Here is a 129035-nt window from a genome sequence, read left to right as displayed (position 1 = left end):
AGAGGAAGCAGTATTAGCTGCCCCAGACAGAGGAGAGATTGGTGACTAGGGCTGGTTGGATTTCTTCAAAATTGTTCAACTGAAAAAAATGGCATAGTACTGAGCAAATCTATTGACCTTTCAACTAAAGTAAAAATTCTATTTGTAAAAACAAAATCAAGAATTTGCTTTCTTGTTTAATTTCATTTGCTGTGGTTTAATCTGCATGTGCATGGCATGGCCGCATAGTTCATAAAACTGCCTGTATCAATTCCTCAAGTCCTATTCTGAAGATCCTAATCTCTGGGATGAGAACATCAATAGAGAATAGATATCGTCCAACTTGAGACTTCTGTGTAAGGTGTTGTAGAAATAAGCTTATTTAAATTTGTGACAGAAGTTGAGTCATTATAGGAAAAAAGGTTTTAATAATCATTATTAATATTAAAAATAATCTCACTTGGCAACGTCAGTTGAATATTTTCTAACTTTTCAACGTTGTAAGATTAATTAAAACATTCTCTCAATTTAGAAGGGTCTTCATCTTTTGGTTTTCTAGGACTGATGCTCCGTAATGTAAATTAAAACAACAGTTTCCAGTCAGAAATTCGTGTTGGCATTAGGACTGCCCCTAATAAAACCAAAAGCCCTATTATAAATCCATGAGTTGCATCTTAATAGCAAACACGTTTTTATTTTCTTAGTATCTGAAAAGAAATTTATGTCAATTTATTAAAGAAATATATAAGCTTTCTAGGAAGACAAAAAATATATTTCATTAGGACTATGTCGCATTCCACTAGGCCTATATCACAGTCCAGCCTCTCCTTCCAAATTTGGCTTCTTTTCTCTCCCATCCATGGTTGATCCCCAGCACATCCCATAATAACAAGAATCTGTTTTGTAAATAAGATCATTTGTATCATGTTTTAGATTCTACATATAAGCGCTATATGGTATTTGTCTTTCTCTGTCTGACTTCCTTCACTCAGTAGGATCATCTCTAGGTCCATCCATGTTGCTGCAAATGGCATTATTTCATTCTTTTTTATGGCTGAGGAGTATTCCATTGTATATATGGACCACATCTTTATCCATTCATCTGCTGATGGACATTTAGGTTGCTTCCATGTCCTGGCTATTGTAAACAGTGCTGCTATGAACATAGGGGTGCAGGTATCTTTTCAATATGTGTACATGTATAACTGAATCACTTTGCTATACACCTGAAACTAACCCAACATTGTAAATCAACTATACTTCAATAATTGTTTTTTTAAAAAGGCAAAAAAATATAACAAGGTACCTGCTGGTCTCCATCTCAGAGTCAGCTCCCCAGGGGAGCCGAATGGCTGCACCCCGTCCATGGGAACTCAGATGGGCTCCGTGGCTGGCCTGACGTTTCACGTCTGCTGAGTGAGAGACTAACATGAAAACAGCCCCAAGACACCATACCTCCACCTCCACTGTTAAATGTGATTGCTCCCACCTCCAACCCCATCTATTTGTACTCCAGTTCTATTTCCATCTGGTAAAATTCCAATGATCAGGTATTCAAATAACCTCTCAGAATCTCTGCACCTCGTCAAAGGTTATGCTACAAACCCCCTAAAAGTAACTGACAGCCAAGAATCAGGATCGCAGTGTGTTTTTATAAAGCAAAGCTCTTATATTTCAGGGAAAAACACACAGTTCTGAAAACTAAACTTGAGAGAAAATAAATCACAAGGGGAAAAAAATCAGTGAACGATATTTTCCCTTGATGTAATAGAGCTATCTATCTTATGCACAATTGCAGGTCCTTTTTCCTGAAATTAAACAATAATGCTTTATTTTTGATAGAGTATAAATGTGACGATGTGTATTTGTATATATAATATTATTTGTATAGACACACATATTTTAAAATAATACACAATTTATTTTATCACTGGGTTTCACCTAATTTGGATTATGACTTTACAGGATAAAGTATTAATTCTTAAGTTCAATTTCTAGAGTTGGAACTTAAGTGTGTGTGTGTGTGTGTTTAACCTTGAAATAGCTCTTCAGAGCAGTAAAATCGTCCTTTCAACATAGAATATAAAAATTGATGGTGAAGCAAGACCTAGATTTTATAAGAAGCCAAGGGGAATGAATGAGGTTTACTTAAATATTATGTATTTGTAAGGTTTCATAGTATATTCCCCTTAAAATGTAAAACACAATTTACGAGTATAAGATAATACATATTTCAAAGAAAGCACTCAACTCAAAATTGAAAATGGAAGTGAAAAACTTATATTTCAAGATCAGGAGTCCCATGTAATGCTTAGTAAAATGTATAATTTCTCATAGATGTTTAAATATTTTGAAGTCTGACTTCTACATTAATGGCTCTTCATTTTGGACCTCCTGGTTTAGGCTTTGGATCAGTAAATTTCCAAGAGTGAAAATGATGTAACATTAACTAGAGAATTGAAGAAGTCCATCACTTCTGACCACTGTCTGTAGTGTACACCATTTCAGAGACTCTGTCTAGACATCTTACAAAAAGAGGTGATGAGTTCCAGCCAAATAACTGGCAATGTCACATGACCAAGCTCCTTCTACCCTCTAGTTGGGATCCTTATTCTCTCTGCCCCTATCTCTCTCTCTAGATAGATGTTTGATAGATGGTAGATGATAGATACATACATACGTATATACATAGAGAGATGATAGATACATAGATAGATAGACAGATAGGTAGACAGGTAGATCGATGACGGATAGATAACAGACAGATAGATAGATACTCTGTATAAAACAACCAGGTATATATCTATGTATCTTTTGCTCTTGGCTCTAAGTCAGCTGTGTGTCCTTGGGTTTATCATTTTGCTTTCTTGAGATTCCAGATATTTACCCTGTAAATTAAAGGAAGTGAACCCATTCTGCTTCATTCCCTCCCAGTACCCATATTCTAAAATTCTTCAGCAATTAAAATCACTTCCTCCTCCCTCCCTCTGCAGCTTCACTTCCAGAATCAGGGGAAACACCGCCCATGGCTTTCATCTTTTTGACATCATGAACATTCAGATACACCTCTTTTTTGTGAATTAATAGAGATTGAGGGAATTGGAAGCTTTAAGGTATTCATGAAACGTGAAGTGTTTAAATTACTGTCATATTTTCTGGGAAAAAAAAGAGCTTTTAATCTATAAAGAATTTTCCAACAGGGCTATTTCTAATAAGAAAACCACTCAACCAGAACACGTTCTTCTTGAAAACTAATGCCAATCACTGAACTGACTCACAGCACTTCCTGTGCTTTTATTAAACCAGATTTACAGGAGATCTAATTATCTGTCAAATAATGAAAAGTTAGTCACTTAGAGATCAATTAATCCATATGTGCAAATCGCCCTGCAGATGATAAATGTTTCCACAGACAGAAAGAATGGAAACTGTCCTCATCTTGGCTGCCGGGAGTCTCCGGCGATGCTTCCTCAGACTCATGCCCTGAGGCCTCTGGGGATCATCTGTAGCCACCTTGCTCCAAATACTTCCAGCCAGATTTCAATTCCTTTCATTGCTTCCTTTCACATTTTGATTTTGCCCTTAACCCCAATTCTCATGTAGGCCATTTCTCTGGCATTTACATCACCTGCCAGTCTACTGTCTTAGGCTTTTTAATACGACAAAATCCACTTGCTGGGAAAAGCTAAATCACACATTAAACTGATACACATTTTTTTAATCTACCAGTCTGCTTAAAGTGCTTTTGGCAATTAACTGCACAAAGAAGTAGACAGATGGGCACCATTTCAAGTTAAATGTCCAAAAATCAGATCTCTCACAAAAATTTCAGAACTGCAGAAATTTCTTAAATATTTCTCACAAACTTTGCATGCGTAGGTGTTTAGTTAGCTACATCGTTTGATTGGCAATCACAAAAAACACTTCAATGATCCAGAAAATCTTCCTGTTTCTACTAACTGGTGTTTAAATTCTGCCATCTAAAAGGTATTTCTTTAACTTCCCTTCCTTCGTTTAGTATTGACTCAGTGAATATTTCTCAAAAGCCTACAACGTGCCAAGGACAATTGGGAATTATCCAAAGAGATAAAGACCCCAGTCTTAAGAAGCTTTCATTCTAGAGGGGGGATGCAGACAGCTAAGGAGAAATCTAATAAATTGGTGCATTTCACAGCATGTTAGGCGATGAAGGATACAGCAGGGCAGGGGAGGGGATGGCGGGTAGGTTATGATGTTGCACAGCTTGGTCAGGGCAAATCCCACTGAGAAGACGAGACTTGACCAGTTAAGCTGGTTAACTTATATCGCTTTTTCTGTCTCAGTTTGATCAGAACCAAGTAACCTTCATGATGGTTTGGCCTCACCCTTGCTCTCCCTCTGGAGCCTAAGACTCCCACTAGTGCCCAGGTGTGTTCCCCACAGGGCTCCAGCCAGCGCGGTCTGTCTCACAGCCCTGGCCTGCTGGAAGGGTCTGCCCTGCTGCGGCCATAAACCACTCCACCTGTCAGGCTCTGCTGCCAAGTTCCTCCATCAGGAGCAGATGAGAGATTTGGGGCCCATTCATGCTGCTTCGGGACTGAGATGAATGCAGGACGGTGTCCTCAGGGCCTCGGCTGCCCTATCTTGCTCTGTCACCGAGTTCATTTCCAGAGTCCGAAAAGACAACAGGAGCAGAAGACAGTGACCTCTGTGTTCTTCCAGCAAAGTCAAAAAAGAAAAAAAAAGCATTTCCTCCAGATCTGGACCCAAAGGAAAGGAAAGGTTAAATAAACTGTCTCATCACACGTCTCTACCTCTTTCTGCCCTCTGGTCCTCATAACTCTCAGGGACCAGAGGGTCCTGCATTAGTGAGCTCTCCTTCCCTCCTGTTTGAAAGGACTTCTCTTAGGGCAGCTTGGCCGTGTCTGTGCTTTCTTCATATGATAAAGAGGCTGGAGTGAAACAAATTTACAAAATACTCTCACTGCACACATTCTGGATTTCATGGTTATTTTACTGTTGCCAATATGAGATGTTACAAGTCAGAGACCGAGCATTAACTCACGCTTTCTCTCTGCCTTTTCCTTCTGACGATGTTAAAATCCCGTCTCTACCAGCCGGCCAGGCGGTGGGTGCTGTTTGAAGGGGTGGGCGGCAGAGATACCACTCAGGGAATTGCAAAAGCGAAAAATTTGTCAACTCCTTTGAAAGATTACCTCGGCTACAAAGAAAAAATGAAAAGTGCCCACATTTTTAAAAAGACCTGCATTGCATAAAGTACCCAAGAAATGTAGACTAACTCCGACTAATGATAGAACTTTCTTAGGAGTCTCCAGTGTATTTGGTGGCTCAAAGATTTGTGTCCCGGTAACCCTACTAAGTTGTCAATTCAGAGCACTTACAGAGGGAAACCTGTGCTTACTTCACAGGGAACCAGGGAAGAAGGGTACACGGACCCTGCCACGGCTGCCCAGGACGCCATGGTAACGGGCCAGCCCTGGGGCAACCGCGGGACCTTGGGCACACCAGCCTGGGGCCGCGGTGCTACCTGGCGGCCTGTGATGTTTCAGGTGCTGTGGGAGAGCTGCCAGAAGAGGACAGGGGAACACAAAACGCTTTTGCAAATGATCCTGTGTAACAAGAGCTACCAGCAGCTATGGCTGGGTAACTGCCCTCTGTTCTTTACAGCTATCCCCTGATTAGAGAATAAAAAGCAAGTAGGTAATTGGGAAAGGGGGGTGTTACATATGAAGAGAGGAAAGCCAGTTATCTCAAAGGTACCTCTTTCGGGTTATGTTTATACAGACGTGCCTCATCTAATAACATTGCTAAGGATGAAGTTCCCCTAGAATTTTATTTTGCCAATAATTGAATCACATAACCTTTCAATACTAAACTTTTTAAAACCACCTCTATTTCTGATGGAGAACTTACCTATCTCCTGTTAGGTGCATCATATGTTGTCTTAAAAAGAATATGGTGAGGGCTTCCCTGGTGGCGCAGTGGTTGAGAGTCCGCCTGCCGATGCTGGGGACACGGGTTCATGCCCCGGTCCGGGAAGATCCCACATGCCGAGGAGCGGCTGGGCCCGTGAGCCATGGCTGCTGAGCCTGCGCGTCCAGAGCCTGTGCTCCACAACGGGAGAGGCCACAGCAGTGAGAGGCCCGCGTACCGCAAAAAAAAAAACAAAAAAACAAGAATATGGTGAACACAGTCCGTAATGAACCAAGGCCATTATTACTGAAGTCGTGATTTATGTGAAGCTGCCTTACTGGTCCTACTTTGTTCAACTTTCCCCAAACTGCTGTACCTTCCTGTCTCCCTTATTTTTAAGAATATTTTTGGTTTTTTTCTATGATATATAACACACAAAAGTCGATTAAAAAATTTTAAAAGATGGCCTACTGCAACCCAACACCCACCCCATACTTTATTTACCTGCACTGTGTATAAGCAATCAAATCCACGTTTGCATTTTTAATTTATAATATTCATAAAATCTCCTTTGAATTATATCGATTTGTTGATGTTTTCCAGGAATTTCAAACTATTTCTGGGCAAGACATAGTAGATGCCATTAATGAATGTTACCATGGATCCTTTCAAGAGCTGCTAGTTGCAATTGGTGAGTAATAATGTGTTTGGCACAATGAAGGCTGATTAGCTCTGACTGAATTAAAGATGCATGAGCAAGCTCTTGATTGAGTCACTTTCCCCTGAATTTAATTATTTAGACAGAATGTTAACTCTGTAGAGGAAACATGCATCGGCTACTGATACAATGCACTAAACTGGCAAGTTAGTAACTTTCATGAACCCGTACCCTTCCTAACAGCTGGCAACTTTCACACTAGGAAACCTTGAATTCTCAGGTAATGGGGATCTCACACCTTTAAATTCATCTTGTACATACTAACTTCCTTTCCCTTGTAAAGAAGGTTATGGTTTTACCGCTATTCTAAATGTTGACATTTTAATACCATGTACAATGAGGGATCCCACAGAGAACTCACAAAGTATCAGTCTTCCAGGACTGTAACTGGAAAAAAAAAAAGCATTCTCATTGTTTCCCAAATTGTGAAGAAAACATGTACTGTCACTCCCAAACTTTCTTCTTTTCTCTCTGATTTTTCCTAGTTCTCTGTGTTCGAGACAAACCCGGCTATTTTCCTTACAGATTATACAGTGCAATCCATGTAAGTATGAGCCACGAATTTTTAAAATTTCTCCAGAAATCACGTCTACTTTCTCAAAGGACTAGTTTTACTTCAATTATTTAAATATTGATTCCCATATTTGAATTTGTATGCAAATATATTAATTTCAGAGAAAATATGCTCCAGTGAAGAAACATATTATACACCAAAATGAGACCCATCAAATAAAGAGAATGCTCTGCTTTCTGTATCAAACAGAGGTACCCAAGAAGTATTCCTTGGGGCCTCTCCCCCCAGGGAGATGTGCTTTCGCGTTTCTTAGCATCTGGAGAAACTGGTAGGTCCAAATACTTTTACCGCATATGAAGACCACCCCCTCATACTCAGGCAATTACACAACATACGGCATCAATCAGAAAATGTCAAAGCATTACAAACTCTCAGAAAGACATGGCTGCATTCCTGAGCGTTAAAAACACAAAACGTGAGTGGTTATTTTTAAACATAAAGTATTATTTTAAAAAATGAGACATCTAGACAACAATAAACTCTAAAGCTATTTTTGTAATTAAGTGAGAATGTTTTTTAGTTTCGGGTGATAGTCAACTGCACATCTTTGGTGCATTCATTTTCAAAGAAACAAACACTTATGTGCATGAGACAATGCATATTTCATCCACAATGTGCACGAAAATATTGAGAAAATGAAAAGGTCTCATACAAATCACTATACATGTCATAGCCCTGAAAACTCAAAGAAAATCATTAAAAACAATTCAGTGGTACAATAATTTCACGGGAGTCTTTTATCCTCAAAGTAATTGTCATACACCAGCTTCTTAGAGGTAGCCAGCAAGCTTGGATAATATGTGAATCATCAAGAATATTTTATTTATTTATTTTTATTGATGTGCAAGTATTTTTTATTAGGTACAAGAACCCATGTGTCCTCAGAACACAGGATCAAGATCAGAGCTCACAGTCCTCTGCTTCTTTTTGATTCTATTTCCAAGAATAAAGGTGGATTTGATTAACTATGTATTTAAAACTGTATTGGGCAAGGATGTTGGATGACATCAACCATCTCCTTCTCCAACAAAAAGAGTAAAGCTTCACTTGTGAATGACCTTGGGAAAATAATCACATTACTCCGATTCCAATTATGCCCAAAGTGAGGGCCAATTATCCTAATAATAAATAAAAACTCTACCCTTGCTGTGTGTGTCAATGCAAAAAGGAAGGTATGTGTACTCACGAACAGTTTGCAGGTACAGCAGAGGAGTGTATATTCCAGTAATCAGAGTGCTCATATACAAGGGCCATAATGTCAAGTATTGTTCAAAAGCTGTTTTCACCAGCTCTCACCAAAGAAAATCTCTGTTTTTCTCCTGTGTATTCTAAGCGAATGATACACAACTTAAATATGGGAAGTTGGTTGGATCATTCATTTTTATCACTTCAAATTATGGAAAAGTTTGTTAGTAGGTCTATACCCCAAACATTCAGACATCAAAAATTAGCTGCTGCTTCCTGGCCACTGGATGTCACCAGTACTCCATTTGAACAGACAAGTTGAAATTGCTTTGTGAAGCGGTATTCGTTCCGGACCTAGTACACAGAAAGGGATGGCTGTGTATTGTTCAGTATTGGAGGTTAAATCAGCAAATATTTTGAGTACCTGGAATTCTTACTTTTACAGTTTTCCACAATAAGCAGACGATAAAATAAAAATATAATTGCCGTCTTAGAAACGCTGACGTTCATCTAACAGAGTTGGGACCCACCTCCCAACCCAGGAAGAATTTTTACCTAGAAGGAGCACATGATCAGATTTGCATCTTAAGATGCAGTGTTCAGGCGACAGAGGGGAGGTTGACCAGGTTTAAAAGGGAGAATTGTAGAGTCTCAGATGTAGAAAACAAACTTATGGTCGCCAGGGGGAAAGGGGAGAGGGATAAATTAGGAGATTGGGACTGACATATACACACTACTATGTATAAAATGGATAACTAATAAGGCCCTACTATATAGCTCAGGGGACTCTACTCAACGCTCTGTAATGGGCTATATGGGAAAAGAATCTAAAAAAGAGCGGAGATATAATATATATATATGTACATGTATAACTGAATCACTTCGCTGTACAGCAGAAGCTAACACAACATTGTAAATCAAATACACTCCAATAAAAAACGTTTTTTTAAATAAAAGGGAGGATTATTGCAGAATCAGGTGAAGTGATGAGGGCCAGTATCAAGGCTGTGACCCTGGAAATAGAGATTAGAGGGCATTTAAGAAGCAGAGTAGATGGACCACTTGACTGTGTGTGTACAGTGTGGGGGGCTGGGGGGGGCGGGTCACAGAGGGGAGGCGGAGTCTGAGTCGATGCCCATGGGTGGGGATGCCAGGGCTTGAGGGATACAGGACCAGGAGCCTGCGGCCACAGAAAAGAGGATGAATCGATTTTAGAGAGACTGACTTTAAGGTGCTGTTTCCTTATTGTTTTTCTCCCCTTGGCTGTGTCTTTTAGGACTTTGGTTTCCATAATAAAACCGTGATCAGGATTCTCATCGCCAGAAGTGAAATAGATCTGATGACCATAAGGAAACGATACAAAGAGAGATACGGGAAGTCCCTCTTCCATGACATCAAAGTAAGTCTCCTCCTCGTGACTTATTTGCAGCCATATTTGATCCTCTTCGAAACTGAAACAAGGGCTGTAATTTAAGTAACCTCACGGTGGAATCTAAAAAGTTAACTATTCTGGCTGGGATCATCTACATGAGTAGGCCAGGCAGCCTTAGTGCACCAACAGGTGAGAAAAATCCCTTCACCTCGGTGACAAAACTTATTCCTCTTTGATGTGTTTTAAGCAAAAGTCATTGGTTGGTCATGCAACCCACGATGATCATCCCACGATCATGTGATGAGGCTCTACAAGCTAACTGGCCAAGCATGATTAGCGCCAGCAAGAAAGCATTTCGCCAGAAGAGCCCATTAATGGTGAAGAGCTTTCTGAGATCAGCTCTCCTGTGTTGTCATAGGAGGGGGCAGCCAGTCAGATCCCATCACACGGGTGCAAAATTCTGCACACTGCCATCCCATGAGCCCTTGAAGCTCATGCCTAGAAGCGATGACTCAGAAGTCAACAGGCTGGTGGTTTCTTCATTCTGATACACCTAAGCTTGAGCCTGGATTTTGATCAAACCTAGCAAAGAATTATCAGAGTACGTAGGACCATCTACGTAACTTGGGGCACCCCATGGAAAATGAAAACGTTTGACCCCTCGTTCAAAAAAGTATAAAGAACTTCAAGACGGCACCCTCAGAGCATTAACCCAAGCACAGGGCCCTAGAATGTATCTTAATGTATATTTTGCACATAGCTAAGTCCTGTTACCTTGTCCACGTTGTTTCCATTGAAATTTTCAATTGCATAAAATAGCTTTTTAGTTTATTGAAAGATACGGAAGAAACTTGACAACCCAAGGAGGAAGAGATCACACAACCCAGAAGACCTTGTAGGCCCTCAGGGAGCTGAAGTGGTTTCCAAGAGGAAGGGTTAAGGGAGCATTTAAGAGACATCTTCCTCCTTCGTCTTTGATAAAACTCTCCTTACAGCCACCTTCAAAACCTTAAACTTTTAGTGGTGCTAAACATTTCTCATTGAGAAATGCGTGTCATAACTCATTTTCTAAATGAATAAACTAGTTCTAATACCTATACAGCAATTAACGACAGCCACCTCAAAATCTACTAATATTCACATATGATTAATGCAACTTTACTATGTGCATTTAAGGCAGTGAATTATAATTACACAACTTTGTGTAAGAGAACATGGATGTGAGAGTTGACTTTTAAAAAGATAAGTTTTATAATTCCTTTTATTTACTACTATCTTTTTTTTGAAAACTTAGAAACTACGGAAGCATGATAAAAGGATTAAAATGGCCCTAATTCTCCACCACAGATAACCAATAACAAAATTTTTTGTACATGTTTTCTTTTAAAAACTGTTTTACTACTTAAAGTAATATTTTTATTAAATCATGGATCCCACTGTAAAAGTTCTAAAGTACATAAACTGCCCACATTATTATTTATTGCTTTTTACTTTTTCACTATTATACATAATATTATGGTGTATATTTTGGAGCATAAATCTTGGGCTCATCAATAATTGATCATTATTTCCTTAGGACAGATTTCTTGAAGTAGAATTTCTGCATTAATGAGTATAAACATTTTTAAGCCCTCTGAGGCATACTGCCCAATCTGCCTTCCAGACTCCACACTGATTTACAACAATAAATGAGGACACCTCTTTCAAGTTGAGGAGAAGATTTGATTCTACTGGAAGTTATTCTTCTTATAAAAACACATTAGGGTTCCATCAACTTTATATAAACTTCTTTCTATTGACTATAACCATGGTATTACTTTTCAGTAACTTCCAGGGAATAGTTCTCAGGGCATATTAAATACTTAGATGAAAAAAATAAATAATTCTTGTGATGCTAACGGCCCATGGTCTTTCATTCTATAGTTCAGAGGAATTATGCTTCTTTTTAGAAATACTATGACATTGTATTTCAAATACATTACATTTTCTTCCTTTCAGCATTTCGCTTCAGGGCATTACGAGAAGGCTCTGCTTGCCATCTGTGCCGGTGATGCTGACGATTACTAAATAAAAAGAAGGATTTGGAGGATGCACTCATCTTCAGAGACATGTCAAAATACAGATTCTGTGATTAATATGCATTGTTAGTAGCATTATTACAAAACTATAGAATCATATTTTCTTTTCTCTCTTTAAAATTATTCCAAGAATAATGATTATCAATAGTTATTCAAGAAAAACCTATTGACAAAAGTGTATGAGATTGGATTTGCACGTATCTAAATCAGGAATTCGTTAGATTGCGTGTAACAGAATAATAAAAGACATTATTGCATTGACATATGTTATTTAATGTGAGCCGTCAATTCCCTACAAGGAGTGGGTCTGCTTACAGCTGTCCCAGCATGCTGTGAGAGATGAGGGAAACGGTTGCATGGCCATCCCCTTCCCCACTCGAGACTCTGGACAAACGCAGTAAAGCCAAAGTGAACATCTCAGTCCCCTTTAAATGAAAATAAAGGTATAAAACAGCAGAATACCGCCAGATATATACTTGTCAAGCTTAGCTGTGTAAGAGACTTAGATGGAAAAATAGGCATGTGTGTGCACACGCGTGTGCGTGAGTGCTGTGTATTTGACAGCCACTCAGGTAAAGGCAACATCTCTAGCTATTGCTGTTCTTGGCGTTAGTGCCTAGCCAGCCACTTGCCCAGGCAACGTCAGCAGAGTCCTTGCTGCTTCTGTCTTCACTCCTTAACATCAGCATCAAAGCCTACCTGGGAAGTAACTCTACGATTTGTGCCATTAGTCAAGGCTGTTCCCTTCTGTGTCTGAAGATGTGCTAAATTAGGAGCAGCAAAGAAAAAGTACTCACTGAGTCAGATTTGGAGGAGAATCCAGTTTGACGCCACAGTCTAGCCAAGAGCAAAAGCAGGGACAGAGATGGGTGAGCCCAAGGGATAAGCTCCCAGGATACGCAGGGGGGACACACAAATGAGGTCACAGAAAGCAGCGGTTAAGGAAGGCGAGCAAGGCTAATGTGGACACGCAGGCAATAAATCTAGACGTACTGGTGACGCTGGCCGATGTGCTTTATTCCACGTGGAGAGCTCTCAATGGCTCACAGCCTAGTCTCTGTAGATGTGTCCCCACTGGTCTCAGGGACATGGAAAATGTGCTCAGAACCTGGGGTCTGCCTGAGGGAAGAATGCAGGACATTTAGAAACATGTAATAATTAGACATCTGAAACTACTTTCAAGAGTTCAGCTCACTGCTACAGTGTATGATGTTGTATAATTTTAACTTGGGTTTTATTTCTGCCTTTAAAAAGAATCATTAGCATTTCAAGCCAAAGTAGTAATTGCTTGAGACATTTAGCATAGCTATTACACAAGCTAAAACTCTTAGAAGAAAAATGTTAGAATTCCTGATGAGAACTTAGATATCTAACAAAAAACTTTCCACCCTAAGATAGCTTTATATACGCTGTTCAATAAATTGTGAAATCTATACTTTAGTTAAGTAATATCTTGTACGTCTTTAGCGCAGCGAGAAAATCGAATCAAAAACAAATCTGGACTTAGGTTAGAAGAGATTTATTGGAAAAGACCGTTGCAGTAAGTGGAAAAGCCTACTGCAAAGGGAAAACACTCTGACCGTGGGATGTGCGGGGGTCTCAAAGGTCAGCAGAAAAAGATCTTCAATTTATAGGGGTTAGTACACAAGGCTGGAAATGATCAGGTGAGGGGGAATGGGGGTGTGTGTGGTGTGATTGCACAGTTGACCTTACAGTGACCTGGGCTTGGGGCAGGGACAGGTGATCTGGGGACCCCTCCGGGCAGCTTTCAGGAGGAGCCTAAGGGTGGATTAAAGTTCAGGGACTTGTGGGGCAGATGGGAGAAGCCTGACTAATATTTCGTCAAGTTAGCAGGTATTGTGTCCAGTTGGTCAGCAGGAGAAAGCAGTTCAGCTAATCCTTTATGAGACAAAGCGTGAGAATTTGGAGGGTGTGTTGAGGATGGTCACAGGGAACAAGGAGTTGTTTGCAAGCCTCCTCTTGGTCATGCAGGAAGGGGCAGTGACCCATGTCCTGAAACACAAAGGGTGGCATTCTGGCAATCTCTGTCTCCTAGGCGCACAGGACTCAGGAAAATTGGACACGGTCAGGTTCGTTCTTTCCCCCCAAGTTTTCTGTCGAATGCTTCACTTAGTTGTTTAAATGCCAACACAACGTTGTCATCTTTGTCATCGCATAATTCACTTAGTGAGATCCTGTACGAGATGAAGTGTTTCAATTATTATCATGGTTTTTCCTACTTAAAGATGTTCAGCTGCTTACAGGAACTTCACATGCAGGGGCGTTTACTCTACCTGATGCTCTGAGTGACAGGCACAAAATCTGTGATTAACTTAAACGCACTGCCCATGTTTAACCTACAGAAAAAAAGAGAGTAACGTTACAGGAATACATTTTGTTTTGATGGGTTCTCAATCTACCGCCAAGGAAAAGATAAATTACCACTGAGTTGCTGGCCCTTCCAGAGACAAAATAAAGCCAGACGTGCAGATACCTCAGGACATACCCCTGTGCTTTGCATCCAGAGCCTTACTCTGTTCCGTGTAGCCCTAAAGCGACCAAACTAGTAAAGAGGCTAATCGTTGGCTAAAAAAGCATGACTTTTAGTGCTCTTATACAGTAGCCCATTATTATGACCAAAGTTGTTATTTTACATGTTAAAACAGTGCCAAATGTGAGTGACGTCACCAAAGACGGCAGAGCAGGCAGAAGGAGGGCCCATCCCTGCACAGAAACATCAAAAACTCAAGCAAAAGCTGCCAGAAGGGTGGAAAATAAGTCAAGGTTTAACTCAGAGTCAAGACCAGGTTAGAAAAGTAGGAAAGCGCTGAGACATTTTTATTCACCCTTTCCCCACCCTCCTTCCAGCTTAGCATCAGCCTTGTTTCCCAGTCCCCGATTCCCCAGGGAACAGAGCCAGCCTTGTTCATCTGTCTGTTCTAACCTGTCTGGGAGCTGCAGGAAGGACTGAGGTGAGGGGCTTGTCTTTGTTTGGCCGAGCTCAGAGCTCAGTCAGGGAGGGAGATAGCGAGGCAGCTGCCGAGGGTGAAAGATGACAGTCGAGACTGTCGACTGAAAAAAATGCACAGTGTGCGAGTTGGGAGTTAAGTTTTATCTGGGGCAAAATGAGGGCTAGAGCCCGGGAGACAGCGTTTCAGAGAGCTCTGAGAAACAGCTCTGAAGAGGCGGCGGAGAAGTCAGTATAGATGTGATTTTGGTGAAGGGGGAGTACATGCAATCAGGCACATATTTTTTGCAGAAGGTTTCCGCTAGTCTCACGAAGGTTACTGCTGGTCACGAGGAGCAGAGTTCACCATGAAGGATTTTAGTGCTTTGCTAGATACGAGGACATGCAAGAATTGGGCTCATAAAATCTTCTCCTCAAAATACCTATCTGAAGACCTGTTCTGCCTGTTTTCCCCAGAGCCCAGAGTGCCTCATTTCTGCTCTCCACCCTGAACTCCTCTCAGGGGGTGCGGAAGGTCAGCAGCTGCAGCAGCTCAGGATTTGATCCTTGCAGAGGTAGATGGCGAGGGCCAATTTGTAGGTGACAAGACAAAACAACTGAGTAACGAAAACCTCTGAGGAAAATCTAGGCGAACCCACATACATCAGGGAATTCAGACAGCTGTGCAGATGCCTAGGGCAGGACACGTGCTTAGAAAAGACCTGAGAAGACCCCAAGCCTTCATTACTGCTGGTCTCCAGGATGAGTGCAAGCAGGACGTGGGGGAAGGGTGAGTCATAAACGGCTTCAGTGTTGAAGGAGATCCCAGCACAGAGCCAACCTGCAAAGAACGGAAGGAAGATTTTTCTTTCCTTTTCTTCTTCTCCTCCTTCTTCTTCTCCTTCTCCTTCTTCTCCTTCTCCTACTTCTTCTCATTTTCTTCCCATTTCTCCTTCTCCTGCTCTTCCTCCTTCTTCTTCTTTCTCTTCTTCCTCTCTCTGTCTCTCCCACTCCCCCTTGTGTTCAAAGAAATCTCTGTCCAAACATTAGCTGAATACAATCTAAGGAAACAAGGACTTCAGGGACTTCCCTGGTGGTCCAGTAGGTAAGACTCCTCGCTCCCAATGAAGGGGGCCAGGGTTCGATCCCTGGTCGGGGAACTAGATCCCGCATGCATGCCACAACTAAGAAGTCCGCATGCCACAACTAAGAAGTCTGAATGCTGCAACTAAGACCCAGTACAGCCAAAATAAATAAATATTTTTTTAATTAAAAAAGTAAAGAAACAAGGACTTCAGAGGCCATACATGGTGAAAAATATACACAGATTTTTATAAAAATAGTTTAGAAAAGTCACTAAACCAAACAACACCACAGCGGACCCCTCGAAACATAAACCCTGAGAAGGGGGACAATTCCAGAATTACCACATTATTGTATTCAAAATGCATAGTGCTCAAAAAAAATGTATGAAGCATAAAGAGAAACTAGAAAGTATACCCATTGACAGATAAAATTGCCAGAAACTATCCCTGAGAAACAAAAAAGAGCATAAGACTTATTAAAAAAATTATCAAAATGGCAAAAGTAAGTCTTTCCTTATCAGTAATTACATTAAATGTAAGTGGATTAAATTCTCCAATCAAAAGATTGGCAGAATGAATTAAAAAATACATAATCAGGGCTTCCCTGGTGGCGCAGTGGTTGAGATCCGCCTGCCGATGAGGGGGACACAGGTTCGTGCCCCGGTCCGGGAAGATCCCACATGCCGCGAAGCGGCTGGGCCCGTGAGCCATGTCCGCTGAGCCTGCGCATCCGGAGCCTCTGCTCTGCAATGGGAGAGGCCGCAGCAGTGAGAGGCCCACGTACCGAAAAAGAAAAAACATAATCCAACAATTTACTGTCTATAAGAGACTAATTTTGGATACAAGCATACAAAGATGTTGAAAAGTGAAAGAACAGAGAAAGATACTCCATGCAAATAGTAAATAGAAGAGAGCTGGGGTGCCTGTAATAATATCAGAAAAAAACAGACTTTAAGTACAAACTGTTACAAGAGACAAAAAAGACATTATATGTGGATAAAAGGGTTGATTCATCTAGAAGATACAACACTTATCTAGAAGATACAATAAACATATAGACCCCAAATAACAGATTCCCCCAAATATATGAGGCAAAACACCGACAGAATTTAAGAGAGAAAGTGACAGCTCTAAATTAGTAGTTAAAGGGGACTCTGGGAGGTCTCATGGCAAGGAGTACTTCCCAGAACCTCTGCTGTGACTGTCCTTGTCCCCACAGTGAGCCACAGCCACCCCCTGTCTCTGCAGGAGACCCTCCAACACTAGCAGGGAATCCTACTAGACAAGTCCAGTGGCTCCAGCAGTCACATAGACGATGCCTGCTCATCATTCACTTGTCTGACAAAATTTCACCTCATGTATTATCTCCCTCACTGGAACGCCAGCTCCCTGACAGCAAAGACTCTTTTCTCCTCTGTGCCTCCAGACTAGTCCTTAGAGGAGTGGCTGGTATATAGGAGGTATGCTTGGCACATGGAAAACTCAGTGCTCACTGAATTGCAGCATTCTGAAGAGAGAGATTTTCCAAAAATAACTAGAGTCTAAATGGCAGCTATTCGATACTGAAACTGGGTCATCAGTAGTCATCTACAGTTTGGCAGAAAATACGCTTAAAAATTAATCTAAGATATCAGGAAACTTGCTCAAGCCTCTTAGATAGCCTCATCCACCAGAGGGCAGACAGCAGAAGCAAGAAGAACTACAATCCTGCAGCCTGTGGAACAAAAACCACATTCACAGAAAGTCAGACAAGATGAAAAGGCAGAGGGCTATGTACCAGATGAAGGAACCAGATAAAACCCCAGAAAAACAACTAAATGAAGTGGAGATAGGCAACCTCCCAGAAAAAGAACTCAGAATAATGATAGTGAAGATGATCCAGGACCTTTGAAAAAGAATGGAGGCAAAGATCGAGAAGATGCAAGAAATGTTTAACAAAGACCTAGAAGAATTAAAGAACAAACAGAGATGAACAATACAATAACTGAAATGAAAACTGCGCTAGAAGGAATCAATAGCAGAATAACTGAGGCAGAAGAATGGATAAGTGACCTGGAAGACAGAATGGTGGAATTCACTGCTGTAGAACAGAAGAAAGAAAAAAGAATGAAAAGAAATGAAGACAGCCTAAGAGACCTCTGGGACAACATTAAATGCAACAACATTCGCATTATAGGGGTCCCAGAAGGAGAAGAGAGAGAGAGAAAGTACCCGAGAAAATATTTGAAGAGATTATAGTCGAAAACTTCCCTAACGTGGGAAAGGAAATAGCCACCCAAGTCCAGGAAGTGCAGTGAGTCCCATACAGGATAAACCCAAGGAGAAACATGCCAAGACATATAGTAATCAAATTGGCAGAAATTAAAGACAAAGAAAAATTATTGAAAGCAGCAAGGGAAAAATGACAAATAACATACAAGGGAACTCCCATAAGATTAAAAGATGATTTCTCAGCCGAAACTCTACAAGACAGAAGGGAGTGGAATGATATACTTAAAGTGATGAAAGGGAAGAACCTACAACCAAGATTACTCTACCTGGCAAGGATCTCATTCAGATTCGATGGAGAAATCAAAAGCTTTACAGACAAGCAAAAGCTAAGAGAATTCAGCACCATCAAATCAGCTCTACCACAAATGCTAAAGGAACTTCTCTAAGTGGGAAACACAAGAGAAGAAAAGAACCTACGAAAAGAAACCTAAAACAGTGAAGAAAATGGTCGGAACATACATATCGATAATTACCTTAAACATGAATGGATTAAATGCTCCAATCAAAAGACACAGGCTCGCTGAATGGATACAAAAACAAGACCCATCTATATGCTGTCTACAAGAGACCCACTTCAGACCTAGGGACACATACAGACTGAAAGTGAGGGGATGGAAAAAGATATTCCATGCAAATGGAAATCAAAAGAAAGCTGGAGTAGCAATACTCATAACAGATAAAATAGACTTTAAAAGAAAGAATGTTACAAGAGGCAAGGAAGGACACTACATAATGATCAAGGGATCAATCCAAGAAGAAGATATAACAATTATAAATATATAGGCACCCAACATAGGAGCACCACAATACATAAGGCAACTGCTAACAGCTATAAAAGAGGAAATCGACAGTAACACAATAATAGTGGGGGACTTTAACATCGCACTTACACCAATGGACAGATGATCCTAAATGAAAATAAATAAGGAAACAGAAGCTTTCGATGACACAATAGACCAGATAGATTTACTTGATATTTATAGGACATTCCATCCAAAAACAGCAGATTACGCTTTCTTCTCAAGTGCGCACGGAACATTCTCCAGGATAGATCACATCTTGGGTCACAAATCAAGCCTAAGTAAACTTAAGAAAACTGAAATCATATCAAGTATCTTTTTTGACCACAGCACTATGAGATTAGAAATGAATTACAGGGGAAAAAAAACAGACGTATTTCAAAGCCCACACCCAACAACAGCAGAAGATTACACCCTTCATAAGTGTATCAAACGTTCTCCAGAAGAGACCATAAGTTAGGCTACAAAACAAGTTTCAACACATTTAAAATTACAGAAGTCACACAAAGTCTTCAGACACATTTCAGAGCACAGTGGAATGAAGCTAGAAATCATTAACTGAAGGAAAATAGGAAAATTGACAACTCTATGGAAATTAAACAGCACACAGACAATGAGTCAAAGAAGAAATCACAGGTAAATCAGAAAACAAAGACAAATGACAGCAAAAGCAAATCATATCACAACTTATGGGATACATGAAGTGCTCAGAAGGAAATTTATACCAGTTAATGCCCAAATTAAAAAAAATGGAAGATCTCACATCAGCAACCTAATTTTACACTTAAGGAACTAGAGAAACAAGTGTGATCTAAAACCTAAGCTAGCAGAAGGAAGGAAATAATAAAGATTAGTGTGGTGGAAAATGAAATAAATAATAGAAAAATAGAATCAGTGAAACAAAAGTTGGATCTCAGAAAAGATCAACAAAATTGACCAAATCTTTAGCTAGACTGACAAAGAAGAAAGAAGATGCAAATAAAATCAGAAATAAACATAGCGAAAGATGCTACAGAAATAAAAAGGATTATATGAGGTTATTATCAACAAATAACATTACAACAAAAAATTAATCTACGTTAAGTGGATGAATTTCTAGAAATATACATATTTCCAATACTGATTCAAAAAAATAGAAAATCTAATAAAGCCTTTAGTAATTAAATAAACTGAGTCAGTTATCAAAACCCTCCTAACAGAAGTCCAGATCAGCTGGTAGTGAATTCTACCAAACACTTAAAGAAGAATTAACACCAATTTTTTTCAAACTGTTGCAAAAAAACAGAAGAGGAAGGAATGCTTCCTAACTCATTCTATGAGGCCCATTTTACCCTAATACCAAAACCAGACTAAGACATCACAGGAAAAGACCAACTTCTCTTATGAACATAGATGCAAAAATCCTCAGCAAAGTACCAACAAACTGAGTCCAAAAGTATATTTAAAAGATTACACACTATGACTCAGTGAGATTTACCCCAAGAATGCATGGATGATTCAACATGAGAAAACTAATCAATGTAACACACCACATTAATAGAATAAAAGAAAAAAGCCACCAGATCACCTCAGTTAGTGCAGAATAAGCATTTGAAAAAAAAGTCCTTTCATAAAAATACTCAGCAAACTAAGAATATAAGGGAACTCTCTTATCATGATAAAGAACATTTATGAAAAGCTCACAGCTAAGGTCAGATTCAATGAGAAAAGACTGAAGATCAGGAACAAAACAAGGATGTTTGCTTTCACCATTGCTAATCAACATTTTACTGGAAGTACTAGGCAGAGCCCTTAAGTAAGAGGAAGAAAAAGAAGGCGTTCAAATTGGAAAGGAACAAGTAAAACTCCTTTTTTCACAGATGGCATGATCCCATATGTAGAAAATGCTGAAGAATCCACAAAATAACTATCAGAGCTAATAAACAAATTTGGCAAAGTCATAGAGTACAAGATCAATACTCAAAAACCATTTGTGTTTCTACATGAAAGCGAGGTACTTTCTGAAAATAATATTAAGGAAAAAGTTCCAACTGCAATAGCATGCATAAGAATAAAATACCTAGGAATAAATTTAACAAAGGAGGTCAACAACTTGTACACTGAAAGCTACAACATTGCAGAAAGAAATTAAGGATGACCTAAAAATGGAAAGATATCCTGTGTTTATGGATTGAAAGACTTAATATTGTTAAGATGCCAATAGTACTCAAAGTGATCTACAGATCATTGCAATCCTTATCCAAATTCCTACAGTCTTGTTTGCAGAAGTGGAAAAGACAATCCTCAAATTCATATGGAATTACAAAGGACCTTGAATAGCCAAAACAGTACTGAACACAAAGAGAGTTGGAAGACCCACACATTTCACAAGCTATAGTTATCAAAACAGGGTGGTACTGGCATGAAAATAGACAGACAGACTAACGGAATAGAACTGAGAATTCAAAAATAAACCCACATATCTGTCAGCTGAGGTTTGACAAGTTACCAACCCCATTCGGTGGAGAAAGAATTCAACAAATGGTTCTGGGGCAACTGTAAAACCACATGCAGGTGAATGAAGTTGTCAACTTATCTCATACCATACACCAAATCTATTCAAAATGGATCAACAATCTAAATATAAGAGCTCTTAGAAGAAAACATAGGGAGAAATCTTCATGACCTTGGATTTGGGAATGAATTCTTGGATATGACACCAAAAGGATGAGCAAAAAAGAAGAATTAGGTAGGTTGGATTTCCTCAAAATTAAAAATTTTGTGCATCAAAGGGCATTATCAAGAAAATAAAAGATAACTTACAGAGTCGGAGAAAATATTTGCAAATCATATATCTGACAAGAGTCTAGTATTAGAATATCTAAAGGACTTCTACAACTCAACAACAAAAGATAAACAACATAATTGTAGAGTTGTGGAGGGCAATGACTTGTAGAGTTACGGGCAAAGGACTTGAATAGACATTTTTCCAAAGACTATATACATCTCTTTCATCACATAAAAGTAAGCTCAAAATGTTTAGTGTTTAGGGAAATGTAAAGTAAAACCACAGTGAGATATGGATCACTTCACACACACTAGAATGGCTATAACTTTTTATAAAAAAGGAAAATAACAAGTGTGGTGAGGTTGTGGAGAAAGTAGAACCCTTGTACAGTGCAGTTGGTTGTGTAAAATTGTTGCTGTGGAGAACATTTCAGCGGTTCCACAGACGTTGAACAAGGAGTTACTACATAACCCAACAGTTCTACTCCTAGGTTTATACACAAAATAAATGAAAACAGGCACTGAAACAAATACATGTGCATGCTTGTTCACTGCAGCACTATTCACAGGAGCCAAAAGTTGAAGCAACCCAAATGTTCATTCATTGGATAAACAAATTGTATATATACAAACAATGCAATAACAACCAGCTATAAAAAGGAGTCAAGTACTGCTATCACTCCAACATGGGCGAACCTCGAAATATCCTAGTGAAAGAAGTCAGACACAGAAAGTCACATAATTGTATGATTCCATTCATTAATCACCCAGACTAGTTAAATCCACAAGATGGAGAACAGATAGACACAGAACAGTAGGTGCCAGAGTTGAGGGAGGGGAGGGGAGTCACTGCTTCAGGGGTCCAGACTCCCCTTGGGTCAATGACAATGTTTAATACCTGGATAGAGGCAGTGGTTGTTCATTATGAACGCATCAAATGTCCCTGAACTCTTCACTTTCAAATGGTCAATTTTATGATACGTGAGCTTCGCCACAATCATAATTTGAAAAGGTGTTTTTTAAACTGTTTGAAATAAATTGCACCTTAATCACCCAAATTATTGCATCTTGAAATTATTCTCATAAGTCATAATGCAACAGCATTCATTACACAAACACACACGCCTGTCTATAAAGAATGTTAAAACAGAAAAGGTCATACCAGTTATCCTTGGTCAGTGCCGACTGGGAGCTGTGTTTGTTGAAGTTCAATATGTAACTGTTCAAAGGGCATCCCCTTCCACTCTTATCATATTTATTCAAGCAAAGGAGAGGAATATTTTTTGCATCCACATGAATCGTTTGTAACATAGCCTGAGGATATGCAGAGATTTTAGATCGTTAGTGTCTTTCTTTTGAGATATGCCTTAGTCTGTTATAAAATATCATTCTGGTTCTTTACATCTAGCTCACTAAAACAATAACTCATTATATTTTAATGAAGTATTGTCAAACATGCAAACAGTGTATTAAGGTTTTCTCCACTTTAATATAAATGACCAAATAAAATCAGTTTAAAAAAATCAATACTCAAAATATTGACTCTTTGAAATCATAGAAATAATGTCTCTAATTTACTAGAAATGTGAAGTCACAGTCACTTTTATCATCCCAGAATTATGCTACAAAAATTTTTTGAATCTATTTTTCCTGAAAAAGTATTCATGGCTTTACAAACTTACATTGTATCAGCTACATATAACAGGAATAGCATTCCCCTTTCCATATACATCTATTTTTTCTTAAACTGCCATTCAGAATATAATTAACTGACTTTGGCCAATGATGTCCTCACAGTCATTTAGAACGTACTGCCCATCAAACCCTCCTACACTGTTGGTGGGAAGATGGTGCAGCCACTATGGAGAGGAGTATGGAGGTTCCTCAGAAAACTAAAAATAGAGCTACCATATGATCCCGCAATCCCATTCTAGACAAAACTCTAATTTGAAAAGGTACATGCACCCTTATGTTCATAGCAGCACTAGTCATAATAGCCAAGACATGGAAGCAACCTAAGTGTCCATGACCGATGAATGGATAAAGAAGAAGTGGTACATATAGACAGTGGAATATTACTCAGCCATAAAAAACAATGAAATAATGCCATTTGCAGCAACATGGATGGACTTGGAGATTATCACACTAAGTAAGTCAGACAGAGAAAGACAAATACCATATGATATCACTTATGTGTGGAATCTAAAGTACGACAAAAATGAACCTATCTGTGAAACAGAAACAGAAGCACGGACATAGAGAACAGACTTATGGTTGCCAAGGGGGAGGGGGGTGGAGGAGGGATAGATTGGGAGTTTGGGATTGTAGATATAAGTTTTTATATATAGAATGGATAAACAACAAGGTCCTACTATATAGCCCAGAGAACTCCATTCAGTAGCCTATGATAAATCATAATGGATAAGAATATATAAAAAAAGAATGCATATCTATGTATAACTGAATCACTTTGCTGTACAGCAGTAATTAACACAACATTGTAAATCAACTATACTTCAATTAAAAGAGAAAGATCGAGGAAATATTTCCTAGAACTTTCCATCCAAAGTTAAAATAGGAATGTATTGCTCCTCCACATGCTGTGGGTAAGTCACCAGGGCCCCAGGCAGGACTGGCCGGCAGACTCATTACCCCCAATCACACGTGACAGGAAACAGTGGCTCATGTATTCATCTTAAAAATTAAAGTGTGCGTTATATATTTGTTGTTTCTACTCTGTATATCACACACCTTCTTCTTTACGTGCAAGGATCACAAAAATAAGGACAAACACAAACTGCCTATCACAGGGGTGCCCGATGTTGATGTGCGTCGGAACTCCGTGGTTATAGGATGGCATCTCCAGCAGGTAATGCTAATGATGCTAGTGGTGCTGGTCTCTGGTCCACAGGTGAGCAGCCAGGGCCTCTGGCGTAATGATCCCCACAGTAAGGCATAATCCGTACATGATGATTAACTGAGAATGTAACATTCTCTTCCTTACCTAATTTAATTTTCTATTTTAAAACCACTCAGGTATTTTAAAAAAAGATTTGTTCTTCCACTTCAGTGAAAAGCTGGAATTCTTATTCTGGAATACGAGTAACATGGCTTTGGTAGAGTGGACACTTTCCTACTACTATCATCGTATAAAAATTATTTCTCTTAAATGAATAAACAAGATAAAAGAAAGCTGCACCCATACACTCACGTACATCTTTTACCACAATGATGTCAAACAGATCTTGATTGGTTACGTTGGACAGCCAGACAAACGGGGAGACTGCCGTCCTGCCGTCTGCCCCGGGCATCAGACGACAGACCAGCTCCGAGTCCACACATTCTTGACCTGAAAAGTCTAGTAAGAAAAGAAGTGGAAAATCAAAGAAGAAGTGAATTGAAAATTGTTCTCCTGTTCAACACGAATTATTTAAAACAAATCAGACTTGTTTATACCATTATTACTAAGCAAATGATTAAAGATTTTTAGAAAGGAAAATATTTAAGATGAAAATTTAAGAATTATACTGCCAGACCATCACTGGGAAAGCATTCTTCTTAAACTAAACTCATTCTGGCATCTGTTAGAGGTGTTGTTATTTGTCCTCATCGACTGGTCCAGGGGGGTAACTCTGTGTCTATCACCCAGAAAAGGGATGAACACCATTTACAAAACGGAAAACGCACTTCATTGGACCCTAGTGATCTGAGGATCTCAGGCACCATCCGCCTGTCCTTTAAAACGTATTTCATTATCAGTTAATTGCTTTTAAGGTGCTAACACAACATTGTAAATCACTGTATTTCAATAATTAAAAAAAAATGCTATGGAGCTACAAAAACTGCAAGATTTCCCATAACAGAGTTAAAATTGGCATCGCTGCCCACTTAGGCTATCTCTCCCCTTCATATCCCAGCAGAAGGGAGGAAACTCCTACCTCCCTCTCCACGGGCTCTGGTTGAGCCCCCCAGGCCTGAGAGGTGAACTTGGGAGGAGAAGCTACTGCCACGGCTCACGTGGTCTCCCTGTGTCTGTACCCCTCCTGCATCCCCTCCTTCCTCTCAACTTGTTCTCTAACAGCATCACAGAGACTATCTTTTGGCTACATCACATGCTCACAGGGTCCCAGGATCAGGACCCAGACCCCTTCGTGGGGAGGAGGCATTATTATGCCTACACACATTGGCCCAGAGAAAAACAAAAAAAGATAAATGTATTCACCCCTCTAAGTCCCAAATGTAGGCAATTTCCTGGAAGCACATCAATTCTTTCCTATGAAGTTGACTCATTGCTAGCTAATTTCGTATTCCACGATTGAATGAACCGACCCTTTTCTCTCTGTTCCTCATAAGCCTTCCACATTCCAGTGTAATAATCTATCCAGAAATATGAATAAACCCAAGCAGCCCTTACTGCTCCATTTTTTCCTCCTTGCTTCTTCTGGAGGTGAGGGAGAGAATTCCACCCCCTTCTCCCTTTCCTCTTAGGCGTCTCTTCTTTTTTCATCCTGGGGCGGTGAGTGTATTCTCTGCTTCCAAAGCCTTTACTTCATCTGGCACAGATTAGTGCATTTTCCTTATATTTTTGTCACGTTCTTTTCCTTTACTCTGTCCTTTCCTCAAAGGCACGGGCAATGCCTCAACTTCCTTGTTGCACCCCCCCATAGTACTCAAGAAAGTACTAACATACTGATGAACCCCATAAATATGCCAATAGTCCTTTTCTTATATTTCCAAAGTTATTCAGATTTGAAAGCTTAACTAGTGAAGAGCATCAATATTGACCAAAAGACAAATAGCATCAAGAGGAAAGGGGAGAGTCTGGACTAAATTTAGACAATTGCATGGTCTGTTAGCTTATAATGACACTAGAAAATGTAAAAATATTTTAAGCATTTAGTGTCAAATCAAATCCATGGTGGCTTAGCTAAATCCAAATAATATATTTCAGTATAACTTTTGCACAGCATAGATCTGAAGGATTATGTTCGCTTCCTAAGCGTTCTTTTTGCAAGAGTTTTCTCCTTATATTCTAAAGTTTAATTTTATTGAATATCTCAAAATATTGACATTTATTTTCCGCTATTGACTACACAGTCTGTTTGTGGACGTTCTCAACCTTACCAATTTCTGAGGGAGGCAGCTGGTATTCTTTTCTCATGTCAGCCAGCTTAGAAATTGTTGGGAGGAAGGAAGCAGAATTCTTTTGAATTCTGTCATTGTGTTCCTCTACCATAGCGGCAAAGTCCTTGGGAAGGTCCTTCAGAATTACCAGGGGAGTGTGTAACTAGTTAAAGCCCAAGTACAGGATACCAAGTCTGGGAGACACAGGGCCACGATATTTTTAAAAGCTTGGATGGAAATATAGTTCTAAGTATAAATTTATAGTATAAATACTATAGTAAAGAATATTGGTAAAGGATCCATCTAAGTACGATCTTATCAACATAACCGTTTGTTGTAATCTTTGCCAGATTAACAAGTGAACTGCAGTATCTTGTTAATTCCCATTTTCTACTATTGGGGAGATTACATCACACTTTATTTTCTTCATCACTTTAGTGTATGGGAAAGCTATACATTTCATTAAATCTATTCTGCATCTGAATACTTATTTTTCTGCTGATTCTTTTGTCTTTTTCAGGGGCCAGTCATTTTGTCCGTAAATAATGACAATTAAGAAAATAAGATCTAACACGTATTGTTTCCTATATGCCAAGCACTGCTCTAAGCCTGCTGCATATATTCATTAATTCAATCCTCACAGCAATCCTTTGAAGTAGGTACTGGAATGATGCCCAGTTGACAGATAAAGAAATTTGATTACGGCCACCTACGTGCTAAGTAGCAGGGCTGGGATGGAATCCAGGTTTACATCACTCTACCCTGCTCCCTGCTCGCTCTGCTCACGTATCCAATGCTACTATCATATTTTTATCTCTTGCAATGCGTAAAATTCCCAGAACAAAATTTTCAAATTACCGTTAAACTGAACATTCATGTCTTCTCGTTTCAAATATACAGTAAGTCCCTTACATACGAACCTTCAAGTTGCAAACTTTCAAAGATGCGAACGTGCGCTTGCATATCCAATCACGTAAGTTAGTACACGTGTCTGGCATACATTGTCACGTGCATGCATCCCGTACAAGTGGTTGTGCTTTCACGTACTTTACTGTACAGGACTGTATAGAACACAGTAGTACAGTATCTTTGTTTCAAGCCCAGGATGTCTGGAAGCAAGCGTAAAAGCAGCAGTGATGTAGCTGGTACAGTACTACCCAGACATCACTGGATCACTTTTTTAAGAGGGTGGATAGAATTGAATCCAGCAAGGAACCAGAGCCTGTGCCATCAGCGTCAGGCGTTGAGTGACACTGCAGCTGGCCCTCCGTCCCCTATTGCTGACGATCCTTCAGCTCTGCCATCTCCCACCTCCTCTCCCCCCTCCAGTCAGTAACTCTTCTTGCCTGTTCCCTCGATGCCAGCCCCTGGATGCCAGCTGTTGTACTGGACTACTGTACTTTTCAAGGTACTGTACTGTAAGATTTAAAATGGTTTCTTTATTTTTTGTTTGTTTTTTATGTATTATTTGTGTGAAAAGTATTATAAACCTATTACAGTACAGTACTATACAGCCGACTGTGTTAGTCGGGTACCTAGGCTAACTTTGTTGGACTTATCAACAGATTGGACTTACGAACGTGCTCTCGGAACGGAACTCGTTCATACGTAGGGGACTTATTGTACCTCAATCGTCGTCTAAAACCAGTCAGTCTGGAATTTCCTGGTCAGCAGTGGTGAGGCAATCCATCTGATAGACCCCTTCCATCGCCCAAAGAAAGATAAGGTCATCTGCTCTTCTCTTATCTCGCCCCTTTACGTCTATAAAAACCTTCCATTTTGCACAGCTCCTTGGAGCTCCTTTCTACTTGCTGGATGGGATGGTACCTGACTCATGAGTCTTTGAATACAGCCAATTAGACCTTCAGATCTACTCAGCTGAATTTTGTTTTTTAACATCATCAAAATGCATCACTGTGATACTGCCAATGCAGTAAGTGGGCAATCATTTGCTCTCTCTGGGCTGCAGTTTCCTTTTCTTTAAAATAGCAGTAAAAATATATTTCCCCCACAAAGCATGAAAGCATAAATATACTGTGAGAAGAAGTAAAAGTGTTGACCACTCTGCCGCATTTCCAACCCTTCCTGTTTTTGGCTTTTTTCAGCAAATGCAATTGCCCATAAATATAATTTCACTTTGATGAATGTTCATTCATTCATTCATTAATCCACTCAATCATCTTTTATTGGGCATTTAATATAATATTAGATATTATTCTAGGCAATATTCTCAAGGCCGCTAGTGTCTAGAAGAACCCAGTCTAGAGAAAGTGAGAGACAAGTTCGCAGACTAAGAAAGACATGATGAGGGCTGCACTGCAGCTGGTAAACCAAGTATTTAGAGCAGAACACCAGAGGGTAGTGCCCGGGAGAAGTGAATAAGGCTTCTCAGGGGAGAGGATGCTTCAGCTTGAGCTCGAAGGGGTTTGTCAGATAAAGACCGGGTAGGAGCATTCTGGAGAAACAGGGCGGCAGCAGTTCTGAGGAATGCAGCCCCACCCTGGACTCGCCCCAGGTGTGCTGCTCAGAGAGCATCAGGGTCTTCCCTGGTCCCCAGACAGAATACGTGTCAACATTATTTGATTAAGCCCACCGGCAAACTGTACCAAGAAACAGCTGCAAGTACATCCTCCTAGACAATCATGCTTGTCTTAATGATGAGCACAAATGACATTTTTTTTCTCACATGCTTCCCCTGAAACACCCAACGGCACAGGATCTGGGGAAACCTCTAACTTTACCTTTTTTAGTAAAAATGCATATAAATGTTGCATTCTACCACACAATAGATCAGTATTTTTAATATAAAAGGAGTTTCTTTGAAAAGTCTTTTCCAGACATTCTCCCATAGCCCTCTGAATAATTTCATACTGTTGGAGTTATTATCTCTCATTTTAGAGACGAGTCATCAGAGGATCGGAGAGGTTTTGTAAAAGCTTGCGAGTAAGCTGAAGCAGTGAGTCTGTCTGATGGCACGCCCCGTCTTTCCCAGGAGGCTAACAGCGCTGCTGAGGTCACAGGCAGGTACGCAGCTGCTCCAGGGAGCCGCAGAGTTGGACTTGGGGAACAACTACAGACAAGAACTGACTTTGCCCTTGATTTCCAGTTTCACTGAAATGTTGCAAGTACACTTCGCTGTGCAGAGAACCCCAATCTAGCTGAGTCACAAATCACCCCCTACCCTAAAGTAAAAGGCAATTCTTAGCTATTAAACATAGAAATACAGTCAAGAAAACTATGCTGACAGTATTTTTAAATCCAAGTTTACAAACCACCATTTAAGGTAGATTTCTCACTTGTCAATGCCATTATTTCTCTATCAGTCCTGCCAAGCTCCTCATTGATACAAACACACACACGCACAGATACACACATACACACACGTACACACACACTCACACAAACACGTGTGTCTTTCCCATGTCTGTCAGTTACATTAAGCTATAAACTTAATGCAAAATTGTGTATCACGTTTCTTAAAATAATCAAGCTGGTACCAAGTCTTACTATGTTTAAAAAATATGAATTCAATCCAAAGGGGACATGTGGACTTAATTTATTTTCAAATAAGTGACTTAGTCTTGGGACTGAAAGCAGCACCATTCTGCCACCCCGAGTCTAACCTTCAAGTTTATCTCAGCTATTAGCAGTCACTTCTTTCCTTAAACAATCCCCAAACACATGCACTCACTTTTCTCACCGCCTCATCTGTAAACGAGGCACCAAACCCCCTCCTACCTGTGATCTGTGGTTCCCTCCTCACACCCAACAGCCGGCAGCTGCTGCAGGATGGGGTCAGGTGTCCTGGGAGGCCCTGGGAAGACCTGGAACAGAGCGCACTGCTGCTCCGACCGAGGCCCTGGCAGTGCCCTCTCTACACCAGCCAAGTCTCCTGCCTTAGGTTTCGATTCCTGGAGAGGCTGAGAGAAGAGGAAGAGCAAGCAGGGTATCACAGCTTCTCTGCTTCTTCCCATTTCCTCGGCCACACCCTCTGTGAAAGTGCATTTATAGGACACTGAAGGCAAAGGTCAAGTGTGTGCACACACCTGCCTCGGGCCAGCTGCAGTCTGCACACGCCCCTACCAGCCTCTCCCAGGACTCTCCCAGCCACCCCGCACACTACACGTACCTTCCTCCACCTCCTTCTGCTGTCCACTTTGTAAAGTCTACAAGAATTACAGCAAGGACACCTGACATCTTGGGACAATTAATTGGAGCCTTGAGATCCACTGAGAATTCTTCTTCATCAACACAAAAGTCCTGATCAGTGTGGACTAGAACTGAAAACGTCGTATGTGCTCAAAAATAACCTGCCGGTCCGATGGAGCATAAAACCTCACAGTGGAGAGTTTCTGTTCAGTAACAAAATGCACAGAACAAGTCCAACGAACTTCCCTCAAGGTTTTAATGGGACAGAGAAATACTACACCCCTGACCTAAGCATATTTCTTCATATTTTTCATGTTACATGTATCAAGGAGGTCAGGGAAAATTTGAACAATGAGGATATTAATTAAAAACCTTTCTCTTACTCTATATAAAATAGATAACTAATATGGACCTGCTGTACAGCACAGGGAACTCTACTCAATACTCTGTAATGACCGATACGGGAAAAGAATCTAAAAAAGAGTGGATACATGTATATGTATAACTCATTCACTTTGCTGTACACCTGACACTAACACGACATTGTAAATCAACTATATTCCAATAAAAAATTTTAAAAAAACCTTTCTCTGATTGCTATGACTCCTAATATAGAATACATTCTGCTCAAGTAAATAAGGAACATGTTTGAAATATCTTAAATAACAAAGTAAGTCTACAAAATTCATAGTGTCTTAGACACTATGTTCTCTAACCACATAATCAATAATGGAAGATAAATAAGAAAAATAAAACAAAATGTCTTACATCTGCAAGTTAATAAGAGCACTTCTAATTAATTTTGCATGGCAAAAAGAATTAATGGGAAATTTTTTTAATACTTGAATTTAAATAACACCAAAAATATTCATAAAAATGTACTGAATGCCTCTAAAATTGTGAATAGACAGAAATTTATATCATTAAGTGCTTATATTAGAAAAGAAGTTAGAATAAAAGTTAGTGAGCTAAGCATGAAACTTAGCTAAAGAAGTTAAAAGGAGAACATTTTTAAAGAAAGTGATAGGGCTTCCCTGGTGGCACGGTGGTTGAGAGTCTGCCTGCCGATGCAGGGGACACAGGTTCGTGCCCCGGTTTGGGAGGATCCCACATGCCGCGGAGCGGCTGGGCCCGTAAGCCATGGCCGCTGGGCCTGCGCGTCCGGAGCCTGTGCTCTGCAATGGGAGAGGCCACAACAGTGAGAGGCCCGCGTACCACAAAAAAAAAAAAAAAAAAAAAAAAAAAAAGAAAGTGACAGAAAGAAATTATCAAGATTAACATTTTAGTGACATGTAAAAAAGGATTGATAAAGCCAAAACTAATTATTTGAAAATAATAAAATCAACACAGTTTGTCATCATTTCTCAGGAAAAAAAAGAGCTAACAAAAATAAATAATTTTAGGAATAAAAGGGGGATCAGAACTACAAAAATGGCAGCAATTTTACAAATTAGAAAAAGTACTATCAACAAGTATATCATAAGAAATTTGAATATTTAGATAAAGTGGAAATTGTTGTATGATATGCCAAGCTAAATAAGAAATAGAAAACTTTAGGGCTTCCCTGGTGGTGCAGTGGTTAAGAATCCACCTGCCAATGCAGGGGACACGGGTTCAAGCCCTGGTCCAGGAAGATCCCACACGCCATGGAGCAACAAAGCCCGTGAGCCACAACTACTGAGCCTGCACTCTAGAGCCTGTGCGCCGCGCCACAACTACTGAGCCCACGTGCCACAACTACTGAAGCCCGCGCACGTACAGCCCAAGCTCCACAACAAGAGAAGCCACTGCAATGAGAAGTCCACGTACTGCAATGAAGAGTAGCCCCAACTCGCCACAGCTAGAGAAAGCCCACGCACAGCAACAAAGACCCAATGCAGCCAAAAATAAATAAAATAAATAAATTTATTAAGAAAACTTTAACAGACCGATAAACGAACATTTAAAATTTACCCCAATCCTCTTCTCCAATTAAAAAAATAAAAAGCATCATTCAAGGAACATATTATTCCAATCCCATCAAACAGTTCATAAATAGAAGATAAATAAAAAAGAATGTTCCCCAATTTATTTTGAGTCTAAAATAAACTTTTCAATCAAAAAAAAATCAAACATAGGAAAGGAAATTTTCAGGTCTGTGTCATTAGTTTATATAGAAATAAAAATCCTAAACAAAATATCTGAAAGAAAAATCCTAAACAAAATCCTAAATAAAATAATAGCAAACCTTATCCAGCAAGGTATAAAGAAAAAAATAGTTTATAAAACCCTTCCAAAATAAGTTCACATCTTTTCTTGGCAATTTCCTAACTCTGTGAAGACCTCAAATGTCTCTAACTTGCTTCTTCAGCCCCCAAATTGGAAAAATGTCTTTCCCTTTGCAGGAATTCAATAACAAAATAATACCCTGTATGTGAGTCAGTGTTTTGTAATCAAAGGAAAAGGAGATTTGGAGCCAGACAGATCTAGGTTCACACCACGGCTTGTGAGTTCTTCTGAGCCTCAGTTTTCTCATCTTAAAACAAAGCTGGTAAGAGTAACTACTTTTCAGGGCTTCCCTGGTGGCGCAGTGGTTGAGAATCCGCCTGCCAATGCAGGGATCACAGGTTCCATCGTGCTCCGGGAAGATCCCACGTGCCGCGGAGCAACTAAGCCTGTGCACCACAACTACTGAGCCTGTGCTCTACAGTCCTCAAGCCACAACTACTGAGCCTGCGCGCCTAGAGCCCGTGCTCTGCAACAAGAGAAGCCACCGCAATGAGAAGCCTGTGCACCGCAATGAAGAGTAGCCCCCACTCGCTGCAACTAGAGAAAGCCCGCACACAGCAGCAAAGACCCAAAGCAGCCAAAAATAAATAAATAAAATAAATTAAAAAAAAAAAGAATAACTACTTTTCAAAGTTGTTTATAGAATTTAAAAATAACTTATTAGAGACTAGAGTCTAGATCAGGAGAGCAGAGTTGGAAGACCCTGAGCCCCACTCCCCCAATGGGCACACCAAAACCACAAGTACCCGTAGAACAACTCTCTGAGGACAACCTGAAAACCAGCAGGACAGGTTTTCTATGACTGAGGATATGAAGAAGGGCCACACGGAGACGGGATGGAGGGGCAGAGATGCAGTCCAGTCAGAACCCACAGCCCCAAGTAAGTGATCCACAAGCAGGAGGGTATCACAACCGCAACGTTCCCCTGAGGAGCAACGGGTCTGACCAGCTCCAGGAGGACAAGCCCCCAGAGCGTCTGGCTTGGAAAATCAGAGGGGCTTCTATCCAGGAAGGCTGGGGGGCTGTGGGGAACTGAGACTCCACTCTTGAAGTAGATTCATTGACTAATATTAGGGTGGATGCGAGGCAGGCAAGGACCTGGGGAAACTTTCTCCAAGGACAGAAGTACTGGCTGGAGACCTTTTTTTTACTCTCCTTCTAACTAGCAGGCCCGGTGCTGGTGGGGCCGTTTCTATCACTCTCAATCAACCTACCTAACACCATGAGCCCTGCCCTGGTGTTCCCCTGAGGACCCGCCCCACCCAACCCACCTCTCCAAAGGAGCTCCTACCCCACTCAACTGACAGGCAGCCCTGGCCAGCACCAATGCCCCCCAAAGCAGATCCCACCAGAGAGGGCTGGCCCCGCACACCCACAGCAGTCATGGTCGGGACAACCAGCCAGATGAGCTAGGGGCCAGCCCTGCCCACTGGTGCATCCACAACCACAATGGGAGGGCACACACAGCCCACAAAGAAGGTACCTCAAGAGCACCTGGCTTTGGGGACCAGGGGGCATTGAGCCAAAGGACCCCATAGGACACCTTCTATACAAGGCAACTCTCTCAGGAGTGAGAGATGTAGCTGATATGCCTAATCACTGAAATTAACACAGAGAGTTACGCAAAATGAGGAGACAAGGAATACCTTCCAAATGAGAGAACAAGACAAAACCCCAGGAAAATCACTAAATGAAATGGATATAAGCAATTTACCAGATGAAGAGTTCAAAGTAATAGTCACAAAAAATGCTCACTGAACTTGGGAGAAAAATAAATAAAATCAGTAAGAAATTAAACAAAGAGATAGAAAATATAAAAGAGAAAACAAGGAACTGAAGAATACAGTTACTGAAATGAAAGATACACTAGAAGGAATCAACAGCAGATTAGAGGATGCAGAAGAATATATCAGCAATCTGGAAGATACGGTAGCAGACATCCAAGTCCAGGAAGCACAGAGTCCCAAACAAAAAGAACCCAAAGAGATCTACACCAAGACATACTGTAATTAAAATATCAAAAGTTAAAGCAAAGGAGAGAATATTAAAAGCAGAAAGAGAGAGACAACTTGTTACAAGGGAACCCCCATAAGATCATCAACAGATTTTTCAGCTGATAAAAATCAGAAACAAAAGAGAAGTTAGCAATACCACAGAAATACAAAGGATCACAAGCGATTACTATGAACAATTATATGCCAATAAAATGGATAACCTAGAAGAAAAGAATAAATTCCTAGAAACATACAATCTCCCAAGACTGAATCAGGAAGAAGTAGAAAACATGAACAGACTGATTATCAGTTATGAAATTGAACTGGTAATAAAAATACTCCCAACAAACAAAAGTTCAGGACCAGATAGCTTCACAGGTAAATGCTACCAAACACCCCAAAATGTATTAACACCTATCATTCTCAAACTTTTCCAAAACAACTGAAGAGGAAGGAACACCTGAACACATTCCACAAAGCCACCACCATCCAGTTACCAAAACCAGACAAAGAAACCACAAGAAAATTTCAGACCAATATCCTTGATGAACAGAGATAAAAAATCCTCAACAAAATGCTAGCAAACTAAATACAATTCAATAAAAGGACTGCACACCAAGATCAAGTGGAATTTATCCCACGGATGCAAGGATGGTTCAATATCCACACATCAATCAATGTGATAAACCACATTGACAAAACAAGGACAGAAACCATATGATCATCTCAAGCGAAAGTAACTACATAACGCTCTGACTGAACAAATCACACCGTCTATTTTCAAAGTGCATTTTACTTTCAAATTAAAGGTAAAGAGTTCCTGGCTAACTCAGTCTTCAGAAGAGCACCAATATGATGAAAGATGCCCATTTTTAGCCAAGCTGTCAGCTGTGGTCAATGCTTTATATTAGTGAATTTTAACAGCAGTTGTGAGAGCTTGAAGAATGCAAAGGATTAAATATCACTCTAGATTGGGTTGGGGGAGGTGGAGAAATCATACAAATGTTAAAAAATGTTTGAAGCTGCAATGATTAAATCAAGGAACACATCAATTTGGAGCCACTGGGGAAAAAATCATATGATCAGCTCAATAGATGCAGAAAAAGCATCTGGCAAAATTCAAAATCCATTGTGACATAAACTCCCACAAAGTGGGTAAAGAGGGGATATACCACAACATAATAAAGGCCATATATGACAAACCTACAGCTGACATCGTAAGAGTGACAAGCTAAAAGCTTTTCCTCTAAGATCAGGAACAAGACAAAGAGGCTCACGCTTGTCACTTTTATTTAACACAGTCTAGGAGATAAAAGTCATTCAAATTGGAAAGTAACAAGTACAACTCACTAATTGCAGATGACATAATACTGTATAGAAAACCCTAAAGACCCCACCAAAAACCATTACAACTAGTAAATGAATTCAGTACAGTTGCAGGGTACAAAATTAATATACAGAACCAAACCAAAGTCATTAGAACTAGTAAATGAATTCCCTGAAGTTGCACAGTACAAAGTTAATATACAGAAATCTGTTGATTTTTATATACCAATAATGAATTTTCAGAAAACTAAATGAAGAAAACAATCCCATTTATAATTGCAAAAAGAATAAAATACCTAGGAGTAAACTGAACCAAGGGGGTGAATGACTTGTAACCTGAAAACTATGACACTAATGAAAGAAACTGAAGACTACACAAATAAATAGGAAGATATACCATGCTCAAAGATTGGAAGAATTAATATTGTTAAAATGTCCATGCTATTGAAAGTAATCTAGAGATTCAATCTACAAAACAAAACAAAAAAACGTCAAAGGCATTTTTCACAGAACTACAAAAGACAATTCTAAAATTTGTATGGAACCACAGAAGACCCCAAATAGCCAAAACAATCTAAATAAAGGAAAATTAAGCTTCGCTTGGTCACGATCCCAGATTTCAAACTATACTACAAAGTTATAGTAACCAAAACTGTATGCTACAGGTGCAAAAGTATACACGTAGATCAATGGCACAGAATGGAGAGCCCAGAAATAAACCCGTACTCATATGGTCAATCTTTGACAAACGAACCAAGAATATGCAATGGGGCAAAGTCAATCTCTCCAATAAATGGCGTTGGGAAAACTGGACAGCTACATGCAAAAGAATGAAAATGGACTACTTTCTCACACCAAATACAAAAATACATTCAAAATGGATTAAAGACTTAAATGTAAGACTTGAAACCAGAAAACTCCTAGAAGAAAATACAGGCAGTACACTCTCTGACATCAGTCTTAGCAATATTTTCTTTGGGTCTCTCTCCTCAGGCAAGGGAAACAAAAGCAAAAGTAAACAAATGGGACTTCATCAAACTACAAGCTTTTGCACAGTGAAGGAAACCATCAACAAGACAGAAAACCCAGCCTACTGAATAGGAGAAGATACAGGTAGACCCTGTTTTATTGCACTTTGCTTTGTTGCACTTTGAAGATCTTGCATTTTTTACAAATTTGTGGCAACCAGCAAGTCTATAGCCATTTTTCCTACATTTGCTCATTTTATGACTCTGTGTCACATTTTCTTAATTCTCAAAATATTTTAACTCTTCTACCAGCAGAAAGAGTATGACTCACTGAAGGCTCAGATCATGGCTAGAATTTTTTTAGCAATAAAGTATTTTTAACTGCGGTATTTACATTGTTATTTTAGACATAATGTTATTTCAAACTTAAGAGACTACAGCATAGTGTAAACATAACTTTTTACTCATTACGAAATCAAAAAAATATGTGACTTGCTTTACTTTGATATTCACTTTATTGCATTGGTCTGGAACTGAACCTTCAATAGCTCAGAGGTATGCCTGTATTTGCAAATGATATATCCCATAAGGGATACGTAAAATACGTACATTCCAAAATACATAAAAAAAAAACCTCACACAACACAAAATTAAAAGAACAATCTGATATAAAAACGGGACAGAGGATCTGAATAGACATTTTTCCAAAGAAGACATACAGATGGCCAACAGACACATGAAAAGATACTCAACATCACTAATCATCAGGGAAATGCAAATCAAAACCACAATGAGATATCACCTCACACCTATCAGAATGCCTATCATAAAAAGACAAGAAATAACTTGGCAAAGATGTGGAGAAGAGGGAGGCGTTACATACTGTCTGTGGGAAAGTAAATCAGTGCGACACTATGGAAAACAGTATTGCAAGACGTACTTTTGTGTTTTCCCCTTCCTAATAGGTCCATAAAGGGAAAAGATCATCTGGTGGGATGCTACACAGAGAAGTGCTATTTGACGTGGGCTTTAAAGCATGGCTAAGATATAGATAAAGAGGAGGGAAACTCAGAGCTAAATAATTGGTCTTAAAAAGAGGAAAATACAGACCGTATACTGGAGGACCTTCTGTGAACTCGTTTAGTTCGGCCAGATCATGAAAGATATAACATGTTGACAAAATGTAGACAATATGGCTCCAAAGATAGTTTGATGCCAGACTGTAGAGGAAGGAGATAAAAGCAGAGCTCTGATTAGCTCCACCTCAGACTGCCTTGTTCATGCCCACTGATGCCAGGTTGGGGGAGGCTGGATGCCCTGATGACACAGTGGGGAAGCACAGCGGCGATGAGGCCCCCCTCACGCTGCTTGGACGTATGGGAGGCATGAGGAAACCCAGAGAATCCACTGCCGTGTCATCCCTCACGTCTCAACGTCCCTATTCTTGCTTTTGAGATACGGCCAGGGCTTGCTGTTGCCAAGAAGAAAGACCTAGGAGACACGGGGCTGCTCTGTCTTGAATTTTTATTAAAAGAATGAAATGTTTGGACGTGTTGGGAAAAGTTAGATTTTGTATTTTTCACGTGAATCCATAACTGGGACAAGAGAAAGCTTCACTTCTTCAACTGACTGCTATGATTTCATAATTTCTGCCCTGTTCAGGAAGTCTCCTGGCAGGTGGGCAAGGCTTCCATGGCCCGGGAGTTTTCTGAAAGCCAGCTTTTGCTTCTCTCAATAGCCTTTCTTGATCCTGTTTTATGTCTTCCTATCGAACGAAGGCTCACTCTATCATCTCTATGGCTATCACACATGGTAAAAGTCCCTAGTAGGTTGAGTGCTTATTAGGAAAAGTGCTGTCTAATCAACATAGTTGATGTAAAACCAAATTAGCTCTTGTTACTTACATGGGTATGCCAAGATGAACCCTACTCTAACTTCGTACTTGATCGATCGATCGATCGTGCTTGCACCACACATCCCTGTGAGGCTGAGTTGATAACAAGCCTTTATCGTAGCTTAGAAACCTGGAAACCAAAGAATGCAGACCTGCCCTCTTGATACAGCTCTACATAGCTGCTTCGTACCCTAGGAAGGAATGCACGCTCACTCCCTGGCCCTGGCTGGTTTTGTGCAAGTCGGATGTGCATTTAGTGAACACTGACGTTGAAATAAAAGTCAGTTTAACAAACGATATATTTAGCTGGCATCGTTCTGTATTTTGCTAGATTCCTATAATAAATACTTCATATGTTTTCTCCTCGTAGCTTCTGAGTCACAAGTTGCCACCGTCATCAAGTCTGGCTTCTCTCCTTAGTCTTCACCGCTTCCAATATTTTTCCATCAAAGAAACTGCCACACTACGTTTAGGGCTTGTTGTGGAATGAAATGGAGACTATAAAGCTTAAGGAAAATAGAAGACCTGTGGGAGCTGCAAGGTACACTGCAAGGGAGTGTGTGTGTGTGTGTGTGTGTGTGTGTGTGTGAACCTGAGGACAGGTCAATAGCCTTCACCAATTTGAATAAGAGAAAGTGGACTGAAAAGAAAATGAAGAGTATCAGGGACCTGTGACACTACACAGAAAAGCTAACACTCACACCATTGGAGTCTCAGAAGGAGAGGGAAAAAGAGTGGGGCTGAAAAGATATTTAAAGAAATAACGGTGACATATGATCCAGCAATCCCACTCCTGGGCCTATATCCAGACAAAATTCTAATTCAAAAAGATACATACACCCTTATGTTTACAGCAGCACTATTCACAACAGCCAAGACATGGAAAAAACCTAAATGTCCATCAACGGATAAATGCATAAAGATGTGGTACATATATACAATGGAATATTACTCAGCCACGAAAAAGAATGAAATAACGCCATTTGCAGCAACAGGGATGGACCTAGAGATTATCATACTAAGTGAAATAAGTCAGAAAGAGAAAGACGAATGATATCACATATGTGGAATCTAAAATACAGCACAAATGAACTTCTCTATGAAACAGAAACGGACTCACAGACATAGAGAACAGACTTGTGGTTGCCAAGGGGGAGAGGGTGGGGGAGGGATGGAGTGGGAGTGTGGGATTAGCAGATGCAAATTATTACACATAGGATGGATAAGCAACAAGGTCCTACTGTAGAGCACAGGGAACGATATTCAGTATCCTGTGATAAAGCATAATAGAAAAGAATATGAAAAAGAATGTATGTACATGTATAACTGAATCACTTTGCTGTACAGCAGAAATTAACACAACATTGTAAATCAACTATGCTTCAATTAAAAAATTTTTTAAAGAAATAATGGCTGAAAACTTCCCAAATTTAGGAAAAGACATGAACCTACAGAGTAAAAAAGCTAAATAAACCCCAAATAAAGACCATACAACGAAAACATCTTAACTAAATTTGTGAAAACTAAAGACAAAGAAAAAATCCTGAAAGCAGACAGAGAGAAACACCACATAACCCACAGCGCACACCAACTCAAGTGCCCGTGGATTTCTCATCTGAAGCCATGCTGGCCAGAAGCGGCCCAATGTTTTTCAAGAACTGAAAATTTTTAAAACCTGTCAAATAAATTTTATAACCAGTGAAAATATTCTTTAGGATTGAAGAGGAAGTAAAAACTATCCATTCAAGGAAAATGACCAGAATTCGTCACTAGCAAACCTACCCTCCAAGAATGGGTAAAGGAAGTTCTCTAACAGAAAAGAAAGGATTACAAAAGGAAGCTTGAGCCTTCAGAAAAGAAAAAAGAAAATCAAAATGGGTAAAAGAGAGAAAAATATCATAGAATATTCTTCTCATGGGCTGCTTAACTCATATTTGATGGTTGAAGTAAAAATGTTAATGTCATCTGATGTGATGCTCAATGTACGTCGAAAGAATACTTATATACAATTATATTTTAAAAGCGGGAAGGGTGGGCTTCCCTGGTGGCGCAGTGGTTGAGAGTCTGCCTGCAGATGCAGGGGACGCGGGTTTGTGCCCCGGTCTGGGAGGATCCCACGTGCCGCGGAGCGGCTGGGCCCGTGAGCCATGGCCGGTGAGCCTGCGCGTCCGGAGCCTGTGCTCCGCAACGGGAGAGGCCACAGCAGTGAGAGGCCTGCGTACCGCAAAAAATAAAACAAAAATAAAAAAATAAAAAAATAAAAAAAAATAAAAGCGGCAAGGGTAAAGGGAACTACGTAGCAGTAAGGTGGTAAGACCTCCGTACCAGCAGACTGTGACCAGTTACAGATGCACGTTGCCACCACTAAGAAAACTGTACAAAGTGACGTACTCAAAAACACTGTAAATAAATCAACAGGGAATCCAAAAATTTTCAGGGAATTCACGGGAAGGCAAGAAAAGAGAAACAGAAGAACAAGAAACAGAGGAAGCATGAACATTAATAGCAGCTTTATTTCCAAGAGCCCAGAACTGGAACCAAGCCAGTGTCCTTTAATGGGTTGAATGGGGTTAACCAACTGTGGTACATCCAGACTTTGGAACCGTACTCGGCAATAAGAAATAGCACAATACGGATAACATGCAGCAACTTGGATCTGTCTCAAGCGAATTACGCTGCATGAGAAAAGGCCAGTCTCAAAGGTTCCATACTGTATGATTCTATTTATATGGGGCTTGAAATGACAACAGGACAGAAATAGAGAGTAATTAGTGGTTGGCAGAGGTTAGGGACGGGAAGGTGGGTAGCAGTGGGAGGGATGTGATGTCGGGTGGGAAGGGGAGAGGGGGAGGGGGGTTACAGTGGGGAGCTGGCTGTAGTTATAAAGGGGCAGGAGGAGGGTTCTTTCTGGGGATGGACTGTTCTGTATCCTGCCTGTGGTAGTGGATGCACAAACCTACACACGCAGTAACACTGCACAGAACCAGATGCTCACACACAAATGTGTGCACGTAAAACTGATGAAATAAGAATAATGGATTACATTTGTATCCATTTCCTGGTTCTGATACTGTACCAATCAGAACTGTACCTGGTTCTGATACTATACCGATGCAAGCATCTACCATTTAGGAAACTGGGTCAAGTCTATATGGGATGACCCTGTATTATTTTGTTTCATTATCATTTGTATTTGATACATAATTTACATATAACATTATGTTAGCTTCAGGTACACAACATAATGATCCAATACTTGTATATATTGTGAAATGATCACCGCATTGTCTAGGTAACATCCATCACCAAACATCATTACACATTGTTTTGGTGATAGAAACTTTTCAGATTAACTCTCAGCAACTTTCAAATACAGTTAATCCTTGAACAACACGGGTTTGAAATGCACAGGTCCACTTATACTTAGATTTTTTTTCAATAAATACAGAGTCGGCCCTCTGAATTCTCATCGCTGTGTCCACAGGTCCAACCAACCATGGATCGTGCGCCATGATTACTATCCACACGTGGCTGAATCTGCTGACGCAGACTCTGTGGATACAAAGGACCCACTATGGGACTTGAGCATCGAGGATTTTGGTATCTGCAGAGGGTCCTGGAACCAGTCCTCCACAGATGCCATGGGACAACGGTAGACAATACAGTATTATTACCTAGATTCACCATGCCATACATTACACCACATGACTTATTTTATAACTGCAAGTTTGTTCTTTGGACCCCCTTCACCTGTTTTGCTCACTCCTCACCTCCCACCTCTGACAACTACCAATCTCTTCTCTACATCTATGAGTTCAGTTTTTTTGTTTTATTAGATTCCACATAAGAGATCATATAGTCTTTGTCTTTCTCTGTCTGATTTAGGTCACTTAGCATAATGCCCTCAAGGTCCATCTATGTTGTCATAGATGGCAAGGTTTCACTCTTTTTTTTGGCTGATTTTATATATATACATATTTATACATATATATAATGTATATATATATATATATAAAATTTTTAATCTATTCGGCCATCAATGTACACTAGTTGTTTTATGTCTTGGCTATCGTCAATAATGCTTCATTGAAGATGGGGGTGCATACATCTTTGAGTTAGCATTTTCATGTCTTTCAGATAAACACTCACAAGTGGGATTGCTGGATCATATGGCAGCTGTAATTTTAATTTTTTGAGGAATCTTCGTACTGTTTTCCACAGTGGCAGCACCAATTTCCAATCCCACTAACAACAGTGCATAAGGGTTCCCTTTTCTCCACATTCTCACCAATACTTCTTATCTCTTGTCTTTTTGATGATGGCCATTCTGACAGGTGTGAGATGATATCTCATTGAGGTTTTGATTCAGATTTCCCTGATGACTAGGGATGTTAAGCATGCTTTCATGTGTTTTTTGGCTGTTTGTCTGTCTTCTTTGTGAAAATGTCTATTCAGACCCTCTGCCCATTTTTCAATCAAGTACTTGGGGGTTTTTGTGTGAGTTCTTTACATATTTTTGATATTAACCTCTTATCAGACATATGATCTGCAAATATTTACTCCCATTCAGTAAGTTGCCTTTTAATTCTGTTGATGGCTGCCTTTGCTGTGCAGAAGCTTTTTAGTTTGACATAATCCCACTTGTTGATTTTCCTTTTTTTGCTTTTGCTTTTAATGTCAGATTCAACATATCATTACCAAAACCTGTGTCACGGAGCTTACCCCAATGTTTTCTTCAAGGGGTTTTATGGTTTCAGGATTTATGTTCAAGTCTTTAATCCATTTTAATTTTTATGTGTAGTGCAGGATAGTGGTCCAGTTTTCCAAGCACCATTTATTGAAGAGACTGTCCTTCCATGTTGCATATTCTTGCCTCCTCTGTTGTAAATTAGTTGACCATACATGCATAGGTTTATTATTTCTTATAATACCATAAACATCTACAATTTTCTCAAAATAAAAATTTTTGATAAATGGCTCTTCCAGAAAACCCTTTATAGGCCCATTGCAAATATGATTTTCCCTCTCTTGGGAAGAAGATGGGAATAAATTATGGTGGGAATGATGACTTTCCAGTAATCTCACCAAGGTCTTTATACACATTTCTCAGAAAAATTTCACATCAATACAACAAATGGAACATAAAGCATTTTGTTTTCGGAGTTCCTATGTAAATTCATTCTTCATAAGTTGTTCCAAGTTACTCTTTAAGGTTGTTGCTAAAAATCAAAAAGGAAGCTGCCCATTAGACCCACCTGGAAGAGGTTAGGTGTAACTCCTTCTTGCAAGAGAATACCACGTTACAAGAAATAACTTTATTCTCCTCCTAAAAATTAGGAAGTCAGATTGGCTCAGTCATATGGAAAAAATCTTCATGTCTCCATCAGACTTTCGAAACTACAAATAAGGGGTGGAAACCCATGTAACAATATATTAATACTGTGTACCATTGTTTTAGTTTTGTTTTGCTTTTTTATTGGAATATAATTGCTTTACAATGTTGTGTTACTTTCTGCTGTACAATGAAGTGAATCAGCTATATGTATACCTATATCCCCTCCCTCCTGGACTTCCCTCCCATCCTCACTTATGTCATCAGAGAACCGAGCTGAGCTCCCTGTGCTATACTGCAGGTTCCTACTGGCTACCTATTTTACACATGGTAGTGTATTTATGTCAAACCTAATCTCCCAATTCATCCCATCCTCCCCTTAACTCCGTGTCCACATGTCCATTCTCTACATATACGTCTCTATTCCTGCCCTACAAATAGGTTCATCTGTACCATTTTTCTAGGTTCCACATATATGCATTAATATACAATATTTGTTTTTCTCTTTCTGGCTTACTTCACTCTGCATGACAGACTGTAGGGTCCATCCACATCTCTACAAATAACCCTATTTCATTCCTTTTTATGGCTGAGTAATATTCCATTGTATATATGTACTACATCTTCTTTACCCATTCATCTATTGTTGGACATTTAGGTTGTTTCCATATGCTGGCTATTGTAAATAGTGCTGCAATGAACGTTTACAATGTGCATGTGTCTTTTAGAATTATGATTTTCTCATGATATATGCCCAGTATGGGATTGCTGGGTCATATGGTAGTTCTATTTTTAGTTTTTTAAGGAACCTCCATACTGTTCTCCATAGTGGCTGCATCAATTTACATTCCCACCAACAGTATAAAAGGGTTCCCTTTTCTCCAGACCTTCTGTAGTATTTATTGTTTGTAGATTTTTTTGATGATGGCCATTCTGACGAATGTGAGGTGATACCTCCTTGTAGTTTTGATTTGCATTTCTCTAATTAGTGATGTTGAGCATCTTTTCATGTGCCTCTTGGCCATCTGTATGTCTTCTCTGGAGAAATGTCTACTTAGGTCTTTTGCCTATTTTTTAATTGGGTTGTATTTTTGATATTGAGCTCCATGAGTTGTTTGTATATTTTGCAGATTAACCCTTTGTCCGATGCTTCATTTGCAAATATTTTCTCCCATTCTGAGGATAGTCTTTTTGTCTTGTTTATGGTTTCCTTTGCTGTGTGAAAGCTTTTAAGTTTAACTTGGTCCCATTTGTTTATTTTTGTTTTTATTTTCCTTATTCTAGGAGGTGGGTCAAAAAAGATCTTGCTGTGCTTTATGTCAAAGTGTGTTTTCCTCTAAGAGTTTTAGAGTGTCCAGTCTTAGGTTTTTAATCCATTTTGAGTTTAGTTTTGTGTATGGTATTAGGTAGTGTTATAATTTCATTCTTTTACATGTAGCTGTCCAATTTTCCCAGCACCACTTATCGAAGAGGCTGTCTTTTCTCCGTTGTATGTTTTTGCCTTTGTTGTCATAAATTATATGACCACAGGTGTGTGGGTTTATCACTGGGCTTTCTACCTTGTACCATTGATCTATATTTGCTTTTGCATCGGTACCATACTGTCTTCATTACTGTAGCTTTGTAGTACAGTTTGAAGGTGGGGAGTCTGATTCCTCCAGCTCCATTTTTCTTTCTCAAGATTGCTTTGGGTATTCAGGGTCTTTCGTGTTTCCATACAAATTGTAAAATTTTTTGCTCTCATTCTGTGAAGAATGCCATTGGTAGTTTGATAGGGATTGCACTGAATCTGTAGATTTGCTTTGGGTAGTACAGTCATTTTCACAATATTGATTCTTCCAAACCAAGAACATGGTACATTTCTCCATCTGTTTATGTCATCTTTGATTTCTTTCATCAGTGTTTTATAGTTTCCTGAGTCTTTTGCCTCCTTAGGTAGGTTTATTCCTAGGTATTTTATTCTTTTTGTTGTGGTGGTAAATGGGATTGTTTCCTTAATTTCTCATTCTGAATTTTCATTGTTAGTGTATAGGAATGCCAAAGATTTCTGTGCATCAATTTTGTATCCTACAAGATTATCAAATTCATTGATTAGTTCTAGTAGTTTTCTGGTGGCATCTTTACGATTTTCTATGTACAGTATCATGTCATCTGCAAACAGTGGTAGTTTTACTTCTTCTTTTCCAATTTGTATTCCTTTTATTCCTTTTTTTTCTCTGATTGCCGTGGTTAGAACTTGCAAAACTATATTGAATTAAGAGTGGCGAGAGTGGACATCCGTGTCTTGTTCCTGAACTTAGTGGAAATGCTTTCAGTTTTTCTCCATTGAGAATGATGTTTGCTGTGGGTTTGTCATATCTGGTCTTTATCATGTTGAGGTAGGTTCCCTCTATGCCCATTTTCTGGAGAGTTTTCATAATAAATGGGTGTTGTATTTTGTCAAAAGTTTTTTTTTGCATCTATTGAGATGATCATATGGCTTTTATTCCTTAATTTGTTTATATGGTGTATCACACTGATTGATTTGCATATATTGAAGAACCCTTGTATTCCTGGGATAAATCCCACTCAATCATGGTGTGTGATCCTTTCACTGTGTTGTTGGGTTCTGTTTGGTAGAGATTAAGGGGCAGTAAAAACACTGCTTTGGTTTCTAAATGTCTGGGTGTTCAGAAATTGTTGTATTGCATGTTTTAAAATAATGAAAATCGGTTTCACCAAAGAAAGGAGGGACCCTTAACACGGCACATGCAAGGATGGGTCAGTTCCAGGGAAAAGAGTATTCTTCTATCTCCAGACAAAATGAACCACAGGGGTTTTCTAAGCCGATGTAATCTGTGTATAAATAATGCCATACAATGGATCATCTTTCAGCAAGACGTCTTGATAGTAGGAGACAGCAGATCTTGCCCTGAGGAAAAATTGCTCTCTTCAAGTTTAGGGTCTAAAATAGGTTCTAGAATGATAATCTGAGGTTAGGCTGGGGCAGGAAAGTGACCATATATGAACTATGTTCTATAAAATGCAAATGTGTATGCAAGAGGATGGAAAGACGTGTGAATTTAACACAAAGAGACCAACGGCAAATAGATTAAACCCATTTTATTTGTTCGTGGTTTTTCAGTTACTTATGTAGAATTAAAATCAAGCCAAATCATCAGGTATGTTTTATTTAAAGCACCATGGAATTTATACCAAACTCCCATCATGTTTTATAAAAAGTAGTTTAAGTTCACTAAAAGGTACTCTTCCAACAGCCATATCTAAGTCATGGAATCACATTTAAATTAAATAGAGAGAATATAATTCAATGTCAGGATACTGTAATCGTTTATTCTAGCCTTAATAGACTTTTTACAAATTATAACATTGAGGAGAAAATTGTTGAGAATGTAATATTTGATTAGGCCTCACAGAGCAAACATTGTTCTTCAATCTCATAAAAATCCTTGCATTTCTCAATCAATCTACAGACTAGCTGAGACATAACCATTGTTACTAAACGATACAAAGAAGCCAAGGTTTAGAGATACTAAGTGATTCATCCAAGGATGCCCACAGGAGAGCAGGGCAAGTTTGATCAGAACCCTGACTCCAAACTGCTTCCCTTTCTACTTCATCAAATATGTATTCCCAACAAAAAGCATGAGAATCATAAAATATGACTTTTAAAATGCCCAAGGCAATCTTTTAATTGGTTTGGATAGACTTCATTTTCAAATGTTCTTAAATTTTTCATTAAAGGTTTCACTCAGTTGTTCAAATGCTAAGACCACGTTGTCCTCTTCATTTTCACATAGTTCACGCAAAGAAACACTGTAAATGGAAATATAGATACACATAAAACTCACCCATTCTACTGAGAGTCGGTATCATAAGAAGGGCTTTCCCCAGGGAGGTAGAACTAAGTAAATCCCACTAGATGATGAAATGTGAGCAAAATGAGGAAAAGAATCATAAGGAACATATTTATCTAAAAAACAAAAAAAATCCTGTCAACGAATCAATCAATCAACACAATCACCATGCAGCTCCCCTCCCTGTATTTTACCAAGAGGATTTTTGTTGTTGTTTTCTTTTTTTGCAGTACACAGGCCTCTCACCGCTGTGGCCTCTCCCGTTGCAGAGCACAGGCTCCAGACGCGCAGGCTCAGCGGCCATGGCTCATGGGCCCAGCCGCTCCGCGGCATGTGGGATCTTCCCAGACCGGGGTGCGAACCCGTGTCCCCTGCATTGGCAGGTGGACTCTCAACCACTGCGCCACCAGGGAAGCCCCCAAGAGGATTTTAATGGCCACCAAGTCCCATGTAACCAGATCCCTCCTCCCTTCAATAATAGCAACACAAATCTCCTTCTTTTTCCCCACATTTTTTTTTTACGGAGTCATTTTGTGGGGTTTTTTTTTCAGTATATACTTAAACCCACAGGCAACTACCTCTACAAAAAGCAAAACAATCCTCCCTTTACCTAGATGTATGAGAAAATTAAGAAAACAGGGTGTGATAAACAAAATAATGGCCCACAAAGACATCCATGTCCTAATCCCTAGAAATTTATAAATCCTTAGGTTACATAGCAAAGGAGAATTAAGGCTGTAAATGGAATTGAAGTTGCTAATTGGCTGACCTTGAGGTGGGGAAATTAACCTGGATATCTGGGTGGCCCACTGTTGTCACAAAGGTCATTCTAAGTGGAAGACAGGGGGCAGGAGAGAGTGAATGTCAGAGTGACCTGATATAAGAATCTGCCTCCCAATGCTGGCTTTGAAGACAGAAGGGGCCAAAATCAAAGCATCTATAAGCTGGAAAGGACAATCAAATAGATTGTCCCAGAGGCTCCAGAAAGGAATGCAGCCTTGACAACACCTTGATTTCAGCCCAGTGAGACCCATTTTGAACCTCTGACCTCCAGAACTGTAAGACACTAAAGATGTGTTGGTTTAAACACTATGTTTGTGGTCATTTGTTACAGCAGCAATAAGGAACTGATACACAGGTGACGAGAATGGAGAGAGGAAATCCAAGAATGGACAGTGCAGCTGGGCTCATCAAGGAATGGGAACAGTCAGGACCTGACCTTTCATCAGCCTTTTGTAATCTGTACCTGCCTTGATTCCACTAGAGATCCAGTTTTCCCCTGGTGTTTTCATTGACCTACCGCAAAGAATGACCAGCTCTGTACCCACAATACTGAATTTCCTCCTAGTTACAGACTCACAATTGTGACTCCTGGACATTTCTCCTGAACAATATTCAAGAGATATAATGTGACGCATACCATCTAACTCACTGGTTTTTGTTCTCAGTCCCCAGATCTCATCCTCCCGCCTATGTTTTTATGTATCATTAACTAAAATGGAAACCTTGGTTGTGGAAACTGAGAACATGAGGGTCTAGGGATTCTTGAAGCTTTGGGATACTGCTGCCTGTTGGTCTAAAGTGCCTGGGCTGAGGCTCTGGTCTAGGTGAAGGTTCATGGATTTTGGAATTAGTTCTATTATACAAACAATGCAACAGTTGAGGAGAAGGTCTGCAAAGTCACAGGGGAATTGAAATGCTTCGCACCTAAGAGGCTCAGGGGCACCTTTAAGTATGAGCTCAACATTTTTCAAATTATCATTAAATTATTAGAAAATATGAAATCACTATTTAAAATGTATAACATACCTGATAGATTTAATGGTGAGGGAAAAATCTTTCAACAACTGATAAGCAGCTCCTTCATGTATCCTAAACAAAACAACATTTTGAAAATTAATGGTATAAAAACATTGAAGAATTTATTTCATATTGAAATGTTGGATTGGTCATTAATGGATTGCTTTTGTCTGTCAAGATGTATTTACTAAAATCATTTCTACCAAAGACTCCCAGATGATTTAATCTGTGAGAATGACAATTATGAACTCCAGTCACAAGTTCACAACCAGAGATAATCAATGAACATGGGAGGCTGACCTTCTAGGAGAAACCCAAGCCACAAAGTCAAGATCAGGAGCGTGGATGGGACCAGAGAGTCAAAGAGAAGGCCAAGTGAATTACTCACTGGTATCACAACTACTTTATTCACAATAATGAGTCCCACTGTCAAAAATGATCAGTGTTTCTCAAGAGGGTCAGAAGTTTTAAATACTTGAATTCACTAAAGATTGTTCAAAATGTATTTAAAATGCACACTGAATTCCCGATGGTGTGACAGAATTCTCCTCCCCCAACACACCCACACACACGTCCATGTGCTCAGTGACTGGGCCAATTTCTCCATTCCCAGTAAATCTCTGCACACTGTTTTGGAAAATGGTTTCCCTGCCAAGGAGTTAAAACAACTCTCATAGTCTCAGTCCTCAGATGTGTGAATTATATTCTTTTCATATACATCTGTCAGACGATGCAGAGCATGGCATTATTTGTTATTGTTATCCATTTTTAAATATATAATAATCAATAAATAGTACTAAATAAAAAACATCTGTGAACATGTGCAAATATTGGTAACTGTAGTGTAAATCTTTATGTCAAGTGAGTCAGCCTAAGTCTCAAGATTTTGCTGGTCAAACACGAACAACAATACCACCAAATGTATTTTCTCTTGCCCTTAGTCTGTAAGAAAAAATTTCAGTATGTTTCGCATGATTAACCTATACTTGAAATTATAAGAAGGTGTTTGCCTAATATTCATTACATTCATTTATTAGATGTAAAGATGCAGATGAAGACGGATATAGAAATAGAACTAGAGGTAGAGGCAGAGGTGGAAATGACAGAGAGAGGTAGAGGTGAAAAGGATAGAGAGAGGTAGAGGTAGAGATGGGGATGCTGGGGATGACAGGGATTCTGGGGATGGCTGGGGAGGGAGATGGAGACGGAGACAGATAAAACACACCTGTTGTCCTGGACCAATCCTGTCAAGGAACCGTGTTTATAGAAATCGAGCGCATAAGCATTGAGCTGCATTCTTCTTCCTTGGTGATCAAATTCCTGTGGCCACAGCACAGGAGCCCGAGTGCTATCAATGCCAATGGTGCGCAGAGTGACCTGAAGAAATAGAGCTCTCCTTAATTTACTAGTTATGTGTAAAGAAAGTTTATGATTTCTACATTGTGCTTCATAGTTCCTTCCTAGAATCAACATGTTGAAAGCACACTCTTCACAGTGAAGGAAGAGGGTGTCTCTCATCCACACTGAGGTAGTGCTGTCCCAAGTAGGACAGTAGGATGGCCTGGCTCCACCGATGAACATCACTGCCTCATAACGTACAATAAAAATTTTAACTACCCGTCCACTAGAATATAGCAAGGCTCACTAGGAAAGAAAAGCTAACTTAAAATTTTATCAGTATCCTAATTGGTGCAGGAAATACCTTTGTACACAGTGTCAGGGAGCTGGTGCCTTGCATGTCTGGAAAGAAGGCTTAAACTGAGTAACTCTGACAATCTTTGGATCCCAATTACTGGAACAAAAGGGAAGGAGAGGAAGATGGAGGGGAAAGAAAAAGGAAAATAAGAAAAGGAAGAATGCACATCAGTAGTTTTTCATGTCTGCTGATTTTCTGAAAACTCTATGGGGTCAACAGGAACTCTAGTGCAGGGCCAGTGAGAGTGCACACTGGTACAGCTACTTTCTAAAATGACTGGGGAGTAGCTCAGAAAGTTATTATTATTCAAAGTCCTTAGAATATTCTTATTCCGTTATGATCCAGAAAATCGCTTTGACCCCGAAAGTCTGGAAGATTTGCAATCAAGGGGAATTGGTGGATAAGTAAGGTAAAATTATGTGCGGGGATGCAGAGTCTAAACACAAGAGGAAAAGAACTGCATCAAAATTTAAAGCATTAAAAATGTTATTCTTGACTGTTTTTAACTTGCCAGTTATGGGCGTTAGAACACTTTAGTATTTATATTCCATTTTATACATTTAAAAGGATGATAAAACGGTTCTATTTTAACATATCAACACTTATCTGAAAATGCAATCTATATCATTAGAAACTATTTAAATATATGATAAAAATATATGCGTCCATTTAAAATGCACAAGGGTCTATACAGTTTTTCAAAATTCTTTGAAAACAGGGTGGAGGTTTCTCAAAAAACTAAAAATAGAGGTACCATATGATCCAGTGATCCCACTCCTGGGCATATATCCAGAAAAGACAAAAACCATGATTCGAAAAGATACATGCACCCCAGCGTTCACAGCAGCACTATTTACAATAGCGAAGGCATGGAAGCAACTTCAATGTCCATCAACAGATGACTGGATAAAGGAAATGTGGTACATATACACAATGGAATACCACTCAGCCATAAAAAAAAGAATAAAATAATGTAATTTGCAGCTACACAGATGGACCTAGAGATTATCATATTAAGCAAAGTCAGAAAGAGAAAGACAAATACCGGATGATATCACTTATATGTGGAATCTAAAATATGACACAAATGAACCTCTCTATGAAACAGAAACAGACACACAGTCATAGAGAACAGACTTGTTGCCAAAGGGGAGGAGGGGGTAGAGGAGGGATGGTTTGGGAGTTTGGGATTAGTAGATGCAAACTATTATATAGAGAATGGATAAACAGCAAGGACCTACTGTATGGCACAGGGAAATATATTCAGTATTCTGTGAGGAACCATAATGGAAAAGAATATGAAAAAGCATATATGTGTGTGTGTGTGTGTGTGTGTACCTGAATCACTTTGCTATACACAAGAAATTAACACAACATTGTAAATCAACTACACTTAAATTGCCACAAGTTTATTCCAACATTCAAATGGGTTATCCAGCATATCTGAAATGTATCTAGTTCTCTATACTTCATTTCTGACACCACCGATCCAGAATATATGGGATTTACAGCGTCTACAGCAATACTGGGAAAGCCTGAAGATAGTTTTATGTGCTCTTTTCACAGCAAACCTCTGCCGATCTCCAGAAAAGTGGTGATCCTGGATTTCTGTATAATGAAACAGGGTTCCTCAGGCCAGGGTGACAAACTGGCCTCCAGAGCACCTTTTCCTGGGTATTTCTGTCGACACACCTGCAACTCTATTCAATCTGGGGAATCTGAAGCCCTTGCTAAGCTGCCCGGAAGCATAAATCCAATTCTTTCTCAATGACATTTTACTTACAAGCCTCCTTTTCCACTTACATGGTCTGAAGTTTCTAGATGAAGCAAACTGCCGTCAGAGTTCCCAGAGAGACAGGCAAACGGAGAAATGGCTATTCTTCCTTCCCTGCAGCTCATCAAGTGAGACACAAGTTGTGAGTCTTCACACTCTTGACCTGAGAAATCTGGCCATAAGAGGTGGGCACAAATCAGCTTTGAAGATTAAGCCAGACTGCCAAGCCTTACACACCTGCTCTAGACCAGGAGGCCAAGGGGACCAACACTGTAATGAAGACTGAATAAGACTGATCACATACAGTAAGCAGCACATCCTGGCATAGAATACATTCAATAAATGTTAGTTATTAATACTATTATCAACGGTATAAAATTTTGTATTATATTTTAGTTGCTTTGATCAACAGGTCATAAAAGACTAAATTTAAATGGTATCCTCTTTTAGCCCAGAATCGTTGTTATTACCTTGGTCCTTTTTCCCACCGAACTCAGACTTGGCTGCAGAATCCTTCTAGACAGGCTGATTCAAGCAGCCACCATCAGCAGGTTTGGAAATGGCGTATGAGAAGAAGTATGTTTTCCATTCCTCCCTTTGTAAAGCACCGGAGGGTGCGTTCACAGTCGGCTCTCGTTTGTGACTGAGGCCGAACCTTCCCGTTCCTTTTCTTCCTCCTCTGGATGCTCGCCACACCCTCTGCCACTGTCTACTTCCTGCTTTCACACTGTCCAGAAAGCTACACGGTCCTCCTCCCTGACTTCTTCCAGCTGAGGATGTTACCAAACCAGGAAATGGCTACCCAGAGCTCACCCCTTTCCCTGTATCCCTGTCACCGTTTCCAGTTTAGTTTCTCCCGGAAGATTTCCAGCCAATATCTCATGAAAAGTAACAGCAAAGATCAGGAGTGTTGACTACGTGCTACGTGCTGTTTGGAGATAAGTTACAGACATTGGCTTAACTATTTAAAGCTCACCCAAACTAGGTGGATAATGTTATCCTCCTTATTTATCTGTTGAGAAAATCGAGGCAGGAATATGGAGTCCCCTGCTCAAAGTTCCACTGCTAACAAGTAGCAGAGCCACAGCTTGGACTCAGGTCATAATGCAGAGAGTTTATGCTCATGACCACCATGCACAGCTCCTCTCAAGGAAAAAGTGACAGAATCGCTTCTTGTTTCTCCTCATCTCATAGGTGTCCTTACTCCATTTTCCAGGCTTGTCCCAAACCCAACCTTTAATCAAGATGGTTTATAAATGACTCTATTCAATGTCATTCTCCACTGTCCTTTACTTAATTCTAATAATCATACCGCCTTCCTTGAGAGAGCAGAAAGGATCCCCTTATTCTAAGGCAGACTGATCTTTCCCGGGCTCTACTCTTCTTATGGGATAAAATATACTTATGGCAAGATTATTTATTTTTTAAACTGTCCCACAATGGAGCTAAGATACACTTACCTATTTTTGACAATGGGAGCTGATGTTCTTGTTTCATATCAGCCAGTTTGGAAACAATCAGTAGGAAAGAGGCAAAGTCCTTTGTCACGTTTGTGTTATACTCATCTAGAGCGGCCTTGAAGTCCTCAGGGAGATCCTCCAGAAACACCTAAATCATCAAGGAGGTCATCAAAACAAAAACAAAAACAAAAAACTGGAGGCCAAATATTTTTCAGAGAGATCTACGTACCATCCTTGAAAACTGAAAGTTTAGAAGAACTGCAAAGAACAATGTAATATAATTCTATAGTTATCTATCTATTCAGTAATGTAACTGTTCCATTCTTTCATCTATGAAATTCAGGTGAAATTCATTTTTTATTCCTATTTGTGTTATCAAAGCCAATACCTTTGCTCTTAAAAATCTGCTTTCATGCTACTTAATCAAAACTCTTTTAAATAGAAGTATGCCCTCAAATGACATTAGACTTGTGAATATTTCAAAGAATCTAGTGACATGTTTGGAAAGCAAGCAACAATATAAAGTCCCCTTTGTGCCTGGAATAAACCTCACTCAATTGTGAGGGTCTTTAAAGCCCCACTGGATTCATTCTTCTAATATTTTGTTAATTATTCTTCTATCTATATTTTCATAAGAGATACATCTCTAATTTTTTATAATGTCCTTGTCAAGTTTTGATATTAAGTTTAAGTTTTGCTCCCTCTTTTTATATTCTCTAGAAGAGTTTGTGAAAATTTGCTGTTATTCTTTAAATGTTTAAAAAAGTTCACCACTGAAGCCATCTGAACCTGGGTTTTTTTAAATGGGAAATTTAAAAAAAATAATTGGTTACATTTCTTTAATGGCTATCAGATACGAAATTATTCATATAGTCCTTCGTTAGTTTTAGAAAGTTGCATTTTCTAGGAATTTGCCCATTTTGTCCAAATAGTCAAATGTTTTTTTCCATTTGATGTACTACATAAGATCTGTAATAATGTCTCATTTTCTTTCCTGATAATTGTAATTTGTGCTTTCTCTCCCTTCTTTGTCAATGAGTCTTGCTGTGTATTCATCACTTTTATTATAAATCTTAACAAAGAAGCAACTTAGGCCTTGCTGATTTCCCTTTTTTTACAATTGTTCTCAATTTACTTTATTTCTGTTCTCATTTTATTACTCTTTTTCTTGTATTTCCCTTAGGTTAGATACTCTGTTTTATTTATTTTGCTTTGTTTTGTTTTCTCCTAACCCCTTAAGCTGAAAAGTCAAATCACTGATTTTTTTCTCAGCCTGTCTTCTTTTCTAAGATGTGGTTATAAAGGCTATAAATGTCCCTCTAATCATTGCATAAATCACATCTTATATTTGTATGTACTGTTCATTATCATTTAACTAAAATATTTGATAATTTCCATTTTATTTATTTTTTGTCTTATGTGTATTTAGAAATGAAACGAGTTTGTTCAATTTTAAGGCAATTACGGTGTTTCTGGTCCAGAAACATATTTCACATATATATATTACCAGCATATATCTGACAAAGGTACCAATAACACACAATAGAGAAAGGATAGTCTTTTCAAAAATGGTATTGGCAAAATGATATATACATGTAAAAGATTGAAATTGGACCCCTACCATATGCTATACATAAAAATAAACTCAAAACGGTTTAAAGACTTAAATGTAAGACCTAAAACTGTAAAATTAATAAAAGAAAATATAGCGACATTGGTCTTGGCCATGATTTTTTAATGTAACATCAAAAGTATAGGCAACACAAGTGAAAATAAACAAGTGGGACTACATCAAACTAAAAACCTTCCGCACAGCAAAAGAAATAATCAACAGAGTGAAAAGGCATTTCTGGAATGGGAGAAAATATTTCTAAACCAACCATCTGATAAGGGATAATATCCAAAATACATAAGAATCTAGTACAACTCCATAGCAAAACAAACAAACAAAAACACAAAAACAAAAGAAAAACGGGCAAAGGACTTGAAAAGACATTTCTTCAAAGAAGGCATACAAACTGCTATCATGTATATTAAAAGTTGCTCGGCATCACTAATCATCAGGGAAATGCAGATCAAAACCACAATGAGATAGCACCTCATACCTGTCAGAATGGCTATCATCAAAAAAAACAAGATTATAAGGGTTGAAGAAAAATTTTAAACGTAGAAAAATTCGAACCTTGTACACTGTTGGTGGGAATGTAAATTGGTGCAGCCACTATGAAAAACATACAAAGTTTTCTTTAAAAAAATTAAGAATAGAACTATCATATGATCCAGCAATTCCACATCTGGGTATATATCCAAAAGGGTTGCAATCAGGATGTTGAAGAGATACCTGTACATCCACGTTCACTGAAACATTATTCACAACAGGCAAGACATACAAACAACCCAAGTGTGTATCAGCAAGATGAATCGATAAGAAAGTGTGCTGCATACATACAGTGGGATATTATTCATTCTTAAAAAAGGAGATCAACATGGATGTACCTAGAGGACATTATGTTAAGTAAAATAAGCCTCACAGAAGGACAAACACTGCATGATTCCACTTACATGGGGGACCTAAAACAGTCATACTCATAGAAGCAGAGAATATTGTCAGGGGCTGGGTGGAGGTGGAAATAGGGAATTGTTTTTCATTGAATATAAATTATTGTTATGCAGGCTAAATAATTTCTGTAGATCTTCTCTACAACATAGTACCTATGTTAACGATACAGTACTGTGTACTTTAAACTACATTAAGAGGATAAATCTCATGGTAAGTATTCCTAACTAACTAAATAAATAAAACCAGAAGAAATATTTTGGCCATGGCGGATATGTTTAGTGCCTTTGTTGTGGCAATGATATCACAGGTGTATGCATACGTCCAAACGCATTAACATGTGTATATTAAACGTATGCAATTTTTATATATCACTTATACCTCAAAAAAACTTTTAAAATAAGGTATGCATATCCTCTTGCTATGTCATGAAACCAATCACAATATATTTACCCTGTTTTAACTTATGTTTAAAACATACGCTCAGTATCTGTACACATTCATGCATAAAAATAAACAGAGTGGAGTGAAAATTATATTCCCATTTTCTTCTACCTTCCATTATTTTGGTCAGAAAGTCAGCTATCCATCTTATTATTGCTTTTTTCAAGGAAATGTCTATTTCGGCTCTAGCTGATTTGTGTTTTTCTCTTTGTTTTTGATTTTCAGTAGTTTTAGTTTAATGTTTCTTTATCCTTCTTGAAGTTGACTAATCTTTTGAAACTATGGAGTGCTGTCTTTCATCAGCTTGGGAAAATTCCCAGCTATTATTTTTGAATACCCTCCGGCCATTCTTCTCCCTCCTCTTCTTCTGGGATTGCCATTATATTACATTAAACCTTTTGAATGTCATCCACATTCTCATATGCTATTGTTTTTATTTTCATTTTTTTCTCCCTGTGCTACAAGTCAGATACCTTTTATTGAGCTATCAGTCAACTCACTGATTTTGACTTCTGATATGTATATTCTGATCAGACAGTACATTTTTCAATTCTGGACAGTCCAATTAATTACCTGGTGAAATTCTCTATTCTCGTCAATTTTGTAATTATCTAGTGAAAGTCTCCATCCTTTCATCAATTCTATCTCTTCCCCCATTTTCTTGAGCAGTCCTTATATTCTAACTTCAATATCTGAATCATCTTCGTGTTGATTATTATTGCCTGCTTTCATTCCTGCTAATTGGTCATATGTTCTCGCTTACTCACTTTTTTAGGTTTTATTTTTCTTTCACCAGAAGTGTTTGTAAAAGGACCTGATAGACTTCAAACAATGTTATCTTCCACTGCAGTGAGCTCCCCAATTTTGTGTTTGGCCAAGTGAGTGAAGATGTGATCACCTCAGTCTAAGTAGAGATTGAAGTGGATTGATACTGTTTTCCAGTTTTAGTAAGTCTCAGTCTACATCTGGTGCATCTCTGCTCTTAAGCCCTCTTGGGTTTTGAGTATGAGGCTGGTGGGTCTCAGTCTTCTCAGCCCTAAAAGATTCCCAAAGATCCACGTCATTCCTGTAGAGCTTCACAACCTACATTTATATCTTCCAGCCCTAGATGGCTTTAAAAATGCCTTGAGGGTAATATAAGCCTATGAATACATTCAAACTCTTCCCTCTAGTGGGTTTTTATTTAGTAAATGCTACAAGACTGCAAGAAATTTGGTGTAACACCCTGACATTTCATGCAGATATGACCCAGTGAATGTCCTGAGTTAACACTCTCTCAAGTGTCTAGTCTGTCACTCCAGCCCCATGGAATCACTAAAAGCTTTATTGCTGTGTTGTGTTTTTTATCTCATAGGAGAGGCTCTCTGGATATGCTAAGTACAACTTTCAACCTCGTCCAGAATCAACAAGTTCTTTGAGAGAAAAATCATGGTTGGAGAGTCCAATCACACCTTGGATAAGTTCTTGCCATTTTATAATTTTAGTCAATATAATCCTCATCCCTTCCACAGCTCTCTGTTGCAACAGGAGTGATGGCCACCTAGCATGTCCCACCTGGAAGTGCTCAAATTTCTAATAATCTTTAAAGGAAAAAAGAGAGAGAAATAGGAGGCCTCCACTCAAAATCTTTTTTTATTGTACTTTTTTCTATCATAACCATCTGTGTAAGAACAGAGATACTGACTTGTCTTTTGTAAGAAAAATAAGTTTATTTAACCAAAACAAATAATAGTCCAAGAATGTACATGTGATGAAAAAGATATGAAGATGAAAAGTCAGTGACTAAAATTGTTTTCACTGGTCTAGAGAACACTCTGTGAGGGCTAAGAATGGTAACTTAACATTGTGATGTTAGACAATATAGATGAACTCTTCTCTTTTTGTTCTTCTTTGTCACCTTTACCAAGGTTATCTGGTATAATAACCAGCCCTTCCCACTTTCTCAGATTCTAGTGAAATACATTAGTAATAATATTTGATGCTGATTTAATGACAGGGAATCATGATCAAAGAACTCATTGCAAATAAAATCGGACAACAGTCTGTGTGTCAAGGGATGATTTCTTAGATGACTATTTTAATATTTTTTCAGTGAGAACATTATAGTTTACAGTATACGCTTCCTGTCCATAGACCTACTGCAAGGTAAAAAGATGCTAAAAGAACTAGAGATTCAATGATGGGAACTATTAGTTCATTTAATGTATAATTACGTACATTTTTTTCTTTAGCCACTGATTGCTACACGTTTATACAATCCAACAGAAAACATGAGCAGAACTTTTTATCCCATTTTTCCTCAAGGCATTTAATCTTTTGATAGATTTACAGAGGAGACATGTGAATTACAGATTAAATATAACACTGATTACAGAAGAAGAAATTATTTCTATAAAACAAATGAACTCTATATTAACAAAATTCTGCTGTGGAATCATTTACGGTAGGATCTGTTAAATTATCTTTATTATTTAATGTTATCAGAATCATAAATTTTACCTTGGATTGATAAAACTTGAGCGTAGCATCTTGGAACTTTGCTGGAAGATATTTTCTGCCAAACAGATTTGCCAATACTAACACTAGCTTTTCCATAACATCTTGAGAAAAATGTTTCGAGCCTATACAAAATAAAATATCTTGTCATAAACATAACAAGTGCATTAATCCCATTTTTAATGTTTCAACTGAACAATACAAATTGAATGTTATATTGCATGTTATTTCATGGAGACTAGAAATTTGTAACAAGTGTAGCGACTAGGGAACGACTATCTCTGCTGGCAGTTTTACACCTGTGCCTCCTTTTTCCTTCTTGCCGCTCCCCCTCTACTTCAGACTCTTGTAACTCCAACCAAAGACCCTTGTCCCCTTACCTGGGACCTTCCTCTTTAGTCTATGATTGGTTTTCTTAAGCATTTAATGATCATGACCTCACCTCCTCAAAAGCCTCTGATCGCATCTCAATGCCTCATAAACAAAATCCAATCTCCTCGGCCAAGCACATAAGGGTTTCCAAAACTAACCCACAAATAACCCCCCAGCCCCCTCCCCTCCCCTCCCCGCCATTCATGTTAATATACTGTCAACCCCAACACAACATGGTAAAGCAACTATACTCCAACTATATATATATATATCCCATCAACCTGACTCACTCCCATCCTCCACAGCACGTGACTGTTACATGGTCGTGTTAAAAAGTGCCACCTTTAATAACTTGCTCATATTCGAATCTTGGCTCAAGACTTACAATATTTAGGTTTTGTGACCATGGCAATTTGTCTAACTTCTCTGTTTCCTCATGTACAAAATAGCAACGTCCATATTATCTACCTCATAAAGCTTCTGTCTCCATGTTTATAACCGCACACACCTCCCTACACACACACACACACACACACACACACACACACACACACACAGAGCAATAAACACAACTGCACTTCTTGTTGCCTGAAATTATTTCTCCTCTTACAGAGCTTCTGGGAGACAGAACTTCCTGAGGATCCTTGTTTCACAGAACAATGCACATTCAGAGCCTAGTGACATTGTGTAAAACAGAGTGTTCCTGCCAGTTAACAATGGAAGATAAAGCGAAGTTATGCTGTGAAAGGCAAGAAAATCACCAGGCATCAGGAACTACAACGAACTTAAGCACAGAGACAGAAATATTTCTTTTAGGGACATAGTTTAAAGCTCTATGGTTTAGTTATAAAAATCAAAGGCTTTTATAAAAACTGCATTAAATGAAACATTAGATGGGCTTTACAAATGGAATTCACAAAAAATGTACACAATTTGACAAAAGCAAATCTGGGGGAAAACAAGTTTCTAGATCATGCAACTAATATGATATCAGCTATTTAAATACACTATAGGATTATATTCAAAGAAAATATGATTGGAGGAAAATATTCACAAATATCAACAGTGAGTATTTTTTTAACATGATTGTTTCCTATACCCTTTTTCTATCATGAGCATATATTACATTTAATTAGAAAAATATTTACCAAAAAATCATATATTAATATTTCTGAATCCTGGAATCAAGGCATCTCTCAAGTTAATAAGAAGTTGTTATTTTTAAATAGTTGCCACAAAATATGGCTTTCTCCTATGTAATCTATATTAGTAGGTATATAAAACTTTATCTAATTTGGTATCTCCAAATTATCTAAATATTAACTTGCATTTTCTTTGTAGAAAAAAAAAGATTTCCTGAAGTGTTAGCTTCACTATAGCATCTTTGCTGTTTTTAGACCATACGTATGAAACGTCAAGCTTACCTTTCCTGGTTGGCTGACAGAGATTATGGAAAAGGCCTCTTACAAGAAAACTGACGAAAACAAGATTGGAAGGCTCGTGATAATGCAAATGTGACACAAGTCCAGCAAAGCCTGTAGGATTACCTTCTTGATCTAAATAGCCCTAAAGAACAGACATAATTTATTAGTTTGACTCAACTCAACCACATACCTTAATTAATAGACAGCTTATTAAGTGCCAGTTTAAAACAGTACTTAATACTGAGAACTAAAACATGGCTGCCATGACAGTAAGCAAAAGATGTTGCAGCCATCAAGCCATCACATTCCAGCAGCCTGGATGGTGAGCCCTGAGGGAGCTCAGGATGGAGACAGGATGCCTGCCATTGAGGGAGCTCAGGATGGAGACAGGCTGCTCCACCATCAAGCCCTCAGCCACTGCAGCCCCCGCAATGGTGCACCTGAGGACACTCAGGATGGGAAAGCACAGGACACTGGCCCCAGAGCGCTGAGGTGCACATCAAAGGAATGATTCCAGTGAGCCCAGACTCTTGCATCTTCCCATACACAGAAAAGCGCTAAATTCCTTAACTTGAGATGTCTGGCTTTCTTTAATGAAGTCATCTTCTGAAGTTCTGACTACCTGGTCTTTATTGCAAAAACCCCTATATATCCTAGCTCCTCCCTTGCCTCTTGGGAGCAGCCCCTCAAGGGTTATTTGAGATGCTATGTCCTGCTTGAAGTCCTAAGAATGTCCACCGAATAAAACATAATTCTCAACTTTCAGGTTGTGCTTTTTTTTTTTTTCGGTCCACAATACCAACATAAGAGAGATTAGTACTCATTACCTGGCCCACTTTGATAATTAAATCAACTGTAAGTAGTAGGAATCCTTGGCTATAACCTTGGAAAGACTGGAATTAGTTCAAGATGATGAGGAACAGAGATGGTACCGATCCTATCTCACAAAAAGGCAAACACGGTCCTACCTCCTTGACCAGGAATTGCACGGAGAACAGAAAGTACAGTTTCAGCATCTCCAGTGCCCGGGGCTGCTTGAAGGAGATCAGTGAGTGCTTGAGCACCGACAGCGCCTGAGGAGAGGAGGATGTTAATTCACACTGTGCTCCTGCTGAGAAATACACTCCTGGATGACAAGAGAGGTGCACTGGAATTTAACATTTTTTCCTGCATATCACGATGCTTTGGCATCTTAAAAACCTTGCTGGCTGGGGAGAGACTGATACTCCCAGGGCTACTTCCTAAAGGTAACAACAACTTGACAAAGCTTGCTTTCCTCTACAAACCAACCAATGCCGACTTTACGCCCCACCTGCTGCCTTACCTGAATCTCACACACCAAGCCAATATTCCCCTGTCCTAAAGCACCCCAGGTGCTAGGCAAATAGAGACCACCAAGCCCACCCGAATGATTCCAACTACCCAGTCCCAAACTATTTACTCTGAGATGCCTTGCCCTTCCCATGGGCCCTCTCCCTCCACTCGTGGCTCTTGCCTCCCGACCATCCTGGGGTCTCGTGAAGCCCTGCATGGTGCACCCTGCCTGCATTTCTAGGACCTCTTGAGTTTCTACTTTGTTTCCCTGAGCCTCTCGTCTGTCTCCTCCTGTGGCCACATCCGACTGACCAGCTCATAAAAGAATATAAAACAATCAAATATATATTACTAATATCCATTTTACCCACAGATACCAGAGCCACCTAAGATTCAGTGCGATTTCACATTTTACCATATTCTTACATGGCACGCCCTTCCCCTAACAAAACGGAACATATAAAACCGAATCACTGGAAATGAAACATGTTGCCAACTAATCTGGTAATACATGTGGATCCAGTTTAAGAGCTTACAATCTTGGGTTGTTCTGGAAGAAAATACGATATTATTGATACATTATCCCATGTCCTGCAGTATCGTTGCAAAAACGATGGAATCACGTTGATTAAGGTCAAGGTAATAAAAATATTGAGATAGTAAAACAGCATCGACGTAACAGTTCAGATATCTTCCAACTGCCCACTACAACGTTTATGAGGTTCAAGTAAAAGGAGAATTTCCCAACATCACCGAAATTAAACGTGGCTGCCTTTAGGCCTGAGAGTTCATACTACCTGGGAAGAATCTCTAGTCAATGTAAGGCCAGGGGACTAGGAGGGAGAAGGAAGGAAGGGAGAGGGGCAGTGGGGGAAGGAGGGAGAAGGAAGGAAGGGAGAGGGGCAGTGGAGGAAGGAGGGAGAAGGAAGGAAGGGAAGGGGCAGTGGAGGAAGGAGGGAGAAGGAAGGAAGGGAGAGGGGCAGGGAGGGAAGGAGGGAGAAGGAAGGAAGGGAGAGGGACAGGGAGGGAACTGGGGAGAAGGAAGGAAGGGAGAGGGGCAGTGGGGGAAGGAGAGAGAGGGGCAGTGGGGGAAGGAGGGAGGAAGGGAGAGGGGCAGGGAGGGAGGGAAGGAGGGAGGAAGGAAGGAAGGGAGAGGGGCAGGGAGGGAGGGAGGGATAAGGAAGGAAGGGAGAGAGAGGGGCAGGGAGGGAAGCGGGGAGAAGGAAGGGAGAGGGGCAGGGAGGGAAGGGGGAGAAGGAAGGGAGAGGGGCAGGGAGGGAAGGAGGGAGAAGGAAGGAAGGAAGAGAGAGGGGCAGGGAGGGAGGGAGGGAGAAGGAAGGAAGGGAGAGGGAAAGGGAGGGAAGGAGGGAGAAGGAAGGAGGGGATGGGGTGTACCATCCATCACCTCTACTTTGGGGTGATACGTTTTCAGGGAGCCAAAAATGCCCTTTCCTACAACTTCTCCTCTCTCTGGCTCTACATTTAGAGCAACAGGCAGGAAACAGCAGAGTAGTAGAGGGTGAGCGACCTCTGGTGGTTCACTGTAACTCCGGAGATGCAGACCACGTCACTAAAGTCTCATTACGACAGGAAGAGTTCTGACTGCGGTGCCTACTGCAGTTCGTGGTGACGAATGGCCTCCACAGGACCAATCTGTGGACCAGTCTGTCAGTGACATTGGCAGAAGATGAACTTTCAGTCCAGAAAGCTACAAAATTTGAAAATACGCTAAATGCTGAGGTTTGGACCAAAAGCTATTCACCTAGCTTCACATTTAAAAGGGTATTTAAACAGCACTGAAGTGAGCAGACAGTGAAACCAGAAGAAAAATCATGCACCCTCTTTCTTGGCAAACCACCAGATTTGAAGGGATGTACTTTCCTTCAAAAGTGAGAGAATAGACAAACCCACAAGAGATCAGTTCTTTTAAGAAAATAGACCAACTTCCTAAAATTATTCAGTCATGCTACAACTATTTATTGGGTGTCTGTACCAAGAATTAAGACAAAAAAACAACTTTGGCCTAGGGTGCTTACATTCCAGTGGGAAATATAGAGAAAATAAACATGATAGAGATGGTAGATATTGACAGAGACAGAGATTTGCAGCTGTGTAAGGCGTGGTGTGTGCTATGTATAAATGAGCAGGGGTCACAGTCGGCACGGCAGACGGGGGTCCATCGACAGCGCAGGAGGAGTGGTGGCAGCAGGCTAACAGCAGAGCAAGAAACTGAACAAGATGGAAGAGTGAGACTGTGCACACATCTGGGGGAAGGTTCTGGAAGCAGCAGAAACAGCAAAGCCGTGCCCCTCGGAGTGTTACGTGCCTACTGTCAGTGGAGCGGGTAGTGGGCTCGTGTAGGAGAGCAGGACGTGGTGAGTCCAACAAGGGATCATGGGACCAGGCTCTGTAGAAACTTACAGACCATCACAAGAACACTGGCTTCTACTCAAAAGTAATCTGACCTATGAAAATGGGTTTTTTTAGAAAAACGTATTTTGGAAAAATTCTTTGGCATCCTCAATGGAGGCCAAAAGATACGACCTCTTATGAAACAAGGCACAACCGCATAAGGTAAATAGACAATATAAATTGACATTTAAAAAATAATACATTATTATGATATGAAAGGGTGACATCCGAAGCAGTGCACAATCTCGGGGAAACAAGTCCAGCAGCAGAATGAACATCCACACGGTGTCCCTAAGGAGAAGATCTGAAACTTGAGAGAGTGCATCAGAGACGCAGGAGATAAACTCAAGTGTTCTCTCATAATGAAGAAAAACAACAGCGGAGAACAGGAAAACGACTTTTGATTTTAAAAGTTGTAACTTTTTCTGGAAACTGAACAAATCAAAACGGAAGCAAATATCAAAGAGCTAACTTAAGAAATCTTTTCTTAGTTCCAGAATGATCCGAGCCCTGCACAATGCAAAGGTTCTTAACACTACTGAATTGTACACTTAAAACCAGTTAAGATGGCAAATTTAATGTTACATGTATTTTACCGCGATAAAAACTTCTGAGCATGAAGACTGAAAGTTTTCATCATGTAATAACTAAAACATCAATAAAACATAAAAGGAAAGACACACAAGATAGAAAATCCTGGGGAAAAGAATTTAAATATACAGACTTTTTAAAATACTCATATAATTACATAGGCAGAAAGAAATAAACTATAAGGAAACAGGAATTAGCACAGTTCCTCTAGAAGAGATTTCAAGAGTCTGTTCCTCTATGACAGTAAATGCCAGAGGGCAGTGAAGTGATTCTAGCTTGATGTGATAAGTAAAAAGAATATTCCAAGAAATTTATGCCCACACTTGAGTCTTTTATGTGTGAAGGTTACCGAGAGAGCTCCTCACACAGGCCAAGGCAAAGAAGACCAGCGACTCAGAAAACCTTTTTGAAAAAAATTAAAAAGTTTGCAAGAAGACGTATGCTTCTCTCCTGTATAGAGGTAAAAGATAAGAACTCAAACATGGGGAAGTTTTGGTCTAAAATGATAGGCACCTGGTCTGTAGGAGCGTCAACAACATGACAAGAGGCTGCTCATCACAAAAGTCCTGGAAGAATCCTCACCGTGGCAAACGGGATCCAATTTAGAGGGCAGGCGAATCAGTATACAAACCCAGGGAGGAGTGGGTCCCTTTCACAATGCATCTTCATAAGGATGAAACCAAATATTTAATTACGAATTTTAAATTTCTCATTGTGGGATTAGACTCAAAATATTTATCTCAGCAGAAAACTTCACGGTAAGGTTATAACCACAGTCTTAAGTCCAACTAAACATAAATATATCTTTGCAAGGAACCAAATACACACCTACACTTAGAAATATGACTGAAAAAAATAGCAAAATGAGAATGTGACTGTTTTTGGAGAGTCAAACTAGGTGTAGGTACTTTTTTTCTTCCTTCAACTTTCTGCATTGTCCAAATATTCTTTGATGAACTTGGGTTACTTTTTTTACGAAAAATAAACTCTTTTATTACAAAATCATAAACACAAATCTTTTTGTAACCCAGATCTTTTAAAATCCATAGCTAGCACCCTTCACTCCTATGGGGCAATGTTTATCATACGTGAAAATAGTAATCTGGGGGCAACTCCAAATGCCCATTGGCCATAAATTCTATGATTGACAGAGACAACAAAACTAATTATTACTCTCCCCACCCACCCCCAGTTCTCTACCAGCCAAGACACTAGCAAGCATTAAAGACTGGTGACTCCAAGAAGCTATCACTACAGATGTAAAAACGAGCCCGGCCAGTAATGGAGACTCAGCCCCAGAAACCATCCCACAGTACCTTTGCCTTAGCGTCCTCGGGGTCATCTGCCTTGGAAGCCAGAAGCATGAGTCTCAGGATCAGGGAGATGCTGAGAGGGAACTGCCCTCTCAGTTCAGGGACGTTGGATTTGATGAGCTTTTCGATTTTAGAGAGTGGAATACCAAAGAAATACACATCTCCCCCCAGGTCTTGACCTCGTCGTCCGGCCCGTCCAGACATCTGCAAACAGAATAGAAGCACAAAGTAAATCTTTCCTGAACAGTTTCTCCATCACAGTATAAGAACTGAGCCTTTTATACTGCATTAGAGCAAGTACACTGTGAAGATGTCCAACCGTTACAGAACTGAGACTAAAATCCAACTGGGTGCCAGGCAGGAAATTCACCGTGGCTGAGACAGAGGTGAAAATGAGACATTCGTCATCCTGATGTGCTTATTTCAGTCCCCAAACTGTGCTAGATATTTGTATACTGATATACAGCAAGAAGAAAAAAAGACGAGACCCTGGCTTCCAGTTCACTTACAGCTGAACTTACAAGTCTTCCTCTCTTCCTTCCCACCCCCCTCCTTTGTCCCTTTTCTCTCTCTCCCCTACACACATGTGTGCTGAGTGACAAATCACCATAAAAATTGTGCACAAACTGAGACGCAAGAGTGAGATAAAATTCAGAAACGCTACTTGTACAAAGGAAGTTAAGAACAAACTCTTTACAGAAGTTACATTAGTTCTCCTTCGGTAAGTGCTCAGAATGTGCTAAGTCCTTTACACCTTTTTTATAAAGACCCTACAACCACTACCCTATGAGGAGAGTGTAATCATTGTCTGCATTTTACAGTAGAGTAACTGGGGCTTGGGAAATAAGAAAGTCACTGTAGGCAAACACCAAGAAGTGAAAGACCCAGGACTCCAACCTTGGCATTTCCACTGCCAAGTTCACCATCCATGACGCCGGCCCCAGACCCCTAAATGAGAGTTTCCCAAAGATGATATGGGGGGAGGGTTCATGCCCAGAACAGCAGCAGAAGGAGAAATCCAAAGGACAGGGGTTGGTAAAATGGAGGAAAAACTAAGGATGTTGTATTGGGTAGGAACAAGGCCCATCAGGGAATAGAAAGGAAGTGTTCTGTGAGGAAGTGGGGTGGGGGGGCACTTGGATAAAACCTGTAATGTTGGCTGACAGATGTAGCAGAAATATTCACCAAGTGATCCTGAGCAGGTAAACCGTCTGCGTTCAGGACACAGTGGAGTCAGGAGACCTGAAAATTAGGAAAACTGTTTAATGACTACAAGCTCAAAATGTATGATGAAAGACGGCGGAAATGGAAATTGCAAGGCCAAAATCAAAACCACTGGAGGAGAATAACAAAGTCGGCTTGGTAGTACAGTGCACAGCAGGGGCAAAGACAAGAGAAGCATGAAAGAGAACCCCAGGGCGTAAACTCAGGGGCAAAGGGGCTGGATGAGGAGGGAGTCCTCAAGCACCTTGCACCTGTGTGTCTACCCTACAAATCACTTCATTGAATTCTTGCAAATGCCATGGGACCGTTCTTATCATCCCTATTCTGGAGATAGCAAAGAAGGACCAGGCAGGTTAGAGATCTCACCCAAGGTCACGTAACACCAAGCCCGTGACCGGCCCTATACCACAGCTAAATGTGACTGTCAGGTTTGCAGGAAAGTCCCCGTGAATTGCAGCACGTTTGCAAACCAAAGCCTCGCCTTTCTTACTCTTTTATTGCCTATTTTAGCAATGCAGTAGGGAGTTTCTGCATATCACAATACCTGTCTGTAGTTTAAAGCATCCAGATAGACTGAGTTTTGAGCAAAAACCACAGATTTACAAGGCATGTTGATTCCTAAAGCAAGTGTCCCCGTAGCGGTCACCACCTAGAAGGAGAATAAACAGTTACTTCATAAAATAGCATTCCAGTGGAATGCCACGGAGTGACTGAAAGCCTTGAATTACAAGATCTAGAACGTTGGCGTTCTTGCTATGTCATATTTCACTGCTCAGGGCCTTGCCCCTCACTCTGCTCTGCCCAGAATATTCTTCTCCCACGTATCCAGTTATCTGGTTTGTTCAGTCCTCCACTCAAATGTCAAATAGAAATTTCTGGACCACCACATCCAAAATGATGGCCCCGTCCTCATTATGCCTACTCATGGCATTAATGACCACCTCAAGTGTATCACCTGTGTGTTTACTGTCCTGCCTCAGACTCCAAGCCCCTTTCACTATCGTGTACCCCACCCCCCAAAAAGAGTACCAGGCACATGACAGGTGCTCAGGAAATACTCTGTAATAAATGACTAGAAAGGGAACCTCCCACAACAGGGAATAATACTGTTATAGACCCACTTATGGGCAGTGGCCAGCCTCACCCACTATAACTTATCTGTGAAGATTATTTCTATGGAAATAAATTATCTAAGTAATAGAGCAAATTAAGTTTCACCTTTTTCCCTGAATTGCCATAATAACTGACCAGAAAAGGAGTAGGGAAAATTTTACAGTTTCTTAAATAATCTATTTTTACTCATTTTTTTTCATATAATGCTGGGTATTTCTAATTGTTATTTCTATTTATATTGATTATCATAAAGTCATAGTTGAGGTTAATGGTGAAGTATATGGAATAATTTTCTTTAATTATTCTGAACCTGATATCGATACTCTGTCAAAATGAAACACACCATTTATTAACTATTTTTATAAAGTTCTTCAATATGAACATGAATGGGAAAAGAAAGAACATTAAATTTATACTATAACTAGAATAAATACCTTTCGAAAAATGTGTTCTCAATAACAAAGCTATCTCTGTTTCCACAGTACTCTGCCTAGCGGTATCTAGTTAACCATTTACTAAGCTACTGGTAATTGAGCAACTACTATTTAAGATACTATTTTAGACCCAGGATATGCTGATCAAAATAGCCGTGCCTCCTTACCTCAATTCATAATCATGTAAAAAATTTTGTTTCTGGTTATTGACTTTTAAAATAAATAAATAACTTGTTATTAGTTAAGAAAAAAGCTAAACAACGTTGTTAATGATACATTTTGGGTTTTTTTCCAGATTACAGAATTACCCTTAAATTAGGATGTCAGATTTTCTTCAAGATTTATTTATTAAGATTAAACGATACTCCCTAGAGTAACAGAATCTATCTCTCCCCTCCCCACCACACACAAATATAATGTACATAATTCAAAAACTTAATGTGGCAAATTAGAAAAAGTCAGGGTCTATTTTAAAATATTACTCAACGTCTAAATTAACTAGGAAATCATATAAACCCTCTTTGTGAATGTATCCAGAGGATCCCCTCACATCTTTATGGGACACACCAAATACGTAACAAGGGCTGGGTGTCAAGTGATTCAGGGAACCTTCTTCCTGTCCGCCACCAGGGACAGGACAGAGTATGAGGATGGTACCGCTAAAGTCTGCCGAGCTGTGCAGCTGGCCCCGGGGAAGCAGTACATCCTTGTTCTTATTTCTCCTAGTACACCGGGAAAAGATCTGATCGAAATGCTACCCTGAATGTCCTCCACACCCATGAAAAGACATCTACAGCCAAAATCACATGAACAGCTGACAAAATGCCATGAACATTATAAATGAAAAGTGGGCGTTTATTCCTAGATCGCCACAGGTGTATTTCAAACATAGTTGGAAATAGTTGGAACAGTACTTGTTTAAGGGATACTTGAATCTCAAGAAAAAGAGATAAACTGAATGAGAGATTTCAAACCCCCTCCCTCAACTAAATGAGATGGAAAATGCAGTGGTATCGTGGGACGTTAAAAAAAAAAAAGACATAATTAGATTGGAAAAAATGGTTATTTTCCATTCGTTATGGTGCTCAGCTTCATATAGACAGAGTTTCAAGTTATAAAATGAAGAACTTTACTTACCCTAATAAATCCTTTCCTAAAAAGAATCTCAACTAACTGCTTTTCTTTGGCGCTCAAAGAGCTGTGATGATATCCAATCCCTCTTGCTGCCAAAGCCTTCAGTTCGGCGCCTTTCCTTGAGAATTTCACTCGGCCAAACACCCTCTGCAAAGTCTGAAAGAAGAGTTTTAGGGATTTTGATCGTCTCTTATCTAATTTTAATTTAAATCAGAATTTAAAATAGTGAAATCAAAATAACAGGCACACTATATAATAATTTAGCTAAATGAGGCCAATTATTTGAAATTAACTCTACATATAAAAAACATTTTATGGGAACAACAGCAACTATCAGACATGTTCCAAAGTCTTGGAGCAGAATGTCTCGCGCTGTTTCACCCCATTTCAGGGGTGAGAAGCACTGACCAAGCAGTAGACAATCCCCAGAGGAGGTGTGAGTGTAGCCGCTCCAGCCTGAGGGAGGTCAGATCAGCCCCAGGAGTTCTCCCTGGGGAGAGGGATTTCTCCAAGCAGAGCAGGTTCCTTACCTTACATGGTCTGGGAAGGCTTCCTTCTCACTGTAAATTGGTCACAGATAGCCTTAAAAATATCCCTGCCCTAAGGAGGAAATCCACTTGCATGCAGAGTTTTATGTGTTAAAATAAACACTGCTTATGAAAGAGAGAAGAAAAGAAAAAAGCCCAAACCCTAAATCCAAAAGCAAAATACCCTCCATGTAGAGTCAACTGCACAATGGGATATCAAGGACCCACGAAATGATGATGGTTCTTGAAAAGGAGGAAACCGTGAAATTTACAAAAGAATGTATACAATAGAATGCACATGCATATGCCTGTATGCACCTATGTGTGTATGTGTGTGCATGTACGTGTGCGTGTATGCGTGTGCATGCGTGTGTGTGTGGTCACAAAGACATGAAAGGTTCATCCAGAAGGGCAGTGATTACTCCCCACGGTTGGCATGGCTTTTATTGTTACTAATTTGTATTTTCAAATTCATCTACCAAACGCATGCATTATTTGCACCATAAAACATTTTGAAGAAACGGCATACCACATTTAGATATTTCAATGTCTTTTTGGTGGCATGTTTTGACTATAACACAGAAATCCTGAGCTTTAGAGAAACTGTGTATATATTATTTCAAGTGTATTGGACCACATGTACCGAAATATTCGGTTGAGGCGTGTGAGACCGGAGCGTAGAAGTCAGGCTGTGAAAAACAGTATTGCAGGAAGAAATAACGGAAGGGCAGCCACCCCCAGGGGTTAACTATTAACAAGCAAGAAATCTTCTACAAACCTAATCCTGTCTTCTTCAAACATGCTTACAGACAGAGGCCACGCACAAGGGTTTCTATTCTGGAAGCGACGGCACTGAGGTATCACACCCAGCAGCGTCTGGAGCTGCGCAGTAGTAGCGGGAGTGTGAAATGATTTCCAGGAGCATTGCTCCATCCTAAGGGCTCACCTCAGCATCTATGGCCTTCTGATCAGCATATGTGCAGTCCTGAGGGATCTCCAAGTTCTTCTTAAAAACCTTGAGGAGATTAGCACGTTCAGCTGCAAGGATTAGTCTTTGATCCATTTTTCTGGGATTCTTCTGGCTTCTTTTATCTCTGTTTATAAAAACAAATTTTAAGTAATGAACGGCCACGTTTGGCCGCCATAGGAAGCCCGGGACATCCTTGATCCCCTCATCACCCAGACATGCACTACTACATACCCCCAGACCACCCTGAACCAACCTTCTCCCTCGGAAGCCTCTGGAACTGGTGGCCCCTCATCAGAAAAGTCCCCTATTGTGTCTGAATATTCCCCTCCCTTCCTCCTACTCTAAGCATCCTTCTTGCCAAATCCAGTTCTCCCAATATGACCCCCCTGTCCCGTGCTAAAGTGATGAGCATTTGCTCTTTCACAGGCTTGGAGGAAGGTAGGTGCCCCCAGCTCCACATGGTCGAGTGCAGGCCAGCTCCTTCTCTCCTTCTTCTCTCCTCCTGCTACAGCAGCTCTGAGTCTGGTTGCCAAGGGTTCTTGGCGACACCATCCCCTGCAGAATTGCCCTCTGCTGACAAGAGCTCCCAAGAAATGCCTGTAAGGTTACAACACCTCCTGGGACTGGGAATGTGGCCCCCAGCCAGTACCTGACTGATAAGAGGTACACGAAACAGCCCCCTCGACCCACGCTGGCACAACCCTGCAGTGCACCCAGGCCTCCCGGTTGGCCGGGGTCAGCAATATTCCAGCAACACCACACCCTTACGCCTCTTCCTCACTTTCCCTCTGTTGCTTCGTCGCTTTCTTGCAGGTCCCGCTCAAGCACACCCCTTCAACAGATCACTTCCATGAGGTCCCATCTCAGATCTCTGCGGGGAATCTGGCCGAAGACACTGCCCCACAAACACTAGCTTGGACTCAGTCACCAAAGCGCATTATCCATCACTCCATGGGAACCGCCTTTCACAGACACCCACATCTCTCGTCCTTTCTTGGTTTGTCTTTGGTGAATGAGTAAAGCTGCTGCCATATCAGTGAACAAAGGATGCTGCAGCCATCAAGCCACTACAGTCACCCCGACGGTGAGCCCTGAGGGGACTCAGGACGGAGACCCACGGGCTGCCCACCGCCAAGTCCGCAGCCTCTGCAGCCCGCCTCCGTGGTGCACCCCGAGGGGACTCAGGATGGGAAAGCACAGGACACTGGCCCCAGCGCTGAGGTGCACATCAAAGGAATGATTTCAGTGAGCCCAGACTCTTGCATCTCCCCATTCACTGAAAAGTGCTAAACTCCTTAACTTGAGATGTCTGGTTTTCTTTAATTAAGAGTCATCTTTCGATGTTCCGACTACCTGGCCTTTGTTGCAAAAACTCCTCTACATCCTGGCTCCCCGCTTACCTCTTGGGAGCAGCCCCTCAGAGCTGTCTGAGAGGCTGCGTCCTGGGCTTAAGTCCTTAGAACGTCCAGCAAATAAAACCTAATTCTCAACTTTTAGATTGTGCTTTTTTTTTTCAGTCGACACTCTCGCCTTTGCACATAGACAGCTCCTAATATGAGAATATGTGCTAACCAGTGTCCCATCTAACTCCATTTCAGGGGTGAGAAATACAGACCAAGCAGTAGACGCGCCACCAACTCACTTCCTGGGACATTCCCTTCACCTCCAGGGGCAATGCCGGGACCAGCACAGGCAGAGGGCTAACGGAGGCCCCCATACTGTTGTCTAAGGATTTCTAAGTTTTAAATTGAGGTACCAAACTTTCAGATAAAATACAACCTCCTCCTACCCCGACAAATAAAGCTCCGTAACCACCTGGAATCTCAAGGGTGAGAGGGAGCTCCAGAGGGATGTCTCCTGAGCTGCACCAACTCCTCATTTTAAGGGAATGGCTGCAGACGGGGAGGCCGGCTTGGGGTTCTCTGAAGCACAGGGCCCAGGGCAAGGGTCCCAACACCTTCAGTGTAATCATGGTGCTGAACGAGGTAGGAAAATGCTGACGGAAAGAAAATGCACAACCTAGAAGTTGAGAATTACGTTCTATTCGGTGGACATTCTTAGGACTTCAAGCCCAGGAGACAGCAGCTCAGATAACTCTGAGAGACTGCTCCGAGGAGGTGATGGGAGGAGCCAGGACGCACAAGAGTTTCTGCAACAAAGACCAGGTGGTCCGAACATCAAAGGATCACTGCTAATTAAAGAAAACCAGACACCTCCAGTTTAAGGAATTTAACGCTTTTCTGTGTATGGGAAGATGCAAAGTCTGGACTCACTGGAATCGTTCCTTTGATGTGCACCTCAGCTCTCTGGGGCCAGTGTCCTGTGCTTTCCCATCCTGAGTCCCCTCAGGGTGCGCTGCCGGGGAAAGCAGCAGCTTGCTGGCTGCAACATCCTTTGTTTACCGATATGACAGCAGCATTCTTAGTTCACGAAAACATTCGTCTTATTTTTAAAGCTTGGCTTGTTGGTCACTAATGCAACGTGACATCGTGACTGCCAGCGTCCTGAAGAAAAGCTAAGTGTCTAAGCTGTCTAGTGATTGAAAAGGCTGACACCTACCATCACTTCCAGGGAAACAGCATAACAGGCAGAAGGAAGAGACACAGAAGTGTCAGCAGGAAATTCTGACCTGCTCCGGAATATGAAAAATCTGAGCCCGAGAAGCTCTAAAAGCTGTTTCAACTTTCAGGGAAATAACTACCAATCATTGCAAAATATTTATGGACCAGCTGTGACCTGCCAAGCAATGTGTTAAGACTTTGTAAGCAGCTCTTTACAGGAAACCGCCCTCAGCAGGAAGCCCCTTTCCTTGTCACTTTAGCAGAGCTGTATCGTGACTTTTCACCAGGCACCCCATGCTCTACTCATCTCCGGCCCAAGTACACCTTTCAAGTCTTTAGATCACGCAATACTTTGCCTAACGTATCGGTTCTTTCTGCAGATCAAAGAAGGAGGAGAGAAGAGTCAGTAATTAACAGGTGACCAGATCTCTTCCCAAGTTTCCCCTTCAGTAATCTCCCCAACAAATGGCGTGATTGAGAGAACACCTAGAGGAAGATGACGAGGATTCCACGAGCCTGCACATAGTGGGGGACGGCGATGACCCTGACCCCCCATCTCAGTGATTAACTGAGATTACTCTCCTCCTTCCCTTTAAAACTTCCATGGCCGAACAGAATCTCAGAGGTGGTTTTGGGGGAACACTGAGTCCACCATCTCCCCACATTGCCGGCATCCTGATTAAAGGAACCTTTCCTTTCTGCCGACATCTGTGAGTATGTAATCGGGTCCAGCGAGAATCAGGACCCGAGTCATTCGATAACAACTGGACATATTAATAAAAAGAGGAAAATGCACGGTCCCTGCTGTGAGAGAGCTTAACGATTTAGGAATAAGACAGCAACACATCGTAATCGACCTACTAAATACTGCAGCGTAGCAAGAGCCCGGGAGAAAGGGCACTAAATCTAAGTGGGGCATGAGGGCGAGCTTCAGAGAGGCACAGCGAACTCATGAGCAGAAGCTCTGGGGGTGAGAGGGAAGGAGGGACCTCAAGGCAGAAGGGCCATGTCACGGGAAAGTGCAGGAGGACGTGGCACGCAGGGAGAAGAGTAAATATTGAGTATTGAAGGATGAGAGTAGTAGGACGTGATCTGAAAAAGTGAGGGCAAAACTCCAAAGATGGTGGTCCACCAACAATGGCCCAGGAGAAGGAACAGTGAGTGTGGGTAAGTTAATCAATGAGAATGTCAGCAAGAGTGGTGTCAGCTACACCGCAGGGTGGTGAGCCTCGGAGCTCCCAAGTCCAAGAAGAAGACCTCTGTGATCGCCCGAGGAAGATGCGGGCCCGTCCAGACCAGGCTGCCACTGAGGATGGGAGGGTGGGAGGAAGGAAAGACGCATCTCAGACGCAGAGTCATCAGAATTAGACACCGAGAACAAGGCAGGAGCCAGGAGCACACACAGTTCTCCGAAGCACAGAACCGGCCTGCAAATAAGGGACAGCTAGGATGTCTGCATAGCCCAGTGTACATTCCTGTTGGGACTTGTGACGTATTTCAGCCTTCCAACCACCAGTGCGTTGAGTCACATACTCACATTGTCTTCTGTTTCTCAAGGGATTTTCTAACTTTTCGAAGTTTGCTCTCCATGTCATAGTCCTCCTTATCAGCCTTGAGGAGCCTTCTGCTCTGTTGCTTTATCTCTAGGAACCTTTTCACACTTCCAGCGCTTCTCTCTACAGCCCCTAAATTAAATCTGGAAACAAAGGAAAAGAACGCTTGCCTTGAAATTAATGTGATAAATACAATTCAGTCATATAGCCATCCACTGCTGTCATCCTGACACACAGCTGTTGAGTTTTTAATCTCCACTTTTATGAGCTTCATCCTGAACAGGCACACGAGGTGTTCTGGGTCGGCAGACCCATCATTAACCGCCTTACAGGAAACAGGAAGTCCCCCCCTGGGGCAATGGCAAGCAGAGCCCCCAGAGATTTCTCCTGGAAGAGGGGTCAGGCACGCCACAGGCAAGGAACAGATAACAATGGATTTTCTCTATTTACAGAAGAGAGATGTTCCTTCTTCCTCTCTTAAGAGGTGAGAAAAAATTGTTTTACTCCTTTTTATTTATTTTTATTGTTATTGTAGTTGTTCTTGTGTCTAATTCCACTGGTCTTTAGGTCTGTCTTGTAACAGCATCAAAGACCCTTAGTGTTAGATATTTTTTTTTTCCGAAGTACAGTTGATATACAATATCATGTTAGTTTCAGTTGTACAACATGGTAACTCAGTATTTTTGAAAATTCTATTCCATTTAGGTTATTACAAGATCAGGGCTATCATTCCCTGTGCTATACAATAGGTCCTTGTTGCCTATCTAATATATAGTAGTTTGCATCTGTTAATCCCAAACCCCTCATTTGTCCCTCCCCACTTTTCCTCTTCCCTTTGGTAACCGTAAGTTTGTTTTCTATGTCTGTGTGACCGTTTCTGTTTTACTTACACATTCATTTGTATTATTTTTTAGATTCCACATATAAGTGATAGCATACAGTATTCGTCTTTCTCTGTCTGACTTATTTCACTAGAGAATATTATGGTTAGTGAAATAAGTCAGATTTCTTGACGGCCAAATCTTTTGTGAATTTTAGTGCCTCCTTTGCTTTTCTCTGTGTGTTTTTGTTTTCAGTTTTATTGAGACATAATTGACATATAACGCTGCATACGTTTAAGTTATACAAAACATGACAAGTTGATAAAGGTAAATATAGCAAAACGATGACTGTAATAAGGTTAGTTCACAAAACCACCACCTCACAAAGTTACCTTTCTTTCCTTTTGTGGTGAGAACATTTCAAATCTACTCTTAGCCACTTTCAAGTATGCAATACAGTACTGTTACCTGTAGTCACCATGATGGAATTAGATCCTCAGGACTTATTCATTACATAACTGGAAGTCTGTACCTTAGACCAGCATCTCCTCCCTTTCTCTCGCCCCCATGTCCCTGGAAACCACGAATCTACTCTGTTTCTATGAGTAAGGCTTTCTCAGATTCCACATACAAGTGAGATCGTACAGTAAAATTTTGCTCTTTTACGCAGGATGGAGAGAATTGGGGGTTTTCATCCTAACTTCTTGGATTGTGACTATTTCTTTCTAGGGACCAGGTAAACCCAGGGGTTACTGGCCTCTACAATCCAGAAAAGTCTCCAGAGTCTGGGCTTTATACCTTTTGAAATGGAAATCCCTAGGGACATATGGTCCAGACTTCCTGGCACCTTGGGATTTAAACTAGCATATTGCAAGGCTACTTTAATTTTATGTGGGGTAATTGTGTGCATAAACATTCGATCTCTTTTGTAAAAAACCTAGGTATTGACTGAAAATTAACAAGACCTAATTAAAAATACACTAGTTTAGAGTAAAAGGAGAAGAAGAAATGGAGAAGGAAAACCAAATAAAGAAGGTGATATGTAACAGCACAAGTAAAATTATTTTTGTAAGAACTAAACTAGAAAGGTGTAGTTTTAAATCGGCGCTCTAATAACAAAAGGGCACCAAAAATCGTATTGAACACTATTTTACAAGAGTCAAGTTTGCGTAACTTCCCTCTACTTAAAAGAATGCATCTAATACAAATTACAACCAAAAACAAATTAAATGACTTACAAAAAAAACAGTGCAGGTAACTTCTCCATTTGTCTTAGCTTTTCAACAAGACGTGGAAACATACGTGCCATGTTTTCTGAACTAACAACCGAAGGAGGACGAAGATTCCTCAGGACCATTCTGGCCTGTAGCAGTGAAAAGAAAATTATTGTAAATTCTGCGTAATGAAGACATGATTTCCTGCCTCTGGCTAAAACATTTTCATAGTTATCTAATCTATATTTCTGTGGTTCTTTAATAGACTATGTAACAAAAACAAAAATAATGAAAGTATAAAATAAAACATTGCAAAAGAAATATATAAATCAACATTTATATATCATATACGAGAGAACAAAAAGATAAACAGTAATACCCACGCACATGCACGCGTGCAATTTAACATGCAATTTTTTAAGGCAACACAAATCAGTCAGGAAGAGGATCATTTGGTAAATGATGCTGGTTCCACTACATGGCAGGAGGTGGGGTAAATCAGTTTCTCTCTACCTCATGTAACATATATATACATGATATAAGTTTCTCTCTATATCACGTATCACTTACAAATACATTTTAAAGGTTTTTCTTGACAAAATAAGTGGAATAAAATATAATTATATAGGAGCAGGAGGTTAGTTAAAATAGAATGGGAAAAACTCACCTGAGAAAACTCTAATATATGTCACACCCCCAAAATCAGAAACCTTAATATGTGACAACAGAGCAAACTCCAAAATAAAAAGACCAGCAACTTACTTAAAACAAATATTCGTAACTCATACGACCCCGGACTAAGGTTGTAATACAAAAATAGTTCCTACAAATTAAAATAAAAATCATAAAAGATAAAAAAAACTTTCCAGATGAAAAAGAGATAAAGGGATGAAAAGCTCTCCTCAGCTGCTGTCACTGTGATTCCCGAGCATCATGACCAGGAAAGGGCCCCTCTGTCCTCATCCGTCAGAACGTGGAGCACACGCCAGGGCAGGAACAGAGGACAAGACAAGGACATAGGTCCTTTCTCTCTCTCTAGTCTATCTCAGAATCACCGGACTTCGTGCTCAACTGAAAATCCTACAATGGAAGCTAAAGATTAAAGAAAGCCAGAAAATAGTAATGACTGCACAGCACAACTCAAGGGGACAAGAACACAGAGGTGCTTCACCCAAAACATGTGTGATAATTACCTCCTGGACGTGACCGCTCTTCACCCAGCCCGTCAGTTCTGCCTTTAAGCTCTCTTCATACTTTCTAGCATCCACCTTTCGAATGACTATTTTATTCTTAAAATGAACGAATTCCTCCGGACACAACTCCTTGAAAAGGAATACCACAAAATTCAATAAAATCATGCAAGAAAATCCAAAAGTGTTTCTCAGCAATATGTCTCACTAACAGAATTACAAGCGTCTTGAGAGTAGAGGATGAACTTCTATCTCCCCAACATTTCTGGTGTGTAAACCTAATAGGATGGTGAACTCTTAAGGCAGAATGTGCAGCAAAAACAAACAGGAGATGAACAAAGATGGACAGAGAGAAGGGAGGGGCGCGAGAAGAGAGAAAGGCAGGAACAGAAACCCAGGACCCAGCACATAGGAGGGGAGATGAAAGGATTGTCCTATCACAGAAAGTGAAAGAGGAAGCGTGCTCAGGAGTTCAGGGGCATTCCGCCCAGTTACAGGAAAACACAGACCGTCAGGAGGAAGGCTGTCTAGAGAAGGGGCGACCTTATTTTGCAAAGAGTCCACAGGTAACTTTCAAAGATCAGATGCAAGTGATTAGAAAGAGTGAGAGCTTGTCTTTGTGAGCAGCAGGTACCATCCACTTCAATCAATTCAAAATAATTGCAGAATTACTATTTACCTGAGCCCTGGGCCAACCTTCCCAGAATTCAAACATGGTATCATAAAGCTGGATCATTTCTCGAGGCGAAAGGGTAAGATCAGAAGGGAATCCAAACTTTTCAATCTATGTTTAAAATAAAATTGAAAAATTTAATATTCCTTCTATTCCATCTGACGTTCCATCCTCTGCCTCAGCATCACTCATTATCATGAACCCAAAGACACTGAAAACAGCACTGATCTAACATGCTCAGTAATGGCTCAGTGCAAACAAAATACTAACCGAGAGTGTCCCTGATTTACCAAGAGAGAAAAAAACTCAAAAGCCCACCGAAAGGTTTTTATATTTCCTAAGAGGTTTCAGCTGAGCCAATTCTCTTATGAGGGCTGGGAGGCTCAAAGATCTGTGGACTCAGTTTAGACAAGAACACACAGCCTCCACCCTGTAACTGGAAGTGGAACTGATTTAATTATGAATATGATTCCTGGCTTTTGAGCACCAAGCCAGGCTAAAAGGGGCAAATCTGATTTTCTCAAGTCCTATGATAACTTGAAGGTCACCTTCACGACACTCAAGGAAACTTCTCCCCAGGTTACTGACTTGGTTCTGCTAAGCCTTCTGGATATCCATGTCATTATTTTTCCACAAATATTTTAAAATATAAATTAAAAATTCCTGTTCTCCAAAACCCTTTACTGCAGTAAATGCTACTGGATTCAACCACTGTTGCTACGAATCCACTGCCTGTGAAACTATGATCCCTGAGACGCTGGCAGGTTTTCTTCAAAAGAAAAGTTGAGGACAGGGGGGTTTTATTCTAGGAATAGGCTTCCTCAAGGGCTCTCACTGGAAATGTTAAATCTCCAAGAAGGGGCTACAGTATCCAGATTTCTCCAAAATTATTTGACAATAAGAAACTTGTTTTCGTAAACAGCTACTAAGTTATGAAACTCAGGTTTGGAAGTTCTGGGCTAAAAAAAGCCACCCCAAACAATACAGCTGAAAAAAATTGTTTAGTAGGATGGAAAGTGCAATCAAGTTTGAATCAGAAGGTCTAGTTCTAATTCCACCTCTAAATGCCAGTTCCTCATCTACAATATAGGATCAAAATATCTGTCCTGCCACCTTACAGACTGTGCTAAAAGCAAACAAGATAAATACATCAGTACAGGTTTTTTAAACCTTTTTAAACTAGTAGATAAATAAGTCTTGAAGAGCTAATGCCCAGTATGGTGATTACAGAAAACAAAGCTGTATTATGAACACCAAACATGCTGAGAGACTAGATCTTAATTGTCCCACCACAAAAAAGGGATGCGGGGCTTCCCTGGTGGCTCAGTGGTTAAGAATACGCCTGACAATGCAGGGGCCATGGGTTCTATCCCTGGTCCGAGAAGGTGGAGCAATTAAGCCCGTGCGCCACAACTACTGAGCTTGCGCCCTAGAGCCCACGAGCCACAACTACTGAGCCCGTGCACCACAATTACTGAGCCCGCACGCCTAGAGCCCGTGTTCCGTGACAAGAGAAGCCACTGCAATGAAGAGCCCGCGCACCACAACGAACAGTAGCCCACGCTTGCCACAACTAGAGAAAGCCTGCGCGCAGCAACGAAGACTTGACGCAGCCAAAAATAAATAAATAAATTTTAAAAAATAATAAAAAGTAAAAGATGTTAAAGAAATAAAAAGGGATGAGGACTCAGACTTGACACAGGTGGCAGACACACTGCAAAATAAATGTATCAAATCAACATGCTGCACCCCTTAAACTTATACAAGGTTTTATGTCAAACGTATTTCAATTAAAATAATCAACCAGGCTTTGAAGGAGGCTTGTAAAAATCTATAGGATGCAGGTGATTTCCTGGAATCACTGTTCAGCATCTGAGTCTGAGCACTGAACTGACTGAACAGAAAAAACTACATTTTGCCAAATAGTACATGAATATGTTATTTTGGAATGTTAGCATTTTCTTCTCTTATTATTACTACTTAAAAGTGGCAAATTATTTTGCCTAAATAAAATAAATCCAAGAACTATCATAATTTTTAAGACACAAATCTTCTGTTTTGGTCACGAGAATGCTTATGATTTCTTAGGGCTTTTAAGCTTTTAAAAAAGCCTGCGTGTCCTTATTTCTACCATGGAGGGCAATTCTGCCTTTGCCACGGATTTGTTGTCAGAATTAAGTTACGTAATACGTGGCACAGGCCTAGTAAACCGCCTGGCACGTGATCGATGCCTCAACTCTCGCTGTGACTGATGAATGACCAACCTACAGGTCTTAATGTTTTTAATCAATTTCAGGACTCTGTGGCTAAAAGCTGGGCATTCCCTTCAGCTGGCCTTCACGATACGATAACTTACAAGCTGGTAAAAAACTGAGCCAGCCCAGGTGTAAAAGGAAGAGACATAAAAGGTCACAGATTCACACCCTCCTTCATTTATGAACACACAGCATTACTCACGATGTTGTTTGGGCAAATCACATCGTCCCCAACCTCGCAGGTGACGGAAGCACTGCTCCACGTGCAGGCGAAAAAGACCAGTGGCTCGGCTCCTCCCACGCTTGCTGGGGGTGACACCGTCAGCCCACCCCACCCCCGGCAGCCTGCAGCTGTCCCTGGGGGGCCGGATAACTCTCCACTCTGCCAGAAACGAGCCTCATGTGAAGGTGGGCACTCCCTCACCTCACTCATCCTGCACCCCTCCCTTCTGGGACCGCCCTTGTGACAGAGCTACAGAGCGGAAGCCCAAGGGGGACGGCACTACTCTATACGTTGCCACAGTTCGTTACACTTTTCCACGCCACCCACTCTCGCACATCAATCTGAGGTCTACTACACAAGATCAGGAAGCATCTCTTTCAGAAAGGCCGACTTGCTTTTTTACCACTGATGCTTTAGGAAACATCCCATACACACAGCTGCCAAAATACATATTTAACACTGTCCAAGGCCCGTTCCTACTGCCAATGTCCGGGAGCCTGAAGGAGACTCATGCAGCAGCGTGACGTTTGCAGAGGTCACGTGGGGTTACAGGAGCTGGAGCAGCTTCCCAGTTGATTCATTAATAGGTACTGAGATAGAGGAAAGGCACTTGGACCAAAATGCCCACCTCGCCAAGTTCTCCCAACCACCGTGCTCACTGCTGTTTAAAGACAACCTTCCCTGCACCATCTAAACACAACAAGTGACTGTGAAAATACTACGCTACTTAAAAACACCAGGAAATAATGTGGAAAGAGAAGAGAAAAGGAGAGGAAGACAGAGAAGGGAGTCTTATCAATTTTTGGGTTATCATCACTATTCTAGTTTGGGGATGTGAGTTAGGTCACTGGAATTTTGTCTACATTTTAGTTTTCTTTAGAGTGTAAACAGAGCCACTGCCGCACAAGAGAGAAAGTTCCAGAATAAAATCCTGTTGGAAAATTACCATCGCTAGGATTCATTCCGTTGCTTTTAGAAGCTACTGCATCACAGCCCAAAGGCTATAAAGTGATTCTCACTCACTCCCTCACCCAGGCATTTGTCCACCAGATTGTCCAGAATACAATGATACGACTGCAGGCTCTGGAATCGGTCTATCTGAGACTGCATCCCAGCCCCACCCCTTCCTCAGTGATACAAGTTCTCTCTGCCCCACCTTCCTCACTTGCCAAATGGGAATATCAATACAGCATGTATCCTAAAATGGTGATGGTTAAAAGAGACAAAATACGTAAAATTCTTAGAACCCAAAGTAAGTGCTCCATTTGGGTTGGCTATATTTGTGTAATATACATTTTAATTTTATATACATAGCAGTTAGTTACAAACTACAAGGACACAAACTCTGTCTTCAAGGACTTAGTCTAGTAAGAAGACAAGCATGTAAAGAACTTCAGCAGCAAGCTGGCCATAACTGTTGTCATACAAGAAAAATATAGACAAGGTGCTACGGAGAGAAGATTCCATCCAGCTAAGGAAGTCACAGAGGATTCTGGACAGGTTTCCCATTAGAAGAATCATCAAAGATGAACAGAGTCTGGACAACGGGCACTTTGCATCTGTGCTGAAACACTCCAGTTTATATACAAATCATGAGGGCTTCCAGGTAAAATCCATCAAGTGGATGAACAGAAAGGACTTGGGGCCAGTTCCCAGAAGACCTGGGAAGCCTAGCTAAGGAGCTGTGCCTTTTGCCGGTTCCAAAGAAAAGCCACTAGAGGCTCGGCAGGATCAGAATTACCCTTACTAATTATTCATCTAAATTAGCTTTCTGATCCAGGTGACTATTTAGGCAGAACATGGAACTACTCCGTGTGACATCGAATATCTTAAATAAAGAAACCTCCATGTGCCTGAAAAACTGTCCATTTAGAAGGCTCATCTGACAACAGAATTTAGAGTATATTTAACTTATCCAGTCTTGGAAGGAAGGCAAACTATTGCTTAATTATCACTTTGAGAGGCAACCAGAGCTTTAATGGGCCATTCCTGAGAAGAGAAGGAAAGAGGAAAAATAATATGCAAGAAAAATTAAGAAATCTTCCCCCACTCAAACCCCAGTGCGCCACATGAGGTCCCCTTAAGACCTCCACCTTACTGATTCACTACCAAAAAGTCATGTGATTGCTATGTTAGTGAAAAGTGTCTTTTCCTTGTTTGACCTAATTCACAGCAATCAGATTCTCACACGTACAAGGTACTGTCCACACACAGTTGTAGCTGCATTAAGAGAAGAGTTAGTGTCCTTGAAGGTGGACAGATGGGACACAGGTGCTGAGAAGAAGGAAAATGGGCAAAGAATAAAGAAAATCGACTCCAAAAAACTTCAGGTTAAGATGTTCAGTCATTCTTAAGCTTTGCAGATGTAGACACCACTCAGGAGCAGATGAAAACTATGAAGTTATTCTTGTTACTCTTAAAACTCAGGTTCAATATCTGTTACAGAGCATCGATTCTGTAATTCTGATGAGTGTCGCCCAGGCAGCTTTGCAATATGATACAAACCACCGATGTGGCTCAGAACAAACATGGCGGAACCATCACTCACATGGTCCACGGTCAGCGCAGCGCACGGGTGAAAATGGTCAAAGGAGATGTCATGATTGTTTACTGAACATATGTGCTTCTCTAAATCATTGTATCTCTCTGCATAGAGCACTGGAAATGAAGAGCAAGGATTTCCAAATGAATGAACACACAATGGCTGGAATAACTTGAAAGGAAAAGATAAAATTCCTATGAATATGTCAAACATACCAAGTCTCACTTTATACGACTGCTTCCTCAGTAAGTAGTCTTGGTGAGAACTGGCGCGGCAGCCGGCATTTCTTGAAGAAGCAGTATTTTTTTCTATCATACTGTCCGTTTGTTTCCAGTACTGTTTTATGGATCGTAGCCACCTTAAAAATTTAAATTACGTATTATTTAGGCAGAACATGGAACCACTTCCTGTGAAAGGATTTTAAAGTACTTTAAATAAAGAAAATTCTATGTGCCTTAAAAATTACTGAAGGGAATAGGCCCTGGAGCCAGATGACCTAAGATCGAATCCCAGCCTCCTTACCATGGGCTGAAGCTCTCGGTTGGATCACAAAATCTCTCTGGGCCTCATTTTCCACATTTAAAATGGAAATAATAATAGCAGTATGGAAAAGACTATCTAACAGTAGTAATGAAAATAATAAATCATAAGGGTTGTTGGCCATTTAAAATAAATTAACATATGCAAAGCACTTAGAACAGCACCTGGCAAATAGGAGTCTTTGCTATAATTGTTGTTGTTGGTGGGCAAAAATCTAGCCCCGTGGATAAATAATATGGGGTTTTCAACCAATAAGGCTTCACTATCTTTCTAAGCATCTACAAAGTGGGACAACGTAAGAAATCTCAAGGTCCATGGCAGAGCATGTCATTATACCATTTTAATTTTATTTCTTGGTAAAGGACAAAGAAAAAGAAACATAAATGGATAACTTCCGGTGAACCTTTTTTGAGATATGGGGGAAATTTCCTAGTCAGCTGCAGATCCAGCTGGGAGAACCCTTGATTTTCCTTTATAGAGTGTGGGCTTGCTCAGCACCTGCCAGGAGGGGTGACTCTGTTCCTTGAATATCCAGAGATAAGGTAATAAATTCACCAGAAAGTTATGAAACTCTCCAGAACCCAGATAGAAAGCATGACATTCAAACATTCAAAATAGATAAGCATTGTATCCGGACTAGAAGCTAATGCCTACTCGGTGAGATGCTCCGGGTTGCTAATGGTAGCAGAAAGGGCCAGGAAGGGACAGCGGATCATGACAAGGAGATGCTCCCAGACTTCTGCTCCAATTTCTCCACCAAGACAGTGGACCTATTAAAGACAAAAATTCTCCATTAAAAATGAGCAGAAGGTCTGAAGAGATATTTTTCCAAAGAAAACAAACAGATGGCCAACAGGCACATGAAAAGATGCTCAACATCACCAGTCATCGAGAAATGAAAATCAAAACCACATGAGATATCACTCGCCTCTGTCAGAACGGACACCATCAAAAAGAACACAAATAACAAGTGTTGGCAAGAATGTGGAGAAAAGAGAACGCTTGTGCACTGTTGGTGGGAATGTAAACTGGTGCAGCCACTGCGGAAAACAGTATGGAGGTTCCTCAAAAACCTAAAAATAGAGTTACCGTATGATCCAGCAATTCCACTTCGGGGTATTTATCCAAAGAATACCAAAAGATATACCAAAAGATATAAGCATTCCCCATGTTAATTGCAGCACTATGTATAACAGCCAAGACATGAAGCAATCTAAGTGTCCACTAAAGGATGAGTGGATAAAGAAATTGTGGTATGTATATGCAGAATGGAATATTATTCAGCCATAAAAAAGAATGAAATCTTCCCATTTGTGACAACATGGAAGGACCTCAAGGGCATTACGCTAAGTGAAATAAATCAACAAATCAGACATAAAAAGACAAATAATGATCTCACATGTGAAATCTTAAAAAAAAAAAAACCCACACACAAAAAAACAAGCTCAAAGACATAGAGAACAAATAGGTATTTGTAACAGGTGGGCATGGGAGAAACGGGTGAACTGCTTTTGTTTGTTTTAGCTTACTTTAAATAAATTAAATAATTTTTCAGTTGATTTAAAATCAGCGAATGAAAATAAGACAGGGAAACCTGAATCATCATACATGGTCTCCAATTACCTTTAATCAACCATGCCAAGTTTACATAAATACTGGCAAATTCAGGCAAGAGAAAATCTTGACACAAATTCTTTTAATTCCCATAACCAATCCATCAATAATTCCTCTTTATCTTACTTTCCAAAATGTCTTTCAGATCTAAGTATTTTCTCCATGTCCACGGCCCCCAAGTCAATCACGATACCCTCCTGGCCACCCTCCTAGCTTCCCAGGCCATCCCCTGATCACTTCACATCACAGCCAACAGATACGTCTCAAGGATGAATTCCATCAGGCCATGTCCACAATTAAATTTCTTCAATATCTTCCCATTGCATGAGGAACAAAATATAAACTCCTGAACAGGGCGTATATGTTGTGCTGGGAGTAACCACCCCCAACCTGCCTCTCCAGCTTCATTCAAGCCTCTCTCCCATCCTGCCCTCACTTTCCTCCAGACACACTGAACTTTGCTTTGTTCCCTGACCACATCTTTCCTACCCCAGAGCTTCCACATATATTGTTCCTTCTGCTCTTACCCCCTTTTGAACTTGCAGAGTTCGGTTCAATGTCGCCCCATGGGAAGACTTTCTGACCAGCCACCGCAGAGCCGTCCCCCTGCTGTCTCCCTGCCATCACCACAGTGGGGTCACACTGATCCATCTCGTCACCATACACACCGATGCGGGCTGCCACCGTCATGGGTAGGCGTAGCTGTCTATCCTCTTTTTTCCAATGATTCTGTGACTTACCCTGGGCATTCCCAGCACCAACAGTGCCTGGCACTGTGGAGATACTCCTTATATATTTGCTGAATTAACGAATGTCCTTTGACCAAATAAAGCAAGTGGAACTAGATTTAGGGAAGATTCTCAAATATGGTCTCCTTTAAACAGATTAAACTATGACACCTGGCAATCAACTGGAAAGAACGTACCATCAGAGCCAGACAATTAAAAAAAAGAAAAAACTTCCCCTGCCCATTTGGCTTTGCCCTAGTCAGATAATACACCAGCCCGTCAGCTTTACCCTGACATAAAATTGGGGAAACTGAGGTACCCCATGTCACAGCATTTCAAAGCTTTGAGACTAGAGTACAATTCAAGGTTCTAGATTGCCAAGACAAAGCTGTTGGATTTTTTTTTTCAATATGAATATTCAAGGCCTTCAGGATGTAGCATATACAGAATGAGCGGAAAAAAACACACAGTAAGTCAGATTCAAACCAATCAAAGCACAGCTCGCTTGGTAGCTTCAAGCTTTACAACAGGAAAAATTACGTGAAATACAGGCTTATCATCATTTTCCCCTTTAAACTGAAAACCCCTTGGAGCAAAAGAATTCTTTTATAATGTTTTAAGTCTCTTTGAATAAATATTCTTAATTCTGCTGTAAAAACTTTCTCAATATCCTTCATTTGCTCTATAAACGTCCATCATTTTCCATCCTGCTCTCTCTGCCCAGGGAAACTGACCCACAGAGGCTACTTCAAAAGAGCTCCAATGCTCTCTGGTTCCATTGGCTTTGGCCAAAGGAGAGCCTGGGCAAGAGACCTGAAGGAAATGAGGGTGAGGTCTTTGTGCCATTGGCCGCCTTCCTGGCAGGTTACCCTGAGCCAGGTGTGCTCCTCGGCTAAGGCAGCTGACCCTTGCAAAGCGGCCAGCACACTCAATCTCCCTGTGGGTCTCATTGACCATATCTTTCCTTGTCCCTTTAGGCTGAGGGGTAACCTCCTCGCCCTGGGCTACTGCACTAACAGCACAGTTCCCCCCGCCCACACACCTTTGAAAAAGCTGTTCTTGAATTCGTCCATTTTGTGCGTGTCGTCTGTTTCCTGCTGGGACCACAACTGACAAGATACTGTACATAACTGACATCATTGTTATAGCCCCAAACTCTTTGCTTTGGAGATCAAAGATCAGATTTTTGGAATCTCTGTCCAGGAAAACTTATGCCCTGGTGGTGAGTTCTACTCCTCTGAAACAGTGGTCACCAAAGACAGCTCCTCTGCCATCCAGAGGTCCGCAGACACAGATACCCTGTCCTGAGCCAGAACAGGAAAACGGAGCCCAAAGACTGGCGTGATTCACAGGGGAAAGACAGTGTCCTCCGCAACCGAAACTCCACGCAGATGATGAATGCCCCGAAGCAGCAAATGTCTTCAGTGCGGCGCTTATGCAACCAGGAACTCAACCCAGAGAAATAATACCAAACCTACCTCATCAAATATAACATATCTGATCCTTTTCACCCACGCCTGGCGATGCGGAGCTAGCAGCAGAAGTTCAAAGCAGGCAGGCACTGTGATAAGTACCTAAAAACAAAAGCATTGTGCAAACAAACACTTTTGAGCACTTGCTACACCCAGATGTAGTTCTAAGAATATAAAAGAGAGAGTTAAAACTCCTGAAGGGACCTGCTGATTAAGTAGCATATGATATATTCGTTTGAATCTTGTGACACTGCAATTTTTATAGGTCAAAATGGTAAGATATCAGATTTGAAGTTTAAATTCTTATTTATAAGCATTCACGGTAATAATAGGAAGAGTTCATTGTTGCAGGTTTATTCCTTCAAAATCTGACCCCAAGGTTCAGTTTAGGTTGAAAACCGTTGATTAAAAATGAACAACTATGGAAGTTGGGAGAGGATGGGGCAGAGGGAGAAGGTGAACTTCAGAACACACCTGGTGACGCGTTGGCCCACCTAGCTTGGACTCTGGAGCGCATGGCGGCCATCAGTGCTACTCCACACGCAGCCGAAATGGCCAGTGTCTCTGCCGCAGCCCCGCTCAGTCCCAGGGTGCCGAAAGTGGGCCAGCACAGGGGCCGACAGCCGGCCTCTGTCGGACCTCATGCCCCGCCCCTGGGCAGCGGTGCTCTCACAAATGGCGATGTGGGTGTCACATCTCACATCTACCATGCAATGTGCTAGAGTCACGTTTTCACTTTGTTTAGCTGTAACTGTTTTCAGTGAGTTTAATAAGGAGGGAAACTGTCTGATTTACGTAACACCACGAAGTCCATCCATAAATACAACAGTTTGAAATTATGATGAGTATCCTTCCCATCAAGAAAGGTCAAGAAACAGTTATTCTGAATGGAAATCAGTTTGTCAGTTTTTATAACATGGGGTTCTTCAGATCATTTTAGATCCACTTATAAACCAAGATGATGCCATGAAATATAACTGAAATCTGCAATCAAAAGCTAAGTGTCCCTGAGAAAGATGAGCTCCATTTCTTACTCTCTGGAATATAACACTGTTAAATTTTCTCTAAAGCCACTTCATCTTTTATAAATTCAAGAAAATTACTTCTACAAGCCCTTGTCAAGATACTGCATTTCTACTGAAAGAGACTTCTAAGTACTATCATATAATTCAATAACAAATGCATTAATTAGTGTATGTCCTACCTGGGAGTTTAGAGCCTCATGACGATAGTCCCGTGTAAAAACACCGCACAGAGATACACCGTTTGGCAGATTTTTGCTAAAACGATTCTCAACAGTTGCTGCCACCTGATTGACAAGGGCCTGATTGACAGGGGAAAATATCCATTAATCACATAATAAAGTACAGGGGAAACCTCGGAGAGAGAACGACAGGCACTGTCTAAAATTACGTACTGCTGGGAGGGCAGGAAGCTTCATCACCCCTTTCTCCTACCATCTGCCTAACCCACGGGCTGTCTTTGAGCTCTGTGACTACACGTGAACTCACTTATAACCTCAACCCAATGTAAAATGGGAAAACCCGGCTTCATCAGAGGGAAAAAGCAGGAAATGTTGCCCACGCATGAGAAACAAACAGCTGATACCTGGGCCACCAAGGCTCAGAAAGAAACCGTGAGTCTATGTAGAACGGCCAAGGAGGGCAGCCGGGATGGACGTGTGGTTCTCGTATTTGGGGGCATCCCCAGACCTCTACCTGCGCGTGTACAGGGGACCCACACCCCGGACTAGGCAGGTGGTGGCCAGCGAAATCTGAGCGTGTGCAAACCTATACACATCTCTGTATTTCACGCTCTATGCCCAAAAAAGTCTCACCTAGATTAAAATGTAAACTTTAAAACATAAGCATAAAGACACTAGAAAGCGGACATTTTCATATGTTTGAACACACTCGGAAACACTAAACGGAAATACTGATAGATCTGACTACACAAAGATATCAACAAAATATCATTGATATAACCGCAATATAGCAAAAAGATAAAATGACAAAAGTATATTGGTTATACTTTACAGAGAAAAAGTAATATACTTATTATACAGACTTCTGGCCAATCAATAAAAAGGCAATGCCCTTCCACTACAAGAAAAAGAAAATGGGCAGATGTCATGAACAAGTAGTTCATGATTAAAGAAATATCACCGCCCAGAAATCATACGGAAAGGCTCCCCAATCAGTGATCACAGAAATGCAGATTTATTATGAGATGGAAATTTTTACCTAGCAGTATGGCAAAAAATGTTTAAAGATCATAGGAATGTTGGAAAAAAATAAGAGGATATATATACTTCCATATACTGTCAGAGGGAATAAAAATGGATTTAAACTTTTAGAAGAGTAATTTGGCTTCTAAAACCTTTGGGTTCTAAAACTTTTAGAAGAGGAATATGTATTGTGTTGAATTACCAATTCCACCTCCAGTAAGCTTCATTTTTCTTGATATATTTTATTAATTTCCTGCTATGAACACTTACTGCTTTCGTAACCATGAAAAACGAAAAAGTTACAATCAAAACTAAAGTGCTAATTTCAACTAATCATGTTGATCAGTCTGGTTCTGAGCCCGATCCCAAGTCACTCAACGCCACATTTTCCTAGGAACTAAAATGGAGTGAGATCTCATTTTAATCTGTAGAATCAAAGTTATCCCAAGTAAATCTGGCTTTCTTAACAGTAATCGCATTAAAAACAAGGGGTTGTAAATGAGGATATGCAAACTTATACTTCCTGTAAATCAGCCTTTCTCCTAAATGACAAAGATCATACTTTCTGTATTTAAGCTTGGCATTAGGTGGTTCCAGCCATAAAAGAAATATGGCAAAACCACCTGGCATGAGAAACACATCAGGCACTGACGCCCAAGAGCAGACAGGATGCATCCCATCAAGAGCAGAGGTAACGCGGGGTTCCCAAAGACTCAACATTGCCCGACATAGTCGGGATGCTTCTCTCAGTTCGAGCAAAAAGCTGAATGACAAGATCACAGGACCAGACCTCTGCCTCACAGTGCTCTAAGGGAAGTATTACTTTGGCCTCTCGGACTGGAAGGAGAAAATGCAGGTTAGAAAATAAAGTGAGACGCATGGAAACAGAACAGCCTGGTGGTTGGCTAGGGTGGGGCTAAGGGCGGGGAGAACAGGTGAAGGGGGTCAAAAGGTACAAAGTTCCAGTTATAAGATAAATAAGTCTGGGGATGTAACAGTGACTATCGTTAACAATACGGTATTGTGTACCTGACAGTTTCTAAGAGAGCAGATCTTAAAAGTTCTCATCACAAGGAAACAAAAAATGTATAACTATGTGAGGTGATTCATGATTCATGTTCACTAGAATTATGGGGGTGATCATTTAACAATACATACAAATATTGACCATTATGTTGTACACACGAAACTAACAGGTTACACGTCCATTTTATCTCAATAAAAGTGGAAAAAAATAAATGGCGAAAAAAAATAAAGAGAGCTAGATCTACCACATGACTACGTGCATTAAACTAAAAGAGGAGGTTCGGGAGTGAAAGAGAAAATTTAAGTCACTTGAACAACCCCCCAGCCCCCAGACCTACCTTGGTGGGGGCCACGTACACGACCACCCCATCGTTGCCCTCCCGTAGCACCTTCTCTATGCAGTAGTAGGAGGCGTAGGTCTTCCCTGAGGACGTGGGGGCCACTATGACCGCAGACTCATTCTTGTCCACGACGTCCAAGAGCTCTCGCTGCAGGGTCAGAGCACCGTTGTGTCAGCGCCACGAGAAGCACGTTAGCAAAACAAATACCTTAAGACACTTCCAGCATAATTCTCTGAGCCACAAAGGAGTGGCTGCGAGTTGAAAACACACCAAAAGATACACGGGGACTTGTGAAGAACTCACGGCCTCCCCCAGAAGAGAGAATTGCAGTGCTTTTAAGCGTCTGGAGGTGGGTTTGTGTGTGAAAAACAGAGAGAGGGTCTGAACAAAATATCTTGTCCTTGGGTAGATATTCTTTCTGATTACTTGTCATTGACTAAGTGCACAACGGCTCTGAGAAATGAAGATCTAAGAGTATGTATTTTTGTAAGGGTGAAAAAGTAGCTGAACAGAAAAAAAATCAATGAAGAATCATTTTACTACTTATCTTGTACTTTCTAAATAGAAGGATGCCAGCCTGTACTTTGGAGGGCATGTGGGACTTTCATTAAAACAGGCTCCCGGGACTTCCCTGGTGGCACAGTGGTTGAGAGTCCGCCTGCCGACGCAGGGGACACGGGTTCGTGCCCCGGTCCGGGAAGATCCCACGTGCCGCGGAGCGGCTGGGCCCGTGAGCCATGGCCGCTGAGCCTGCGCGTCCGGAGCCTGTGCTCCACAACGGGAGAGGCCACAGCAGTGAGAGGCCCGCGTACCGCCAAAAAAAAAAAAAAAACAAACAAACAGACTCCCATCCCTTTAGCCTATTCTTTTATTCATCAAAATGAGGACTAGTGAAAGGATCATTAGCCTGTGTGATGGGCAGAAGATGGAAAAGCCCCCCAAAGCCCCATCCTGCACACTCTCTGAATCCTGGTCCACTCTGGGCCGCACCTCAGAGCAAAGGCGACATCAGAAGAAGTGCAGCGGAGGCGGGCGTAGATACCTGGAGGGTCCTTAGCTGCTTCGTGTTCTGCACTTCAGGAAGGAAGGACCTGGTCCCCCTGCCCCAGAACAGCAGGCAGGGAGTTTCTGAGGCACTCCAGCATCATCAACACAAGGACGATAAAGTCAGATTCTGATAAGACCATCTGTTAGACTGAACCTCTGAAATGGCATTTTCATAGCCAAACATGTTTAACTGATAAGGTTCGAGGCGATTTTATAAGGTTGAATCAATGCAGAAACGCACCCTTTTATTCCTAATTTTCTAGCCATCAATATTAATTTTACACTTATTTATAGAAAAGTAGCTACTATGGTCACGGGTACAGGCTGTAAATATCTAAACAACTGTCTCTACTGTTTAAACTCCTTGAATGTCTCTGTCACATTTCTATATTTACATAGGATATCCTGCAGACACAGGGAAGCCTCCATAATGATACAGTCGGATGACAAAGACAGAACTTCAAATATATACGTGTGAATCCATCAGAGTACCTCCAAGAAAATGGTCTATTTATGAAAAATGGATGATATGAGAAATTCACTTTCTTTAAATGGGAAAAAGTCTACATTTGACATTTCCCATGACAATTTTAAATAAGATGACTCAACATGAAGAACTTCATGCCAAATGTGCTGTGTGGAATCATGAGAAGCTCCTGAGATCAGATTTAATAATCAAATACAAAAATGTTTCTTTCATCCAGTCATTACCTGCCAGGTGTCAGGAATAAAGTCCTGGACTCTGGGGTCTGGATCTTTCCTCACATCTCGTACCAAATACTGGCCCATGTACTGCAACTGAAACCGAGCCGGCCCAATGCCAACTGAGTATTTGTTCTTCTTCTTCTCCTTCATGTCATTTTCTGTGACCTACAGGAGTTTACAAGCCCATTTTGAAAGTGATTGTAAATTATAACATCCTTTAAATGATTAAAAATATTTTTTAAAATAACTGAAAACTAATTTTTACGAGAAAAGCATTTTACCATCTTTCAAAGTTTGCAATATTCATTGAAGAAATCTCTTACCACCTAAATCATTATCTTAACTAAGAGTAAATAGCACACATCAAGATCTTCAGATATCCATCACGGCACTTGAGCTACAACCTGATATCAAGACAACTGAACAGTCGCAATATAGCTTTTAAATGTTTTGCTAGAATTAAACACAGGATTAGTTTTAAGGGTCTGCAGAGACTATCTGGCATTTTTGTCCAGAGAAGCTTTTGTAAAATTTTCTAATTCTAGGTTACTTCAAGTTGGGGGAGCTGGATTACTAATAATGATTATGAACTTGGAGTAAATATTTTCAGTGAAAAAAAAAACCCAGGTAACTGTGCTTATAAGACACTTGAGGTGCACCTAATAATTACTCTACTAGAATGGAGCTATTCTGAAAACATTACCTGCGCTGGATGCAAAGTACTTGCCAACTCCTCAAATCCTAAGTACCTAAGGCATCTGGCTATGAGTTGCCGATCTGCCTCTTGCAAAAGTTCTGGGTATTTTTCCATCACGGAGTAGATCCTTTTCATCATTTGAACAGCTATACTTAAATCTTTTGTGGTTTCACCTTGGTAAAGAATAAACAGCAAAACTGTTATAAAGGCCATCAAAAATAATAAATGTTTGATTGTCCAAGATTATTCACTCAGGCTATCAACCTGACCCAATTAAATTCATTGTCTTACTTAGCATTAATGGAGGTTTTGGAATACAGAAAACTCAATAAAATGAAAGTGCAACTAAACACATTCCGACATCTCTGTGGATAACTGAGATGTAGCTCTGTAAGTGTTGGGGGAAAAAGGACAATCTTGTAGCTCATGATAGAAATAAGATCACTAAAGCCCAAGTTGGTCTAAGTTCTAAGGAATACAAATGTTTCCATGTCTTCTCTACCATGTTCAAAGAAAAATGTCCAGATGAGTCTAAATATCTGGTTAAAAACTTGGGCTTCCCTGGTGGCGCAGTGGTTGAGAGTCCGCCTGCCGATGCAGGGGACGCAGGTTCGTGCCCCGGTCTGGGAAGATCCCACATGCCGCGGAGCGGCTGGGCCCATGAGCCATGGCCGCTGAGCCTGCGCATCCGGAGCCTGTGCTCCACAACGGGAGAGGCCACAACGGGAGAGGCCACAACAGTGAGAAGCCCACAACAGTGAGAAGCCCGCGTACCGCAAAAAAAAAAAAAAAAAAACAAAAAACTTGGCAACATTTATTGAACCCTAATGGTGACCAGAGATAAGTATCTGGTGTAATCACTGGAGCCTTTAAATTCAGTCTGTTACACCTACCAGATCCAAACCTTGCTAATCCCTGTCCATTTCTTTACAGTCACTTACATCCTTTCTAGTCCCCCTCACGGCTGGTCTTTTCATACTTCACATGTTAGGGCAGTTTTGATTCGCCCTTTCTTCCAATCAACCTACATTTTATCTATTTAACAGATATTACCAAACACATGCTGATGCTATACAGGCTACAAAAGAAATTTAAGCCACTGTTAATCCTGATCTCTCTCAGGGCAACTGCAAATCCTGACACAACATCTTAGAGAGACCCACAGAGGCCAAGTCTTATGCTTCTCCCTGGGATGAAATCCTCAGCGAAGTCTGTCGTTGCAGGGGCAGATTGAAGTTTGTAGAATGACGGGGTAGGGGCGAGAAGAACCCCCAGTGACCCCGTGTTCAACGGATTCAAGTGTGGAGACGACCAAGACAGACCGGTCAATGAGGTGTACTCGGAAGTACTGTCAGTTTGGAGGCATACTGGCCCCTCATCATTTCACCTGCCATCAACCTACACGTCTCTATCCAGCCATGTTTCTCTCTTACCTGCCTCTTCCTGCCTCTTCTTTTCTTTTCTACTATCTATTGTAGCAGTTGTAAAGTAGAGCACATGGAAACCACAGCAACTTCTGGAAGAACTCAGCATGCCAGGCGAACATGAGCCGAGTTCTGCCCAGAAAGAAAATGCTCGCGCTTCAGATCTCAGAGATGAATGACAGACTCTCCCTGGGACCTCGCCATCTGTGGGTCCCCTTAACGAGGCCCACAACTCTCTAAGTGGTTGTTTGTAAACTCTGACTGGGAATTGATTTGAATTTTTTTATTGGAGTGTAGTTGACTTACATTGTTGTGTTAATTTCTGCTATACAGCAAAGTGATTCAGTTATACATACACATTCTTTTTCATATTCTTTTCCAATAGTTCCCTGTGCTCTACAGTAGGACCTTGTTGTTTATCCATCCTATATGTACTAGTTTGCATCTGCTAATCCCAAACTCCCAATCCTTCCCTCCCCCTCTCCTTGGCAACCACAAGTCTGATCTCTATGTCTGCATGTCTGTTTCTGTTTCGTAGGTAAGTTCATTAGTGTCATATTTTAGATCCCACATGTAAGTGATAAGGAATTGATTTGAATTTGCTTATGAATGTGCTGTATCTTTGCTACTGGGGCCCCCTTTGAGACTTCATTGCTCATTGATAAAATAGAGGTAGTAGTACTGAGAGGACTTCTCCAAGGACAAAATCAGATAATGCATCTAAGGCTTCCCTAAGCCTTCTAACACAGACTTCCAGTTAATAAATAACAGTTATCATCATTAGATTTTTATTCTTTTCCAATGTATTCAAACAAACAAATCAACAGGAACTCACAGCCACATACCTTCACCACGGCAATGTTCTTTCCACGCTCTCAAGCAGGCAGTAATCCCCACCATTTCAACTCGAAATTTCACTGAGCTACTTCTACATGATTTCAAAAAATCTTCTAGGTTCTTTATTCCAGAGTTTAAATTCTCTTTCATTTCCTCCTCAATAGAAAAGGACAGAACATTCCATTTTTTCTCTTCTTTTTCTTCTTCCTTGGCAAACAGCCTCTCCTTATTCTCTCTAGCAATTTTTTCAGCCTTGGTCTCCTGCCCCAAAAAAGAAGGAAACATGTCATAAAACAAGTTGGAAATAGTCCAAGATGCCATTGCATGAATGAGACAATAGTTTTAAGTGTATATTGATTATTTTGAACGTCATCCCACTCTTGACAAGGCACAATCTTCATTTCAGTGTCTGTTTCTTAACACTGAAGCCTCTGTGAATTGAAATCTTTGGACAATCCAACTTAATGACTATGACGCCTCTGTGCAGACAATTTTTCTAGATTTCTAAGTGGTGTAGGTTATAAATTGAAGAGTAACTGTAATACAATCAGAAACACCAGGACCCTGGTTTTTCTGTCTCCTGATCTCTTGGGAATTGGTCTTCCTCTTTCATTCCCCATTGTCACCTCTCTACCCCAACTTGTGCTTCTAGATATTTCTTCCACAAAGCCTTGCTCAACTCTCCCAGCCTAAGTACGTATTCCTCCCCTGCCCGGACGTCTCTCTATCAAATGCTCGTCACACGCAATGCAGTTGTGATTTTCCTTGTCATGAGACAGGAATGTGCAATAGTTGTCGGTGTGTCCCAAGCACAGCACAAGTTCATCCTCTTTTATGGGTGAATGAGGAAGGGGCAGGTAGGAAGGAATATCATAAATAAACCGGTTTGCTCTGTCTAGACAAGCATTTCCAACCAACTTACACACAATATAGACCCACTTCTACTACACTTTTACCTACTTGACTTATTAATGTGCAAAGAAAATTAGAGAACTGTTATATGCATAAGAGAACACTGACAAACCTTCCATTATTCTACTTAGTCATGAAACTCATATCTAAACTTTGCCTTTAATGAAGTCAATTTTCATTGTCATCACTTTCTCAGTATTTAATTCGAATCAGTGGAGCTTCTCCAATGTTTCAACTTCCCAAATGTACTGTCCTGTCCTGGGATAGCTCGGCATGGTTCAGTCTCAGTTAGGACAAGGACAAGCCCTGGCTCTTTGCCAGGTACAATGTGTTTGTTTTAGCTTGAAGTGTTGCTGGAAAAGCACATTTACACTGTGCTGAGGTTGTTTAATCTCCACGAGATAATTTACTTAATTTCCAATAATGTAGAAGATAAAAAAAACATGAAACTTTTTTCAGTCTTTATACCTTACACTAGGTAATTAGAATTTTTGCCAACTTTCTATTTTATAACCTCTCTCTCTCGAAAAAAAAAACTATATAAAAGAAGCTTTTCAGTAAATAAAAAAGGAATAGTTCTAATTGGATGGTCTCACTAAAGATCAAATTGGCTGTGAAAATAAAAAGGAGGTTGTCGCCACGAGGAGAAAAACAAAGACCACCAAGCTGGGCCTGAGGTGGCTTGTTGACTATTAAAGCAAAAGTCCTCATGTCTGCTCAAATATTTTTTTAACTTTAGGTATAACTGAAAAATTGTAGGATATTGAAAGTGTACATCACGGTGGCTTGATATACATGTACATTGTGGAAGGGTTCTCCCCACTGAGTTAATTAACCCACTCATCAACTCACATATTTATCTTTTGGGGGAGGAGCGAGGGGAGAATATTTAAAATCTACTCTCTTAGCAAATTCAATGATATGATGTATGGTTATCCACTCTAGTCACCATGCTTCTCCTCTCTGTTTTTATGAGTTTGAACTTTTTTTTCTTTTGGATTCCACATGTAAGTTACACCACGCAGTATCAGCCTTGTCTGTCTGACCTACATCACTTAGCACCTCTAGGTTCAACCACGCTGTCACAAATAGCAGAATTTCCTCCTTGTAACTGAATAATATTCCAATATATATACAGACCACATCTTCTTTATCCATTCATCCCTTGCTGGATGCTTACATTGTTTCCGTATCTTGGCTGCTGTGAATAATACTGTAATGAACATGGGAGTGCAGAGATCTCTTCTACATCCTGTTTTCTTTTCTTGGATAAATACCAGAAATGGGATGCAGGACTATATAGTAGTTTTATTTTTAATATTTGGAGGAAATATACCATTTTCCATAGTGGCTGCACCAATTTACATTTCCACCAACAGTGCCCAAGGGCTCCCTTTTCTCCACATCCTGGCCAACACTTGTTGTTTCTTGCCCTTTTAATGATGGCCATTCTGACAGGTGTGAGTCGATATCTCATTGTGGTTTTGATTTGATTTCCCCTATGACTAGTGACGTTGAGCATCTTCTCATGTGCCTGTTAGCCATCTGCATGTCTTCTTTGGAAAAATAACCATTTAGTTACTCTGCCTACTTTTTAATCAGATTGTTCTATTTTTTGCTATTGAGTTGTATGAGTTTTTTGTATATTTTAGATAGTAACCCCTTATCAAATGTATGATTTGCAAATATTTTCTCCCATTTTGTAGTTAGTTGCCTATTCATTTCTTTGATGGTTTCCTCTGCTATGAAGAATCTTCTTAGTTTGATACAATCTCACTTGTCAATTTTTGCTTTTGTTACCTTTGCCATTGGTGTCAAATCCAAAAAATCATCACCAAGACCAATGTTAAGGAGCTTATGGCTTATGCTTCTTCTAGGACTTTTACAGTTTCAGGTCTTGAAGTCTTTGATCCATTTTGAGTTAATTCTTGTGTATAATATAAGATAGGGTTCCAAGCCTCATTCTTTGGCATGTAGCTGTCCAGGTTTCCCAACACCATTTATTGAAGAGGCTGTCTTTTCTCCATTGTATATTCTTACCTCCTTTGTCATAAATTAATTGACCATACACGCTTGAGTTTATTTCTGGGCTCTCTATTCTGTTCCATTGACCCATGTACCTGTTTTTATGCCAATACCATACTGTTTTGATTACTATAACTTTGTAATATAGCTTGAAATCAGGGAGTGTGATGCCTGTAGATTTGTTCTTTTTCCTGAAGATTGTTTTGGCTATTCAGGGTGTTTTATGGCTCCATACAAATTTTAGGATTGTTTGTTCTATTTCTGTGGAAAATGCCATTGGAATTTTGATAGGGATTGCATTAAATCTATAGATTGCACTGGGCAGTGAGGACATTTTAACAATATTCTTTCTTCCAATCCATGAGCGCAGAATATCTTTCCATTCATTTGTATCCTCTTCAATTTCTTTCATCACTGTCTTGTAGTTTTCAATGTACTGTAACCTCCTTGGTTAAATTTATTCCTAGGTATTTTATTCTCTTTGATGCAATTGTAATTGGGATTGTTTTCTTCATTTCTGCTCCTGATAGTTCATCATTAGTGTATAGAAACACAACAGATTTTTGTATATTGATTTTGTATCCTGTGACTTTACTGAATTCATTTATTAGTTCTGACAGTTTTTTGGTGGGGTTTTTATATAATATAATGTCATCTGCAAACAGGCAGTGTTACTTCTTCCTTTCCAATGTAGATGCCTTTTATTTCTTTTACTTGCCTAACTGCTCTGGCTAAAACTTCTAGTCCTATGTTGAATACAAGTGGTGAGACTGGGCATCCTTGTCTTGTTCCTGATCTTCGAGAAAAAGCTTTCAGGTTTTCAGCTTTATCATTATATAATGACCTTCTATCTCCCTTACTACAGTCTTTGTATTAAAGTCTATTTTCTATGGTATAAGTATAGCTACCCCTGCTTTCTTTTGGTTTCCATTTGCATGGAGTATCTTTCCCATCCCTTTACTTTTCTAAAAACGTAGCATGGAAAGCAACTATCAAAGGGATTGAACAAATAACAATAAAGGACAATGAAAAGTAAAAAAAAATTTGATAGAATGAATATAACCTACCTGTATCTTTTTGCTCTTGGGTTCACAGAAATTCTTCCTTGGCTTGATAGCTTGAGGTACAACAAATTTTGAAGAGACCGATTCTAATGACTTCCCATAAAATCGTTGAAAACGATGATACGTTTGCACAGATCTAAGATGACGAGGATCTCTAGATTTTTCTGGAAAAGAAAAGGCTTAAAATGCAACACTACTACATATTTTCAACAGCGTTCTCACTAATCCTTCACACCATCCCACACACACGTGTACTTTTCTTTTTAGTTTGGAACAGTAACTTAGGCTGATGACTTTTGTTAAAGAAGGAATCTTAAATCACACCATCTCTTGTCCACAGAATGATTCCTTACTTTATTTAAAGGATGCAAGGGACAAAACACCCTTTTATTGTACACCTCTCAAAGCAAATATCAAGATGCTACAAAGAATGACAGATTCTGGGCATTACTTCTGTTTTGTGCCCTGTGAATGAAGTTAAGAAGGGGGAAGGTAGGGTTTCCCTGGTGGCGCGGTGGTTGAGGATCCACTGCCAATGCAGGGAACATGGGTTCAAGCCCTGGTCTGGGAAGATCCCACATGCTGCGGAGCAACTAAGCCCGTGCACCACAACTACTGAGCCTGCGCTCTAGAGCCTGCGAGCCACAACTACTGAGCCCACGTGCCACAGCTACTGAAGCCCACACTCTGCAACAAGAGAAGCCACCACAGTGAGAATCCCGTGCACCACAACAAAGAGCAGCCCCCGCTCGCCGCAACTAGAGAAAGCCCGCACGCAGCAACTAAGACCCAATGCAGCCAAAAATATAAATTCATTAATTAATTAAAAAAAAAAAAAGAAGGGGGAAGGTTAAGGCCAAATCAGGAAGATGTCCATCTAGGGTATCACGGCTTCTTGTATCACTTGACAGAAAAATCCTTACTCCAGACCATGGCCACAGAGCCAAGAACTTGGCAGCTCAGAAAGACTCACTGTGGAAAACTCCAATGGCATAGGAAATCCCAACACTCAAGGTATGACTTACTCCCATCCCCAGAGAAAACTACAGCACTCACTTCAAGGGATTGTTAAGCAGGCTGATTTTTCTATATCTGTATCTACATATGTAAATCAAACGGCTCCGAAGGATGTTAATGATTGATCTAAAAACTCCCTTGTATTTTTCAGGATATTAGTAGTTGTTTCTAACAGCAGGCTGGGAAGTGTTCCGTGGGAACATGCTTACTAGGTCCACTCTGAGATTCTTCTGAAGGTAAGTTCTGTCCACTGGAAGCAGGGTGGGGGTGAGCATGGGGTAGACAAAAGAAGACAAGGGATGAGCCGGGGAAAAGGGTCCCTAAGTCAGTCTCGGCTAACTTGCTCTCAGTGGTGCCACAGCCTCCATCCCGAGCGTGAAGGTGGGTAAACTGCTGCCCTTGTTACGGGTGACGTGAAAGCAGCTGCTACTGCTTGCAAGCCTACAGGCTCAGTATTTCTGCCATCAGGGAGCACACAGGTGTCTTAAACTATCAACTGTCTTGGCTTAAAACAGCTGCTAACTTTTGTGGGACAAATGCCACCTCTGTGCACTTGCTCCTAAGACAGCTGTGTGCCCCTGTACACATGACGGTCAGCAAAGTGGGGCTCTTTCCTCACCCTCTTTACTGACATATATCTACGTACCTTGTACATTATTGTTATTCAAGAAATAGGATAATTTTTCATTGTAACATAAAAGGCAGAAAGTGAAAGAGATTTTAAGGTATTTCACCAGAATCGCAGAACTCACCATCAAACTGACCCTTTGTCCTGTCATAATCATCACTAAGGGGTCTGTGGGAATGCCAGTGCACAAGCTCATCAAATTCTTTCTGCTTGACCAGTGAAGTTACAATAGGATCATCGCTATGAGATGAAAAGAAATATAGGCACATTTTAAACTGCGTGCCTCCCAATACAGCACAGCATAGATCTCATTTAAAAAAAAATTTTTTTAAAAATCATAGCCACTTTTCCTCTTTCCGAGATACAATGTGGGTGATAGAATCCAAAGAGCAGTTTAATGGGGCTTCAGAACCCAGAATCCACCCCATATCTCGTGCCATGGACATCAACAAATATTCATCCACTCATTCATTAATTACAAACACACAGCTGGAATGATTTTACTCTAAGGTTAAAACTATGTTGATTTTTAAGCTGGTTAGGATCACAAGACATTGGTAAATTTGAAACTAAGCTCATTATGTGTTACAAACACAGGTTACATCTAATATAACCTCTTTATAAATAATCTGTCCAACTTTGTAAAAGCTCTAATGAGTCATTCATCCATTCCACCCAGGGGCTCCCATACCTCGTTAGGAAAGGCAAATCTTTCAAAAGGTCCCCGGCAAACTTATCAACCACCTGACATGACACTGGAATAAAACCCAAATTAGCCATCTTTTCCTTGGAGGTATCTGTAAAAAAGTAGTAAGACAAGGTCAAATGTGAAACTTTCATACAGCAATGTTACATATCATTTTCTAAAATTTCACATTTAAAAAAACATCATGTTTCATTGATCTTATTTATTTACGTTAATCAATTCTAGCCCTTCCCATAAAGCTATTTTCCACACTAAAACATTCTGGAACACGGCAGAATATAAAGAAATAGGCAGCAATTAGGCATGTAGGTAGGTAGATAGAAGGATAGATAGACGGATGGATGGATGAAGAGATACACTGACAGACAGAAAAACGCCTATGTTTCCTATTTCAAATGTTTGTTCCTTTTCTTATTTCCTATTATGAGACAAGGAATTTAAATATGGAAGTCTCACTCAGAAATCTCATATATGCTTTTATAAAAATAAAAAAGAAGTAGGGGGAAAATACAGATGTCAATGAAATTATGTTATATCATTAGTCTTCTCTTACATCCTCCTTGATGTTACACCCATGTACACCTACATATGATAGATGGATATCACACATCACATATTGATCGTATATACAACAGCTGGCTAACAAATGCCCCTTTATCCAGTGTCTGGTTCATAATTCTAGGTGAGCTGCAATTGCCCTGCTCGGTATTTCCTTGATGTCCACCGTTCCTGCATTTGCCTGAAACCTTCCTACGAGTCCCTACAACTCTCCCTGAGCACTTTCTTCTTGCAGCCTTGGGCGCAGCCAGAGTCCTAAGGATTTCATGGCCCCCGAGACTTGACGAAACTCACAAGGTAAATACCCCAGCTACCTTGCTCTTTGGGTAAGACATCTCCAAAGTGGTTTGCACACAGTTCTAGGATTCCCACCCAGTAAAACTTACCTGTAGTTGCCCACGTGGAAACCTACGCAATAACACAGCCTGCACCGACTGTGTTTTCTTCCTGGTATTACCTAAGCACTCCCTTATTGGATCTTCCTGGGAACAATAAACTCCTTGCTCTCAAGCGTCTCTGTCTGGTGGAACTCATTCTGACATAATGAAAGGGGATAGATATCCTTCCCCTGTACTCTGAAAAATACACTTGTATCAATACATCCCCAACCCCCCTTAGCATTCTTCTTTTTTTTTTTAATTTTAACATCTTTATTGGGGTATAATTGCTTTACAATGGTGTGTTAGTTTGCTTTATAACAAAGTGAATCAGTTATACATATACATCCCTTAGCTTTCTTTGTCACTTTCCATCTGGGGTCATTTTATTCTTCCTGAAATTCATGATATAGAAATGTCTCCAGTGACGACAGGATGATGGATAAATCAGCGTTTTTATTTTGAAAAATGTCCAAGCTACTCATTTTTTAAAACTGTATTTTAAGAATAACATATGATTTCATTATGTTCTGACTTCTATAATGATATTTGGGGAAGTCTATTATTAGAGACTAATTTTTATTCCTTTGTAGGTAACTCTGGTCCTTTTAAGATATTTATTTTTTACATTCTCTAATCCCACTGCATCGTGCCTAGTGTGTATATTTGTGCGTGTGCGTGTGCATGTGCATACGTTTGCTTTGTCCCGCTCGGGACTCATCATATGCCCTGAGTGCGCAAATCCCTGTCTTTCATCGTCCAGGCAAACGCCAGCCACGGTCTCGTCAAATATGGCCCAATCTACACTGGCTTGGCCTCTCCTTCCAAATCTCCAAATGAACGAAAGATTAGACAGCTTCATTCTGTCTTCCATGTCTTTTAACATGTATTTTATCATGTTTTATCTCTATTTCTTTCGTTTGTTTTCCGGTTCTTTTAAAATTTCTCCAGCTTGAGATATAACTGACATATAACCCTGTGTAAATTTTAAGGTATGTAATGTGTTCATCACTATTGTACCTGTAGTTCTTTTGATCTATTTCTAGCTCACAAATTCTCTCTTTAGCCAAATCCAATCAGCTTTTGAACCTATCCATTGACAGTCTTTTCATTTCTACAACTTTGAATATTTTAAAATGTGAAGATGTTTTCTATCATTTTGTTTTTCACGTTTCAAATTTCATATTTTATTTCTTCAAGCATTTTTAAACATACATATAGTATATTCTACTTGTGACAATTAGAAAATCTGAAATACTTAAGAGTTCTCGTTTTGCAGCTTACTGTTTGTCCGGGGGCTTATTTCTCTGCTGTTTATAAATTTGCATGTGCACTCGTATGTGGCAGAGAAGCCCTGTAAAATCAGGGTATATGAGGATGTTCCTCTACAGAGAACACACCAGATTCCTTTGATCGCTTGAAGGTTATTTTCCGGCTTAGAGTTGTCTTGACTCTGCTGACTGAGTACACTGAAACCCAGATTCTTAGGAGGGCAGACCTACAATTAGAAATTCTCAGAGTGACCCAGAGATCAGTCTCTCCCTTCATGTTTGGCTCCTGGAATTTCCCTCCTATTGTTTTGAGCTTACTTACGATTTTGTAAAAAGGTGTTTGGTGTCTCTTATCTAACTTTTCCATCATTACGCACAAGAGATTTTTCACTTGATCTACACTTCAGATTGATAGTAATAGAAGTCACTGGCTTTCTTAAAAATTGGCAACAACGTTAGTTACAAGGAAAACGTATCACTGTTCAAAATTATACTCAAAGGATTATCTCCTCAAGGATAAGACAGTATAGGTCATTTTAAATGCATAGTACCCGAAAATTATTTATACTTGCAACATTTAGTTACTGGTGCTTTCAAAACATTTTCAGAGGAACAATGCTTTTATTTCAAATTAATTTAGAGATTTATTACCTTTGATTGGTGATGGATCCTTTTTAAGAAAAGGAAATTGTTCTGTTCTCAGAGGAAATGGCTTTCCAACATCAAACTTTGTGACCAACTTTGATACAGTATCCCAGAGATGTTCATAATCTTTCATAATGCCATTTCCCAAATTCAAATGTAGCCCTACATGAGTTCAAAGTAGTAAACACTGAAAGTCATTCACACATACACAGAAGCACACATTTTAACTAAATTCACAGAGCTCTGAAATACTTGTCAAACAGTGAAATTTTCTGTGAGTGCCACACGGAACCTAGAGCCAAACGGTCCCTAGTGTTGACTGTGGGGCTGGAGACTTTAAAGTTTATCCTGTTTCCCTATTTGATAACTATTAACATTATAACTGCCTTAACTAACAATAACAGATGGTGAATATCTAACTATTCTTCAAGGTAACAAAAAATGTTATGTCACACATAACTTTATAATCAATAAAACAGAATAAAACTATGATTTTTCAAAAATGAGAAAGTTTGTAGAGGATTGCTAAATTTATTTGTAGCTAACTCATTCTAACACTTGCAATATGTAGGAACCAAATCTTAGAGGTCAAAGAAGCTTCAATAATGCTCAATCAGTTTTAGTTCTCTTAAAATGTCTTTTATTTTTCTTTGACTACGAATAAACAGCAGAAGATTTCTTCTAATAGAATTATTCCAAGAAAGAAAAATTAATTATATACAACAATTATATAAATCAGCTTTATCTTTGGAAAAACTTAAAATTCCCTAAATATCTAATAGTAGTACGTGATTACATTAGTTAGAGTAAATATTCTGAAAAATGTTCTGCGTATATTTAACTGAAAAATTCACCTGTTAAAATTATCTAGAAATGCCAAGTTCCCAAAGATGTATTTTTTCCAAAAATACTTGTGGAGTAATATTAAGTTAAAAATATTTTTAAATACAACATTCACTCTGATTGCAACTAAGTAAAACTTATATACATGCATAAATAAATATCTGAAAGAAAATGACTGCTATATGTTGCAAGTATAGGAAAATAATTTTGAAGCTTTAAATCCTTTATAATGTTTATCTCTGGGTAAAGGCATAATTATTATAAGATACTAGGGTGGTACCTTGAACACTTTCATTTTCATAGTAAAATGCTATATTCTTCAATAAAAGCTCATCACTTAAGTCGGAAAGGTGAGTTAAATCCAGATTCCAAAATTCAAAAACGTCTATATTACTTAGGATGAAGTATTCACACCACTTTTTCTGAAATTGGAAATAAAAACCAAGTTAGTGACAATTTTTACATTAGCAAGAACCTAGAAGACTTCAAACATCTCAATAATCCAACTGAAAGGCAAGTGGGCTGGGCTCTTCCATTCTTACCGACGTGAGCCCTTCCAGGCTGGGTCATAATGAATGCGTCACACCTTGAAAGATTTGAAGTTAAACTAAAATCAGGCTGACCAAGAATGACTCAGCATAGTCCTTATTCCCAGTCACAGAAATCCGTACTTGACTCTTACAACTTTTCTCCCACAGACACAGGACTAGAGAAATACTTCTGCTTTCAAATGTGCCTCTGTTCTTTCCTCAGGGTTTAATGCTTCCAATGTTACTTTCAGGTCAAAACAGCATTTAAAAAAAGAGCATTTGATTGTTTAGAGGATCCTTCACAAAGATCCCCATCCACCTACATCCCTGGGCAGCTGTGTTCCCGCCTGTCATGGGCAGAAAGTCTTCAGCGGCACCACTGAGCTCAGAACAGGGCAGCCGCGACCCAAGCAACCGCAGCGCACAAACCTGGTCATCCCTTGAGTCAGCGTTCGAGTTTGGGGAGCTGGGTTGAGAGGGAAAAATGGAGGCTTCTCTGCTCCACACACGATAACACACCCAGGCTCTCCAAACGTGAATAACCTCTTTATCTATATGGATGTGGAACTTTAACAGCGTTATCCAATAGAAGTGGGACGCAGGCAAGCTGCATACGTTACCTTAAACTTCCATATGTTTCTTAAACTTTTTTCACATTAAAAAAAAAAAAAGCTGAAATTCATTTTATTTTATTCAACCCAACATACCCAAAATATTGTCATTTCAATGTGTAATCAATATAAAAATATTCACAGAATAGTTTACATGCTTTTCACACGAAGGTTATGAAATCTGATGTCTCTTTTAGACTTAGGCACGTTTCAAGTGCCTAATACCCAAGTGTGGCGATCGGCTCCTACCCTGGACGGCCCAGCTCTAACCAGGTGACTGAGGATGGCTGTATAGGGTTCCTGATGAGGTCACAGATATCAAAGAATCAGGAACCCAGTACCTAGGGTGGAGTTTTACCTACAAATAAAACACGAACGAGCTCTCTTCAGGGCCATAAAGCTGTGGTCCTCAAACTGCTGCAAAACCTCCCCTGGAAAGATTATTAAAGAGAAGACAGGGCTTCCCTGGTGGCGCAGTGGTTGAGAGTCTGCCTGCCGATGCAGGGGACACGGGTTCGTGCCCCGGTCCGGGAAGAGCCCACATGCCGCGGAGCGGCTGGGCCCGTGAGCTATGGTCGCTGGGCCTCCGCGTCCGGGACCTGTGCTCCGCAACGGGAGAGGCCACAGCAGTGAGAGGCCCGTGTACAGCAAAAAAAGAAAAAAAAAAAGAGAAGACAGCTTGCTAGGCAGCATCCCCAGAGGCTGATCCAGTAGGTCTGGGGGGAGCCCAAGAAACTGCATTTCTAACCTGTTCTTAGGATGCTATTGGTCAGGGGGCTGTACTTTGGGTACTACTGCCATGTAAGGGCTGTCCCCACCCCCGGGCCACAGAGCCTTTCCCATAACACCGAGTAAACAGAAATATGCGAAAACAGGACACCAAAGCTTCCTCACTGGAGCCGCTTCAGCTGAGAGGTACCTCCATGTCATCCCCAAGCGTCAAGATTTGAGCCAACATGAAACTCCCTCTTCCACGTCCCGAGCTACCTTCCCCAGAAGCCTGAGGATATGCCCTTCACTGTGAACATTTCAGAGGCTGAAATTACGTTACGAACTTAGGCTTCTAGCTCCCAGGTGCTACCAAAGTGAAGCATGGAGAATGGTGAAGACAGATCAAGGGGGGGCTCACCCAGGTGACAGTCAGCCCTCCCCACGTCGGGAGAGGAGAAGATGAGGAAGGGCACAGACTGGGAAGCTGGGCAGAGATGAAGGTGGACCTCGGCTTGGTCACTTATTAGCTGTGCTAATGGGCCCCGCAGCCCTTCTGAGCCCAAGTTTTCGTTAGTAAAATGAGGACAGAGGAGTGATGTGTCTGAGTGAGGCAATAGAGGTCAACGACACGCACAGAATAAACGGTAGGCCCTCCCACCACATCCAGCAGTCCACGCCATCCTAATTAAAGGTGATGTCTTCTACCAGCCAAAGCCACAAGGAATGTCCTGCAGGGCCGTCTTAGAACATTCCGTAAGGCAGAAAGATTTTGTAATGTTCTTTTCAACTCGTGCTCACTGTACATAAGAAATTGTTTATAAAACTCTCTATAAATGAAAAGTATACATTCAGAGCATTCCTTTTAAATCTGTAAATCAACACCACAGTTAACACATTCATACTATTCAATAGTTGAGCACATGTAATTCAACCTCAATAAAGTTGACCAAAAATTAAGTATTTCTCAGAAATAAAATTACAGCAGAGCACAATATTATCGATGCTATAATGTGTTATTTCAGGATCTGACATGCTGTATCAATAGGCTCAGTGTATTAAACTGGCATGACATATTAAAATGTCTAAAGTGAATTAAATGGGAACTAGAAATAGAGTCTTCATAAACCTTTTAATTAGCTACAGTCTGCCTCTGCCTGACAGAACCAAAAACGCCTAGAGCAAAGCTCCCCCGTGGGACCTGGGACACAGGAAAATGCTTTCACTCAAGCGTCAGCAACCCCCATGATACTGTGTCCACCACCTCACAAAACCGTTTAAAACTTCTGTCAGAACAGTTGTGAATGTTCACAAGTATGACCCAGGTACGCATCGATGGACTTGTCTGCACCTGAGCTGCAGCTGCTGACCCGACACTTCTGTCAGCTGTTACAGTAAATACAGTCTATGCACCACCAGCAGAACTAGTCCAACCCATCACTTCTCAGTCACCCTCAGGTCAATCCCCTCCAGGGTCTGCACTGCATCCCCCCAGCCAGACCCCAACAGGGGCGTTTACACAGGGGTCGCCTCGTCTCAGTTGGAAGAGGGTGCCCTCCGCTCAAGATGCGGCCCCAGGGGGACAGGACTCTCCTGTGTTCTGCTCAGGCCACAGACCCAGCCCCTTGGACGGAGACTGGCTGCTCGCTGGCTTCCACTGGGTCCCCTGGAGCTCATGTCTACCAAAGACAGCCCTGAGATGCTGAGGGACCTGTCACGACATTTCCCACTCATCTCGCCTGCCTTCTGAGGACCCTCAAGCCCAGAGGCCCACCTCCACACCCTCATCAGCCAGCGGGATTCACCAGGGGCCTGAGGACCTCAGATGCCCTCCCACCCCTGGCAGCACAGGGGCCACATCTCCATCCTTCGTGCCCGGACCCCAACTGCATTTTCTAGACCAGTCCTCTGGCACACGCGGCCCCAGGTCTCTCGGTGAGGCCACCGTCTCCCAGTCTCCATGCTGCCGACATGTCCTCTCTGTCACAGACCCCGAAACCTCAGGGCGGACTCCATCACGCTGCCCACCCCACGCAGGGGACCCTTCACTTATTCTCCAACGGGGTCCCCTCCTCACTCACGGACACTCTATGGGAAGGGGGAGGGAGGCGCAGTGGGGGCAGAAGAAGACAGTTGTCTTTTCAATAATATTTGTTATACATGGATCAATGTACAGCAAGTCCCCTACATACGAACGAGTTCTATTCCAAGAGCTTGTTCGTCAGTCCAATTTGTTCGTAAGTCCAACAAAGTTAGCCTAGGTACCCAACTAACACAGTCGGCTATATAGTATGTACTGTCATAGATTTATAATACTTTTCACACAAAGAATACATAAAAAACAAACACAGGATAGTAAAGTGCACAAAAGCACAACCACTTGTAGAGGAACCATGCACAGGACAATGCATGCCAGACACATGAACTAACTTACGCGACTGGACGTGCGAACACACGTTCACATCTTTGGAAGTTCGAAATGTGAAGGGAACTTACTGTATTATTATTTTAAAAGCCAGGAATTTGGCTTTTGTTTTTCCAATCCCCAAAGTAAGGGCACCTGCCAGTCTAGCCGGAGGCCAGGCTTATGAGGGAGAGGTAGTGCAGAAAAACGGTTTTCACAGACGTTCTTCACCTGATAGAATTCGGGGAGTCCATGAACTTGGGTCAGAAAATTACATTTTTATTTTTGCTAACCTGTGGCAAACTTTGTATTTTCTTCCATTGCAAACCCAGACAAAATACCGTCCCTCCCAGGCAGTAGCTGGGATCGGGCACCAGTAGGGATCACAGATGTTTTCATTATAAGCACTGCAAACATATCGAGATATTGTTGACACTCACCATCCATTGAAAGTACGGTATTTATCTGATTATCTAATGTAGTAACAAAGAAGCACATGTGTTACTATATCACAAACGATACGGTTATAATATTTTGATAACAGTATTTCATCATAACTGATTTCCCTCAGAACCTTATTTGAGGCATTTATATTATTCTGGGCCATAACATTCATCAGATAGCCACAGGGGCCCAGAACAAAAAGGCTAAGAAGCCCTGAAGAATTCCTTTTTGTGTGGTTCTGACACACCTGTCTGCTGAGGACGGAAAAGTGAGGAAGAGGGGACCACAGTGCAGATCGCGGCCTTTCCCGATGAACAAGCACCTCCCCTGCCACCTGGCTCCATGCATGGCTTGACCACAGGATGGAGAAGAGGGGGTGTCCTCGTCACTTCCAATCTATCCTCCTCCCCCGGCCCAAAAGCCTGCCGCCATCTGTCTGCTCCGTCTGGAAGCCCCTCCTGACCACGCTCCTAGGTCCCCCACGTACCCAAGTAACGATGACTTTCCTGCCTGGCGCAGCTTCACCAGCACCACAGATAACTTCAGCCTCCAAGAAGACGATACCATCGACACTTCTCGAATGTCTTGTATCCAGCGATCCCCCTCACCCCTCTGACCCAGGTCACATTCTCCCCAACATACCCATGCCTGCCATCACCAGGACCTGCTCTCTGTCCTTGCCTTGCTTTGGGCTCCCCCATGAAGCAGACCCCGAGCCTCAACTTTATGGAAAAGCACTAATTTGTGACTGCTCTCAAGAGGCGCCCGTGAGGGGATGCAGAAGTGAGACGGGAAAGAAAAGAAAACCAGGAAGGACCATGTTTTCCAACCCACGACCCCTGTGGACAACCAGAGCTTAATTCCACTGGGGAATTCTGAGAGCGTAGAGCACGTTTCAGGGTTACCTGCCCCGACGTGTAAGGAAGCTGGGGTCTCCTGCACCCAGCCCTCACCTGCCGTCGGTGGGGCATTACACCCCAGCATTTCAGACCCAGAAGATCAAACCTTCAGGCAGAGAATGGCAGGCATTTACAGTAAGACGGGAAGTAAGGGAGAGGGAGAGACGGGCCAGGGAACGACAGTCTGTCTGCCTGCCAAGCCCCGAAGAGGGGCTCCTCACGCCCACCGCCGGCCCATCCTTCCAGCCCTGTGTAATGGCCATCACACTCCTTCACTGATCACACCAGGTCCCCCAGGTCAGCAGCCCCTCTGCTCTCCCCCTGCACGATAGGGTCCTTGTAGCTTGTCTCTGGTGCTTTGTTTCCTAGCCCAGCATTTGCACCACCCCCTTGCAAAGATACGGAAACCTCTTTCCTGTCTTCTTTTCCATAAAATGGTACAAATCCACCAAGGGCGTCCGCCCCGCCTAAACTCTCTTGTTCCTTTCTGTACATATCATGCCATCAGCTGGCTTCCTTGTGCCTGCGGCCATGTGGTTAGGACCCACCGGACACGGAAACGTATATGATAACACATACGGGTGCCACTATAATTCTTCTGTCAAATATGTCAAGGGAAGCCTCCAAAGTACCAGGCAGGACAGGGTGGTATGTCCCTCTCAGTAGAGCTTACTCTTCCCCGCCTCCAGTAAATATCTCCCACATATTTCACTGTTCTTAAACTTCCGGGCCTGCTTCCTCGCCATGACTTTGAGCACATGACTTTGTCTCTACTTCACAGAGGAAATTCACACCAGCAAGCAGGAAATTCACACCAGCAAGCAGGAACAGACCCCACAACCTCCGTCACGGCCAACCTGTACCATTCTTTCTTCACTCTCTCCTGTAAGAACGGCCATACCCCTCCCTCCATAAAAGGGCATCCTCCACATGCCCCCCCCTCACCTGACTCTCCCTGTATTTTCATCCTATCCTCTCTTAGTTTCCATGATCAGCATTTAGACATGCTCCATCTGTCATTTTAAAAGCACTCTTTCTTTATTTTTTATTTTATATTGGAGTACAGTGGATTTACTCTGTTGTGTTAGTTTCAGGTGTACAGCAAAGTGATTCACTTATACATATAAGTGTATACATATAAAAGAGTATCCACTCTTTTTTAGATTCTTTTCCTGTATACATCATTACAGAATATCAGGTAGAGTTCTCTGTGCTACACAGAGGTCCTTATTAGTTATCTATTTTATATAGAGTAGTGTGTATATGTCAATCCCAATCTCCCAATTTATCTCTCCCCCCTTACACACCCTGGTAACCATAGGATTGTATTCTATGTCTGTGAGTCTGTTTCTGTTTTGTAAATAAGTTCATTTGTATCATCTTTTTAGATTCCACATATAAGTGATATCATATGGTATTTGTCTCTCTCTGACTTACTTCACTCAGTATGACAATCTCTAGGTCCATCCACGTTGCTGCAAATAACATTATTTCATTCATTTTTAGGGCCGAGTAATATTCCATTGTACATATGTGCCACATCTTCTTTATCCATTCCTCTGTTGATGGATATTTACGTTGATTCTATGTCTTGGCTGTTGTGAATAGTGCTGCAAAGCACTCTCCATTGACCCAGGTGCCAGCTCTGCCCTTTGCCATTCCCTTATTCTCAGCCTCTTACACAGAAAGTTCTCTCCACCGTTATGTTTTCCCTCCCACTCACCTCTGAATCACTGACACTGACTTTCCTCCCCACCACTCTGCTCACCTGCCTCTTGATTCCCAGCAGCAGTGAGCCCTGTGCCCTCAAACCCAGTGGACTGTGCTCAGTCCTTAACCCCCTACAGCTCTCAACACACCTGATCCTATTAGCCACGCCCACATTTGGAGACACGGTTCCCGTCTCTCAGAGCCATCCGTTCCCCTCTCTCCTCTCCGTCCATTTCAGCAGTTCCTTCCCAGCACCTCAGCCTATGTGGGACCACTGCACGATGGACTTTCTCGGGTCTCTGCCCCGGGCCCTCTTATCATCTCTCTCCCAACGTAATTTCGTCCACTACATGAACATCCGTGGGCTGATGACTCCCAATCTTTACGTCCAACGCATCCCACTCTGCGGAGCTCCAAACCAGTATTTACACAGCTCACCTGGTACCTCCATCTGGGTATGTCCTTGGACCCTCAAACGCACTCTTTCCAAAACTGAACACACGGTGGCCTCCACCAGCGTCCCGTGGACCATGGCACCCTCCCCTCCCCCTGGAGGCTCAAGAGGAGACTGTCCCCCCGACTCTTCCCTGCCCCCGCCGCTCACTCACTAAACCTGTCAACTCCACACCTCAAATCATGATCGACTGCCCACTGCTGTCCAGCCCTCTGCCCATGCCCTTGTCCCCAACATCAGCACCACTTACAGGCACGGAGGTGACAGTCACCTAACTGGCTTCCCGAGTCCACGTGTCACCTCTCTGATGCACCCTCTGCACTGCACCTGAGACACCTGTTTTGAAATGAAAGCGCCACTGACCTAGAGACCATCCAGCTGCCTCTCGCTGTGCTTGGCATCAGGTTACATCTCCACCCTCCTAACAGCACCTGAAGGGGCCACAGGGTCTGCCTCCGACCCGTCCCTTCCACTTTGTCCCTTTCCTGTGTTCTTTCTAGTCCAGGGACACTCGGTCACGCCATCCTCGGCACGATCACACAGGCTGCTTTACCTCCTAGAACCTGGTGTGCAGCCTCCCTCCAACCTGCTAACTCCTACACATAGACTTGGGTTACTTAACTTCTCTTCATTTCTTAAGAGAAGTCATCCTTTTCAGACTGAGTTCAGTCTTTTTAGTATCAGATTCTAAAGCGTCCTGCAGTTTCTATCCCGCAGGAGTAGTTTTAAAAATTCCTTATCTGTCTCTCCCTGCAAAATGTATCTCTGTGGAAGTGCTGGGCGGGGTGGGTGAACACCTTCTTTTCCTGTGATCCACACGATGCACGTGCATTAAATAAATATTTGTGGACCGGCTTCCTAACTGATTGGTTCTAAAACACTTTCCTTGGACATTCTGACTATAAGTATCAAGATCCTTAAAAAATGTCCATTCAAATTGATCCACTAGGGCTTCCCTGGTGGCGCAGTGGTTGAGAGTCCAACTGCTGATGTGGGGGGGACGGGTTTGTGCCCCGGTCTGGGAAGATGCCACATGCCGCGGAGCGGCTGGGCCCGTGAGCCATGGCTGCTGGGCCTGCGCGTCCGGAGCCTGTGCTCCGCAACGGGAGAGGCCACAACAGTGAGAGGCCCGCGTACCGCAAAAAAATAATAATAATAAAAAAAATAAAAATAAACTAATCAAGAGTATACTTACCATTGTTAAGAAAGTCTGAATGTCCTTAATCCAGCGGGAAGTGATGAATCTGGTACATGCTCTTTGGGAAAGAGGTAAGTGGAGGAGAAATGCCACGCTGAGACAGTGCAGTCTACACCAATCTGTCACCCCCTCCAGGGTGGGGCAGTTCGTCTCCACCTGCATCAAATAAAGAAGGTGGGTCAGAGGACCGTGGCCAGGACACCACCTGATGCCTGGGTACCTCAGAGAAGGTGCAGCTGCACCACGTGGGCAGGAACCACACGCTCTTACGCTGTTCACTCTGCATTTTTGCAAAAGTTCTTTTCTTCACATAACACACACGTTGGGTAAGAGAGACAGGGAACCGCCAGCTTAGTAGCAGTTTACATGAAGCAACTTCCTGTGTTCTTAGTTGAGCCCAACTTCACATGAGCTGACCCAGCAGCACATGACGTCAGGAGCTCACAGGATTCTGCACGGCGGGGCCACACATGAAATGCTCCATCTCTTTTCTCCCAGGCGTCCTATTTTAAAGGTTATACTGAAAACTACCAGGGTGAGGAAAGCGGTACAATCTGAAAACGTACCCAAGTGGAAACAGGGTAAAGAAGTGGGCATATTTAACCTGATGAGACAATGTTTGCAGGGCTGTCACTGGAACCAGACTGAGGCTCATTCAGTGTGCCTCCACAGGGCCAGACGGGGTCCAACGATGAGAAGCCCCAGAGAGACAAGTGGTTTAGTATCACTTTTGTGATCATTTAAAATGGCACGCCTAGCCATCTACGTTATTTTGCAAAGACACTATTCAAGCAGACCTAAAGGACACAGGAGAAAGATGACGAGCCCTGTTCGTTTCTGAAACTATGAAAGAAAGAGACCAAACTGTGTTTCTCTTTCATAAGAATCTTCAACCGGGGGTTCCCCAGCACTCAGGTTGTAAACAACACAGTACGTGTACACGTGTGTGTCTGAGAGCATGCGTGCACATGTGCAGACACACAGGGATGGCTAGTTGGTTGGCGAACAAACCCACACCAGTCTACAGAGTCTCAATGGCCTCTGTCAGCCCTACAGAAGCTGTGGCTTTAGCATCTGTCCAGCCAGGACAGCAGGAAGCTCCTTGCACAAGGCAGTGGACAGAGTGGAGCTTGGATAAGACAGACAGACCTGGTTTCAATCCACACTGTATTTCATCCTTGGGTTTGACGAATGTTCCCTGGACTCTCTGAACCTCAGTAAGAATCACAGCACCTCCCTTAAACTGCTGTCGTGAAGACTTAATGGCACAAGGCATGTAAGAGCCCAGAACATCATAAGGGGGTAAACTCTCACCAAGGGCCACTTTCTTATCTTCCGCTGGAGGGCTGGACACATTTGACTAAAAATGTACTAAGGGAAACATCTGTGAGTAGAACACCAACCCATCTAACAGCACAACAGATGTTTCAGTAAAATCAAATAAATAAAATTTCACTGGTGTTTCACGGTAAACTTATCATACCTGTTGGATGTTAGCTTTCTGAGCATCAGTGGTCTTCGATCTGTTTTCTAAAAAGTGATGGTATAAACTCAAAGACAAGGAGCACGAAGTAACACAAAGAACTTGCCGAATGTCAGATCCTTCCGGCCACAGTTGCTTAAGCAGAGAAATAGTTTCACATGCCTGTCACAGAAAGAAATTGTAAAATGTCGTGGTATTTAGAAAAATGTTTTCAATCATAAATGATCTTACTAGAAGAACTCATACCGAAGAGAAATATAGATATGACTACACAAAAACATTTCTGTTTAAAGCAAGAAACAAAATTCAAAATGGGAACATAATAAGTATTTCAATGAAATTATTACAAGTTTAAATATGTAAAGAGCTCCTATAAATCAATAAAACATCTAAGCCTTTAATAAGAGATGAGCAGATAATTCACAAAATACAAATATTAATAAAAGTGTTCAACCATTTTAGTAACAAAAAGGACAATTAGATAGCATATTTTTACTTTCAAATTAGCAAAGTATATTTTAAGGATAATAGCACTGGAAATCATGTGACGTGTCGTTTCTCTTATATTTGCAAATCAGAGTATACATAGGCACAGAGTTACCGCAAAGCTATTTGGCAATACATATGATTATCATTATGTACGTTGATACTTTCTGATTGACTATGCAAGTTCTAGGTATGTAGGTTAGGTAAGTTATACAAAATGTGTACCAAGATTTATGCTCCAAGATGTTCGTCACAAAGTTATCTGTTAAAGCCAATTTTCAAACAATTTAAATGTTCAGCATTAGAGAAATATTAGGCATCCAGTAAAAATAAAATTTGTGAATAATTTTTCTGATAATCGGAAAAAGTGGTGTATTAAAGTCTGTTATTGATATGTTTGTCTGTTAATATTATTATAGTGATATTAATTTCCTGGTTTGACAAACGTACCTTGGTTACATCAGATCTTAACACTGGGGGCGGAAGCTGGGTGAGAGGTATATGAGAACTCTGAACTATGTTTGCATTTTTTTAGTAATTAAACAATTCATTCAAATCAAAAGATTTTTAAAAGTTTCAGTACCTCTTCCATCATATCTTTCCATTTTAAATTTCCAAAAAGACATCCTAATGCTAAAACTCTACATTCCTTCAATTGCTTAATCAGGGTTTTATAAGCATTCTCAAAGTGCTCTTCATTCTGCAAAAGGAAGGCAAGTCACATAAATCGTCATAAATAATATATCACATTACTTTCCAACTAAAGAAAATCATATATTGAAGATAATACTGTTACAATATGTTTCTAAGTTAAAAAAAAAATACACTAATGTAATTACAGATCATCAACAATGCTTTTAAAGCCTGCCTGTCTTCGCCAAATTAATTTTTGTCGAGGTCCATTTTATTTTTTAACAACTTCATCAAGGTATAATTAACATGACACAAAATCCCCTCACTTTAAGGGTACAATTCAATGGCTTTGGGTAAATTTACAGAGTTGCGCAACCATCGCCATAATCTAATTTTGGAACATTTTCAATATCTCAAAAAGAAACAATTTACCCACTTAATGCACTAGATTTTATTAGAAAAAAATTCAAAGAGACACAGAGAGAATAGCATAACCGCCTTCCCCAGGTAATGAACATCCAGCAACAGCCATTATCAACATGCATGGCATTTTTATACACATTTCACACAGTCCTCAAATTGATCAATGAAATCACCTCTTTAAGGTGAGTGTTCAATAAACTAGGAAATAAATTATTTTACCAGAAATAAAATCCTCCATTAAAAAATGTCTTTCTTGAGAAAAGACTAGCAAGGAAGTTTGTAGGGACTCTTCAAACACAGATTCAGAAATTGCTCTAACAGAATAAAAAATGAAATGAACGGATTACAGGACCTCCTGTCACTACAAAAAATAATTTTTTAATTAAAAAAAAAAATACACACACAAGGCTGTTCCTACTCACAGCAGGCAACCAGAGTTGGAAATAGTTTAATGACTGAAGTTCTAACGAAAGCAAAGTAAACTATCTTATTGGATTTTGTGATAGCCATCCAGATGTGGCCAGTGCCACGAGGGGTGTGACCCTCAACTCAAAAAAGTGAAAATGTTAACTGACACAAAAATCATTTTGATGATATATAGAATTGTCTTCACATTCTAAATTCCCTATAAGTAGTGAAAATTAGACAGAAACCAAATTTATTTCTAAAATTGGTGAGCATTTTTGAACTCTCAAATGTTCAATACAGTCATTACCAATTATACCAATACAGCAAAATAATAAGATCACAGGATTAAAATTCTAAATACTTTGAAAATTCTATTAATGATTTAATGTTAAGAAATAATTTTATTTCAGGGACCTCCCTGGCGGTCCAGTGATTAAGACTCCATGCTTCTGATGCAGGGGGCACAGGCTGGATCCCTGGTCAGGGAAACAAGATCCTATGTGCCATGCAATACGGCCAAAATATTTTTTTAATTTTTTTTTTAAATTGTATTTCATCAACTTTCACCATTGTTTTCTCATGAAAAGCTACCATATTCACCATCATTTCACTAGTATGTGGACGCATGTCTGGCCTTCCTAAGTGGAGATGGAAGCACATGCCATGCTTAAGCACCGAAGTGCTGGGGTCAGGCTGCCTCTTTTAAAATCCAGGCTGTATTACTGGATTTGGAATTGACAATGGGCAGATTATTTGTTCAAGTATCTATTTCATCATCTGCAAAACACAGACAACACTAACACCTCCCTCACAGGGTCACTGTGAAGGTTAAATAAAATGACTCATGGGAAGCACCAAGCACTACTGTTATGACAACAACTGCCCAATAATGACTGCATTTTTGTTTTATTATTATCATTTCTATTTTTCTACACCTCTCTGTTAAACCTATGATAATTTCCATAAAAGAGGGAGAAATAAAACTGAGTCAAGTAATGCAGAAATTTCGTGAAATTCTAAAAGTTTGTCTTTTAGGTGCAAACTACCTTCTGGAAAATCAACTGGTGTTTGTACTTGCTCGGCATAAAGTACGCGTAAAGTCGAAGGACATTGGATGCTTGGCCCGAGAAGAGCACGGCATTGACATTCATCGCCCAGGACTGCATGATTAAAAAGTTGAAAAGGTGTACTTGTAGATGGCTCAGGCTTTCATCGGCAACGATCAGAAAATATGGATAACTGTCTTCCAAGAAACTTTTCCACTCTTGTGAGAAGCACCCAGAAAAGTCTGTTCGGACATCAATGTTGGTATTATGCTGAAGGTGGAGAATTAACGCCATTCTCAGAGGAAGCAATTCAGGGATGCTGTTGTATGCATGTTCAGCATCCTGTGGGGTAGACAATTTTGAAATCATCATTTAGCCGTCTACTAGTTTTGCTGGTTAACACATACCATGAAACTCATTAAAGGAATAGGTTCCAACACAGTCGTATTCTGTTTTATAGTCAGAACATAGACCCTCGATCCTTGACTGTCATTTTGCAGATACATGCCACAAATCACAATTTGGGTTTAAATACATGTTCCCCCTTTAACTCACACTTTCCCTTCCCATTCTAATTCTTCTCCTCTCCAATCTCACTTCAAAAAGAAAAAGGAAAGAAAAATATGTAAAAGCAAATGGTAGCTATAAAGCGACCATAGGGAAAGCTGGGGTGGATCGCGCTGCAGGGATAGTCCCAGGTCACCCGCAAGTAGCACCGGTTTTTATCAAAAGCCCACAATTCATGCATTGCTCGCAGGCAGTCAGCAAGGCTCAAATATCTAACAATAATATGGATCACAAAAGAACTGAACAGACATGCACTAAAACCTCCAAGAATAACACACTGGTTACCTTTAGGGGTAGAATGAGGAGGTGGTGTTGGTATGATACATACATGTATTTGAAACTGTTAAAATTTCATTAGTTATATGCACATTCAAATCAAGGAAGACCAGGTATCTTCCCTTGGATGTATTTACTTCAGAGCAAATAAGAACGAAGCAACATTGGTGAGTTTGATCCACCTCTGGGCTCAAACAAACTGGTTTTTTTTGGTTTTTTTGTTTTTTTTAGTTGCTGGAGTAGGAGTTTATTAATTTATTTTTGCTGTGTGGGGTCTTCGTTTCTGTGCGAGGGCTTTCTCTAGTTGTGGCAAGCAGGGGCCTCTCACTAGCGCGGCGCGGGGGCCTCTCACTATCGCGGCCTCTCCCGTTGCGGAGCACAGGCTCCAGACACGCAGGCTCAGTAGCTGTGGCTCAAAGGCCTAGTTGCTCCGCGGCATGTGGGATCCTCCCAGACCAGGGCTCGAACCCACGTCCCCCGCATTAGCAGGCAGACTCTCAACCACTGCGCCACCAGGGAAGCCCCCACAAATTGTTGAGTTTTGAAGACAGAGGTGGACCTACTTGGAGTTGGGAGATTAGAACCCGGAGATCAGCTCAGTCGCTTCCGAGGACACCCCTCCCCCTCCTCCAGGGTCCTGTGTGTCCTCACAGGAAAGCTCTATGAGGGCAAATAAAAAATAATCCTCTACAAATGACCCAATTTCATTCCGTTTTATGGCTGAGTAATATTCCATTGTGTATATGTACCACTTCTTCTTTCTCCATTCGTCTGTGATGGACATTTACGTTGACCTGGCTATTGTAAATAGTGCTGCAATGAACACTGGGGTGCATGTTTCTTTTTGAACTGGGTCACCTGTAGAGACGTGGATGGACCTAGAGACTGTCATACAGAGTGAAGTAAGTCAGAAAGAGAAAAACAAATATCGTATATTAATGCATATATGTGGAACCTAGAAAAATGGTACAGATGAACCGGTTTGCAGGGCAGAAATAGAGACAAAGAAATAGAAACAAACGTATGGACACCAAGGGGGGAAGGGGGGAGTGGGAAGAACTGGGTAATTGGGATTGATATATATACACCAGTATGTATAAAATAGATAACTAATGAGAACCTACTACATAGCAGAGAGAACTCTACTTCACTTTGCTGCACAGCAGAAACTAACACAACATTGTAAAACAACTATACCCCAATAAAAATAATAATCATCATCCTCAATGTAGTAATTTCTGAATACTGGGATCCTGGGTTTTTTCTGTTCTTCCCTTTAAATTTGCTGAATTTTTATAGATCTACTTCACTTTGAAATAAGAAAAAAAACCTACTTATAAAACAATGTCATTGTAGTCTCAGTACTCAAATCACAGAAAAGAACCCAACTGTCACGTTACCTTGAAGAAGACGACGGCAAACTGTCCTCCTTTATTAATTAGATCCACAAGGTAGCATTCCACCAGGTAAAAGAAGTGCAGGCCCTGTTCAGGCCGCAAGGATTTCTCACAGATGTATGTCATCAGCAGTGAGTCTCCATCAATCAGAAAAAACTCAGACTCAACAAAATCATTCAACAGACTGCCATAACTAAAATACAAACAGTGAAAATGAAAAATTACACGAAGATGAAAGCAGGCCCCAAAGGCAGCAGCTTTATTATCATTATTATCTTCATCATTATCATCAATAGCTTGATTTACTGAGTAATTCTTTCACGTTGGTCTCTACACTGACTTGCCAAAGACACCCGCACGCATGAGTGTTCTTCACAGGAGGAATCAGCATCACCTCCGCTCAACAGGGAAGGAAACTGAGGCTCGAAAACAGAGCACGTTATCTAAGGCCAAAATGTGGGCCGGACTCAGGGACTGAACACCTATATCTGAATATAGACCTTCCTGCTTCATCAATCTCATCCTTTCTAAAGAAGATGCGGCACACACATACAATGGAATATTACGCAGCCATAAAAAGAAACGAAATTGAGTTATTTGTAGTGAGGTGGATGGACCTAGAGTCTGTCATACACAGTGAAGTAAGTCAGAGGAAAACAAATACCGTATGCTAACACATATATATGGAATCTAAAATTAAAAAAAAAAAGGCATGAAGAACCTAGGGACAAGACGGAATAAAGAATAAAGACACAGACCTACTAGAGAATGGACTTGAGGATATGGGGAGGGGGAAGGGTAAGCTGGGACAAAGTGAGAGAGTGGCATGGACATATATACACTACCAAACGTAAAACAGAGAGCTAGTGGGAAGCAGCTGCATAGCACAGAGAGATCAGCTCGGTGCTTAGTGACCACCTAGAGGGGTGGGATAGGGAGGGTGGGAGGGAGGGAGATGCAAGAGGGAAGAGATATGGGAACATATGTATATGTATACCTGATTCACTTTGTTATAAAGCAGAAACTAACACCAGTGTAAAGCAATTATACGCCAATAAAGATGTTAAAAAAAAAAGAGATGACTGTAGAGGGAGGAGACATGGGAACATGTGTAAATGTATAACTGATTCACTTTGTTATAAAGCAGAAACTAACACACCACTGTAAAGCAATTATACTCCAATAAAGATGTTAAAAAGAGCGAATTACTGTAGAGGGAGGAGGCATGCGAACATATGTATATGTGTAGCTGATTCACTTTGTTATATAGCAGAAATTAACACACCAGTGTAAAGCAATTATACTCCAATAAAGATGTTTAAAAAAAAAATACTGGAAATTGTAAGCATGATTTCGAGAAGATTGAATAAATGCTCTCAAATACGGGAAAAAAAAAAATCTCATCCTTTCATAAAATGATGGGTTCATTGACAGCCATGGACAATAAAGCAAGAGAAGACTGTTTCCACTGACCATCAAACAGCTCTAAAAGTTCTGTGTTCAACAATCTCATATATATATATATAAAATACTATAATACATATACTAAGATAAATGATAAATAGATTAGATATGTGGATAGATGGAAGGATGGATGGATAGATAGATATAGACAGACGGTAGACGATAGATAGACGAAAGGTAGATAATCGCTTTAAGGCCAATCCGATACACAGCGAATACGATGTAGAACTTTATATCTCTTGATTTATTACTACAACACTCACTCAGCTTCTGCCATTTGATCCAAAATCAACTGTGACATTTTCTCCAAAAGCTTCAGGTGCTTTTCTAAACCTAAAAAAAGAGAGAGAGAAAGAGAATGAATTATTTTCAATCAATTCTTTTTAAAAGAGCTATCATTTACAAATTATTTGAGAAAGAAAAAAGTCATAAAGTTAATTCTATTAAATCTGTGTAGCTTGCAGAATCATTATTTTACAATTTATAAATATTTTAAAATGAAAATTACCCATTCTTGCCACGTGCCTCCAACCTGATGGAAAATATTAAATATAGCAAATATCCTTTACTGTGGTACCTCTAAGTGGCAGATGCTAATGAAAACAGCAGACCTACAAAGAAAGAAAAATTAGAAATGAATTATTCCATCAACAAACGGTACTGAATGACTATTGTGTGTTAAACAAAACTTAAGGCACTGGGAATACAAGAATGAACAAAAGTCAAAATGCTGTCAGTTCCCATGAAACTTAAAATTTACCAGGAAAGATAAATATCAATCAGATAATCATATGAACAACGGAACATTGCAAATGTGACAAAGTCAAAAGGTCAGTGGAAACTTCCCTAAAGAAGCAATGCTTGAGCTGAGTTCTGAAGGATAAGACGAGATATAATTAAACAAAGGGGTGGGGTGGGTAGCACTGCAGGCAGAGAGAACCCAGAACACCTGGCGCAAAAGCCTTGTGGCAGGAAAGTGTGTGGATGGTTTTAGGTCCTGAGAACAAGCCAGCCGCGCTGGAGTGCAGAAACACAAAGTCATGCAGAGCCTCTGATCGCATGTTTGTCATCCTAAAATCCACTGATGGATTTTAAGCAGGTAGCAATGTGATTGACTGTGCATCTTGGAAGATTACACTGGCTCCAGTACAGAGAATAGATGGGGTGAAGCAAAGACCCTGCTAGTGAGGCGGAGAGAAAGCCACTGTTCTAGAGCAACGGTAGTAGCTGCATGTAGTGCAGCTGGACAGTAGTTTGAGGCACATGTTCATCTCAGATACTCAGAAGGTGAGTTTGACATGATGAGGTAATGGATCAGCTACGGATACAGAAGAGGAGCCCCTTAGGATTCTACCTGATGCAATCGCATGCAAGGCGAGGCTGCTCCCTGGGCTGGAAACCTTGGGATGCGGCCAACGTCAGAGAAAGATCCTAAGTTCATTTGTGGTCAGCCTGGGTTCGACTTACTATGGGATATGTCCTGTAAGTAATTAAATGTACAGGTCTAGAGATCAAACACGAGGTCTGGGCTAGACCTCAGTGTGAGAGCAGTTTCAGTATTATGGTTAAGTGAGGCCACCGGTGTGGATGAAGGCGCTTGGACAGAGAGACACAGCATCAGGAAAGACAGTATCAGATACACGAGATGAGATGGGTTAAGTCACAGCATCCCAGAGGTTCACGGGTGCCCTTAACGTCTCAGGACTTTTTTTTTTAAATCGTACTCCTAAGACAAAATGAATACCTAATAGTTCATGTATTAAGCAGTGAGCGCCAAACAAATTAAGTCCTAACACCTTCATTTGAAAATATAATGCACATAAACTGAAAGAGATGATACAGGTTTTGAAATTAAGTAACAATGACTAATGGGACATGAGTGCATGCTGGGCACTGGGCAGATTTTCAACCACAGCTATGTTGGCAGAATAAAGCCTCCTTCATCTGACAGGTAAGGGACTCCCGGCCTGTTCCCCAACCCTCACAAGAAGCTTTCCATATGAAACTTTACCCCAAACTGGTTCTCACCTAAACATCACACAGAATCCACAATCATTACGCTCAGTTCTCTCTCATGTAAGGGAGAAACATGCTAAGTAAAATAAAACCAGCTACCTATCATAATAACCACGAGTGAATATGTATAAAACATTAGAATCGCTCGACATTTAAGGGGGAAGAAAAAAAAATACGAAGCCAGACGAACACACATGATTCAAGGAGAGAACAGTCCTTAAAAAAAAAAAACTCCAGTTAGAGTTCTCAATAATGACAGTGACATTAACTAATAAAATAGTAACAGGTTGCTACAGTAAAACAAAAAAAGTAAATGCTCATAAAAATTTTAAATACAATTTCAGAAAAATAATTTATGCACAGAACAATGGAATGGGCATGCTGAAATTTCAAGTTAGCGGATCTAGGGGTTAAAATCCAGGAAATTTCTTAGAGGAGAGAAGAGAAAATCAAAGAGATGGAAAATAGAAAAATTACTAACATATGG

At 40.7% G+C, this 129035-nt stretch overlaps 2 protein-coding genes across 2 annotated transcripts in view; one reads left to right on the top strand and one right to left on the bottom strand.

Moving 5' to 3' along the window:
- LOC132427737 (annexin A10-like) overlaps window positions 1-11808 on the top strand; it is a 14284-nt gene extending 2476 nt beyond the window's left edge. The window contains exons 3-8 of the mRNA XM_060015381.1: window positions 5388-5441; window positions 5529-5620; window positions 6486-6583; window positions 7096-7154; window positions 9646-9768; window positions 11740-11808. Coding sequence (XP_059871364.1) covers window positions 5388-5441; window positions 5529-5620; window positions 6486-6583; window positions 7096-7154; window positions 9646-9768; window positions 11740-11808 — 495 coding nt within the window. The remainder of the gene's footprint in view (window positions 1-5387; window positions 5442-5528; window positions 5621-6485; window positions 6584-7095; window positions 7155-9645; window positions 9769-11739) is intronic.
- A 36542-nt stretch (window positions 11809-48350) lies between these two features.
- On the bottom strand, window positions 48351-127116 carry LOC132427625 (probable ATP-dependent RNA helicase DDX60). Its single transcript, XM_060015321.1, has 37 exons — window positions 127041-127116; window positions 126796-126865; window positions 125072-125261; window positions 122829-123170; window positions 120902-121018; window positions 119833-119994; window positions 118347-118505; window positions 109672-109813; window positions 108555-108710; window positions 105683-105788; window positions 105116-105231; window positions 103350-103510; window positions 99354-99606; window positions 97091-97257; window positions 96394-96552; window positions 94633-94782; window positions 92246-92365; window positions 91048-91143; window positions 87882-87997; window positions 86903-87045; window positions 86694-86803; window positions 81674-81778; window positions 80998-81126; window positions 79829-79953; window positions 77754-77912; window positions 73632-73779; window positions 72162-72314; window positions 70022-70126; window positions 68257-68457; window positions 63592-63696; window positions 62624-62765; window positions 60831-60952; window positions 55331-55478; window positions 53900-54042; window positions 51626-51777; window positions 50410-50472; window positions 48351-48559 (listed from the first exon to the last, which is right to left on the bottom strand). Exons 1-37 carry the CDS (start codon window positions 127042-127044, stop codon window positions 48460-48462), a joined length of 5139 nt encoding a protein of 1712 aa, XP_059871304.1. The 5' UTR covers window positions 127045-127116; the 3' UTR covers window positions 48351-48459.
- Window positions 127117-129035: the final 1919 nt, after the last annotated feature.

Source organism: Delphinus delphis, chromosome 6 (assembly GCF_949987515.2).
Source record: "Delphinus delphis chromosome 6, mDelDel1.2, whole genome shotgun sequence".
Taxonomy (NCBI): domain Eukaryota; kingdom Metazoa; phylum Chordata; class Mammalia; order Artiodactyla; family Delphinidae; genus Delphinus; species Delphinus delphis.
This window is presented reverse-complemented; position numbering and strand designations above follow the sequence as displayed.

Bases quoted from the DNA above. Each gene is read 5' to 3' on its own strand.
- LOC132427625 (XM_060015321.1), bottom strand. The intron at 81,779-86,693 runs GTGAGTGATGGT...TTTTAAACATAG, and splicing joins CTGCGCTGACCGTGGACCAT to ATTGAAAAGTTTGGATTCCC. The intron at 79,954-80,997 runs GTAATTATCACA...TCACTGCTACAG, and splicing joins AGAGCGGTCACGTCCAGGAG to GCCAGAATGGTCCTGAGGAA.